The 115,005-nt window shown below is 36.4% G+C and overlaps 10 protein-coding genes and 2 pseudogenes across 12 annotated transcripts; 8 read left to right on the top strand and 4 right to left on the bottom strand.

Annotated features, from left to right (window-relative positions):
- Positions 1-961: 961 nt before the first annotated feature.
- Positions 962-5,597, bottom strand: LOC103324269 (vacuole membrane protein KMS1). Its single transcript, XM_008226310.2, is given in 9 exon segments — positions 962-1,586; positions 1,704-1,813; positions 1,816-1,879; positions 2,063-2,179; positions 2,599-2,756; positions 2,976-3,275; positions 3,492-3,570; positions 4,079-4,290; positions 5,228-5,597. Coding segments are annotated over 9 exon segments (1,275 nt in total). The 5' UTR covers positions 5,307-5,597; the 3' UTR covers positions 962-1,430.
- A 5,028-nt stretch (positions 5,598-10,625) lies between these two features.
- LOC103324270 (linoleate 9S-lipoxygenase 5) lies at positions 10,626-14,995 on the top strand. Its single transcript, XM_008226312.3, has 9 exons — positions 10,626-11,039; positions 11,145-11,440; positions 12,078-12,315; positions 12,425-12,763; positions 12,873-12,958; positions 13,049-13,156; positions 13,271-13,584; positions 13,671-13,934; positions 14,018-14,995. Exons 1-9 carry the CDS (start codon positions 10,808-10,810, stop codon positions 14,784-14,786), a joined length of 2,646 nt encoding a protein of 881 aa, XP_008224534.2. The 5' UTR covers positions 10,626-10,807; the 3' UTR covers positions 14,787-14,995.
- A 2,454-nt stretch (positions 14,996-17,449) lies between these two features.
- Positions 17,450-18,294, top strand: LOC103324271 (photosystem I reaction center subunit II, chloroplastic-like). The gene has a single exon (XM_008226313.2). It carries the CDS (start codon positions 17,533-17,535, stop codon positions 18,172-18,174), a length of 642 nt encoding a protein of 213 aa, XP_008224535.2. The 5' UTR covers positions 17,450-17,532; the 3' UTR covers positions 18,175-18,294.
- A 1,386-nt stretch (positions 18,295-19,680) lies between these two features.
- On the bottom strand, positions 19,681-21,918 carry LOC103324272 (Haloacid dehalogenase-like hydrolase (HAD) superfamily protein). Its single transcript, XM_008226314.3, has 7 exons — positions 21,699-21,918; positions 21,518-21,583; positions 21,328-21,425; positions 21,084-21,209; positions 20,797-21,006; positions 20,568-20,633; positions 19,681-20,168 (listed from the first exon to the last, which is right to left on the bottom strand). Exons 1-7 carry the CDS (start codon positions 21,757-21,759, stop codon positions 19,986-19,988), a joined length of 810 nt encoding a protein of 269 aa, XP_008224536.2. The 5' UTR covers positions 21,760-21,918; the 3' UTR covers positions 19,681-19,985.
- A 2,703-nt stretch (positions 21,919-24,621) lies between these two features.
- LOC103324273 (thermospermine synthase ACL5-like) lies at positions 24,622-27,624 on the bottom strand. The gene is made up of 10 exons (XM_008226315.2): positions 27,357-27,624; positions 26,751-26,817; positions 26,571-26,665; positions 26,352-26,454; positions 25,981-26,069; positions 25,683-25,839; positions 25,516-25,591; positions 25,361-25,419; positions 25,010-25,146; positions 24,622-24,896 (listed from the first exon to the last, which is right to left on the bottom strand). The coding sequence occupies exons 1-10, from the start codon at positions 27,524-27,526 to the stop codon at positions 24,809-24,811; spliced, it is 1,041 nt and encodes a 346-aa protein (XP_008224537.1). The 5' UTR covers positions 27,527-27,624; the 3' UTR covers positions 24,622-24,808.
- A 2,857-nt stretch (positions 27,625-30,481) lies between these two features.
- Positions 30,482-33,681, top strand: RRP41 (3'-5'-exoribonuclease family protein). Of its 2 annotated transcripts, XM_008226316.2 has the most exons (13): positions 30,482-30,609; positions 31,092-31,154; positions 31,265-31,311; positions 31,409-31,469; positions 31,603-31,641; positions 31,770-31,837; positions 31,975-32,053; positions 32,137-32,173; positions 32,512-32,628; positions 32,746-32,831; positions 32,966-33,055; positions 33,222-33,281; positions 33,385-33,681. In XM_008226316.2, the coding sequence occupies exons 2-12, from the start codon at positions 31,101-31,103 to the stop codon at positions 33,267-33,269; spliced, it is 726 nt and encodes a 241-aa protein (XP_008224538.1). In that variant the 5' UTR covers positions 30,482-30,609; positions 31,092-31,100; the 3' UTR covers positions 33,270-33,281; positions 33,385-33,681. The 2 variants fall into 2 exon arrangements, with proteins under 2 accessions (XP_008224538.1, XP_088902860.1); XM_089046734.1 differs by lacking the exon at positions 30,482-30,609 and having other exon boundaries at positions 31,086-31,154.
- A 3,246-nt stretch (positions 33,682-36,927) lies between these two features.
- Positions 36,928-41,118, top strand: LOC103324275 (amine oxidase [copper-containing] alpha 2, peroxisomal-like). The gene is made up of 5 exons (XM_008226317.3): positions 36,928-37,744; positions 39,266-39,650; positions 39,861-39,974; positions 40,132-40,670; positions 40,779-41,118. The coding sequence occupies exons 1-5, from the start codon at positions 36,969-36,971 to the stop codon at positions 40,972-40,974; spliced, it is 2,010 nt and encodes a 669-aa protein (XP_008224539.2). The 5' UTR covers positions 36,928-36,968; the 3' UTR covers positions 40,975-41,118.
- A 1,793-nt stretch (positions 41,119-42,911) lies between these two features.
- LOC103324290 (amine oxidase [copper-containing] alpha 2, peroxisomal-like) lies at positions 42,912-46,582 on the top strand (annotated as a pseudogene). The gene is made up of 5 exons (XR_016124196.1): positions 42,912-43,702; positions 44,531-44,924; positions 45,022-45,126; positions 45,571-46,111; positions 46,351-46,582. The product of XR_016124196.1 is annotated as an amine oxidase [copper-containing] alpha 2, peroxisomal-like (transcript).
- A 3,264-nt stretch (positions 46,583-49,846) lies between these two features.
- LOC103324276 (amine oxidase [copper-containing] alpha 2, peroxisomal-like) lies at positions 49,847-53,520 on the top strand. Its single transcript, XM_089046167.1, has 5 exons — positions 49,847-50,733; positions 51,621-52,005; positions 52,103-52,210; positions 52,406-52,944; positions 53,064-53,520. Exons 1-5 carry the CDS (start codon positions 49,955-49,957, stop codon positions 53,272-53,274), a joined length of 2,022 nt encoding a protein of 673 aa, XP_088902293.1. The 5' UTR covers positions 49,847-49,954; the 3' UTR covers positions 53,275-53,520.
- A 166-nt stretch (positions 53,521-53,686) lies between these two features.
- AO1 (amine oxidase 1) lies at positions 53,687-57,070 on the bottom strand. The gene is made up of 4 exons (XM_008226329.2): positions 55,482-57,070; positions 55,259-55,372; positions 54,374-54,918; positions 53,687-53,945 (listed from the first exon to the last, which is right to left on the bottom strand). The coding sequence occupies exons 1-4, from the start codon at positions 56,607-56,609 to the stop codon at positions 53,792-53,794; spliced, it is 1,941 nt and encodes a 646-aa protein (XP_008224551.2). The 5' UTR covers positions 56,610-57,070; the 3' UTR covers positions 53,687-53,791.
- A 2,942-nt stretch (positions 57,071-60,012) lies between these two features.
- On the top strand, positions 60,013-63,341 carry HSP70T-2 (heat-shock protein 70T-2). Its single transcript, XM_008226318.2, is given in 3 exon segments — positions 60,013-60,153; positions 61,482-62,259; positions 62,261-63,341. Coding segments are annotated over 2 exon segments (1,707 nt in total). The 5' UTR covers positions 60,013-60,153; positions 61,482-61,483; the 3' UTR covers positions 63,192-63,341.
- Positions 63,342-67,744: 4,403 nt separating this feature from the next.
- LOC148919922 (F-box/LRR-repeat protein At3g48880-like) lies at positions 67,745-68,900 on the top strand (annotated as a pseudogene).
- The last annotated feature ends 46,105 nt before the right edge of the window (positions 68,901-115,005 follow it).

The raw sequence follows: 115,005 nt of genomic DNA on the forward strand, positions 1-115,005 counted from the left end.
GTCGAGAATTGAGAAATGAATAAGAAATGAATGAAGGCATGAAAATGGTTAGATGACTAGTTGAGTCTGTATATTTGTATAATTCAAACAAAGATACAATTATAATATTTTTTAAAACAAAAAGAATCATCCCCACATTGTTTGTTCCACTTTGGGAACCTTAAACAAATAATAAATAAACCAATAATAGTTGCATGTATGCATTGTCAATAGGCCTTGATTAAAAAATTAGGGAAATCTAATAAATTACTCCTCTCTCTTCAATCAACCCCAAAAATCTGGTCAAATCCATGTTCTAAGATTTCATTCATTCATTTGCCCCCCTCCCCTTAACCCCAAAAAAAATAAAAAAAATAAAAATATGCATATTAAGAATAAGAAATTATTTTCTACACATGGATGGACTTGGTTATGCTGTCCAGGAGAATAATACATTGGATCTCCCACAGCCTACAGGTTTAATATTTGGTGCTTCCTCAGATAAAATTATCCCCAAACCGGCCCTCCCCCCTCTCTCTCTCTCTCTCTCTCTCTCTCCAAAGAACATTATAATTTAATATTCATGGCCAAGTGCAATAGATTAAGTGATATGGGTGTTACACCTGTGCTGTGGGTTGTATTTTAATCTACTTGTTGGCTAAGGAATCGAGTAGAAGGGCTAAAGATGAGAATCAAACCATGATCTTGGGAACGTGAACACAAACTTCAATACCAATGCTGACTGGACTGCTTCTCATAATTTACTACTTGGAAATTTTATTTTATGTAGGCTTTGTTCATTAATATTATATGATGAACAAAAGTGATGCTTTCATATATGAAAGTGTAACTAATCTAGCTGATGTGGTGCCATTTTGAGTTTGGACTTATGTTTTTTGTAGTGGATTCAACAGTGATTATTGTGGAAGAAATGGGGTGAAGTAAGTATTTTTATATTTAAAGAATATGAAAGACTGGAATGTATAGAATCTCCAAGATGTAATCTTGTCTTGCATTGCAAAGAATAGTAAGATTTCCAATTTCTAAATTTCAACATTAGTTGACAATGGGGTGAAAAAACCCACCCTAAGTAATGACTCCCTCCCCCAAAATTACACATAATAAACCTGCAACGTCTACAGAGCTCCATTAGATTCATGATCCTATACAAGCTTCTTCTAACAAGGACATGCACAGAGCATTTTGGGGAGAGACCAATGATGACTTCCGAAACAGCTGTGTCTAGGAATTTCTATTGCTTCTACTTCAGAAAAACGGAGTAGGATAAAAGAACAAAAGAAAAAGGAAAAAGAAAGAAGAGCAGTACAGCCGTTTTAAGGGACATGGTGGAACGTCATGCGACTGTGTGATGTTCTAAAAGGAAAAAAGAGAGAAGAGCAGTACCGCCATTTTAAGGGACATGGCAAAACATCATGCAGCTGTGTGATGCTTTACGACTTCTTTGTCAACAAAGCAAGCTCCTTTTCCTGCTGCTTCTTCAGATACCTCTGAGCAGTTGCATTCACAATCTTGACAAAGAAGTTGAATAGCATAAGCCAGACCAGAGTGTTCCAAATTGATGCAAAAGAGAAATCCCACGTTTTCACCTGGCAAGGATTTTAAATTAGACAAATTGAAATAAATCCAGCACCTGATATCAATCAACACCATAAGAAGTTAAAAGTCCATTTACAACAAGGATGCCTTATCAACAGTTGAGTTACCTTGATATTTGAGGATACAGAAGAAGCTGTGAGATATTTTTCTTTTGCCGCATCAATTTTGGCAATGAGGTTAGGCAGGACAGCAGCAAAACCAGGAATGAGACTGAAAACCAAATCAATTCATTCTCTATCCAATTAAGAAGTTGATTGTTGCAAACTGAGATGATGAAGACCGTCTGCATAAAAAGAAAATAAACAAACAAAAACCATGAATCAGAAGCAAATAGGGAACATTTGGACAAGCCAAAACAAAAAATATAATCAAAATATCTTATTCGAAGTAAGAGGTCTAAGAACAAGTTCGCATAAATGGAACCAAAACATGGTCAAAACTGTGTAAGAAAAGGAACTTAACAAACCTGTAGATGAGTTTTAATAATTGCCTTTCCAATCACTGTCGCAAGGAAAAATTTCCAGAATGGAATACCAAATTGTCCACACATAATGCCAGCCAGGTCAAAAAGAGGATTTGGCACCTGAAAAGTATCCACGTTAACTGGCAGGTTACAATGAAAACAGTACTGTACGCAATTTTGAGATAAGCATAACAGTTGTTGCATTCTAAGATCAAACTAGAATTTAAACAGTACAAATATACTAGAGCACCAACTTTAATTAAAAGTTAGATTTAGAAGTTAGATTTAGAAGAGAAACGATGATTCATGCAACTACTGGATGGTAATAGAAATCCAAATATCATTAATCTGTTAGCATACAACATGACACACGCACATGAATATTTGTGTAATATTACAGAAGAAACACCAATTATCTGTAATGAAGAGGAAACAATAGAAATCATATGGCAAAGAATAAAAGGTCACTCCGATGAAACAAAAAGGTATAATTTATGAAAGCCACTCTAGTAATGAAGAAGAAAGATGTTCAAACTAACCGAAGCAAGCACTAAGATCGTAAAGAAGTTCAACTGTTGTGAGTGTGATAGAAGCCAGCGTTTGACTCGGTTTAGATGAGTAGCTATGAATCCTGTTCCTTCATCTGAGGGGGCATCCAATTCTTCCATGCCATCCACTTTGTTGCCAGATAAGCTTGCTACATTAAGCAGTAAACCAAAAGCAGACCAGAATTAGATGCATAAATCACATAGATCATTGGATGAATAGTGTCCTCCATCCCTTCAGTCCATTTTGCCTGTATGACATCCTCGTACATGCAAAATGGATCTTCATCCAGTTTTCATTATAAAAAAAAACTTAGCACAAAAATCTTGGTTGTAGGACAGTTTATCAACCTACAACTTGTTCTGCTTACCTGCTCTTGAGATAAAATATGGAGGAAGCTCTCCAATTGCAGTCCCAACACCCCACAAAACAGCCTCTAGCTGGACCTGAGGTAATATGCTGCTAAGTGGAACCCGCAAACCATGTAATGATGGAAACAATGGGGGCCCAAATTCAGAGCAGTCTTTCCCAAGCCAAGAAGGACCTCTTTTTAGCTGTATTGTATCATAGGGAGCACTTTTTAAATCAACTCGACCACACTGCATCGCCTTTAAAGTAAAGAAGGCAATATGAGGACCCAGATATAGGACAAACGTGTGCAAACCAGATCCTGAAGGAAAAATAAGCAAAAGAAGACAATATTATGCTTCCATTCAATATCAGGGAGGTTACATCAATATATACAACGAAAGATGTTGTTGAATATTTAAAAACAGATACAGAAGAGATGCTCTTTCTTGTTCCATACTTTTTCCATGTTTTAATTACTTGCACCATCAGAAAGCCTTATACAAAAACAATGATTCATAATTTTCATATTGCTTACCAAGACCAATTGATGATGCAACTCCAAGTGCCACCCACCATAGCCCGAACTGGAAATATTTGAGAAGTTCCTCAACATGCTGCAGAATCATTCCATCAACTTTTAGCATTTAAACAAAACAAATAAGATTAAATGCCAACACCAGTAAGAAACATCACGGTTAACCATCAGAAGGGTATGAATAAAATGTTCCTGGGCATTAACATCCTCACCACACAAAGTAATGAGCTTTAAGATTTTTCACAGCCTTTAAATATTTTTAAAAATATTTGAATACTTAAAAAAATTAAGCATCAGTTTTGTGAAGTGATGCTACGAATAAAAAATTAAAAATCATTTAGTTAACCAAATTGGAGGTAGAGATTTGTTGTTGGTTCATAAAAATAAGTATCCTTCAAGTAAGAAAGGGTTTAGTTAACAGTTAACCCTAGATTCGCATCCTATCAGGAAGCAATATAATTACCATTAAATAAACAACCCTAAAAGAAATGAACATAATTTCAGCCAGAAAGATCTTTGGGGTCCATCTTAAGAACATAGCACCTTATCAAATATGATATCACTAATATAATCTACACATAAAATACCTTCTCATGAGGGCCATCAATGGTCACTAGAAGAACTCCAAATGACGCTACGACGGTACTCAAAAGCATAAGCCAACCACCTTTTGCCAACAGATACGATATTGAACGCTTCACATATTGAATTACAGCCAAAATGAAAAACTTCAATGTTCTGAAGGGTTGTGTTGTTAGTGTCAAGTTTTCTAGTTCCTCTTGATGCTTCTCACTGAGCCCTGAAACAATATGCAATTTAATCAGCAAAAGCATTTAAGACGGAAAGGACCTTTCAGCTTCCTTTAGAGAGTGATGATGGAGAGTTGATTCCTTTTTCTTTCTAATCTTATTTACTACTAATCTCAGATAATATTGAAGCTTTTTTGACAAAGCGTGCACAAAGAAAAAAGGGAGGGGGCGCGGGCAAAATAGTATTTTTCAGAATGAAGTTCTATGTTCTCTATAAAAAGAAAGTTTCAAAATTTATGAGAAAGAGAGATAACAACTGTAACATTAACAAGTGGTGCAAGTATACAAGTTGAATGACCATGTTTATATCTCCAAGATGGAAGCTTTTTAACTGAAAGATCACAGAAAAACATGTACCAAACAATTTCGCTCATCTAAACTAAAACGAACATTGGTATCTTATGTTTTCATCGTCCTACTAAACTAAACACACTCTCAAAATCCGTTAAGTCCAGAACCAATAGAATTGCAGTCTGTCAAGCATGACTGCACAAGAAAACGAGCAATACCCAACCCAATTCGTGATAAGCATCAATAGCATTCTCATTGTTTTGAATCCAGTACCTGCATAGCTTAGGACATTAATCTACATAGTTCAGATCCTATTTCGCCTAATAGAAGTGTTTGCTTGAGGCCCTGTTGGCCTATAATGTTCTACTTCATTGTTCTATATGGAAACCACTAAATGAATTTTTCTATCACCTAACCCCCACCTCCATTAATAAACCAAAAATTCTGCTTTTCTCCAGAATATCCAAAACTTTGAGACCTAAGTTCAATTCATTTAAGTTCTGAATGAATGAAAACTCAAAAAATCAATCAACATGAACTTCAGACTTAAAACGAAATCAATTACAGATTCAGAAATTCCAGCATAAAACAAAAAAGCATAATGAATGAGAAAATTAGAGAAATTGAATAACTTGCCTGAGATCGAAATTTCCGTGCGCTGAGAGGACGAAGGTGATGACGAAGAAGAAGAATTTGCTTGTTTACGGGACCCCATTAGAGGAGGCTCACATGCCACAATCAAAAGCTCCCTCTTTTATTCATGAATAATATGAAATTTTCATATATGTTAATCTTCCTTTTTTTATTTAAAAATAAATAAAAAAAGGGTTGTAAGAGAATAAGAGATTGGAGTGAACCCAGTGCTTGAAAGTCTGAAACTGGATCAAACAGTTGAATCAAAATTTCAGATCTAAAGGACCCAAAAATAGAGAGAGATGGAGAAACCAAAAATCCCCAGAAGTTCGCGTGAAGTGGAGCTTTTATATCTTATTTCATATATGAATGTGCGCGTGTTATTTGGTTTGTGCATATATATAACTGAAGCTTTTTTTATATTTATTTTTCATCAACGACAATAATATATACAACTTATTACTATCCTTTTTGTTTTCTTCATTAGCAAAAAAGTTTCTTTTTCTTCTTAAGTTTGCTAATTAATAAGGATGTATCCTTCAAATTGGTGAAGAAAAGTTTATTTCTTTTGCCTTTTCTTTGTTAACTAAGTTTATCATGAAAAGATTGGCCGTAAAATACTTAATACTCTTATTAGTTCATATGTTCAAATTAGTTTTTTTAGTATTTCAATCCAAACTAAAATAAGTGTGTAGAATTTAACTTGACTTTTAGTTAGTAATGACATCCCCACGTTACAATGATCTTTCAACAACATCAACAAAAGCTTATTTTATGATGTGATCTTTCAGTGTCACTAGAATGATTTTGTATCCTTTATTAGCAACATCGACTTTGAAAATTAATAATATATATATTTTTATAACTTACATATATGCTAGTTTATTTCACAATAGTTGCCCTAAAACTATCTTTTTCATCTTTTCCTTTTGTTCTTTTAAACTTCTAGTTCACTATTCATTTTTTAATTTGCACTCTTTAATCTCAATTGTGTTGAAGAATATAAAGTCACACATCAAAAACTTGACTAAATAAAATATAACATATAATAAATGGTTCCACTACTAATATCACCGAGGCTTTTTGTGATAAAATATCACACCTACTTGGCTTTGTATATGGTTAAGTTAGGGGACAATATCGGCGTTGCTAATAGTGGGCCGTTGACCCGTCTCTTTGAAATTTAACTAATTGGACTAAGCACTAAGTGCTTACGATTTGTAATTTTTTCCTCTAATTTCCTCTATATCTTAAACTATAGATTAATACATGATGTATCATTTCTCTCTTAATCTTTGTTTTATTTTGTAATATTCCACTATAAAATTATTTCCAACAGTCAAAGACTGTCAAAGTACAACTTCTGTAGCAAAGTCGGAGTGACATAAATAAATGGCACAAGAGAATATCAAGACACGCATTATGCATACGTTTACAGATTACTTGTATATTAGCCATTTCAAGCCAAAAGGCAAAAGAAATAATAAAAAGATGGTTGGCTGTTTCCATTCTAGGATAATATAACTCAATAAAAACACTCCATAATTATGTTGCAATTGCCTATTTTGTTTATTTATTTATAGCTATAACCTTATTTGCCGTGCCTTTCAGTGAAGGCGAGAACCAACTTACTGAAAGTTCATTTCACCCATTTTTAGAGCCACACCATCTAACATGTTTTTTTTGGCTAAATTTTTTTTTTAAGAAATAAATTTATACTCACCTTTTCTTTTCTTTTTTTTTGCTAAAAAAGAATTGTACCATGATTTAGAAAGTCGTTGCATTTGTTATTTCTGACTTGAAAGTTAAAACAATTTAATGCCCAATTGTTTCTTATTAAAAAAAACACTGCGAAGGTCCACGGTTCACGAAAAGGTCCATGATTCGTGCTCTAGCATTCTTGTTGTGTGTGTGTAAATTCAATATATTATCGTCCCTCTTAATACGAAAAGTTTACAAAATAATAATAATAATAATAGAAAAGAAGTAATCAATTTTTGCGATCGATATGGACTTAGTTTTGTGAATTAGTGGTATCATATCGCATATGGTCTTGTATAAAGGACAAGCATTGCGTGTACGCCTAGGCACTTTGTAGCTTTAGAAGCAAGGGATAAAGATGCTTGTCCATGGGAATATCCCATTTTGTTATATGCTACATACATATAGCTATTTAAGTTGTTCCTTCTTCTAACATGTTAATCGTATCATGCTAGTTGTGCATGCATAAGCATATATATGCTATTAATTAGCATATTCCATATTCCAGTATCATACAATAATTTTTCATATAAACTTCTTTTTATTTGGCGTTGTAAGGCAACATCCGATACAGTTTAAAAAAATTATAATTTTTTAAGTTCAAACCAGTGAATAAATCAGGCTTTGGTATTCTTTTATTGATCAGCACATGCCTTTCCCTCTTGGTCATTCTGTAGGTGAAGCTTAAAGAAAGGTCAAAGAAATGGCGTTATAGAAAGAGAGAGGTCAGAGAGAGAGAGATTTAGGGCAATAACAAAATTGCAGTCCCTATGGTATGCTACATAATTTATAATTTTCATGTATCTTTGACTTAAAATAATCCAGTTGTTAGGTTGTGATGTGATGACATAAATTATGCATAAACTCAAATCAAAAACTAAGGTCAGATTACAAGTCAAGTTCCACGTTTCTTTTGGTCAACAAATCAAAAGCAGATGGGTAATTTATTATGAATATTTGGATCCACGTGACTGATAAGTATTTCTTTCTTTTCTTTTTGGGTTTTGTTTTATAGCGAGTATTTTAAGATTAACAAAGGTACCAAATCGAATTGTTGTTATTTCTGTATGGGTCAAGCAAATGTGATGTCCAGGCCTAATCTTCTTTGCAGGCCTCAACTTAGTGTGTGTCCTTTGTACTACAAAGGCCTAGCTCAGCCCATTTAACTTTGGGATTGTTCATCAGAGTGTGTATTTTATTAGTTGGGGAATTAATGTTTTTGCCTAATTGTTTAAATATTATTGAGAGCATCTCTACCTATTTCCCAATTTGTTTTGTGTTAGATGCTCATAGTGACATATCAATAGAATTCTCCTTTATAAAAAATTTGTGCGCGCTTGTTCAACCCTACCTACTTTCATCTCTTCTACATGTTACGTTTCGCCCACATGAATGTAAGGACGATACGTATTTATGATCAGTTCGATACTTTAATGTCATTATGGTATGGTGGTGGCAGTGTGACTTTCTTCAATGCACATCTTGTCAGCTCTTCAAACTTAAGTAAAACGTTGTCATCGACCTAAAATTGTTTAATCATAAGAGTCACGATTGATAACAATACCAAGTTTTTGTTTGAGACAAAAGCGATAAAAGGATAACTACAAAGTGGGGACAACAATGATCAAGAGAATTAGGCAAGCATATTATTAATGTTAATGGCGCAATATTAAATAAATACTCATGTAATGTTGGTTTATGATGCTTAGTATGAGCTCGGTGATCATAGCATTCTAGGGAATATGTTAAATTCCAATGAGAAAATTTTCTCTCTCTTTTTTTTTTCCTTCTTTTTTTCCTTCCTTTGAGGGGCATGTGGTGAGGTGAGCGTGAGGCCGGTGCTTTCTCTTTCGGTCGGAGGAGATGAGGGGCAAAATTTGATTGGTTTTCAGGTTTCTTCATTTTGGTTACTTTGCATTTGATTCCTTCCTTCCATGGCCAACAAGAAAAGGAGGGAACAAAACAACTCCACGGACTAACTTCATAGTCCCATTTGGTATATACGTTACACTTTGACAATGTAAATTTATTTTAAATATTTGGTCTATTACGTTGACAAGCTGAAAATTGGTTAATAAAGTTCATAATATAATTATATATATTATTGCTTACATTATCGACAAGACAACTGGTAGGTAGAAGGATAAACAGTTAATTCAAAATTATATAAAAAGTTATCAAAATCTTGATAATGAAAAAGCTCCCTAAATTTCAGCCAAAAACTATTGAATTCTATTCATGCATCTATCTTCATGAAAGGTGCATGAAGCCGTATGAACACATGTACAAGATGTACCATTATATCGTAGTATTCTTTAATTTCTAAAATGAAAAAAGGATGAGTTGTGAAATTATAAGCACATAAGTCAAAGACTAATAATTGATATGTTTACGCTTGGATTAAGGAGAATAATCGGTCAACAAATTCGCTCGATTTTTAAAGATGGAAATTGTTTTTTAAAAAATGAATAAAGAAGGAAATGCAACACCAGAACTTTTCAAAGACATAAATTAAGCCGCTTGATTATGAAAATCCACAAATTCGCTCAATTTTTAAGTATGAAAATCTCTGCTTCGTTCCTTGACGAAGTGTTACAGTAAAATGAAAGTGGACTAGGCACGAGAAGAAGTGGCCATTTTGGCCAACAGTAGCCCAAAAAAAGAGAGAAAAAAAAAAAAATAAATAACTGGCCATTGCCCTTTTGTGGGGTCGCACCTAATTAACATATCATGGGACCAGACATGATGAATTTCAAGCATAACATTACATTTTGGTAAGTTTCGCAATCTGAGTTGATAGATGATTATTACTTTTACTGCCCAACCAAAAGACAGGCATGCTTTTAACTCCACGTGATCTAACTGGTACAATTGATCCTCACTTGTCACTTGTTTCTAAATTCAATATATATGTGTCGAAAAGAAAAGGTACAACATTTTTTAAAGACACAACAATCCCTATACTGTGTCTTTGCAATTTCAGAATGCCTAAACTGACCACGTAGTTGATTACATCTTTGATTACAGCATCCCTCATATGAGCCAGAGAGACTGTAATGAGGAATTAGAACAAGCGAGTTATTATTGAACGACCGGATTATACCCCTCAACACGCCCTCTCATATCAATGCCTAAACATTTGTCGACAGCCCACATCCCATATAATATTATTGAATTGAAAAATTAACAACCCTTCTTAAGAATAATAAATTTAATTAGTATATAATATAGACCATACTACAAGACCCCTAGGAAGCATCCATCGATTGACGGGGCATCATCAAACAAAGAAAGAAAAAAAAAAAGTTTTTGGAAGTCCAACGGGACATGTCAGACCTAAATCAACGGTTAGTGTGAATGTTAATGTGAACTAAAATAATTCACACGAGGAACAAAGTTCATTAAATATATTCTGACCAAAAAGAAAATACATTAAATATACCAACATGCATATATTGTATTACCAAAGAAACAAAAATCAAATACGTTTTACAATTATATGTACTGATTAAAAAAAAAATGATAGCGAATTGGGTTTGCCAAGATCGAATCTTGTTCTTTAATTATCTACTAATAAAGAGATAAAGTTTGAAAATTCCATCAGGACCCCACTATTAGTTGTCACTTCCAAGTCAAAAATGCAGGGAATTATTAACAACCATTAGAAACACAATGAAAGCAGAGAGCACCAATACAAAAATTTGCTCTCATTCTCATCATCTTTCTCAAATTTGGCTTTATATATACCATTAATATTCATGTTGAGCATTGGGTATCTCAATTTGTAGTTGCAGATCTTCTTCAACTGCTGAGAGCTCTCTCATGGGGAAAGTGATGGAAGCATTTTGTCTGAAGAACAAAGAGAAGCCAAATAATAACAACATGGTGGTGAGTGGAGGAGGGAGCAGTAAAATCAGAGGAGAAGTGGTGTTGATGAAGAAGAATGTAATGGACTTCACTGATATCAGAGCCTCATTCACTGATAGAATCTTTGAGCTCTTGGGCAAAGGTGTTTCCATGCAACTCATCAGTAAAAGCCAGCCTGAACCTGCAGGTCAGCTTCTCTAACATTTGCTAAACTTCTTTTGTTCAAGTTTTTGCAACAACCCATGACTTCAATTTTGACAAAGGTCAAAAAATGTTTATTGATCATTTGCAGAAAATGGGTTGATATCAAGAGGGAGGCTTGGAAAGGTAGCATACCTGGAGAAATGGCTTACAACCATTACATCAGCGACGGCGGGAGAAACTACTTTCACCGTTTCCATGGACTGGGAAAACTCCATGGGAGTTCCTGAAGCTTTGCTGGTTAAGAACCATCACCACAGCCAATTCTACCTCAAGACAATCACATTAGAAAACGTTCCGGAGCACGGTCGACTCCATTTCATCTGCAATTCCTGGATATACCCTACACGGTATTACAAGTATAATCGAATATTTTTCCCCAACAAGGTAAGTTCAGTTTGATTTACATAAATTCCATAAGATAACATGTATCTGGGAGAGAGATTGTCCATTTATGTTCTTTTTTTTAAATTTAAATTTTTTATAAAATGTTGAAGTTCATGCAGCATGCTTTGTCAGTTTTCGATTAAAAAAAACAAGGCTTTGATCTCTTTCATAACATGATGAATTGGTTTTAGCATCATATCTTATCCGACCCATGTGGTGAGATGTGCTATGATTGTTTCTTTCGAGTGTACTTATTGGAAGCTAAAACTTACTTTATCTGGAAAAATCGAAACATCTATATGATTAACTTTTTAATGTGGAAAAGTCATTCTCTAATTTACTTTTCCAGCTAGATTTGCACTAGGTCTTTTCATTATTGGATTGGCTTCATATTTCTTTAATTGTAGAGTTTTCTTCTGTGTATATAAAAACATTGTAACTTATGATGTGCGTGTGGTTATATTCAATGGCTTTTTCTATGGGGCCATAATTCCACAATTTCAAAAAGTTACAGCAAATTTGGTCTCTCTCTTCTTCATTGAAATGCAGAAATGAGAATTAAACCAACGTTTTGCTATAATTGGGTTAAGGAACTTATGTGAATGCACTAACCGAAAACTTCATGTTTCTGTGTTAGGCCTACCTGCCATTGGAAACACCTCCGCTATTACTCCCTTACAGGGAAGAAGAACTCAAGAATCTCCGGGGGAGTGGATCACGCAAGCTGAAGGAGTGGGACAGAGTGTATGACTATGCTACCTACAATGATCTGGGCAGTCCAGACGATGGTCCAGAATATGCACGCCCTGTACTTGGTGGATCGGAGTATCCATATCCAAGAAGAGGAAAAACCGGGCGAAAACCAACTAAGACTGGTTAGGAACATAAATAGAATATGAACAGAGATTGTTTATGATTGAATGGTTCTCAGATATCTTAAAACATTCATAATGAATGACCAATTTTTCTTTATGCTTGTAACAGACCCCGATTCTGAGAGCAGACTGGCACTACTAAATCTAAACATCTATGTTCCAAGAGATGAGCGGTTTAGCCATGTTAAGTTTTCGGATTTTATTGCCTATTTCCTGAAATCCCTGGCTCAGGTATTGCTTCCAGAGCTGAGATCTTTGTGTGATAAAACTATCAATGAGTTTGACACCTTTGAGGATGTATTTAATCTCTACGATGGATGTATCGAGCTACCAAATGGGCCAACACTGAAGAAAATACGGGACTGCATCCCTTGGGAGCTGTTTAAGGAACTAGTTCGCTCAGATGGCGAGCGATTTCTCAAGTTCCCATTGCCTGATGTGATTAATAGTATGTAAAAGTCTTTACCCCTATGACTTGGTTTCAGATAAGCTAAATTTTTTAGATTTTTAAACATGTTTATACACTAAACTACGAAGGTTTCATGATATAATTGCAGAGGATAGATCTGCATGGAGGACAGATGAAGAGTTTGCAAGAGAAATGTTGGCAGGGGTGAGCCCAGTTAACATTGCCCGCCTCCAAGTAAGATACAAGTTTCACTAATTCATTTGACTATCATAATCATACAGCTAATTTAAGTTGTTCGATACATCATTGAAATTCTATCGGCAGGAATTTCCCCCGACCAGCAAGCTAAAACCTGATGTATATGGGAATCAGAACAGTTCAATAAGAGAAGAGCACATAGAAAAGAACATGGATGGCCTCACTGTTGAACAAGTACTAATCATGCTCAACTTTCTTGCAGTCTACCATTGCGGGTTAAACCATCATAATCTAATATTTATTAAATTCATGTAACATAAGTAATCATTTCTGCCCTTTGTTGTACAGGCGATGCAATGGAACAGGCTATTCATATTAGATCATCATGATGCATTAATGCCATACCTGAGGCGAATAAACTCAACACACACGAAGACCTACGCCACCAGAACTCTCCTCTTCCTGAAAGAAGATGGGACATTGAAGCCTTTGGCAATTGAGTTAAGCTTACCACATCCACAAGGGGACCATCACGGTGCTGATAGCAAAGTTTTCACTCCAGCACCAAAAGGCAGTAAACGCATTGAGGATTCAGTGTGGCAGCTTGCCAAAGCTTACGTTGCTGTAAATGATTCTGGCTATCATCAGCTTATCAGCCACTGGTATGAAGCCTAACAAAGAAAGTGCTGTATTGTAGCATCAGGTAGCAGCTTGGTTCTAGTTTACAAGCTTCTAATTTTATTTGCAGGTTAAACACCCATGCTGTAATAGAGCCATTTGTGATTGCAACAAATAGACAGTTGAGTGTGCTTCACCCAATACATAAGCTCTTGCAACCCCACTTCCGGGACACGATGAACATAAATGCCCTAGCAAGGCACATCCTCATCAATGCTGGCGGGGTGCTTGAGAGAACAGTCTTCCCAGCTAAATTCTCCATGGAAATGTCATCCGCTATTTACAAAAACTGGGTATTCACTGAGCAGGCATTACCTGCTGACTTGCTCAAGAGGTGAGCCAGAAAGCCTGAATTCAAATTAATAGATTTCAACTTCAATCAAACTGAATTTCTTTCCACCTTCTGTTTGATTTCAGAGGAATGGCAATTCCAGACCCAAATGGCCTTCAGGGCTTAAGACTTGTGATTGAAGATTACCCGTTTGCTGTTGATGGGCTAGAAATATGGTCGGCTATTGAAACTTGGGTTACTGAATATTGCTCTTGCTACTACAAAACAGACGATGAGGTCCACAGTGATACTGAACTCAAGTCATGGTGGACAGAGCTCCGCAATGAAGGCCATGGCGACAAGAAGAAAGAGCTATGGTGGCCTAAGATGCAAACAAGAGACGAACTTATCCAATCATGTACCATAATCATATGGGTGGCTTCTGCCCTCCATGCAGCTGTTAATTTTGGGCAATATCCTTATGCTGGCTTCCTCCCTAACCGCCCAACTGTAAGCCGCCGTTTCATGCCTGAGGCAGGCACTGATGAATACGCTGAGCTTGAGTCAAACCCTGACTTAGCCTTCCTCAAAACAATAACATCCCAATTCAACACTCTCCTCGGTATATCTCTGATAGAGATTCTATCCCGACACTCAACTGATGAGGTTTATCTTGGGCAAACAGATAATCCTGAGTGGATTTCGGATGGTAAGCCCCGAGCAGCATTTAAGAAATTCGGAGAGACACTGATGGAAATTGAAAAGAGAATTGACAAAAGGAACAAGGATGAGAAATACAAGAACAGAGTTGGGCCTGTCAAGATGCCTTATACATTGCTGTATCCTAGCACCTCGGACACAAAGAGAGAGGGTGGACTCACTGGGAGAGGAATTCCCAACAGTGTCTCTATATGAACTTTTTGATCTGCATACTACTAGATGGATAGATATTTTTGAAGCAGTTATAATTATTCTAGTGTGAAATGGTCGTGCAACTAGAGTACCAGATAGGATTTTTGTACCTGTCATATTTTTTCTTTATCATAATCTTCTACCAAAGTGGTTGTGCAGATTGTATATACTATCTTAGTGGTATGAATGAATTGGTGTTGTGCATGTGTGAATTATATGTCATTCTCAGAACACAAAAATGAGAGCACTTAAAACTGTTATTAATTTGCCTACAGAAGAGAAGACGAATCGTTCGAATCAAAAACCTGAAAAGATGCTTGTCTGCTACATTACATTGCCTGTATGTCAGGAGCTATATCTGCACCATTTTCTTTTGCCAAAACAGTATCTGCATATTTGCATAGAACGAGCTTACATTCAGTATAACAACAAGCAAGCAATTATGAGAGATAAAATGAGAGAGAGAACTTACTCAATCTGCAAAGTAAATTGCACAACATTGAAGAAGATTTTGCAGTCTCGACTCTTTAGCCTCTCCTGTGACTCACCGATTGGTTGCATGTACCACGTGTAACCTTCTTGACTTGCCATATGCCTTACCATTTTTCTTGTACCAACAAGGATGTCAATGATGTTGCTGAAGAAGACAATTATGCGCGAGTGCCGTAGCTTTTTCTTCGGGGCAGATGCAATTGCTATATCTATAGAGAAAATAGTAGCCTTGGGGAGAATTGTGAATTTGTGATGGCTTCTTGTGACCTAGTGGGTATGAGCTGACCCATTTAGAGGTGGTCAAAATCCGAAGCCCATTTTTTATTTAAAATTGTGACGGATCTTATGATTAAAATCTAAGTTGCTAGTTTATTTATATATAAATTTTAAAAAATACAATCCTATTTTTACACCCATCAATATTTCTAAAATATCATTTTAATTATTATCTCATTTCCTCTCTCCTTTATTCTCTATGCTCATGTCTTCTCTCTCTCTCTCACGGCCCACACATCTCTCTCTCATTTTTATTCTATCTTATTTTCCATCTCTTACACTCCATCTCTGTCTCTGTCTCTCATGTTTACTGAACTAAAACAGTTTTTTGTAGTAATTTTTATTTTTATTTTTGTAAATATGGATTCTGTGAATATAATCACATTTATGCTCTTAGCTTTCTACTATTGTAAATAAACTTTTTCTCCAGAGTTATCCAACGACCAGAAATCTATTGAACTTTGCAATAAAATCGTGCTCTTCAACATCCATTCTGTTGTTTTCTTCTTCATAAACAATTTGACTGAATGAATAGAAAAGAGAAGAAAATTATTTGAGAATTGAGTTCTGAGCACTGAAATGCCTTCTTCACCTTCTCATGAGTAAGGAGTCGTATTCTTGTGTGTTTTTCTCTCTGTCAAACGATAGGGTTACTTGAGAACTGAGAAGTCTGCGTTTTTTTTTTTCCTCTTTCTTTTTCCTTAGTCCTTCTAAGTCATTTTACAATATGATTAAATTTGTCTTTAAAAGTTTAAAGATAAGGTGAGTGAGAAAATATGATAGGTAGGTGGAAATAGCAACACTCAAATCTAAATAAGTTAGTTTTTTTTTTTTTTAAAGTTTATTAAATTCAACATGAAATCCGAACAAAAAAACAAACTTACTCTTCGTTTGGATGAGAGAAAATAACTTAGATTTAGCTAAAAGTCAAGAATTTAAGAGGAGAAATTGACAATTTCATTGTTTGGCAACTTAAGTGTGGAATTTATTAAATGACGTGAGGAAAAATTGTGAAAATTGGGGCATCAGATTCCTGAATTTAATTTCCATCAAAACAGACGTTATTTCACAATTTCCATGGCACTATTTATAAAATTTCATTATTTACAAAATTCAACATACATAAATCCAAACACTGAAAATCTTCAATTGCCAGAAATTGAAATAATGGAAATATAAATTCCATCATTTTAGAATTTTATGTAATTTTCAATTTACTTCATCCCAACGAATGGTAATTGTTTTCCCATCTTTCAAAATATGAAAGATCACAATAGTTCATTAGTCTACTTTATTAAGAAAAGTCTTGAGTTCAAATCTTATAAAGTTATTAATATAATAAAACAAGAGCAAACAATTGATCAAAATCGAACTAATATGTAATTAATTTGTTTTTAAATATAAACGATAATCTAAATTACTTTCTCACACATACTACTAAAATATAATGGGAGTTGAACTTGTTATTGGTATACAAATAAATGTCCTTTTTCACTGGACTAGACGGTATAAAGTGTGTATATTTGTCAAAACTATATGTGCACCAACACACACAACGCTCATTACCATAGGTCGTGTCACATATGTAACAACTCAACCAAATAAACTCATTTCAAACAAAATATGAATATGGGGGATCATTTTAAGACCCCAAAAAAAAAAAAAAATTAAAAGTCAAAGGACAAAATAGAAATCCCAATTTAGCTTCTCCCTATGGATTTTACAAGATGACCAGAAATAAGATACGCAAAGAAGCAAAGAAGAAACAAAAGAGATTAAAATGAGGCACAGGTAGGCCAGCCAACGTATCAGAATCACAGATCCTAATTGGTCCAACCCATATCACCTTATCCAAACCCAAATCCTCACCACCCACATCAAATCCTTCTAACTCTCCCAACCAAAATCCTCCATAACCCCATAAACCAAAACAAAAATTATACCACAACCATCTCTCTCTCTCTATCTGTGTCTGTCCCTCATGGCCATGGCAACACAAGCCACCCTCTTCACCCCAACACCCTCAGCCCCAAAGACCAGCGTTGAGCGCTCCACTGTCTCATGGAAGCAATCAGTGTCCTCCTCCTTCATGGCCCCAAAGCCACTCATGCTCTCCTCCACCACAAGAACCATGAGGATCAATGCAGCAGCAGAAGAGAAAACTGTGGCCCCACCAAAGGAGGCTCCAGTGGGCTTCACCCCACCAGAACTCGACCCAACAACCCCATCACCAATCTTTGGTGGCAGCACAGGAGGGCTGTTGAGGAAAGCCCAGGAAGAAGAGTTCTATGTGATCACATGGGAGTCTCCAAAGGAGCAGATTTTTGAGATGCCAACTGGAGGAGCAGCCATTATGAGGGAGGGTCCTAATTTGCTGAAACTGGCCAGGAAAGAGCAGTGCTTGGCTCTTGGGACAAGGCTGAGGTCAAAGTACAAGATCAAGTACCAGTTTTACAGGGTGTTCCCTAATGGGGAGGTTCAATATTTGCACCCAAAGGATGGAGTTTACCCTGAGAAGGTGAACCCAGGGCGCCAAGGGGTTGGCCAGAACTTCAGGTCTATTGGGAAGAATGTGAACCCAATTGAGGTCAAGTTCACTGGCAAGCAAGTTTATGACATATAATATGTGATTTGTGTGTATTTTTAATTGTATTTACGATCATGATGACTATGTGAGTATAATTTGTGTTTCTTGTAATTTGATTTCATTAAAATGCAATTTCAGAAACATGATTTGGGTTAATGTTTTTTTGGTTTTGTTTTGTATATGTCATGTATATATATATGTATATATATATATATTATTTGCCATAGATTATTAGTTAGATAACATCAGTACATGAAAATTACTAAATCAAATATATACACGAATGATGATGATAAGAATGTTATAGATTGACAAACCCGTCATTCGCCCCGAATTTAAAAGCTTGACGCAGTATTTCTGAATCTCCTTATATTTACACCTTTTAAAATTGTAATCTAACTATATCCAATGAAGAGCTTGTCGAATAGCTAACACCTCAACTTGCAAGACTAAAGACATTTCTATAGGAAATGAGCCAGCTAAAATTGCATTTTCGGAATGGTTTCTGATTAAGAAACATGTAATAGCAGCCTCACCATCAATAATATTATTAATAGATTCATCAAAATTAAAATTAGCTGATGGGTTCCCTCCATATTCAATATAATTCTTGTATTTCCATTGTTTCAATTAGCTTCACATATAAAAGTAACTTTAAAATGACATCCTTATGATGATGTGGTAACGGCCAGTTGGTCAGGGCAGTGAGCCAGCCCCCTAAGTTCGAGTTCCTCTCCAAAATCATTGATATGCAAGTAAATGTCATTCTCTACTGAGCTAGACCTTGTTGGCATGTTTAATGCACGTTTAGTTTAATAATTTAGTACTAACAATTAGGGTTAGGCAAAATCGAGTTGAGTTGGGTTGGTTTCGCTACTCGACCCAAGTTCATTAAGTTGGGCAGCTTAACATGTAAATGGGCCTAATTTACCAACTCAACCCGCTAAAATTCAAGTTAAGTTGGTTAGCTAGACCTGTCTTGTTGGACCCAGTTCATGTTTAAATAAAGTTTTGGTCTTACATAATTTCTTTTTCTAAAGGCCAGGGGCTCAACGAGAGATCACATAAGCCCATTGGGTTGAACAAAAAATCAAAGTTTATATATATTTTCATAGAAAATAATCCTTTTACAAATTAACAAGAAAAAAAAAATCATTTTTATACCTAGCAACCAACAATAATTTTTACTTATTTTATTTGTTCTAGCAACCAGCAATATATGATGTGATAGACCCAAATAATATAATGTGATAGCAACATTCCCAAATCCGTGATTTATATAATATGGAAATTGTCCATGGATCACTATCCAAATAATAATATACCTTTCATCAAACAATAACAATAATAATATAATGTCTCTAGAACTTAATTTAAATCAAGATGACAAGTTTGATGTTGCGAGTCTATCAGCTAGATACCCTCCTTTTGAGGCAGTACAAAAGTTAAACGAAAGCTTACATATAACTATATGAACGGAATCAAATTTTTTTATAAAATTAACGATCGAATCACCAACATTCTTATTTTAAAATTAAAAGATTTCAATACCAAAAAAAGGAAGCATCACTTTCTTTGCTTAAAATAACACTATTATTTATTGGTACATTGCATAGATACACTTTTTGGATTTGGAAATTTATACTTTTAGGATATGCTTCCATATGCACAACCCATACCCATACCCATACATATTAACATATTATGCACATATTATGCAATATTGACATAATTAAGAAAAATATGTACATATACAATGGGCCCAACCCAAACCCCAAAGCCCAAACCCAACACGAGCCAGCCAGCAAGCAAAAACATCTGGAAGGTGGAAAGGCGAGTCAACTCGATCAAGCTCCAACAGCTGTGGTTGTGAGAATGGAATCGACCTCAATGTCGCTTCTGGTGCGGCTGATCCTTTTGTTACTACCACCATCTTTTCCGCCTACCCATACTTCTGAAACTGCTTGCGCCAGGTTGTTCACGTTCTCTAACACGTAATCTGCTTCTTTGCTTTTCACGGTTTTTCCAACCTTCATTCCAACAGATGATGTGAATTAGTACCAAATTTACCATTTTAACAAAACCTTGCATTGCAAGTTAGGTGGATTTTTATTCTATTCAATGAAGTATTTTTAGTAACGACAGCGTATCATGATAAGGACGATGACTGATTGACTGTATCAAAGTTATTCTCGGTAGAACGATGTGTCACAACTCAAACGTATTCTTTTAGGTAATATTTGAGTTAAAACTATCTAAATCATTTTTACTTTCCCACCCCACTTTAGCGCTTTATTCCGGACAAGAAACCACTTCAATGGTGGCTGGCGCAATTACATCGAGACTATTATGCGCTGGTATGATACACTCTTCCAAAATATTGTACAAATATTTACAACAGTAACAAATTTTAAAAATCAGTTAATTACCAAAACGGTGTGTAGACCCACGGCTTTCCCGGCAGCGACGTTACGGACATTGTCATCCAGAAACAGCTGCAACACGAAAAAAGACAAACGCGTCGTCAAATCAAAATCGAAATCAAATCTTTCAACTTCACAGTTCAAACCTCCCCCGCCTAAAAATCAATTAAACTAATCACAACTACCTCCAAATTGACAACCGAATGAGAAATAATAGCGTGCTTCGTGGCCTTACCGTACGACTAGGATCCACCTCGGCGACCCGGAGCGCGATCTCCATGGCTTCCATCGACGGCTTCAGGACCACCGGAAACTCGTCAGGCCGAGTCGAACTCTGCAGTTTCGGGTTCATCGTCTCGAAGCATATGATCTGCTCGAAGCAGTCTCTCACTCCCAGACGATCCAATGCCTTCACCGCGTGCTTCCGATCCGAATTCGTAAATATCTGCAACAAATTCAAATCAATCAATTAGTTTCTTTTTCTTTAATTAAAATTTTGTTTTTTGTGATTTTGGCGCTTACGATTTTTCTCTGTGCGATGCTACGGAGGAGGTTTCGGAGTTGAGGATCGGGCTTGATCCGATCGTACGGCAACCTTCCGTGCACGACACTGTGGTAATCGTCCGCGTCGATGTCGTAGCCTAACGCCTACAGCACAAAAGAAAGCAACAAAAAATTAATTTTTGAAAAATGAAAGAGGGAAATAAATTATTTTGCGGTAAAAAAAAACACATTTTAAAAGAAAATAATGATGATGAATTATTACACGTAAGCCGGCGAGGGTGCTGCCGTAGCTTTTGAAAAGTTCAACTCGAAGACTGGAGGCTTTGCTCTCCGGGAACCCGCATTTCTCAACTAGAAAATCTGCATTTCAAAATACAAATTAATTTAATCTTGAATAAAAAAATTTATTCATTGTTAAGTTTTGAAGAAAGTGAAGGTATGATTTCTCGCACCATCGATGTTCGTCTTGCAAGCTTCACCTAATCCAGTGTTGGAAGGGTACAGAGTGTCGTCCAAATCTGTACAAAATTAAGCAAATTAAGGGACAATTAATCGATCATATCATCCAAGATTTAATTATGAGCTTGAGAATGAGTTAAGGATTCTGGAATTGTGCGGGAGAACTGCGCGTACCGAAGATGAGGCAATCGAAAGGAGAAGAAGAATCGCGAACAGAGGAACTGCAGGAATCCATGTCAGGCTCGGAGAGAGATAGAGAGAGAGAGACGGAAAGAAGAGCTGAGAGCTGTAACCGAATTTCGAAGGCTAAGAGAGCGGAGAAGAAGAAGATTGGGGGCTTTGTGAAAAACGTGGAATGCAATGTGACAAAGGGGAGGGCGTGGAAGATGAGGACAGGTGAGGCATTTATACACGCATATAGGGAGGGAGCAAGGACACGTGGAGAGTAGTGATAGGATAAGTTCATTTATATATTTACCCTATGAAATACAATAATAATATGGACGCGGATAGAAAGATGAGAATAGGAAGACTGTTGCTGACTAAGACCAAGAGAGAGAGAGAGAGACTAACTCACTTCGAGCCCAAATTATACCCCTCCCAACACAGCAGGTAGCAATTTTTGTGGACGAAACTACACTCACTCGTTTTCTGAGACAAATGTTTTTCACGTTTTGATAATCGGATTAAAATTGATTTTATCATAATTTAGTTCAAAGATTTTTATTTTACTTTATTTTATACAAGTTGTAGTTTATATTACTCTAAATTAATCTAATCTGTAAAGAGAAGAACTCAAACTTAAACGTAAAGAGGTTGAATTTACTATATTAACTAATTGACCTAATACAGAGTCTACAATTCAAAGAGTTCTGGTGTGCTAAAGTGGAACTTTAATTAAAGTAAGTATAAGGGCATTTTAGTAACTTCGGAAGAACACTGCATACGTGTCCGTCTCGCTCAGAAACTTCATCCAATTGCATGTGGAAAAGGTGGCAGATTTTTTTATACCAGAAGCTCCCAAGGTGATGGTGGAAGTCAATCATTATCTAAAGATACTGTCAAATTCCATGTGAACCGTCCATATAAACATATAAACATACGTATTTTGTTGGTGTTTTTTGATGTGGTTTTCATTTACACTCAGTCAAATTCTTCCTGTCTTTTCCATTTTAATATCTCACACCCTAGCATAAAACGAACGAATATCTAATATTTAGGGGGTGTGCTGAGTAAATTAGTGATTGGAAGAAGAAAGTCCCATTTCTGAAACACCAATTTTATACTGAATTAGATATGTTAAATTAGGGTATCAAATGAGTTGTCTTTGCACAAAGTCACTTTTAGCCTAACAAATGGGTGAGCTTATCTTATCTACACACCCATGATTTTGTATCCACACACCTATTTACGGACAATTGGGTGAGCCTAGCTGGCCGTATAACCTCTAATATCCAACCCACCATGGTCGCAATAGAGTTTTCCTAATAATGAAATTTCCATTTATATATAAAATAAAATAAAAAGATTGATGCATCATGTTTTTGTTTTTTTGTTTTTAATTAATCACATAGATTTAAGCTTAAGACATCTTCCACTAAAGTGACGTCGAACGAACTTTAATTTGTAATTTAACGAGTACGAGTATTTATTTTTTTCTTTTTTCCAACAGATAAAATAGAGAGGTAGCTTCTCCACTAAGGAACTTATATATGCTGGTCCTTTCTTTAGGTATAGATATATACCACTAAGGACACCATATATGCTTCTCAAAGATTCCAAATAAATTTGATGTTGAGATAGATATCTCCTAATTAGAAACTTAGAGTCCAAAAGGCTAGAGACATTTATAATTTGATGCTTTCAGGCTTCCTACGCTAGAGGGCATTATACACGATTTGGACCCTCATGAAAATAAAATAACATCTATCTTTTTATTATCAAATCAATGGTAGAGCTTCTAACTCTAATTATAAAGTATTTGTTCTTCATACTTACGATAAAAGTTCGATTCTTTCCATTTTATTATTTGTTGAAAAAGACCACACGCTAACTTCATGAGGTAAGGGAACTCCATATGTTTTGCTTGACAAATGAATGAGACTCCTATTGTCAAGTATGTTTGCTTTGCTCACCAAACACAATCGATTAACAACAAAAAAGAAAGCGATTAAATAATTTAATAAGAACATGACAACGCGGTCTGTGTCATAAGTGATGCTGCTTGTGATTAACGACGGTGATGGAGGGATGTGGGAACCAACCACAGACACGGTGTGCATGATGCAACCTCGATCACCTCATGTATTCTGATTCCCATTATTGCCTTCATAATGCCCATAAAATTCGTTCAACGTTGAAATTGGTAATTGGCTGTAGAGAAAGGGGAAATGACATCTGACTCCTCACAAGCCAACGACAAAACAACGCGAAACACGATGATTGATGACGATGCAGATGCAGGTGCAGGTGCAGCCTTTCATATCGTCCTTCTCTTGAGTTGTAACAAGAAAGTTGAGTACTGTGATCAGCCTTTGAGATTCTTCTCTCACTCACACACCATATCTGTTTCGAGTAGTTAGTGATGAAAATATCTATAGAGATATCGGTGTATCTATGGCTGGGAGTGATAATATCAGTGGCACGTAAATAGTGACAAACTTTGCCTTATCCTTTTAGGTGAAAGTACTTCTAAAAAACCCTAGCTTTACAAACACCTCAGCTCCCGTGTGAATTAGGTTTTAATAAAATACTTATAAATCATCAGGTTAGCTGCTCAACTCAATTTTTTATGTCTTATTGGTGCAGAGGAGAGCAAAGGGGTTATGCTGTTCGAACTCTAATATTGGATAGTGGGATTGAACCTCTCAACATGCTTATCCTCCAAATCCATAACCCCCTTGCACATACAGCAATAATAAGCCTCTAAATCCATCGAAGGCCCAATCTCTTCAAACCCATTGGACCAATGGTGGAATGGAGGCAGAGTACAAAATTGGGGTCTCAACTTTCAACTTTCAGTCTTGTAAAGTAGTTGCATTGCCATTTCATACTCACATAAACTCCCATATTCCAAATAGACATATCAAGAAAGAGAGACACAAACAAAGATTTATACCATAGTTTTTATAAGTTACTACACAAAAACAAAGAAAGAAAAGGAAAAAGAGAAATACAGCTAAAGAAAAGGAAGACCCAAGATTGTCTTCCCACTCGCACTCTTTTGTTTCTAAGTGCTAGCTTTGCCTTTTGGTTGTGGTTCTTCACTCTTACATTTCCCAAGCTTAATTTTGTTTGTAGGCACTGCCATGGCCATGGCCATATATGAACCTTGCCGTTCCTTCTGTGTATACATGAGTCTCGTTGTCCATCCTGCAAAAAAGCCCACCATCCTAGCTAGATCAGTAACTACTAAGACGAAAAATGAATTCCACAAGGCAAAAGAAAAATTTGAGAACAAACAACATGTATGGCACGGGACTTACGATTGCCGGACAGCTTTGCTCAAGGTTGAGGCTGATGATAAGGTTTTTCCATCTAGGTATCTGTTCTCCCCTTTGATCCTTTGTTTAATTCTGAGGTCTAATTCATCAGTACTTAGCTCAAAAGGGGTATCTGAAGCCTGCCATTTTAAACAACTCCTTAGCCTCCTTAGTTTCAATTGAAAAAACAAAATTGTGGCACTTGTATAAATAAGAAAATGTTATAGCAACAGTTCTGTTGTCAAACTAATATAAGACTTCGAGAACATAAACAATGGCATGCATTATGCCTAGGCAGAGCATATACGCTGTTAAAAAAAACTCATTTGCCATAGAGGGTGCTAGTTTTTGTACCATGATCCATCCCCAAATATCAGCATATGAGGGAACATGAGCTGAATAAGGCACAACATCTGCAGATGCAAAGCAGCAATAAGAAAATGGTGGAGATCAAAAGGGAAAGTTTGGCTAAAGAAAAATAATTTTCTTAACTAATCAAGAGGACTTACATTTAAAGACCTGCCTCAAAGTATTGTAAATGCAAGAAAACACTTCTGTATGGCTGAAAATTCCAGCAGGACCTGCCTGCATAAATAAAAAAGAAGAAGTGGTTAATTCTGTCATTATGATTCTGTTTCTCTATGTGATCGCATGCATATGAAGGTGTGTTAGATACCTGTGTGACAAAAATGCCTTCCTTGCTGAGCCTAGGCTTGACAATCAGCTCATAAAAGGATTTGGTGTAGAGTTTATAGCATGGGCCTCCTTCTATTGGGTCTGCAAGGTCTCCAATTATCACATCATACTGCTCTTCTCTGTGTTCTAGCTCAGCCCTGTAACACACCTCAGTAATTAGTAACAATGATATCAGAGTTGGTAATTTTGAAAATATAATTAATATGAAATATAATATATAAAATTATATGTGTATCTATATATATATATATATATATATATATAGGTTGTGAATAAACCTGGCATCATTGATGATGAGCTCCAGTCTTGGATCACAGAAAGCTTCACTGTTTACAATCAAATATGACTTACAGAACTCTACCACCTCCTGCATCATGTATTAGTTAACCAGTTAAGCATCCGATGTAATTATTTAGTTAATGTCAAATGATATTACTTGACAAATAATATTGCTTCTTAGAGTAAATAACTTTGTCATCTGCAATAGTTCTATATATCTGTTAAATCCTGTTTTTTGTCTTTTTCAATAACAGACAAATGAAAAGGAGCCTTGGTAAAAACAGCTCAAAAGCTGGAAAACAGTAAATTCTTTAGTTTTATGCAGATTAATTTCTGATAAGGAAAGATGATAGAGGGAAAGTTTTTTTACCTCATCAATGTCACACATGACAACCTTCTCCACAGTCCTGTGTCTCAGAAGTTCTCTTGCAGTGGAGCCTTCACCTCCTCCCATGATGAAGATGTTCTTTGGACTGAAAAAATTGACATTAATTATAGAGTTATGAACAAACAATGCTTGCTGCCTTAACATCCAATATACAGAGAAAACAAAACATATATGTTTATATGTAAAGAGAAGTTATATTACTTGGGATGATGAAGAAGTGGTGGATGAACAAGACATTCATGGTAGATAAATTCATCAGTCTCAGCACTTTGAAGCTTTCCATCAATGACTAAAGCCTGCAAAATACAGAAGAGAAAATGGCATAAGCCACTTGCTGCTATCTGCTGTCATTGTTTTTACTCATAGTAGAATTCATCAAACCTTTCCAAAGGGTTTGGTGTCCAACAATGCAATGTCTTGGTATGGAGTAGCTCCCGTATGCAAGATACTGCAAACCAAAAAAAAAAAAAGAAGAAAAAAAGAAGAAGAGGTTAATTATTAAAATATCTCAATGATGAAACTAAACTTTGTGATTAGAATATTGCACTCTATTCTAACATTTTTATTATGTCTTGTCTGACCTTTTCATGACAGTGTTTCACTTTAAGAATTCTATCATTTTCTAAAGTAAGGAAGTTTGACACTGAGATTATAAAATAAGGCCATAAGTCAGAAAAGGCAAATCAAAATCTAGAATTCTGATAATAACTCAAGGAAGACAGCTATGACTTTATAATGTCTCACCCAATTATAGGGGCTGTGGTGAAAAACTCCTAATGATTTTTTCCATGAACCTTCTCATAAGTTTATAATAAAAAAGGGAAACCATAAGAAAAAAGAAAAACAGAGTAGTAAGAAGTTGAAGCAAAGAGTTAATACAACAATGGGGGCCAGGCTTTTTTTTTTTTGGGGACAAAAATAACAAAAATGTGAAACCATTTGAGTTATCTAAAGATATAGGAAACATGGTGACAAACAAATATGTACCTATTAAGAGCAAAGCTCCATCTTAAATTTTCTTCAATTTCTTCCTCATACCAACAGCTCTTCCTGTATCCATTCAGAACTGAATGAGCTTTTCCATTTACTCCATTCCCATTCCCATTCCCATTCCCATTGCCATTGTTGGTTCCATTGGAATAAGAAATGTCACCCATTTTCCTATAGCTGGCTATGCCAAAATACTTCACAAAACAGAACACAGTCTCTGTGTTTCTCTGAGAGAGAGAGAGAGAGAGAGAGAGAGAGAGAGAGGTAAGTGATGGAAGAAGGAGGAGGGTTCACAATATAAGAAGCAAAAAGGTGGCAGCCAAATCGAAAAGTACCATGATTTAGGTTGGATAGAAAGCTAAGGAAATCATGGCAACACCAAAAAAAATATCCCAAAAAAAAAGAACAAAGAAAATCTATTGAAGTGGGTGTGCTTGAGACATAAAAGCATGCAGCCCCGAGATATCTTCATCGGAATTCGTAAAGTAAAGGGAAATTGGGACTATTTAAGTTTTGGTTGCGTGGTTGTAACTTGTACCACCGTTTACTTTGTTCAATGTTTTGTTTTTTTTATCCGTAACAGCAATGATAGTGAAACTAACGCACCATTGCAACCATCAGATTCTTCAACATATGATCTTCTAGGTATGTAGATACTTCCATGGAATACGCAATGGGCTTTGACACGTAACTACATCTCAACGTCAAATGTGGGTTCAGTAGCTGATCAGGTACAGTATGGCCGTTATTTTGCGTTCAAGTTCGAATCTCCTTATAGTAGTTTGGATATTACTTTGTGGTAAAAAAAAATGAAAAAAATGAAAAAACACAATGTGAAAAATGAAACCTATGATATCATAGTTATGGTATGTATGAATACATGTATGATACATGATGATGATGATATTAATTTAATATGAGAAAAACTGGGTATTATAAGGGGGGAAAAGGTTAAAAGATGATGATGGAGGGGTGACAACAAGCGAAAAATCTGGTTATATTCTTTGCTTCAAGAATGTGTGCAAATCTTAGTTGGAATTGAAGAAGAGAGAAGCTGAGAGAGAGAGAGAGAGAGCGTGCACTGGAAACCATCATAACATTCTCTTTGCTTCAAAAGATTTGGAGGGCGTGCTGTGGCAGGCGCACTCATCATCACCCTCACCATTAACGCATCAATTCTTTCCCCCCAAACAGGAAATAACTTCAACCCCACACCCACCATTAATATAATTAATTAACAAAGTTACTTACCCTATAATTAATAAACCCTAATTAACCCTTTACTAATCAATGACCACACTGTTACTTCACTATTTATCTAATATATATATTATATTTACATTTTGTTTTGAGAAATTTTACATTAAGTTTATCATGACGCAGTACTTTTATAAGCGCATTCACATATTAAAATGTTGAAAGAATAGTGTGAGTTGACTATCAAATTTACACATAACAAACACAAGAGAACAAAATCACTCTCTCCACATATTATGCTTGGTTTCCTATGCAGATTATCCAAACTTGTGCAACAATTTGTGGGTCTCATGGGGTCCAAAGTCATAAGGTCCATATTTGGTGGCGTAAGGTTGGCATCAGAATGATGTGTATAATAGTACAATGGAAATGAAGAAAATATTAATAGATTGAAAAGGAAAAAAAATGTGGGCAGGCCACTGAATTAGCATGGTGGCATTGTATTTGATGCAGGCCAGCTATGAATACAAGGAAATCATTCTTGTTACTTGTATTGTTGTGTGTTTGGGGGTGATGATGGATTTGCCAAACTCTTGTTTTAGAAAGGTTATGATGAGAGAGAGACCTCAAAGGCTGAGCTCAACTCAAACTCAAACTCAAAGGTCCCCAGGACAATATTGTGTTCCCCTATCTTCATGACCTGTGAAAAAAATCATTGCACTGGCCAAGGGTTTGTCACCCAGCAAATCATATGACATGATTGTATAGATTTCTTATTTGCTTGCCTTGCTGCACCTAAAATGATGTCTCATCTTCATTTCCCATAATGCGTCTCGTGCCTTTCCTTTTGTCATGCTTTTCTTCTTAACGGCACAAAAAAATATCCAGTTTGAAATACTCATGTACGCCTCCTGGTCGGACATCTTTCCTTGGTAGACATAAAGGAGCTATGCACTTGTTATCGATATAGGCCTAACTTCACCAGCAAACACTTTCTCAAAGTTTAGTTAGACCGAGCTTTACTAACAAGTAATCTTCCTACGGTACCAAACAAGATCAAAACCATACGTAATTGACAGACTTCCAAGACCAAAAACTATGTGATTTAGGACCTTTAAAAAAAAAAAAAAAAAAAAAAACTCTTCCTAGTCTTGCTATATTACCTATTGTTAGTTGAATTAGATGCGTTGAATTTCTTTTGATATTTTTTTTATTACTCTTACGAGAATTATTTGTTAGCTATATGTAAGGGTGGACATCAATCTGGCCAACCAAGAAAAAGTCAAATGTTTCAAAACTGAATTGAATCGTAAATGGTTTGGTTTGTTTTTGAGCTTTTGCAAATAGACTTAAACCGAACTGATTGTTCACTTATATATTTATTTTATTTTACACATGTAATACTTTCATTGGATAATAACTAGATATGGAGGTTGAATTCGAAGTTTAATGGAACTTTGAAGTTATTGATATATGGTCGTTGGACTATTCAAATAGAGAACTAAATTGTTGGAGACTACCTAGGAATGGAACCGGTCAAATTAAGTAAAAAGAAACCTAATTTAGTACTCAAATTGATGAAAAGATGAAAAGACAACTCAAAATTAGAGCCATTTGAGTAAGAACGGCAAATTTGACTGCTCAAAATAAGTTAGGTATTCATGTTACGGTATGAATTTCATTTTACCCAATTTTTTCACACGCAATTTAAGATTTTGTTTTTCTTTTGTGTGTGCTGTTCTAGAGTTGAAATGCATATGCAACGCATGAACAAAAAGTCTACACAACTTAGGCAGTGTTTGACCCGATGAAAAGATAGGATAGGAGGAAGCCCAACCAATAAAACGGCGGCGTATTGAGCTCGGGCTGATTGTGTTTCTTTTCAGGTTATGGGCTTTTCTTCATGGGTGTCATAAAAATGGAGGTAGACAGGCCCAGCCTCCAGCCCAACTCTTCCATCTCTGTAAACCCCATACGTCAACACTCTAAACCCTCTTTCTGAGGTCTGAGCTTTCTCTTCTCCTTGTAACCTGCAGCTGTTCTTCTCACCCAGGTATTTCCTCTTCTTTTAATGTCTATTTTTTCTTGTTTCTAATTTAGAATTTAACTAGGTCATACTGTCGAGATGATATAAAATATTTTACTTGAATTTTAAGCTTTGGTTGTTGTGGAAGGGAAGAGTGAGGCTCCGTTGGGTTTGTGATTCGGAAATAGTTTTAAAAAAAAACTAGGATTGAATCTGAAAGTTTTGAGCTTTATTCTGCAAATTTTAAAAATCTGAAAACTTGGTTGGTATTAAAAACATGAAAACCCGAATTTGCAACCTCAATGTGATCCGCACCATATTGTTCTTCTTAGTCATTCCATCAAACAGCTTCTCTGCATAAAAAGTTCAGGAAATGTTCATCTATATATTCCATTATTGTGCAACCCCAAGGTTTCGTCTGGCATCTGAGAAATGTTTTAGAGGGTGATAGCTTTCCTACTATTTGTTTCTTGTTAATTATGTAATTTCGAAATTTCTTTTTTATGTAGTTTCAAGAGATGGAGTATGTGAGCCCTGAAGGCCTTCGCTTAGATGGTCGCCGCCCCATGGAAGTATTTGTCTATCTCTGTTTTTCTTTTGTATTTAATTATCATTATCATAATGCTTCATTTTATTTTATTTTATGAATTAAATAATTTATTCTTTTCTTCTTTGATCCCAGATGAGACAAATTCGTGCAGAGATTGGTGTTGTTGCCAAAGCCGACGGGTTCTAATTACTAACCCTTGTAATTTTTTCTTTTCAATTTTTTTTTTACATTGGCTTTGATTTTGTTTTAAATTCCTCTTGCACATCAAATTTTCAGTTCTGCTTTGTTTGAGATGGGTAACACCAAAGTCATTGCTGCAGTGTATGGCCCTAGAGAGGTTAGTTAACTCTTTTTTTTCTTCTTCATTAACACTTAAGTCAAATGCGGTACTCATTAGTGTTTCGAAATTTTTGTCTAATTTTCAAGTTAAATTTTCATTCAAGCTGTTTAAAAAATTACTTTGTTTTTAGGTCCAAAATAGGAGCCAACAATTGAATGACAGCGCACTGGTAATAATTCATCTAAATCTTTGTGTATCAAACTTATATATGTTGTGTTTAATATGCTAAACCTAAATCTGACATGCATTTAATACATTTGTAAATATAATGTCGTCTGCAATTGTTAATAACTTTAGGTGCGATGTGAGTATACCATGGCAAATTTTAGTACTGGGGATCGCATGAGAAAACCAAAGGGGGATAGGTGAGATATTAATATTCTTTTTTGTTGCTAAACATACATGCTTTGTATGATCTTCCATTTGAAATTTCACATAACAATGTTGTATCCATTACTACGTTAAACTATATAAATAATATGCGTATCCTTGATGCTCTCAGGAGATCAACAGAGATATCTTTAGTTATTCGCCAAACCATGGAAGCATGCATTATGACACATTTAATGCCTCGGTCTCAGGTTCCACTGTTGCATCTTGGGGAACTTTTCTTTCATGAATGTGTAGCTTGTTCTTTTCTGAGCCTTGTATCTGTTTTTTCCAGATTGATATTTTTGTGCAAGTTCTCCAAGCAGATGGAGGTAAATTGTGATGTCTCTTTGCAGTCATAGTCCTATATGATAATTTACTTTCAGATTATATGATAAATTCATGCTGCCCTGTTTCCATCTATGTGTGCGTGCATGTTTGATCCTCTGTTATTCAATATATTTGTTGATGCAGGCATCATATTCGAATAGAATAAGTGATTGATACAGTGTTCCCAAAGTCTAATGCTAGTCACTCTTATCTGCGTATCATTTAGAATTTTAACTATTAGCAAATACTACTGGATTTGAACAGGCTGCTTCACTATTTTAATTGGAGAATGGAACGATTTATCCTTAAGTTTGATTTTATTTGGTTTTATTTTTGGCAGGAACTAGATCTGCATGCATTAATGCTGCAAGCCTGGCCCTTGCAGATGCTGGAATTCCAATGCGTGATCTTGTTACCTCCTGTAGTGCTGGCTATCTTAATAGCACACCGCTGCTTGGTAAATGTTTTCTTTATTTTATATTTGTATTTAAGAATTTGGGACCCCTTGGAAGGCCTCTCTGTACAAGTACGATATTGTAATTTTCAAATGAGCTTATTGTTGCTGGAACGACAGATTTAAACTACATAGAAGATAGTGCTGGAGGTGCTGATGTCACTTTAGGCATTATGCCAAAGTTGGACAAAGTGACTCTTCTTCAGGTTTTTATTTCATAACGTGCTTTTCAGTTTATTCTTCCGAATCTTAAGTTGCAATTATTGTATTAGCTGATACCCAGGTATCTCCTTTGCGTTAGGCTCTGTACACGACTTATTCATGATGATCGTTGATGCAGATGGATGCTAAATTATCGGTGGAAACTTTTGAAAATGTAATGCAACTTGCGATTGAAGGCTGCAAGGCGGTTGCAACCTACATTCGAGAGGTAAGGACTTCTTTGCTGCATTTTTTCCCCTCAAATGAAAAGTTCTTCCTAGTCAGTTGTCATGTGGCTTCTGTATTTGGACAATGCTCATTGATCAATGAGGCTTCATCTTTATGTTCCAGTATTGTCATGTTTATTGGAATTTTCATTTGGGTTTGTATAACAGGTATTACTAGAGAATACAAAGCAATTGGAGTCTCGCCGAGGCATCTAGTTCCAAATTAAGGTATGGCAACCAACCTCATTTGTTATTTGGTATGGAAACTTGATCCAATGGCACACAATCACCTACGTATTCTGCTTCATTTTTTTTCTTTCTCTACCTGTAGGTTTCTGGCCGTTCAATGATGAAGTTTGAGGTGGCTATATTACGCGGACAGTGTTGATGGAAGTAATCTTGGAATTGAACCCACTGAGTTGAAGTATCCCCAAGGGGAGAGCTTTGATTTTGGATTCTGAGAATGGTTACATCTACAACATGGGCCAAAGTGGCAACTTTTAAGAGGGCCTCGCAGTAATCTAAAATGTATAAACTATTTTTCCATCATGTTCTTATATTCTTGTTGTAAATGAAGATTTAAAGTAGAAATTATAATCAAAGAAAGAAGCTCCGTTTATTTTCAGAATTTTCTTGTTTTCTAATAGCATTCGCATGCTTATAAATTTGGCTATTTTCTGTTTGTTTTTTCCTCTTTTTTCTTTTCGTTACATAGCCTGCCTCTAATTGCAAGTTATAGAATAAAGCTCTCATTCTTTGTATTGTTTTTGCGTCACGAATTAAGCTTATTCAAACAAGTGGTAGTATAATATAATCCCATTGGAGGACCAACCAAGACAACTTTGATTTCAAGCAACTCATTCGACTAGAGAGAAGGCCAATGCCAATTTTTGTTGACAGTATAAGGCAATTAACTGTGGCTACTTGCTGGTCTTCTATTGAATGTAATGGCAACAAATTGATTGTGGTGCTAATATTTTATTTAAGTCCTAACCCCGGTATCGTTTGTATTAAAAAAAAGGCAAGAAATTGAGAGCAACCCCTATTGAGATATCGAAGTAATGATAACTTGCCATTACTGAAGGACCATCTTATTGCAAACGACAAACATGTTATTTTCCATAATTGGATAAGATTGTTGAATTAGCTAGTCTAATCTACAGTGTAAGTCCCAAAAGACATTTTGAAAAGGATTATGATTCCCTCCTTGCCTACTAATGTGGTTTAGTCACAATCCAACACATGTCTTTCTTGTTAAGAATAATTAAAGTGAAAATAAAGAGTGTCTCACTATTATACCTAATATAGGGGCCCAAATTGTATAAAAAAATCATACATGAAATGGACTTTAAAAACACACCCAAATCCATTTATAATATAACAAAGAGGCTTTGAACTTCTTATAATTTATAAAACTGTCATCAATTTTCTTAAAACAAGTCCAACTTCAAAACCTCACAAAAAAACCCAAAACACTAAAAAAAATAGGGTAAAACTAGGAATTAGTATATTAAGTAAACTCAAAAATAAGGTAGCTGGCAATAGTAGGATTTTTTTTTTTGGGTTTGTTTATAGAAATTAAATGGTATAATGTTTATCTATAACACTAGGGTTAAGAATGAGTATATAACTAAATATCTTAAAAATAAATGCACATTTGAGAATAAAATAAAAAGGACAAGTGTTAGTTTGTAGTTGAGTCACATCAGTAGATAAGGAGGAGTCACATCAGTAGGTAAGGAGGAGTTCCTTCTTATGGGCAAGAAGGGGAAGTATTATCATTTTTTCAATTCTCTCATACAAGTTAACAAAAGATTATCTATGGAACATGTTACTTTTTAAGGGTGGTGGTAATATCAGCGCCAACATAAAAATTGATGTCATAACATAGAAAAGGCATCAGAAAGGAAGAAAGATGTGATGCTATTTCTCCTATGTAGCAATAGAATTTATGTTGCAACTGATGCCCTTGATGCTTTTAGGCATCGGAAGTCAACGCCCATCACATATATGCAAGTCTCGTAAACATCAGTAATTTTATCCGGACTAATGCTGTAAGTGGAATATGCATCGAACTCCAATGTCTATAACTCTTCGATGCCTATAACTAGTAAAAGGCCACGATGACGAATACCTAGGTTGGGGGTATATGGAAGCAAATTTGGCATAGTGTAAGCTAAGCTAACCATCACATGAATGAATGGCTAGAATGAGTTAGCTAATAATTTGACAAAATGAGTAGAGCAGATAATTGTAATAATGGGTTGGGCCGGCCCAGCACGACATGAGCCCAACCTGTTTAAATGGAGCACTACACTGCTCAAGCACGATTATTGGTGGGTTGTGCTAGGTACGATATGAAAGTATGGGCTGTACCGGGATTAGAAAATAAATCCAATGGATCAGGTTGACTCGCTATCCGCCAAAGGCCGGGCTTGGCCCCGAGCCCGCTTCAAGCCCGGCCTAACCCACTTATTATTATTATTTTTGTTGTCAAGGCTCACTTTACATAAACCATCTCTTAGCCTCCTTCCCCTCTCAATATGTACATATATGGACTGTGATTTGGTGACTTTTTCTTCCAATGAATCATATATTTTCATACTAAATAAATACTGAAATAAATCCTCAATTTTTAGTCCCATATTAAATCAACAATAAATAAATCTTCAATTTTTAGTCTCATATTACATATATATATAATATGTTCATTATATATATTATGTATATTTGTAAGGCCCAATTCAAAGTTAAATGGGCCAAGTACAGGCCCGATTCAAGCATGGTATGAGAACGACCCGCTTAGATGTGAATTTGAATTTTAAGCCCGGCCATGATCAATGATTTTGATAAATATGATGAGAAAAAATGCCCTAGTCTAAGCCCCAAAAGACTTTGGAAAATGGTACAAAAACGCAAGAGCATGTAACTATCGAAGACTAACCAAATTAATCGCATGCCATTCATACTCCCTCCCTGCCCCAGTAAAGCCTGATTAATTAGTGTTGACCCGAAGCCAAAAGAATAGTCTATGTAGACTTTGGGGTTTAAAAATATTCTCTTTATTAGTTGCTATTACCGCTAGGATTACATTAAAAATTGGTCTTAGTATATGAGTTTCATCATTAGGAAGTCCTTTAGCTCCTATATTCAATGGGTTTACATTCACAAAAAATATATATACACATAGAGCTTTTATTGACGGATATCTCAAATAAGTTTATTTGAAAGACACTCTTGTAGGGCCTATTGTATTGTATTTCACTAATTCAAACCGTATATTTTGTAGATAATCATTAAAGATCATTTCTACAAAAAAAAAAAAACTTGAATCCGATATCATTTGACCATTCAATTAAATTATTGAAATTTTAATACTTTCTTGAAGTACCGTGTTCATTGATTTTGTAAGATACAATTAGATGTCTAAACTGTTTCCAATTTGTTTAATTTTTTTGTAAGGATGATCTATAAATGAAGACCTAAACAATAAATGGTTTGGATCGTTGAAAAACAATTTTTAAAATATCCCAAAAAGGATTGTTCATATAAAATTATTTGTAATCCCTTGATATATATATATATATATATATATATATATATATGGGCTCTCAACTATTTTGTCAGGAATCGTTATTTTTGTAATATACATCTGACAAAGGCTTGTGAATAAAAATGCTCAACCAAGGACTTCCAAACAAGTCTAGTAACTTAACTTCTTGTTTATTGCTCACTTCTGGACAAAATTTCTGACATAATTAATTAATTGTCAATGAAAATATTATTTTTCAGATAGTAACATGAGAAATTAAAGTAGTCGTTCTAATTAATTAGCAAATGAGAAGCAGTAACGTGCTATTTAAGGACGGATATTGATACTTTATCACCCCACATGCACAAAGAAGCCAAAAAGCCATGGCGGCTTCAACGTTGAAACTAGTGTTCTTCTTGCTCTTTTCCTTCTTCACCTTCTCACAAATAACCTCAAGCCACCACCCACTGGACCCTCTAACCCCATCTGAGTTCAAACTGGTTCGAACCCTAGTCAAGAAATCATACCCTAGCCCCAAACACAACCTAACCTTTCAATACATAAGCTTGGACGAGCCAGACAAACCGGCCCTCCATTCATGGCTCTCGAAACCCAAATCAAAACCCCCACCTCGCCGAGCCTTTGTCATCACACGGCTCAACAGACAATCCCATGAGCTCATAGTGGATTTATCAAATCGGTACATAGTTTCTGATAAAGTTTACAATGGAAATGATGGCTACCCTTTGCTCACCTTGGACGAACAAACGGTGGCAAGTGAACTGCCGTTTTCCTATAAACCATTTATTGACTCGATCAAGAAGAGGAGGCTTAACTTGTCCGAGGTTGTTTGTTCCACGTTTTCAGTTGGGTGGTTTGGGGAGGAGCACAGTGGAAGAGTGATAAAGATTTTGTGTTTTTATATTGAGGGATCGGCTAATTTGTACGTGAGGCCCTTGGAGGGAGTATCTTTGCTCGTTGATCTTGATGAGTTGAAGATAGTTGAGTATTATGACCGGGCGAGGGTTCCGGTGCCAAAAGCTGAGGGGACGGAGTACAGGCGGTCGAAGCAGAAACCTCCGTTCGGTCCACGGCTGAATAGATTCGCCATAGAGCAACCGGATGGACCTGGGTTCAAGATCAATGGGCACAAAATAAGGTTAGTATCAGAGATGCGATCATGAGTTATGGTATAAATGGTTTGATTCGCTTAGAAAGCCCAAATTATTGTATGATCTCACTCACCAAATCACACTCATAACGTGAAAAAAAAAGTAATAGTTTTTTATTAGTATATTTGTCAATGGAACTAGGATTAATTATTTTATTAGTCTGAACTTAGACCCGATTTACATTTGAGTTTCTCAATTTTCAAATTGTTCCCGTGGTCCTTTAACTTCACTTTCGTTAGGACAAATAGTTCTACCGTCAATTTTGTTAACATTTTCTGTTAAATGCAGGAGCAAAATGGTATTTTTATATTAAAACAAAAAAATGAATAAAAAATCATATCTTTAAAATAATAATAAAAGAAAATCAAATTAAAAAAAGAAGAAGAAGAAAAATCAAGTTTGGGGGGAGTAGATTAGGATAGAGGGGGAGAGAGAGTTTAATTTTTTATTCATATTTTAATCAATCTAATACAAAAATACCATTTTGCCTTTGCATTTAACATAAAAGTTAACAAAATTGACGGTATGATCATTTATCCTAATGAAACTGAAGTTGAAGAACTACGAGAACGATTTTGGAAATTAAGGAACTTAAATACAAATCGAATCTAAATTCAGGAACTAATAAAATGATAAACCCATGAAACTAACCTGAATATTCCACACGTAAATAGTTAGGTACATGGAAATTGTCATCAACATTGAAAAATGAACGTAATCGGTCACTAATGACAAAATATGCCGGCTATTGTGTTCCACATATTCGTCAAGGGGGTGTCTTTTCTCAATGGACTTAAAGATATTCAAGCACGTACGTGTACAAAGTGGCAGAGCCACTCCTAGACCTGGAGTGGTCCTGGTCCCCCCATATTTTTATCAATCCTCTATTATATTATATATAATATATAAAATTTGTAATAAACAACTTAGAATTTAAGTTAAAATGTCATTTAAAATAAATTAGATATGACTTAATTAGAAATATTTAGCTCTAAACATGTAAGTATTGAATATTTAGGTGTTTTATATACTTATATTTTCTATTTCGGCCTCCCCAACTTTACAATTCTAGCTCCCCCCTGCGTGTACACCCCCTTTCGTATGCAAACTTGTGGATTCTTCTCAACCTCATGGCCTCATTTTAGTCCTATCTTTGACTTACTTTTGGCGCATAATTATGGGAAGTAATAAACTTCCTCTTTTTCAGTTTAACTGAACTTCGTGGAAGAGTTTTAACTTAACAACACTCCCAAAGTGCTGTTTTAAGGCCTAATTTATGATAAAGGTTTTGTAGTTTAAGTAGTTAAGAGTAATTAACGTCTTATGTTTGAATCCCCTTTCTTCAATATCGCTTATCAAAAGAAAATTAATAATTATCTAAAAGTTACAATCACTTATTTTGGGAGTGTCCGAAGAAAGTATCAAAATTTTACTTTATTTTATTTTACACAAGTGTTAAATGTTAATAGAATCACTGTAACTCATTCTTGCTTTTAAAATGCAACCAGTTGGGCCAATTGGGAGTTCCATGTAGGATTTGATGTTCGAGCTGGTCCAATAATTTCCTTGGCATCAATATATGATCTGGAAAAGGGTACATATCGCCAAGTATTGTACAGAGGGTTCGTATCGGAGCTGTTCGTGCCATACATGGACCCAACTGAAGAATGGTACTACAAGACCTTCTTTGATGCTGGTGAGTTTGGGTTCGGTCAATCCGCTCTGCCATTGGAGCCACTGGCTGATTGCCCTGCCAATGCTGCATTCATAGACGCATACTATGCTGGGGAGGATGGCACCCCTGTCAAAATATCCAATGCTATTTGCATATTTGAGCAACATTCTGGGAGCGTCTTGTGGCGTCACACTGAAATAGCAATTCCTGGAGAAGTGGTAAGCTTACTAGAATTCATTTTTAATTTCAATTACGACAATTCCTTTCATGTATTTTATGTGAGTAATTAGCTGATCACATGATATTAGATCAATTGTTATGTCTTATTGTTAATACATCAATTGTCACATCATGTGATAATTCCTAACATTACGATATATGTAGATGTATTATGAATGAGAGTTATATATATGGTGATGGTAATGTAGATAACGGAGGTTAGGCCAGAGGTGAGCTTGATAGTGAGGATGGTCACAACCATTGGCAACTACGATTACATACTCGATTGGGAATTTAAGCCAAGCGGCTCCATCAAAATAGGGGTATGATATGATTTCTTCTAATATATTTATTGATCATATTGTAAATCACATCGATGTCTTTATATGGAACTCACTTATGGTTTCATAGGGAGTGAGATGAGAAAATTACAATGATGATCCTAATAAGGTATATAGGCTATTTTCCTTTTGAAAACAGGTAGGCTTAACAGGAATACTAGAAGTGAAGGCTGTAGATTACACCCACACGAGTCAAATAAAGGAGGAGGCATATGGAACATTGCTAGCAAAAAACACAATTGGGGTGTACCACGACCATTTCTTGACCTACTATCTTGATCTTGATGTGGATGGCGAAGCCAACTCCTTTGTCAAAAACAATTTGGTGACAAAAAGAGTGACAGACAAGAGCTCACTTAGGAAGAGTTATTGGACAGTCGAGAGTGATATAGCTAAAATTGAATCAGATGCCAAAATTCAGTTGGGTTTGAAGCCATCGGAGCTAGTTGTGGTAAACCCTAACAAGAAGACCAAACCTGGAAACAACATAGGCTACCGTCTGATTCCAGGGTCAATTTCAAACCCACTTTTATCCTCTGATGATTTCCCACAAATCCGAGGTGCCTTCACTAATTACAATGTATGGGTCACGCCTTATAACAAGTCTGAAAAATGGGCAGGAGGACAATATATTGATCGGAGCCATGGAGATGATACATTGGCTACTTGGAGCCTCAGGTATATTTTAACATTTGGTGTGAGTTTGATAATTTTAAATAATACTATTTGTACTACATTTATTAACAACTTTGCTCTTAAATTTATGTCAAAATTAATGCACTGCAGGAACCGAGGGATCGAAAATAAGGACATAGTGTTGTGGTACACCATGGGCTTTCATCATGTTCCTTGCCAAGAAGATTTCCCAATCATGCCAACATTAAGTGGTGGGTTTGAGCTTCGGCCCACTAATTTCTTTGAGAGCAATCCAGTTCTTAAAACAAAACCTCCTAATCATGTGAACTGCACTACAAAACCCTAATTAGCATTACCTCCTAATTATGCCTAGCTTTCTTTTCTTCTTTTTTTACCCTATAAGATTTTGTATTATGTCATCGCCACCCAATAAAGATGTGTTCATTTTGTATAATAAAACATGCAAATCAAATGGCTTTTCCTTTTCATCTCTCTCTCTCTCTCTCTAGAATGCAGGTTAGCTAATATAGAAGTGGTTCAGTTCAGGCCACCAGAACCAGTCTATAAATGATATGGCATCTACAAAACCTAGTTGGACTATGCATTGTACACAAGAAAATCTAGATGGATATGATCTGTTGGCAATCCAACAGGCAACACATGTGGTGCGTTGATGTACCCTATACCATCCTAGCTGCCCTAAATAGTGAGAAGTTATTGTGTATGCTTATGCCATACTGATGATGCGGTGTACCCAATTAATAATCTAGTAGAACACGTATTTTATTATCTAGAGAATGGTGAAACATTTAAAATACCAGAAAATATCATTGGTTAATTCAAACATTAAGAATTGAAATTATTAATTAAATGAGGATAATATGATAAATTCACATTTTTCATATTAAAAAAATAAAATAAAACAAAATAAAATAATAGGTCATACTTTTATGGAATATAACTACCCATGTTATCTTTTCTTAATTCTAAAATAAAATAAACAATAAAAAAGAAAATCAATTGGCACATGCGTGAGCATATGCCAAGGGGCTAGTTAATATTTAAACTTCAATCTCTAAATCGGGTGAATCAACCACCAAGATTTGGATATGGATCGGATACCCCAACGTGCAACATGAAATATTATTTTTTTCTAAATAAATTCGTACTCATAAAATAATAATCAAGACTAATAATTATGAATCATGATAATACAAATTTATGTGAAAATGCCCACTTGGCCAATTGGTTGGCCACCACTTGGTGCTGCTGTCCACTGTCCACTGTCCATTGTGACTAATATTGTTCTGGTAAATATCACGAGGTGTCTCAACACTTGAAGGATGAGATTAATTTCCATTCAGAATTCAGCTTACTCATGGCCACAAAGTGCCTATATATAATATCTTTCACATGTTGGGAAAGTCCTCTTTTTTTGAGATACCAGAATACAAATTATGCAATGCTAATTTTCCCATCTTGTTTGATTGAGCCTTGGCTTTTGGTGCAAATTTGTTGTAGCTAAAATCTGTCATAGATACTTTTTTCAGCTTCGGTTGTGGCCTTAGTTGCTTGGTTGGCTTGAATTAACCGGTCCTTCGGAGAAGTTAGGGAAACCTGAAAAGTACTAATCATACTCCCAATGCCTAAGTCCCCATCCGCGAGGTTGGATTGGAGCTAGCTAGCACTGCTTTTCTCATTATCGATATTTATATGATATGTGTATGGATATATTCTAAAATATTATTGACTCGAAAAAAGGATAATATTTTCGATATTTCGTCAATATTATCGATATTTTAGACTATGATCATGATCTATTATCCATATTATTATCTACAAAACCTTGCCTACCAATAATCATTATACTTATATATGCGAGAATGTGAAAGTAAAAATGTCTCACATTGAAAAATAGAGAAATCTAACAAGGGTTTATAAGGAGTTTGACTACTCTCCCCATTATTACCAATTGATTTTGGGTGTAACCTCAACTTCCTTCAATACATATATATATATATATATATATATATATATAAACGATGTGATACGCCCATTACTTTTAAATTCAGATATTGTTAAAATTTAAAGATTTCCATTGTTTGCACATGTCGCATGTGATAGTACGGTAATTTTTCATTTAATCATTTACCGTGCATTGAGCATAATTGCACCACGCAAAGCTAGCTGGTCCTTGAAAGTTCTTCCAGCAGTTGGCAGTTACTTAGCTAGTTGAAACTCTTATTTAAGGGATCATTGATGCCTGCATTTCTTCACAATGCCATGGCATCCAGAGTAGTGACACCAGCTCTCTTGTTATTACTCTTCTCCATCTTCATCACCTTCTCACCAGTCTTATGCCTCAAACAGCATCCCCTAGACCCTCTAACACCGTCCGAGTTCATCCATATCAAAGCCATAATCCACAAAGCATACCCTGCCCAAAACCTAACCTTCCAATACGTAGGCCTAGATGAACCAGAAAAGTACACCGTCCTCTCATGGCAATCAAAGTCCCCCACCACCACCAAATCTCCACCACAGCCTCGCCGAGCCTTGGTCATTACACGGCTTAATAAGCAAACCCACGAGATTATCGTGGATTAATCGTCCCGTTCCATTGTCTCTAGCAAAGTTCACAACGGAGCAAATGGCTTACCTGTGTTAACCTTGGACGAAAAAACATATGCAAATGAGTTGCCATTTAAACATGAACCATTTATCAAGTCCATTAGAAATACAGAGCTTGATATATCCCAAGTTGTCTGCAGCGGTTTTTCAGTTGGTTGGTTTGGAGAGGCAAAGAGTAGAAGAACAATAAAGATTAATTGTTTCTACACAAATGGGACAGTGAACTTGTATGTGAGGCCGGTGGAGGGAATTGCATTTGTGGTTGATCTAGATGAGATGGAGATAATTAAATATAGTGATAGATTTATAGTTCCTGTGCCAAAAAGCAAGGGAACTGAGTACCAAGCTTCGAAACAGAAGCCGCCCTTCGGTCCACGGCTACATGGCGCACCGGTGGTGCAGTCGCAGGAAGAAGGGTTCAGCCTCGAGGGGCACACTATCAGGTTTAGTACTCAATATTAATCATTGATTATTGAAGTTGACTTGAGCAGGGATGATTCTAATGATATAAGTAAGCTCAAACATTTGCCACAATTAATATCACATGATCATCTGACATGATATGTAATAACTGCATTATGTGCAAGCGGTCAACTAATGTCTCTGAAGATAAGTGTGTGATCCTCTACTCAGATTGATATTGTTGGATTTTATTTTATACACATGTTTTTGTGAGAATGTAAAAGTAAAAAGTCTCACATGGAAAGGTTTGAAAATCTTGCAAAGGTTTATAAGGAGTTGAGATACTCTCCTCATTGCCAATTGATTTTGAGGTGGAACCTCAACTTCCTTCAATTTTAACGAAATAGTAAGGATTATGTGAATGTCATTTTAAACCCTCTTTTTTTTAAATATATATATTTACGAAGCTACGTTTATAATGGAATAATTCACTCACAACAAAGTCATGCCATCCAGAACGAGTTAGTCACAACTAAGTATTGAGTTCACAATAAATATTTATTGTCTTCGTCATATTCATGTGAGTCGAACTTGAGTTATCCTCCAATTAAGTGGAGACAACTATCACTTGTTCAACATAATTATATTTATGTTTGTTGTCCATATCGTTAGCTGTTTTTATTTTTTATAGTTGTAAAATATATATGGCGATGATTGAACGCTAAAAATGCTTATTTTAGGTCTATATGGATTTTCATTTATGGTCCAAAAACAATTATATTCATCATCGATCACTTAATTATAGTCCAACAACAATAATAAATATAGGTACTATGTATTTCTCTTTTAATTTATTTTGTTGTGGTCAGATGGGCTAACTGGGTCTTCCATCTCGGATTTGATGTGCGAACTGGTACAATCATATCTCTAGCATCAATTTATGATCTTGAAAAGCACAAATATAGAAGGGTCTTGTATAGAGGCTTTGTATCAGAGCTGTTTGTACCATACATCAACCCAACCGAGGACTGGTACTTCAAAACCTTCTTCGACTGTGGAGAATTTGGGTTTGGTCAATCCACAGTGTCACTTGAGCCATTGACTGATTGCCCATCCAACGCCAAATTCATGGATGCCTACTATGCTGGCCAAGATGGCACACCTGTCAACATATCAAATGCTTTCTGTATTTTTGAACGACATGCAGGCAACATTTTGTGGCGTCACACAGAAGTGGCCATCCCAAATAAAGTGTTAATTCAAGTTTTCTTATATATTATTATTTTTGCTTGGTTGATTGGTTTTTATGTTGTTGGGGCATTGATATGATGGGAATTCAATTGAATTGCAGATCACCGAGGTCAGGCCAGAGGTGACGCTAGTGGTGAGGATGGTTGCAGTTGTGGGCAACTATGACTACATAATTGATTGGGTATTCAAGCCAAGTGGCTCAATCAAGCTGGAGGTATGAGGTGGTTTTACCTAATTAAATTAACGTCTAGGATCACTAATATCATAATTCTAAACCCAAAATGTTGAGTACTAATATCGAAATCCTAAACCAAAAATGATGAATATAAGACGTAGTACATGTTGTCGACATATCACGTGATGTTATCATCATAAACAATAATTCTTGATCATCAACTAAACATAAAGATGAAGTAGTAAGTGAATCTCTCTTACCACATAATGACGAGTTAGCAAATATGGTCTGCAAATAAATATACGGTAAAATATTATTGAGTAAATAAATATATACAAATTTATAAATAAACCCAATCTTAGAATGTATTTATAAATATTTAAACATAGAAACACACCCAAAATCAACCCCAAAGTCAACTTTTTGGGTGTGTTTATAAATGGGTTTTGATGCTTAATATGTATACTTTAACATCTTCAACAGGTTGGGCTAACAGGTGTGCTAGAAACTGAAGGGGTTAAGTACACCAAGACAGACGAAATAGAGGAGGAAGTTTATGGTACACTAGTTGCGGACAATACCATTGCTGTAACCATGACCATACTTCTTGACTTATCATCTTGACCTTGATGTGGATGGTGAAGCCAACTCCTTTGTCAAGAACAAAATGGTGACCAAACGAGTGAAAGACCCAAATATTCCAAGGAAGAGCTATTGGACTGTTGAAAGTGAGACGGCTAAAACTGAATCGGATGCAAAACTTCATTTGGGTTTGAAGCCATCTGACTTGGTTGTGGTAAATCCTAACAAAAGAACAAAACCCTGGAAACCCAATTGGTTACCGTTTGATTCCGGGGTCAGTTACAGGACCCCTTTAGTTGGAGGACGATTACCCACAAATTCGAGGAGCTTTCACCAAGTACAATGTGTGGGTTACACCATACAATAAATCTGAGAAATGGGCAGGAGGACAATATGTGGATCAAAGCAGAGGAGGTGATACTCTAGCAACATGGAGCCTCAGGCATGGTATTATATGTTTTGCTTGCTTAGCTGACTATTATGGGACAGTCGTGTTTATTAATAATTTGGGCGAGTGAATCATGCATGATTAATAATTTGGTCGAACTTGTATATACTTAAAAAAATGTAATCACCTTAGCGTTATTCTGTCGAGTTTTGATAAGAGTGAAAATGGTTGTGATAGTTGGTGTTAATTTTATTGCATTTATCATTTTGTACGTACCTTATTAATATGCGCAGGAATAGGGAGATTGAGAACAAAGACATAGTGTTATGGTACACCATTGGGTTTCACCATGCTCCATGCCAAGAAGACTTTCCAATGATGCCGACATTGAGTGGTGGGTTTGAGCTCCGACCAACCAATTTCTTTGAGAGCAGTCCAGTGCTTAAAGTTAGAACAATATGTCCTAAGCATGTGCCTTTGCCTAATTGCACCACCGAAAACTAGTTGGACTTAATTAGCTGTCAGGAATCAGCCAGAGGGCTCAATAACAATTTGATTACTTATTTGCAATCTTCAACATTACAAATAATAGAATTTCTGGTCGCATTTAAATGTATGACCGCACAAATTGCCCTGGTTCCGCAAAGTTAGATTGATAGCTGAACCTATATTTGAGCTGGATCATTCACGATTTGTAGACCAAAAACAACATTATTTTTATCAATGGGTAAGGAGAATGACGAACTTAATTGTCATTGCTTTACGCATTATGAAGAGATTACCATTAAACTAATAGCTAGTTGACATACAATTTTTTCTTTGAAATCTCATAAAACTAAATACCACAATGAGCAGGATAAATTTTGGGCTTGAAGGTTAGGAAGAATTTCCTATGGGGCTTTACTTGTCTTCAACGATCATGGGCTTATGATTTGTGAATGGGATGAGCCTAAATCCAATATTAAGCATTGCGTTATAATTTGTGGTACAAACATTAGAACATTGGCAATGATTATGATTAATGCAATATAAAAGGTGCTATGTAATGAATTCTCTATTGAATTATAATAAACTAGTCCCTTGGTACATGTTCACTCATGTGCTAATTGGTTTTATTTTTTAGTTTTTTATTTTATTTTTAGAATTAAGAAATATAACATGGGTTGTTATGTTCCATAAATGTAAGACCTATGATATGATTTGTTTTTAATTTTAATTTTTTTTAATATGAAAAAATGTAAATTTACCATACCATCCTCATTTAATTAATAATTTCAATTCTTAATGTTTGAATTAACTAAGAGCATTTTTTGGTATTTTGAATGTTTCACTATTCTCTACCTTTTTCTTTATATATGTAGATTAATTATGTATCTCACATGCAAGTAAATAAAAAAACATATAGCAATTATAATGAGGCCTCTCGTACATGTGATGTTTGACCGACAAAGCAGTTCCCTTTTCAATGCTCTTGTTTTCCTTCAATGCCCAAGAACAAACTTTTCCATGGGACCGTTCCTATTTCAATTCCCAAAAGCAACTTCACACATTAATTAACTCACTAATTAGCCCATGGAACATGAGCCCTATTAATTAACTAGTAAAGCTAAAGTTAATACACTATGTATGACATATCTAGGGTGGAGTTAGAATTGTTGAGTTGGGGTGTCAAAATAGAAAATACAAGTATATCAAACATCTAAATATTCAAGAATTAAATGTGAGAGCTAACTAATTTTTTGTTTGTTAAGAAATTATAGAATTGCATTCATAATTCAGACAAAAAAGTCACTAGTCATATAGGGCAATTACAATAACAGATCGATGTAACATCAAAATTAAGATAATCTGGGGTTCGTCCACTAATGATTATGCATGATCGAAGAAATTCTGGCATAAGCATCCCAACTAAGAGTGCAAACTCAAAACAACCAAAAAAAGATAAAGCTTGAAAAAACAAAGTCATAACAATACAAATCAGAGCAGAGTGGTGGAAAGCTCTCACAAAGGATATGTGAAAACTACAAATCTCAAAGAGTCTCTGTAACTTATTCCAAGCATGAAGAAACCGCCAAAAAGGATATCATTTCTATTTTGTTTTAGAGGGTCATTAAGTTAAATTATAAGTTTTGTATTACTAATTTTATATATGATGTATAATTTAACAGAGGAGACGGGAAAAATCTGGGGATCGGACTAGGGCCACTCTTGGCCTAAGATTGGCTCCGCCACTGATATGTCAACATGGAATAATCACCACTTTACAGCCAAAAATGACACGGCACGCCCTTTCTCTCAAGCAAGATAAGCTATAATAGTGCTAAAGTTAAATAATGTGTGAGTATATATGTCCGTATCTATTTGTTACGAAATGTGATTCAATGAGTTCATGTTTAAATAGATGAGATGTTGTCTCACATAATTTAGCATGTGCCTTGTTAATATATAAGTGTCGTGATCCCCACATAGAATTTGCAATATTATTCAAACAAGATTAGGTATTAAAAAAACAGCCCAAAAGGAAAAACCCTGCAATATCTAATTAACTTTCTGCACGCTGCACGTGTTCATCTTAACCCCAGAGATTAAGCATCAAAATCCGGCAATATTTTAAAATTGCATACTTCATTTCATTCTTCTACCCGTTGTCAGAATCCTCAAATGCGCATATGCAAGTAGGACATTAATTAATTAGTATATATATTATTAATTCCAGAAACTTTCTTATAATCTGTACATATGTTTTTTCTAATATCGATTTGCAGATGTTTGGTGAGCCTTCCTTGCATGATGCATCCAAGGTTAATTTATTCTAAAGCACTCAATTTTTTCTGCTTCACGACATCGATTGTCCTGATCTCTTAAGAGTTCAATCTTTTCCCTTCCCTACCTATCTATATCCAATTCAAACCAATTTCCTTGTAATCAATTTTGTTGGAGATCAATAATATTGGAGTAATCAATTGCAAATTCATTGAATAATGTGGGACAAATACAACACATGTGCTCCCACGTCACCCAATATATGTTGTCTATGTATTAAGCTTGAAAGTTTGCCACACGTGCGGGGACTTGTTGAGAGTGTTTGTCATACAATGAAAAATTAAGGGACCTAGCCTGGGTTTATAAGGAATTGAGCTACTGCCACTCATTGTCAATTGATTTTGTGGTAGAACATCAACTTCCTTCAACATTATCTCTCATTTCGATTATATTTATAAAAAAATTCAATAACTCCATTTTGCAGGTAAAAAAAGGGGGGTTTTACTTAATAACCTAGCTAGCAGTAGTGGTTGAAAATTAGGAACACAAACAATTCAATACAGTTTAAGCAAGACTTGAATATATATATAGCATCTATAGTAGATTGTGGGTAAGGCTCGTATTGAGCCAATATTTCAACTACCATACAAAAAGATAAAGGGTTTTAGGCTGGGGAGGACCAAAATTTGTTAATCTCTCAAGCTAAGATAGCTTCCCCAATCAATCCGAAAATTCCAACCTTTCCTTCTTTTTTAGCGCCATATAATTGATGCTCAAGCTTGATTTTTCATATTTTTACCCTAATTTTCTGATTTTGAATTTTGTTTGTTTTCTAAATTTACTTCGTAAGTACAAGCCTATAATTTGTTCTGCATCACAGTCAACAAGTGCAACCCTACTTGATAGACACGCAAACACACAAAACAAGGACGGAAATAAGAAAAGGAGCAGGGTCACACCTTACACGTTAGTTAAGTGAGGGATAAATTAAGGTTAAAGGTTTTGTTTTTAGAAAACAGAGTCTTCAAAAGCTTGATAGTAAACTCGAAGGTACCATCGAGAATTTGTGCTATACTGGCTGATCAAACTCTTATTTAAGGGGACCAAAGATGCAAGGCTTTTCCATCCAATGCCATGGCTCCACTATTGGCACCAACTCTCTTACTAGTCTCCTCCATGTTCATCACTTTCTCACCAGCCTCATGCCTCACTCACCATCATCCCCTAGACTCCCTAACACCATCCGAGTTCACCCATGTCAAAACCATAGTTGAAAAATCATACCCTGTTCAAACCCTAAGCTTCCAATACGTAGGCCTAGATGAACCAGAAAAGTCCACCCTCCTCTCATGGCAATCAAAACCCACCACCACAAAATCCCCTCCTCCTCGCCGCGCCTTGGTCGTTATACGACTCAACAAGCAAACCCTCGAGCTCATAGTCGATATCTCAGCCCGTTCCGTAGTCTCCACCATTAAAGTTGACAACCAACATGGCTACCCTTTGCTAAACGATGAAGAACAATCAGCTGCAAGTGAGCTCCCATTCAATTATGGACCATTTATCCAGTCCATTAAAAAGAGAGGGCTCAATATATCCGAAGTTGTGTGCACCACTTTTTCAGTGGGGTGGTTTGGAGAGGCGAAGACTAAAAGAACAACAAAATTAAATTGTTTTTACAAAGAGGGGAGCGTGAACTTGTATGTGAGGCCAGTGGAGGGAATAACAGTGGTGGTTGATCTGGAAGAGCAGAAAATAGTTGAATATAAGGATAGGTTTGTTGTTCCAGTGCCAAAAGCTGAGGGAACTGAGTACCAAGCGGCCAATCAGAAGCCTCCTTTTGGTCCTAAGCTAAATGGTGCTCCAGTTGTGTCTGCGGAAAAAGGGTTCAAGCTCGACGGAAACACTGTCAGGTTAGTGCTCAAACTTAATTAATTTGTGTTTACATATTTCCAGCAAGTTAAAGACAACTTTGTCTCTTTTTATACTAATAATATATTGCTACGTGGAATATTCTAGCTAAGAGTGTTAGAATCTTTTGATCAAAGGAAAAAAAAAAGAGTGTTAGAATCTAATCCAATTCAATGATTACAAAGTTTAATGGAATTAGATGCGAAATGAATAATAAAGCTAAATATATGGAAGTATTGTGGTTATGAAATGGGAGGGGTTATTTACACTAACATTCTTTAAGGTTTTGATTTTTTTGCACAAAATTCTTGAGATTTTGGAAATTACCTGAACACCCCTTGAAGTTTTAAATTATTTTCACCAAATCCCTTTTGGTTGATTTTTCGTCTAAATATTGATGATTTTAAATATAAAATTTCTCCAAAAGACAAAGTTAGCATTTGAGATTAGACTGCAGATACATTCATTAAGGTAAATTTTGTCATTTGCATAAGTTTTATTTGTCTAATGTAATCACCAATTTATGGACGAAAATAATCAGCTAAAGTGGATTTTGTGAAAACAATTTGAAACTTCAAGAGGTATTCATGTAATTTTTGAAACATCAGAGAGTTATGTGAAAACACCGAAAATCTCAGGATAAATAACTCAAATAAGTGCTAAGTTTTACCCTATCATCAAATGGTTTAGATTATTCATAATTTCGATAGTTACCAATGCTTACAAGACCAAAGAAGCATGAAAACAATTTGAATTGAATTTTCACGAGCTGAATCCGATTCGATTGTGTTGGTTTTTAAAGTTAAATATTCAGTTCAATTTGTCAAAATCTTTGAAAGACGTGTGTATACATGTGTACCAAAATTGATAGTGAATTTGTGATGATCAGATGGGCGAACTGGGCCTTCCATCTCGGATTTGATGTTCGAACCGGTGTAATTATATCTCAGGCATCAATATATGATCTAGAAAAGCACAAATATAGGAGGGTCTTGTACAGAGGCTTTGTGTCAGAGCTGTTCGTGCCATACATGGACCCAACAGAGGAATGGTACTACAAAACCTTCTTTGATTGTGGAGAATTTGGGTTTGGCCTCTCCACTGTGCCACTTCAGCCCTTGACTGATTGCCCAGCCAATGCCCAATTCATGGATGCCTACTATGCTGGCCAAGATGGAACACCTGTCAAGATAGCAAATGCTTATTGTATCTTCGAAAGACATGCAGGCAACATCCTGTGGCGCCACACAGAAGTTACCATCCCAGATATAGAGGTAATTTAGTTGTTATTTTATATTAATTTTTTGTATTTTTTAGATGGGTTTTTAATGTAATTGTGGTTTTGATTAAGAGAGTTCAATGCAATTGCAGATAACAGAGGTCAGGGCAGAGGTGGTAGTGAGAATGGTCTCAACTATAGGCAACTATGACTACATAATTGATTGGGAATTCAAGCCAAGTGGCTCCATTAAAATGGAGGTACATATCAAGATAGGGTTTTATAATGTATATATGAAATGGTTATGTTGATAGATAGTGAATCTCGACCTTTGATCATGTTGATTTTTATCTAGAATGTCTGGTCTCGATTCATAGTCTGACAGTATGAGTCTGACAACGAACATTACCCATTGATACTTATGTTTTGTAATTAACCTTCAACTCCTTAAACAGGTTGGGCTAACAGGTGTGCTAGAAATTGGAGCGGTCACATACACCCACAATGACCAAATACATGAGGAAGTTTATGGTACATTAGTGGCAGATAATAGCATTGCCGTGAACCATGATCACTTCTTGACTTACCATCTTGACCTTGATGTGGATGGTGAAGCCAACTCCTTCGTCAAGAACAAGTTTGTGACAAAACGTGTGACAGACAAGAGCATACCAAGGAAGAGTTACTGGAATATTGTAAGTGAGACAGCCAAAACTGAAGCAGATGCAAGACTTCACCTGGGTTTGACGCCAGCAGACCTGGTTGTAGTAAACCCTAACAAGAAAACCAAACCCGGGAACCCATTTGGCTATCGCCTGGTTCCCGGGTCAGTTGCAGGACCCCTTTTGGTAGAGGATGACTACCCACAAATTCGCGGTGCCTTCACCAAGTACAATGCGTGGATCACACCATACAACAAGTCCGAAAAATGGGCAGGAGGAAAGTATGTTGATCAAAGCAGAGGAGGTGACACTTTAGATGTGTGGAGCCAAAGGTATTAATTGTGTGATTAAAATTTTTTAATACCATGTTGTTTTTTATATACAAGTAATAGTCCAAATTACACTGTTGTTGATTTTTGTTCTGAGTGTTTGGTCATTTTTGTGCGTGCATGAATAGGCAGATTGAGAACAAAGACATAGTGTTGTGGTACACCATTGGGTTTCACCACAATCCTTGCCAAGAGGACTTTCCAATGATGCCAACATTGAGTGGTGGATTTGAGCTCCGTCCAACCAATTTCTTTGAGAGCAGTCCAGTGCTTAAAGTTAGAACAATACCTCATAAGCATGTGAACTGGCCTAATTGCACCACCAAAAACTAGTTGGGTTTTTTGTTTGTGATGAGTATTAATAAGCCGAAAGGGCTCCTCCATAAGTGAGATTTTCTCCCATTCTGTTGTCTAATTCATTGGGCAATTTTGTCACTTAATTTGGGTGTTTTCCATTGCAAACTGAATAATCTATACACATGTGCTACACGCAATCGGCTTATAAGAAGTTGAGTCACTCGCTTCATCGTCAATTGGTTTTGGAGTTGAAACCTCGACTTCCTTCACAAACCACATTTGAAAGAGAAAATTTGACAGCATCCATTGTTGTCACTAACCAGACAAACTTATTATATATACAGTGAACAGAGGCAATCCAATCATCTATACAACAACCAGACAAGCTTATTATATATACAGTGAACAGAGGCAATCCAATCATCTATAAACCACCCTTAATCAATTAAATTAACAATAAGTAATTGCACTTTGGAAGATTACTGTTAAAAGTAATTGTCATAAGAGTTTTCCTTGTAAAAGAATTTAACACGTGTTATGGAGAGCATATTTGTTAGAGTAATGGGTTACTCTCAAAAAAATTTGCAGGGCGGAGCTCGAACCCACCATGAAGTGCGGGCATAGCTGGGAAATCTTCTTGATATGGAATGTGATGAAATCCCACTGTGTACCATACTACTATATCCTTGTTTTCAATTGCTCTGTTCCTGCATGCCATGGAAAAAGTGTTCCCTCTTAAGTCAACTTTCATGCAAAATTAAACTATACAACATCACGGCCACTGATTTCTTATCAGTTGACATATTAACCAACTTATCTCGGCAATTGATATGTTAAATTCTTGTTTGAATGTGTAGTTTAAATTAACAATCTTACAACATAATAGGATACCTCTTAAGAGAACATTATACTAAATTTATAGATCCCATTTCTATTTGGTGAGTCCTATTAAAACTTTAATATCCAATTTCCAAATGAAATTTCAGTTTCTTTACTTGTATTTCAAGAAACCCCAACCATTTTCAATGAAATGTTCAGCTATTTGTACAGAGAACAGAGTTGAGATATATAGGCAATGTTGGCTACCTCTTGCTCATTATCTAAAAGGAGAAAAAAAGCAGCAGCAGAAAGTTACCTCTTGCTCCAAACAGCTAAGCCATCATCTCCATGGCTCCTATCAGCATAGAACCCTCCAGCCCACCTCTCTGACTTATTATAGGCAGTCACCCAAACTTGATACTTAGTATAAGCAGCTCTAATCTGCGGGTAATCATCATCAGCCAGTAGAGAAGTGACCGGCTGTCCAGTGATCAGCCGGTAGCCCACCACATTCCCAAGCCTAGTCATCCTACTTGGGTTCACAATTAACAACTCAGCTGGCTCCAAGCCGAGCCTAATCCTAGCCTCGGCTTCAGTCTTGGCGGTTTCCTTAACCACCCTCCAGTAACTCTTTCTAGGTGATGTGGCGTTAACGGGGTTTGTTCTTGCCGTTTGCAACTTGGACTTGACAAAGGAGTTGTCGTTACCGTCAACGTCAAGGTCTAAGAAGTAGGTGAGGAAGTGGTCGTGGTTAACGGCGACGGTGTTTTCTGAAACTAAAGTTCCGTAAACGCTTTCCGTTATCTGGTCGTTATTTGTGTATGACGTGGCCTTCATCTCCAGCACACCTGTTAATCCCACCTGGCAACAAAGTGGATAATCATAATTAGTTTCCTTTCTCAAATGAAGCAGGGGGAACACTATCTACACTCTCTATTAGCAATTATAGTGATTGAGCTCTGATTGATTCACATTAGATATTAGTGATTGTTCGACATGATATCGAAACTCTAATTTGTTGAGGTTCTAACTCGAAACCAAAAGTTTTTTGGAGAGCATAAACACTTCCCATTAGATTAGTGCTTGTGACTGAAGTGTCGAACTGGCAAGAAATGAGCTTAATTATCTCAAAGTTCCAAGCATCAACAAAAGTGATCAGAGAGAGAGAGAGAGAGAGAGAGAGAGAGAAAAAAAAACTTACCCCAACTTTAATGGTGCCACTTTGCTCAAATTCCCAATCAAGAACATAATCATAGTTACCAACAGTAGCCACCATTCTAACCACCAAAGTCGTCTCCTGCTGCCCACTTCTAATCTACAAAACCAGCCACTTCATATAACACTGCAGGTTTTTTTGTTGTTGCAAGCACACAGATTAATTAGCTTTAAAAAATCAAAAGCTTAAACCTTAAACACTTCCTTACCAATTTTCCAGGAACGTTAATCTCAGTATGTCTCATCGCAACATCACCTGAGAACCTTTCAAAAATGCAAATGGCCCTTTGCACCTTTTGAGGCTTGCCATCAGCCCCAGCCATATAGCCATCTACATATTTTGCATTTTCTGGGCAATCAATCAGTGGCTGCAGACTATCAGCTGATCTCCCAAACCCAAACTCACCCAAGTCCATGAAAGTCTTAAAATACCACTCACTTGTAGGATCCATATATGGCACAAATGTCTCTGACACGTGACCTTTGTATAGCACACTCCTATACTTCTTCTTTCTGCTGTCAAATACAGAAGCTGTTGAGATCACAACTCCTGCTCTAGCATTGAACCCAACATGAAAAACCCAATTTGCCCATTTGACCTTGTGGCCTGAAATGGTGAACCCACTATTGGTTTTGTTGCAAGAAGCAGAATTGGAGTTGCCTTTTGGTGTTTGAAAATCAGTGCCCTCAGCTTTAGGCAAAGGGGCTCTCAGCCTATCAGTGTACATTGTAATCTGCATCAAATCAATGTCCACTAGCATGGTAATTCCCTCAATAGGCCTTGTGAAAACATTGACACTTCCTCCTCTGTAAAAGCATTGAACTTTTACAGCTCTCTTTGTTGTATGCTCCCCATACCAACCAATTGAAAAGGGTAAGCAGGAAACTTCAGATAGATTCAATCCCCTTGTTGAAATTGACCTCTTGAATTTGGGGTGACTGAGAGGCAGTTTACTTACTTGGAAGAGCTCAGTAAAGCTGAGAGGAGGGTAACCATGACCTGTGTAGACATGGTCTGATATGACTGAACCGGTAGCCAGGTCCACAATGAGCTCGTGGGTCTGACCACCGGCTCGAGCCACCACCTTAGCCAGCCGGGGCGGGGTGGACCTCTTTTTTTCACTTGAAGATAGCCACTTGAGAACATCAGATTTCTCTGGCTCTTCAGTGTCAACAAAATGAAAGGTGAGGTTTGGAAGAGATCCAAGGTGAGACTTCTGAACTGTCAGTCTTATTTTGTTGATCTCAGTTGGGTTCAGAGTGTCTAGAGGGTGGGATGCGCTAGCTGAGAAGCAGCACTGTAGGATCAAACTAATGGCTATAAATAGAGCAGTCATGGATTTTTGCTTTGCAAATTCCTAAAGGAATCAATTTGGGTAGAGGTGGTTCTAGGTAGCTAACTGTTCTGTTTGGCATTATACAACAGAAAACAAGCAAAAATTTATAGAATCTCTGGTCCAAATTTGCATAATAATAAAGAGGGACTGCCCTGACTTTAATGGGACAACTCACATTGTCTTGGCCTTTAATTTTGCAGGCTCGCCCTTGCTTTGAGTCTTTGCCTTGCACTGAGAGCAAGCATATTTAATTGGCTTTGCTTTGCTTTGCTTTCGAGTCTTTGATAATGAAGTGAAGGGCACTATCATCATTTTACACACCTGTATTTGCAACTACTTGCTCTTAAACAAGCCACATGTTACAAGATTCTTTTTTTTTTGGACGAAAATGTTACAAGATTCAATAATAATTATATGTCAACGACTAATAAAAGATTGAACCATAAATGCTATCAGCTGTTTACTTCAATACTTGAAACCATATTAAATACATTCATAAATATCTTTTCACTGACTTTAGTAGTATGGTCACGTGAACGTGATACATCTTGTATACATATGATAATATAAGTGGATATTTATTAATATTATTCTCTAAAAGGGAAAAAAATAAACCATGTTGTGCACCATATTATAACATGTGTACAAGATGTACCACGTAGCTATATAACTGTAGTATTCTACAATTTCTCCGATGCATTGGTATAGACATTTAAATCCGACTTCAAGGAGAGTTATTTATGAGGATTGCTGGCCAAAAGAACCAGGAAGCAGTATGTCATGTGGGCCTGTGGTTGTTTTTAATTCCTGCCGACAAATATGCAGCAGGTGGAGCCTATAATGCCCAATGAGCTATATTTTGAGAATTCTTACAGCATAGCCCAAACTACACATGGATGCCTTCAATTCAATGGCCTACTTTAAAAATTTCTCAGCCTCTCCCAATTTTTTTTGGGGGTACTTTTCTCGGATTGAGAGCAAAAAGATTGATTGAGTTGTACTCAATAAGACCATGTTGGGATGCATGATTCAAAATCAACCTTGCTCATGAGTCTGCAACTGTAGTCCCCTACTTGTTACTCAACACTCGTGGAATTTCACTTAAAAAATAAAAATAAATACAATGACTTTTCTTCAAAGGAGTACCTAAGCTCCCCTTCATGCAGAAATTAGGAAATAGTACAAGGAGGTTAAAAAGAGTGAAAGTGAAATACTTGGATGTTTCATTTTCCTTCGAGCAGATGCAGAAATTTAGTACTCCATTTTCCTTCGAGCAGAATTTCTCCCTGGGACAATGTTGAAGGTGGATGCGCAATTTGACCTCTTCGCATATTGGGGCCGGATAGGATTGCTTTCAAAGAAATTGGTTGGCCGGAGCTCAAACTGGTTGCTAATTGTTGGCAACATGGGAAAATCTTCTTGGTAAGGCACATGGTGTACCACAACACAATGTCCTTGTTTTCTATGTCCCTATTCCTGCATCAATCACATTACTTAGAAACCATGGTCAATGGTAAAACTTAATCCATTGCTAAAAATTTAAAACACACCCAAAATGTTGATAATGTTTAAATGTGTCTGTCTAGCTTAATCCATTGCTAAAAATAATGATGCAGCTTTGGATGCAGGTTAATTAGTTAGTACCTGCTGCTCCATGTGGCCAAGGGCTCATCCTCTCTTCTTCGACCCCAAAATGTGGTTGCTGTTCGTGGGTAGAGATGATGAAGAGTGAAATGGGGAAGAGAAGAAAGGAGAGGAATTTGGAGGAGGAGGAGCTTATAGGCAAGGCGGCTCTGGCTATGACTTCTGGGAAAGGGACCAATGGGTTCATTTACTTTTCAATTGTTTCCTTTAGGGATACTTGGTTCAGAAATACCCCACCGGTGTACATCTTCCTTGTATTATTTTCTGACTTATTCATCGGAGAGTTATTGGTCAACACTACACCGATGTTCATCCAATTATTGTTCTTGTTTTGCAGGGAATCTTGAAAAAACATATCAAAGTAGAGCGTTGATCTTCCATAAATCCACCTAGGAGGAAAATTGCTACCACAGTTCCAACACCACACCAACATTTTCTGAGGTTTTGAAATGATATTCTTGATTAGGATAGTTTGTTAGGGCAAAAGTCGGTTCCTTTTACATTAAAATTCAAACTTTCCATTTGATGAATGAGGAATAGCAACCTTCTCTCTAACCTTCTCTTTTGGACCTTCTCCCTTCTCCTCATGTGTCATTACACTTAAAACAATGTCAAATGCATCACACAAGTTAGTTTTTGTTTTCCAAGTTTACCCTTTTAAAATGTATTGGCTTTTATATTTCCTTCAATTTATTCAAATTTTGACAACTTAGCACATTATTAAAAATTAAATAATAATAAATAAAAAAAGAAAAACGTCATTTTTTTTCTTTAAAAATTAAGTTTGTTTCAAGATGTTGTTATCATCTTTATTTTGTTTTTAACAAAACACACGTTCTCTTCGGGAAAAATAAAAACTTTAGTTTTTATTTTCTTATTTAATTTTTTTTAACAAGGTGGTAAGAAAGTTGTAAAAAAAAATTAGCTTGTTATTAAAAAAAATTAATAGATTTAATAAGGGTAAACTTGGAAAACAAAAACTAGTTTGTATGATAAATTAATGACATTGTTTTAAGTGTAAGAAAATTGACACTTGTCATGAGAAGAAGAGAAAAGGTTCAAAAGAGAAGGTTAGAGAAAAGGTTTCCCCTTGATGAATTATGGGTTTTATTTAAAAACAAATAAAAAAAACAAAAGAATTATGAGATGTCAAATTCGTCGTAATTTATAACCAAATTCTAGTGAAAAAAGGCATTGATTTGCGGACAAGTGGTTTTGGTGCAAACTCCTATGACACTGTAATAGTATGTATGTGAAAACACCTCTCTCGTGTAATTTATTAGACTATCATTTGTACTAAAAAATAACTTCGTCGTAACTTAAAAAAATAAAATAAAATAAATTGAGGGATTATCTCCAGGCTTGGGCTCAAAAGCCGAGCCCAAGATCGATAGGCATTCCAGTCCAGTCCATGTATTCTGGCGGTAGTTACGGTCTGGATCCTTCTAGCGAGCACCGAAAGCAAATCTTGCACCCTACACTGCAGTTTTGGTGTAAGCTGTGGGCTTTGATCACTCATGGCACAAATCGAATGGCCTTTGAAAATCAATGATCATCATACTATCGATCAATAATCATAAGAGCATAAAACGGACAATTAATTGAAAGGAAAAATAATAATTTGTAAATGGTGGCTTCAGAGCTTAAGGTGCGAGTGCTCACATTCTAAACTTTCCAGTAAATAAAATTTAAATAAAAAAAGAAAAAGGCAAAAAGGTGATTGCTGCCACCTTTCAATCTAGGAAGCTCTAGAAGTTGGGCACCGTTGTATTAAGAAGATGCTCAACTCTCTCTCGTTCTTTATAGACCGAAGCGGGCCTTCGTCTTCTTCTTGTGTTGTATCTTTTCTCCCCTGTTTGTGCTCTAAGCTCTCATTGGTGCTCTGCTCTCTTACTCAACTGTAAGTGTCTCCTCATTTCCTTTACATAACATTTTGCGTTTATTTTATGTATTTGTTTATTTTTCGGTTATGTTATGCTAGCTGCTTATGCATAGAGTAGAGCTTCAAAAATCTCTGTGTCTCGGCAAAATTATGAATGCATGCGCTGCTTTATTGCTTCAGTCATTACTGTTTTCTGAGTTATTTTTTATTGGTACCCAAGAGCTAGTTCTTGCTTTCTGGAAATGCAAAGGGGTCGTGTCTCTGTTTTGGAGCGTTATCTTTTGTTCTGAGTTCGAGCTTTCTTGTCAAGCTCTTCTTCACACATTTCTTTGCATTTTTCAAAGTTTTCAATTTTCTGACATATTTGTATTTTGGGATTTGATAATTGATGCTCTGTCTTGATATTATATATTCAATTTCAAGTCAAATATGTGGGGTTCTGGTCTCTTGTATCTCTACCAACAAATATGCAATGGGCTAATGGCTAAAATACCTGATAGGTGTTTGTGTGAAGGCGTGAATGAACTATATTTTGCCAATTCTTTCTGTATGGTTTGAGGGTTTAGTGGTTTTTAAGGGAGTGGATTGAACATGGCCTTGGTTTTTTTTAAAACAAGTACCAATAAGGAATTATCTTAACAAATCCTCAAATTGCAAAAGAGAATCATTTTCGTTGTGCCAGCTTGTAAGTAAACAATATGTAGAATACTAATTTAGGAAGACACAGGGTGGTATCATACATGAAACCTTGGGATTCATAGGAGTTGCTTGGGATAACTAGTTCTTGGGTGATTTGGCAGCACAATCTGGGGGAAGTGGAACTCGTATTGAAATTTTGAAATGGTACGTACCAAACAAAATTTGTGTAACTCTGAAGGATTATTAAGTTTCAGCCCCAATCCATATTTTGGAACAAAAAATGCTGTGTTGAGTCCCATTTGCTGTTTTTCTGTTACACTGTAGTCTCTGTACACAATCTGTTGTATGGTGCTTCTGATGACGAGCACAAGAAATTCAGTATTTGTTTTTTTGCATACCACTTTTGCTAAGGGTCATGGTACATATTATAATCGAGGAGATTTTTTGTGAGTTCTGGTTACCTTCCTCTACTGCATGTATTTGGGTTCCGTTGTTATGTGGTTGATCCCAAAAAGTACGTTGTGATAGGGAGGTCATATAACCAACACATACAAATGTTTCTCCTCTTGTAGACAGACTTTTAAAATGAATGTTGTAACACTTTTGCCTACTCTTTCCTTTTTTTCTCTCTGAGTCTCCTCTTCTGCTCTCTTCTATTCTAATGATTTTGTGCACATCTTCATCCTTTTGCATCTTTTGTAATGCAGGAATGGCTGAGCCAGCGTACACCGTGGCATCCGATAGTGAAACTACTGGAGAGGAAAAATCGTCAGCCACTTTTTCTGAAACTGCAATTGGAATTGACATTGGCACTTCACAGTGCAGTGTTGCGGTCTGGAATGGCTCCCAGGTTGAGCTCCTTAAGAATACTAGAAACCAGAAGATGATGCGTTCATATGTCACATTCAAGGATGAGAACCCATCAGGGGGAGTAAGCAGTCAACTCGAGAATGAGCAGGACGTGTTATCCGGAGCTGCAATCTTCAACATGAAACGCTTAATTGGCAGAGTTGATACTGATCCAGTTGTCCACTCAAGCAAGAGCCTACCGTTTTTAGTACAAACATTGGGCATTGGGGTGCGCCCATTAATTGCAGCCTTGGTCAACAATGTGTGGAGGTCCACCACTCCTGAAGAAGTAGTGGCAATATTTTTGGTGGAACTCAAGGCAATGGCAGAAATCCGGTTGAAACGGCCCATAAAAAATGTTGTCCTGACCATTCCAGCTTCATTCAGCCGATTCCAGCTGACTCGTATTGAAAGAGCTTGTGCCATGGCTGGTCTTCATGTACTCAGGCTGATGCCTGAACCAACTGCTGTTGCGTTGTTATATGCTCAACAGAATGCATCTCAGAACTCAAATACTGGATCGGAGAAGATTGCTCTAATCTTCAATATGGGTGCTGGATACTGTGATGTAGCTGTAACTGCTACGGCTGGAGGAGTTTCTCAAATAAAAGCCTTAGCAGGATCTGCCATTGGAGGAAGACTTGCTTCAGAATATGATGCGTCATCTGTTGCCAGATTCCGAGAGTCTTTTAACTAGTTGTAGACTTGATGATATAAAGTCTGTGGGCTTACTTCGAGTTGCAACCCAAGAGGCAATACACAGTCTCTCCTCCCAAACTAATGTTCAAGTTGATGTTGACTTGGGAAATGGAACAAAAATATGTAAGGTTGTGGATCGCGGGGAATTTGAGGAAGTTAACCAAGATGTGTTTGATAAGTGTGCGAGCCTCATAATCCAGTGCTTGCACGATGCAAAGGTTGATACTGAGGATGTGAGCGATGTAATAGTTGTTGGTGGATGTTCGTATATTCCAAAGATAAAAAGCCTTGTCATGAGCACATGCAAAAAGCAGGAGCTTTACAAAGGAATGAACCCATTGGAAGCTGCTGTCTCTGGAGCAGCACTAGAAGGAGCGGTGGCATCAGGTCTTAGTGATCCCTTTGGAAGTTTGGACTTGCTAACCATTCAAGCCACTCCTTTGGCCATTGGTATTCGAGCTGATGGAAACAACTTTGTGCCCATCATACCTAGAAGCACCACAATGCCAGCACAAAAAGATCTGATTTTCACAACCGCCCATGATAATCAAGCTGAAGCACTGATAATTGTGTATGAAGGAGAGGGGAAGAAGGTGGAAGAAAATCATTTGCTGGGCTATTTCAAGATCACGGGAATTCCGCTGGCCCCCAAAGGAGTTCCAGAAATAAGAGTAATACTGGACATTGATGCTTCAAGCGTGCTGCGAGTTTTGGCTGGGGTCTTAATGCCAGGATCTCATCAACCAGTAAATCCAGTCATGGGAGTGAGGATGCCGACAGTTGATGACGGTCACGGCTGGTGTGCTGAAGCCCTAAACAGAGCTTATGGTTCTACTCTAGACTTGGTAACAGTGCAGAGGAAGATATAGTCACCACTTAACAGGTATGCACAGAATCAAAGTATAGTACCAACAGTTGAAATGTAAGGATAAGACTGTTTGCATACTTTATGGCGTGTGGATTGGGTGTAATAAGCTGGTTCTGTTTCAGTGGTGTATTGCATGTTAGCTGTGTTTTGAGTCTTGCTGCTTCACTGTCTCTTATTTTCTAATTAATCTGCCTTGAATTAAAATCACAAAAATGAAGTTTATCATTGAAATAAAAATTGGTTGATCTTCTACATGTTGCGTGTCCCATTTGAAAGATATGTTGCGTATGCAGAATATACAACTTGTAATTGTCCTGATAACGAATATGATGACTGAATTAGTATTCAACAAAAAGAATATTCTGAAAAAGAAAAGAAGAAAAAAACACATATATAGTAGAACTCTTAGATTCTTGCGTAATAGAATAAACTCCAAACCCCAAAGGTGATGCTTAATTCACAAATTTCAAATATTTGCATCAAATTTGCAAGGAAATGAGATTCAAAAGAAGTTGCAGAGCAAAATCAACTTGTAATAGTCCTGCAAAGCAAATTCGAGAGGAATAGCAAATGTTGTACTAAAGAACGTTAAAATTTCAGTAAAATTTTACAATGCGAAAGTTGCCATATGGATTGATTTCCGTTGGACCTGGGATTGCTTCTTTACCTTCAGGATTGTTACAAGACTGGACTGTTAAGAAATTTAAGTAAGAAAAAAGGACCGTTTCCCCTCTTAATCCCTCCGCAAAATGACTACATCAGATAAATCTTCGAACGAGTGAAGATGAAATCCCTCCGCAAAATTTGTGATGTTGCGTGACTGATCACGTAATGAAAGCACACGATCGACAAACGTTATAATTCTTTCAGGTGAATTCAACTGTTGACGTGAAAACAAATCGTCGCCATCGTCCAAGTCTAGATTGGGCAAACCAGTCCATAATAAATTGCTCCATCTTTGAGACAAAACAGTGGCCTACACAGCATACAACGTTGGAAGGAACGAAAGTACGAGACAAAGAATCTCGTCTGGCAAACTACTAACTAATTCTATCTTCATCAACTCCCTCAAGAAGGCGTTCTTGTCTGGAATCCATTGGTCCGCTCTTGTATACTTTTGTTTTGTTTGTTGGATTTCATTGTACGGATAAAGAAAATTCAGTGTTACAAACTGCATATGACAACTCTATCCGCATCCATCCCAAACATTCCCAAAAACAAATGAAAGACATAAGGTAAAACCGGCTTATTAATTTCACAAATCTTTGATTTGAAGCCTATAATATATAAGGTAAAACCGGCTTAATGACAAGAGGATCATGGAGGTAAAACTGGCTTAGCCATCACTGTTTTTGTGCATATCTATCCAAAAGATTCACAAATACAAAGTGATGATCAAAGTCAGCAATAAGGAGAATAAAATCCAAACTCCATAGATGATGCTCTACAATTTTAGTCTTTTAACTCGGGCTAGGGTCTTAATGCCAAGGCCTCATCAACCGGTAGATCCAGTCATGGGAGTGAGAGGATGTCGACGGTTGAAGACGGTCACAGTTGGTGTGCTGAAGCCCTACCCACAACTTATGGTTCTACTCGAAATTTTTTGGGCAATAAACTTGTCTTTCAAATGAGAGACGCAGCATGTAGAAGATGGACCAAATTTTAGATCAATACTAAACTTTATTTTTGTGATTTTGGTATATTAATTAGACAACGAGAGGCAGAGAAACAAGAAGACTCAAACACAACTAACATGCAATACACCACTAAAAACAGAACCAGCTTATTACATCCAATCCACACACTATAAAGTATGCATACAGAGTGTCGCGCTTACATTTCAACAGTTGATAGGTCTATAAGAAATAGAACACACTTTCAAACTCAGAAAGAATAGAAAGAACTTCAAATTCAAAGATTGATGATGCTTGAACAATAACTTGGAGAGATCCTTGAACTCCTTTGATGTGAAACTGAGACCTGCATTGCATCTCATAGAACTTCAACATGACAACTCTCTGAACCACATTCAAACATTGAAATTCCCATGCATATCTCCTCTTTTGGGCGGGGAGAAGTGACAACACCAGTAGCAGTCATAGTATAAACAGTCATTTTATTCATAACCAAACTGAACTTCAAACAAATAACAAATACTTAGTCGCATACATCTCATCACGTTTTCCTGGGAACCTTTTCATGGAGATATTATCCTAATGTGTGAAGACAAACAAGGAGGCACAAATGCCAGTGGATGGAAGGGGTTGTTTTCTCTGTTCAACATACGATGATCAAGGTCTAGGATAAGAGATTCTAGATTAGGCGATTGGTTCAGATACTCTATGAGCAATGTCCAGTAAAAGGAATGAATGATTAGAATGGGCTAATAGCTGGAAATAATTGAAATGGGAGGTATTGAAAAATTTAAATTATCATTTTCCAATATTGCTTGTATAAATAAAATAATTGAAGAAATAACTCTAGTCCCAATGGGCAAAAGTGGTATTTTGGCCTTCAACCCTGAAATTGTGTATTTAAAGCTGCGCGGCTATACTCTTTAAATATATTACGAAGCTTGCACTCGTAGAGGTCAGAGCCTTTCTTCTCATGTTTTTTTGTTTTGTTTTTTGTTTTGTTTGTATTTTAGCCCTTAACCCTAAAACCCTAAAATAATATGAAAAAATTGTATATTAAAAGAGTATAGCCGGCTAAAATAATATGACAAAATTGTATATTAAAAGAGTATAGCCGATCGGCTATACTCTTTAAACATATTTGAGATGAGCACGAAGCTTGCACTCACAGAGGATAGAACTTGCTCTCACAGTCACTGCTTCGTCCTTTGGGTTCTCCACTGGACTGCCCGCCAAGCCGCCTAGAGACCGATTAGCGACCGCCTAGCCGCCTAGTGCCCGCCTAGCACACGTTCTTGAAGGTTTCAACAACACTTCACAAGATGCACATTCTTGAAGGTAATATTGGATAAACTTATATATTTCTGTTTCTCATGTTCAACTCCTTGTTACTTCATGTGTGCAGCATCAAATGGAAGACGTCTTTCTACTCTTGGATGGAGGTTCACCAATATTTGAAGGTTATATAGAGAGAGGGGAAAGAGATTGGTTGAAGGTATGGAAAACTTTGTGCTACGAATATGTGATTGGCTACTTAATAAATTAAGGGTTCTATGCATTGCAGACTAAACTACTTTAAAAAAGATTATCTTTATCATGATCTAATTTAGAGTTGACTTATTCTCTTTCCTATGCAAGTGTGAGTTTATTCCCTTGGTATATCATTACCATTCCATTCAACAATAGCATATGGTTAATACACAACATGCAGGACATGCATTATGAGACCATATTTATAGTGTTCGATAGTTGGTAATTAAGAGCTTTATGTGTGCAAAATCCGTGAATAATAGTTAGTTAATCGGGGTTCTAGTTTTTAGTGGTTACCTTTTAATCAGGTCTTCAGCAAATGAGTTTAATTGGCATTTCCTTGACATTTGGAATAACTTGGTCTGGTTAATCAAACTGTGCTTAGCCCTAATCAGCCTCCGAAACCAATGCACAACATTGAAATGTGGAAAGTCCTTTTGAATCTACAGAGCATGCACTGCATTGGAATGCGAAAAGTCCTTTTGAACATCTAGAGCATGCACTGCATTCAGTGGCGGATCCAGTCATAATGTTAAAGTTCCAATTTTCTTTTTAAAATGAAATAATGCAAAAAAATAATAATTTAAAAACACACCAAACTTATTCCAACTAACAAAAACATCATTCAATAAATCAAGCTCATATATGTATTATGTAAGCCATAAATTTCATCAAAATAATAACACCAACCTAAATAATAAATAAACTCACCCAAAAATAACCCAAATAATAAAATATCTTGAATATTAAAAAAAAACAAAAAACACAGTGAATGTTGAACCATTAACCTTAAGGTCTATTTCTATTCAAAGACCACTATGGTAAGTGATGTCTTTATGCTATTCATCTATACTTTTAGTATTTATATGTCTACTCAACAAAATTAAAATAATATTAAAAAAAACCCTAACAAATATCTTCCTTTTAAAAAAAAATTATGCCGGCGCATCTTCTTCTCCCTCTCAGTCTTCATCTTCTTCCTCCCCTTCATCTCTTTTCTTCTCCCTCAGTCTTCTTCTTCTTCCTCCCCCTCTCTCTCTTCTTCTTCTCCCTCTCAACCACTGTCTTCTTCTTCCTCCCCTCTCTCTCTCTTTCTTCTTCCTCCCTATTTCTTCTCCCTAGTAGCTTGCATCTTCTTCTCCATGGGGTCGTCTCCCATGGTTGCCAAGAGAAACCAAGAACCTCCAAGCCATTTCCAGGGCTACCATGGGGTCCATTGACCCCATGGTGGATCAGCCACTGACTGCATTGGAATGCGGAAAGTCCTTGTTGAATGAACAATTTCCCATGTTTCTTTATATTCTTTTGAAATTTATGATTTTTTTCTTTTAGTTTGGTGTTTAATTAATTAATTTGATATAGATGTAGTTATATTAAATCGTTATTGCATATGGATGAACGAAGAAGGGAGGACTTAGAAATGGATTGTGTTTATACCAAAATGAACATGCTATGAGGACCAGACACGTGGACAAGGTTAAGCCTGACCATGGTAGCCCTCGGCACCCTGCCCACCGATCCGGCGATTAGGGAAACTCCCCTCTTCAGAACACGTGGCATGCCCACAATCGACGTCCACAGTCCCACATCGAAATTCTAAATGATATGCACACCTCCCAAGGCCTATAAAAGAGGACCACTATCCCAAAATGGAGGTAATCAGAACTTACGACATACTGTCTATTGATATGTCAGTTTATGTTTACTATATCCAAACTTACTTAAGCATTAGAGAGCCTTCGGCCGGTACCACACCGGTGCCCTTAGGTCTTACTGAGCGTGCGTTATCTTGCAGATCACGTGCTCCACCAAGGCCCAAAAGCATATCGAAGGTCTAACATCACTAAGTTGAGCGGGAAAGGTGCCAAACCATTTTTTCGCATCAACAGACTGCTTGGTCAAAGTGTTTGAGAAAGTTGGAATTGAGGCATTGCTTTTGGATGTTCCTTTTGTGTGCAAGTCATGGTACAATGCGACCCTCAATCCTTCATGCTGGCAACCACTCATTTTCCCAGACAACAAATGTATCGAAGTCTGGCCTTGGGATGTGTCTGAATGCCTGGATTTTCAAAATCTTATGGACAGATTTGCGAGTGAGTATCATATTGATGGGGATCGTTGCTCTGTCACCGCTTTTTAAAGTTTGTGATCAATCGGAGCAGTGTAAACTCTATTGTGCTCAAGCTTCCCAAATGCTGCACAGTAGAAGCCTTTGAATTTGCTGCAAATGTGTAAGTTTTCTTCACTTGTTTAAAAAACAAGTTAATTTTCAAAACCCTCAAGTATACCCAGTTTAATTTCCCTTGCAAATGTAAATGTAGCATTTTTGTTGTTGTGGAATTTGCGCAGGTGTCCTGGCCTTGTGACTTTGAGTTTACCAGGAGATTTATTGGACAGCAAACACATGATCCTAGAGCTGATTGGCAAGTGGAAAAATTTGGAGGTGTTATCATTGGGTTCATGCTTAAATTTGGCGAAAATACTTGCAATTATACAAAAACATTGCAAGAATCAAAGGCTCTGTTCATGGACATGAGGCATTGTCAATTGTGAAAGTTGGTGCCTAATATCAAGTACTTAAATTTGAAGGGTGCAAAAGTTAATCGGGATGTTGGACGCCAGAGACTGTTGGTCAATATATCATGATATTATCAATAATATTGCGATCTGAACATTCAAAAATTAAAGAAAACTCACTTCACGCATGCAGGGGTTTCCTTCCCCATTCTAAGGTCTGCAGCCACTTAACCATCACGCCAGTCATTACTTTGTGATAATAAGCTATGCAATATGTATTTATAATACATGCGAGTTGTTTCTCAAAATAGAAATTAACATAATTACTTATTGTTTTATATTGTTGATCAGTTACTTAATATAATTTATTTCTTTTCTATTTAATCCATTTAATGTTATTGATTATTTTATTATTCATTATAAGTATTTACATTACTAAATTCCCCTTCAAATTGTTGCTTAAGTACTTAAATCTCTATAATTATTTTCTTTGTTTACTACTAAATTCTTACTTTGATAAATTTATTTATGTTCTTAGTTAATTTTCAATCATCACTATTATTTTTTAAGTATGGTAAAGTGCCTAATTTTCATGAAAAGTCAAGTTGGTTTAATTATTTTTCAATTTTTGATAAATAATAAATATAAGAACGTGTACCATGTCCAATGAATAATGTGAAATAAGGTTACACATGTATCTTACCATGCAATTTATAAAGTGTAAAATATTGTACTAAAAAATGATAAATAAATTACTATGGGGTGTTTAATTATCTTCATTAATTACTCCATATTTTATAAGTCACAGAGTTTGTCATCTCGCAATATAATCAACTTAAATCACTCAAACCCACTATGCAATGCATTTCCTTCCAATTTTTTTATGTCAAAATAATAGATGATTGACTAAATAAATTTCTTCTGAAGTTTCATTAAAAATTTCCATGTATTTATCACAATTTCCGTTGTTTTTATCCAATTTTTATCGATATCGATATCGATATTTACCAAGGTTAGTTTAGATACAATGTTTGATGTGCACACAAAGCGAATACACGAGTACAAAAGGCGGCTGCTTAATATACTTGGCATTATCCAATGATATGAGTGTATCGAGGTGAATCTGATTTTATATGGGGAAAAACTTTGCATTCCGTATTTTTATAACTTAATAACAAAGAACTACCATATACCTTCTAAAGGGAGCTATCACCATCATCTAGCATTGTGCATACCTAGTTCATCTTCTTGTCACGATAATATAAGAAGTTGTTGGACAGTAATTTGTTGATTTTTCAATGAGATATAATGTGCAGTTGGAGCTTTCTTCTCATGCTTTTTTGTTGTTGTTGTTGGTATTTTAGCCCTTAACCCTAAAATAATATGACAAAATTGTATATTTAAAGCGTACATATTAAAATTTAACAATATAGCCGGTCGGCTATACTTTCTAAATGGATTCGAATATTTAAACAGTATAGCCGCGCGGCTCTACTCTTCAAATATATTCACGTAGCTTGCACTCGCAGAGGACGGAACTTGCTCTTGCAGTCACTACTCCGTCCTCCGGGTTCGGCACCGGAAAAAGACCCAACCCGCCTAGCCGCCTAACGACTGCCTATAAACCGCCTGGTGACCGCCTAGCCGCCTAACGACCGCCTAGAGACCGCCTTGCGACCGCCTAGCCGCCTAGCGCTCGTTCTTGAAGGGTTCAACGACAATTCACAAGATGCACATTAGCACAGCCGGGTCAGGGTGATATTTAGCAGCGACAGAACAATCCAAGACTACGCGGAGAAGACTTGGGGAATTGAACCGTGCAGATTCCCTTCTGATGGCTAGCTCACCCTCACCCTCACCCTCACCCTCACCCTCATCCACACCCCAGTAGCAACATTTTACAGATTTGAATGGAATGTATCGGAAAGATTAAATTCTCATTCCCCAACATCGCTTGTATAAATAAAATAATTGAAGAAATAACTGTAGCCAAATGGGCTAAAGTGGTATTTTAGCCCTAAACCCTTAAATGGCATGACAAAATGGTATGGTTAAAGAGTATAGCTGCCGTATATAGCCGTTTGGCTACTCTCTTTAAATGTTAGTATATTCGAATATTCTAAAAGTATAGCCGCGTGGCTATACGCTCAACACGAGCACTAAGCTTGCACTTGCAGTCACAGCCATTCCGCTTCTCTATCAACTCAACCTTTGAGTTGTTTTCCTCAGTTCCGGCTGCTTCGTCCTCTAGGTTTGGCACCAAAAAATGAGCCAACCCGCCTAGCCGCCTAGAAGAAGAGATCATGAGACTCTTAATTCCTCTAATTCCATTCCACTCCATGCTTCCCGCCTTATTCTCTTCTCTCTTGGCTCTCTCCCAAACGACATGTTCACCTCACCACACCAACAACAATGAAGACAATTCCTCCCCTCTGCGAACTCGGCATGGAACTTGATTAATCTTTATTCTTCTTGGTTGGACTACTTTTCATTCTTCGGATATTGCATTTCTGTTATAGATTTTTGACATTTGATCATGCCCTCTTGTTTGCTGAGAGAAAGGAAAAATAAAATTGATTTCTCTCCTCCTCCTCTTGCACATAGGAACACAAAACCAACCCACCAAAGAACTGGAAAAAAAAAATTGAAATACTACACCACCTCAAGTGAAAAATCTAATTCATTTAAGCTTTTAAATTTGTTCTCGTATCAGCACCTGTATGAGCAACAAGGTGAATTGTAAATGGACTCTACTTCTGCATTTGAGTTGTAATCCACTAGGATGAGTGTAAAGCCCTTATTTATGCTTACGGTCTCCCACTAGGGCTAACAGTCAATCTGTAGCTCAAACGCAGTTGTACTGTATGGCCATGAGTTCACAACAACAAAGTCCTATAATCAAATTCCTGTCAGATGAAAGTATTTATGCAAGACCAGAGGGAGTAATGTTCATTTAAACTTAAAAACATTCCCCAAGATCATGTACACAAATCTTTCATCTACATGGAACGCCATCAAGATATGAACTAATCAAGTTTCATATAAATCTGAATTGTGTAAAATATACTTGAAATTATAATGAAACATCCAGAGGTCCTCTTAAGACTATTTCTAGTCATTTCTTGAGTTTTGATAATCATGGTTCCTTAATAAATTAACCATACTAAATGATTATCAATAATATTTATCAAACATACTGAAATACTTGATGTACATTTAAACCAAATTCAATCTTAAACGCAGAGATAAGAAAACCTGGACGAAGTCAAGTATGAATTGCTTCTCCCACTAGTCTGTTGAGTGAATGCTTGCCAAGATCCTCATCCTTTCAACATGGCTCTTAAAACATCTACTGGCACAGCTTTATTAAGTGGATATGTAACTATAGACTTTGTATCTTTGTAATCTATCTTGAGATGCCTCTCCTTGATCTTTTCTTTAACCATCAAGCAAATGCTTGGTACCTACAGATCTTTTATTGTTTCTTTAGAATAAAACTGCTCTTGTATTATTACAATAAAACTGCAACTGTTGCTTCCTTGACTCCTTTCAATAAAATGCCCCTTCATCCAACAAGAATACATTACTAGAGGTCGACATACTTCAGGACATCCTGCAAAAATCTTTAGTTCTCTTTTAAACCAGCATGTTACTCTTCGCCTTTTACAGATACCTAAAACACTTTCTTTACTGCATTCCAATGAGCGTTTCCAACATTGGACCGGAATTTACTTAACACACTGATGACAAATGCCAAGTCTGGCCTATTACAAACTTGTGCATACATAAGACTCCCAAAAATTATCAAATAAGAAAATTCTTTCTGTGAATGTCATTCAGTGGTCAAGGGATAAAACTTTATGCATAAACTGTGATGTTAGCAACTGTAATACCACAAATTATGTCCTACATTCACAAGAAATCTTTAAAGAAATTAACAAACCATATTAATTCCTATTTAAAAGCATGAAATTCTCTATTGTTTCAATGTTGAAACCCTGAAGAGAATCTTGAACCAATTCAGTTAGCCAAACATTCCGAATGGTTTCCAAAATTAAAGTTTCTTATTAAAATTCCTTAATCCTTCAAATCCTTTAAGCAAACCAGAAACAATCCTTATGGCATTAGAAGAATTGTAAGTTATATATATAAGATACCAAACAAATAAGAAACCGAGCTCCCATATCATAGCCTTAATAGTAATGTAACTTTTTCTTCTTTTATCTTTTCTTTTACAAGCATAAAATCATGTCTGAAAGCTTAGTAACGATCACAACCTTAGGACATCCATATTAACTTTAATTTTTAATACCTTCAAGTTCCTTCATGAAAAATATGAGCATGCACTAGACATACTTGTTCTATATGTTCATACAAAAAAATAATCTTAACCATATTAATACTGTAAAATATACCAAAACCAAAATAACTCAAAACTGCAATTAACCTTAGGATAACTTCGAATTTCTTAATTTGATGCATACTTTAAATTTCAACTAAATAGCTAGAAAACCAAAACAAAACAGTGGAAAACTGTTGTAAATAAAACTTCACGAGCATGCGAAATGTGCTGTAATTAACTTTAGGCTATATCTCAACCTTCTGGTGAGTAAAACTTTATGATCTTACAAACTAGGGCAGTGGCTCAACTTGAAAAACTTTTGGTGAATGAAACTTAATGAGCTTGTAAAATAGGGCAGTGAGTGTGAAGTCCAAAAACCGTACATCATTTCTCCCACTTGGACAAAACACTCACTACTTGGTTACTCTTGAAATGAATACACCAAAACCTTATAACTTTAAAACATGATAGTTATTAATTAGTATACGTTGATAAGATAATATCATACGACTTTTAAGATGTACTGCTTTAAATAATTCACACAATTTCTTTATTAGTTTGACTAACCTCAAATTATTTAGAATCAAACTAGAGACATAAAGCTTCACATAACAGAAATTTAGAGTCTTTTTATGTCTAATTAATGGTCTAAAATAACCTACAAACTTAACTTCATAAAACCTGCCAGCACAAAACTTTTCCAGAACAAAGGTTACTTAAAAATTTGCCAAAATTAAAATCCATATTCAATAACCACGAAATTTGCAGTCTATGAGAAGACACATATACGTTCATCGTGCAAAAGCTACAGGTCATGTGAAAAGCTTCAGATGAGTCATTCATTAATCTTTACTCATAGTCCAGAATCTGTCAGGAAAGTTTATGTGCATCTGTATCAACTTTATAAATCCACCAAAAATTCAATACAAATTTACATGAAATTCTACACAAGAGATATCCAAACAGACATCATATCTTGAGATTTCAAAACTGAAAACTGAACCAAAATTATGAGAACTGACATGTACCTTGAGTGCTTTTGAAATACTTATGTGTCCAAACTGTATGTACTTTATACCACTTGAAAACTAAACCAAATAAGTCACTGTTCTTTAAACAAAAAACAATATGAAATTCTTGAAACAAACTTCAGAGGATTTAAATGAATAGAGTTCTTAAAAACTGATGTTCTTTAACAAGGTTAAAGCTCAAGTTTCTTTTAGGCTATCATTTAAAACATCTTTATTCCCACAACTGTATGTATGCTATATTCTCACTTTTGAGGAGAATACAACCTGTTTATGAAAACTAGATCACAAGACTAAACCACATGATGTCTTATCTTGTGCCATTATGAATTGAACCATACTAGTCCTCATTTGAGAGGAAAACTTCATAATGCCATTTTGATCATTTAGCCTTGAATATTTAAGATGTAGTATTCGAAGAAGTGCTTTGGCAATTCAACCAATACAAAATCTTTCTTTAAACATGATCACTGAAACTTTAGTTAAATCTGTAGGGAAATTTAACTTTGATGGCATGTAGGTGCTCATCTCATATTTTATTTTCTTTAGTGATGAAATTATCTTTCTTTACCATGTGAAAAAAAATTCTGTAACAAGTGCTCTTGCTACAACACCCAAAAAAACAAAGCTATATGCTACTTCAATCTTTAGAATCAAGCCAATTCATTTATACACCCTGTTAGACAGCTTCAATTCTCCTTATTTCTATTCCTGATAGTTTTTCTGAAATCAATTATTTTAGATGCACAGCCCTAACAGTTTAAGACTTTTCCTTGTACGTTTTTCTGGTTGTATACTATATATTCCTCTTACTAGAGTTGCATCAAAGCATATCAGAATTTCCAGATTCATTAATAACCAAAACTTAATTATCAAAAGCAGAAAGTGCACCTAGCAGATCAATTATGTTTAGTCATAAGAAGATAGTCCAACAAAATGAAAAGAACGTGAAACCTGGGAGTAATAGGCTCCTTTAGATATGCTCGTATGCTTGATAATGGGCTTAAAGAACAAAATAACAGAACCAGACCCACCCTGGCACCCAGATCCGCCTAGCGCCGCCTAGAGCCGCCTAGAGCCGCCTAGAGCCGCCTAGAGCCGCCTAGCGACGCCTAGAGCCGCCTAGAGCCGCCTAGCGACGCCTAGAGCCGCCTAGAGCCGCCTAGCCCCGCCTAGAGCCGCCTAGCCCCGCCTAGCGTAGCCCAGACCAGTCTAGCGCCGCCCAGACCCTCCCAGGCCACCTAGGCTGATTTTTCGTAATGCAGACTATGGATTTTTCGTAATCTAGACGCCTCTGCTTTTCATCTGCTACGAGTATATAACCTGCAATGAGAGAGAGAGAGAGAGAGAGAGAGATTAATATATGTTTACATATTTTCTTCTCATTTCTTGCCGCCCCTTCTAACAACTTTAAACCCTTACTGCGCAGCAGCCTCCTCCGCCCACACAAAACCCATCGCATCCCCATCCCTCCTCCCCACCCTCTCACACTTTGCATAAAACTCCTCTCTCTCTCTCTCGTATGTGCAGCCATGTGTTTCCTACGTGTCTGTGGGAGAGTGCAATTTTGTGATTTGCCACATATTCGTGGACTCATATGGCCCTTTATAATTTTAAAGGAAGAGTTCGACTTTTATAGCAAATAGTACAGCCGCATGGCTATACTCTGCTTGCGCATTTTCAAAACAGTGTAGCCGTTCGGCTATACCCGGGCATCCTGTTCACTGAGGCAACGACTCCAAGTGACTAAAAGCCAATCAAATCTAATGACACGTAAAATTTTGACTGTCAAATCATGTTACTTGTTCAATATATTTTTTGTTTTCTTAATGTCTGGTTAGTGTGTAGACACCAAATTCCTGTTTAATGGAATACAGGTATATCCAAGTCACACAAACTACTCCGGGACAGAACTTAATACATAAAAGAATAATCTTTGGAAGATGGTATATTATTATTAAGCATGGATTAAGACAGTTATATGGTTCAAAGTTTTTAAAGAATAATCTTTGAAACTGTGATATCTGAAAATCAATCTAGTGGTTTACAAGAATTATCAGTTAACTAATTGGGCAGTTATATGGTTCAAAGTTTTTTGTCATTTTATAATGATTTTGTAATGTAGTTCCTAGTTAAAAATCCTGGTAGGTTTTAGAAAATGGAGGTATCTCTCTACGACTAATTGCCTAAACTTTAATAGAAACGGAATTCGATTCATCTGATCTTTTTCTTCATGTGTAAAATCAGGGTTATGCACTTGCATTTGAGGAAGGCACAAAGTCTAATTGTGGCAGTCTTGGTGATATGCAAGTGTTAAATTAATTCTATGATGACGTTTGTGGGGCTTAGTTTCCACATCATCAAACTGCTCGGCAATTCATCATCCTTGACAATTTGACATTTTGTCATCCAAAATATCCAATAAGGCCTTGTTTCTTTATTGCCGATTCAAAGACATTTGAATATTTTAAAAGTATAGCCGAGTGGCTATACTCTTAACACGAAGCTTGCACTCGCAGTCAATCCATTTCGCTTCTATATCAACTCAAGCTTCAATTTGTTGTCTTTGGTTTCGGCTGCTTCGTCCTCTGGGTTCGGCAACAAAAAAAGGCACAACCCACCTAGGTGCCCGCCTAGCCGCCTAGCTACCGCCTAGCATCCTCGCTCCCCCCTAGCCACCGCCTAGTGGCCTTGCGCCCGCCTAGCGCCCTCCTAGCAACCGCCTAGCCACCTCACACCTTCCTAGCGACAACCTAGGCGCCTCGAGCCTGCCTAGCGACTGCATAGCCACCTAGCCGCTCGCCTAGGCCAATTTTTCGAACATTGCGATTGACTGAATGTCTAAAACAACAATGGCCTCTTTCGGCATCCTTTGGCTCCTTTTGCAGTCTATGCTTTCTCAACTGCTTCTGGTTTCATGTGTCCATGGCTCAAAATGCTACTACCGATCCATCTGAAGGTACTAGCCATCTTTTAGGTATAGCATAAATACGTTATGTGATGTGTTCGCAATGATTGAATTGAGAATACAGTGACGGAGTTGATCTCAATATTCAAGCAATGAGACATGCAAGCCCTGCCTATCATTGGATGAGAGCAATGCTTTGGATTTGCCATCAATGGAAGCGAGTTTGAAAAGCCAGAGAATAATCCAGCCTCTCTCTCTCTCTCTCTCCCCATATTCTTTAGTCTTGTGTTGTAGTATAGCCGGTCGGCTGTAATTTTTCAACACGTGGCATTTAAAAAAAAATAGTATAGCCGTGCGGCTATACTCCTTTGTTTTGAATTTTTTAAACAAAGATGGTATAGCCGGTGGGCTGTACTTGTTTGACACGTGGCACACAGGCTGGAGCCTGTCTTTATATACATATATATGCCGGTTATACTAGATCCTTTTTTTTTTTTGAAAAAATAGCATAGTGAAATACCCTTTTTTAAAAAAATTAATCAAAGATGGTATAGCGGTGGGCTGTACTTGTTTGACACGTGATTATATACATATATATATATATATATATGCTGCTATACTGATCCTTTTTATCTTTTTCAAAAATAGTATAGTTTGTGTGGCTATCGCCTTTTTGAATTTTAAAACATAAATGGTGTAGCGGTGGGTGTACTTGTTTGACACATGGCACACAGGCTGCAGCGTGCCTTTATATACATATATATGCGGCAATACTAGATCCTTTTTATTTTTTGAAAAAATAATATAGTCGCAAGCTATACTTCTTTTTTTGAATTTTTAAACAAAGATGGTATAGCCGGTGGGCTGTACATGTTTGACACTTGGTGCACAAGCTAGGGCGTGTCTTTATATACATATACATGCCGGCTATACTAGATCCTTTTTTATTTTTTGAAACAAAATAGTATAGCCGATTTTTTAAATTTTTTAAACAAAGATGGTATAGCCGGTGGCTGTACTTGTTTGACACTTGGCGCACAGGCTGGGCTTTTCTTTATATGCATATATACGCCGGCAATACTAGATCCTTTTTTATTTTTTGAACAAAATCGTATAGCCGTGCGGCTATACCCCTTTTTTTTTGATGAAATTTTTAAACATAGATGGCATAGCCGGTGGGCTGTACTTGTTTGGCACGTGGTACACAGGCTGGGGCATGTCTTTATATACATATATATGCCGGCTATACTAGATCCTTTTTATTTTTTGAAAAAACTAGTATAGCGGTGCAACTATACCCTTTTTTGAATTTTTAAACAAAGATGGTATAGCTTGTGGCTGTACTTGTTTGACACGTGGCGGACAGGCTGGGGCTTGTCTTTATATACATATATATATGCCGGCTATACTAGATCCTTTTTTATTTTTTGAAAAAAATAGTATACCCGTCCGGCTATACTCTTTTTTTCCAATTTTCTAAACAAAGATGGTGTAGTGGGTGGCCTGTACTTGTTTGACATGTGGCACACAGGTTGGGGCGTGTCTTTATATACATATATATGAAGGCTACTAGATCCCTTTTTATTTTTTGAAAAAAATAGTATAGCGACAGATCACTTTTTTTTTTTAAAATAGTATAGCCGTCGGCTATCTGCTTTTTTAAATTTTTAAACAAAGATGTTATAGCCGATGGTGTACTTGGTTGACACGTGGCGCAGGCAGGGTCGTGTCTTTACACACACACACACACACACACACAAAACACATATATATATATATATGCCGGCAATACTAGATCCTTTTTTTATATATATATAAAAGTATAGCCGTGCGGCTATACTGCTGTTTTTGAATTTTTAACCAAAGATGGTATAGCCGGTGGGGTGTACTTTGTTGACACGTGGCGCACAGGCTGGAGCACGTCTTTATATACATATACATATGCCAACTATATTAAATACTTTTTTATTTTATTTTTAAATAGTAAAGCCCTCCGGTTATGCTCCTTTTTTCCAATTTTTTAAACAAAGATGGTATAGCCAGGGGTTGTACTTGTTTGACACTTGGCGCACAGGCTGGGGCGTGTCTTTATAGACATATATATATGCCGGCTATACTAGATCCTTGTTTATTTTTTTTTTTTTAAAAGTATAGCCGTTCGTGAAACTCCTTTTTTAAATTTTTTTAAACAAAGATGGTATAGCCGGTGGCTGTACTTGTTTGACACGTGGCGCACAGGCTGGGGTGTGTCTTTATATTCATATATATGCCGGCTATGCCAGATCCTTTTTATTTTTTGAAAAAAATAGTATAGCCATGCTGCTATACTCATTTTTCCCAATTTTTAAACAAAGATGGTATAGCAGGTGGGCTGTACTTCTTTGACACGCGGCACATAGGCTGGGGCGTGTCTTTATATACATATATATCACGGCTATACTAGATCCCCTTTTATTATTTGAAAGAAATAGTATAGTCGTCCGACTATACCCCTTTTCGGCGTGTTGACAAACCCCATACGTGGCGTTGGATGTTTCGGCGTATGGGGAGATTATGTGATTATTCGGTGAGTTGTGACTTAAAGTAAAGGGTTTTAGGGAAAGAACTACGTGTGGCTTGATCCCTTAGTAAGGGTACGATTGTGTTAGGAGGTTGGAACCTCGTATGTTGGATGTTTTGGTAAGTTAGATGATGAAAATTTCTTTTGGCATTAACAATTATGTTTGAGCTTATTATTTGCATTGATTAAGGCACTATTTTTGAGTTAAGAGTTTTGTTAGTGGTTTCGCTTCGAATTATTTGAAGGCCGGAGGCCGTCTGTGTGAATTGCATGTTCTTATATTGTGCGTGCTGCTTGTTGGGATATTAAAATGTGAAATTTTGTGTAGGTTGAAATTTGGAGAATGTTCAATTTACAGAGGAGACTGCCGAAATTTCAGTAGAAAGAATCGTGCACTTATTCCTTTTGAATAAAAAGAGAGAGGATATAGTTTCAGAAGTGGGCCGACATCGGGGTGATGTCGGAAATTGCACAGGATTCGTCTCGGGTTCCGAGGAATTCGGGTGGGTCCTGTCAATTGGTATCAGAGCTCTAGGTTCAATTTCCTATGGACCCTGCACCTTGTGTGCATCCTTAAGTTGTGGAATCATAATGGGTTCCATCCCATAATGGCACATTTTCGACGCTGAGGACCTCACAAATGGTAGTCGAGATGCTTCGTAAATTGGTAACCTTGGAAAACACAATGAACTTTATGTTCGGAATGATATGGAGAGTGGGAATGTAGTAGTAAGTGGAGATCGTTTTGCTTACTTACTACTGAACTTCCGTCGGGATGGTTAGTATGAAAATGTGTCGGGGGTTATAAAGTTTATGAAGGAACATGGTTGTACACTGACAAGTAGTCGGTAAGAGTGGATTTAAGTTCCAAGAGAAGTTCATTATGAACTGGGATGAATTGTTGCAAGATTCTTGCTGCTGTGAGGTGTTGATTTTAGGAGCATCACCTCCGAATGATCATAATAACCATGTGTGGGCTCCGCATGAGGTGATTTGACATTGTTTGATTTTGGTGTATTGATAATTACACTTAAGGGTGTCACGTTTCTAGAAACGTGTCTATCCAAGTTGTCGTATCTCATTATCCTAGGAAAGGAGAGCTGAGAAGCTGAAAATATTGGATATGCGGTGGTGAGATAAAAAGTGACAGGAGTGGAACATTAAGGTATTTCTTGGTTTCTCACCCATGAATTTTCATCCAAATAGTTTCGGGGTTTCTCACCCATGGATTTTTATATCCATATCATTTCAGGGTTACTCACCCATCATGGAGGACCTAAAGAGAGGAGCCTTATTGCAATGCATCTTTGATTGCTTCTGTCTTTTTCTCCCAGTCTTTCGGCTGTTCTTCTCTGCCTTTGTGGCCTTATGAGCCCTCTTTTTTTCTGAAGCCTCCCCTTTTATTTTTGTCTCTGCAACCTCACGGCTGCCTCCCCCTTTTTTTCCCTGTCCTCCTCATTGCTTTTTATAGGCTTCCTTTGGATCAGAACCAATTAGAGGACTTTCAATTCTTTTTCCCCTAAAGATTAGCTAAGCCCTACAAAAATTGGAACCGCCAACCTCTTGAGATTGGCTAGTCAAAGTACCATTTATTCTGAACTCCCTTCTTGCACCTAAATACCAAGCTTCCAGGAAAATTAGGGACTTGCACGTCGGATCAACCCACTTTTGAATTAGTTTATCCTTTGGCTTTGAAATTTGAAAAGCATATGGGATAGTTGGATTTACTTGCTTTTTTTTAAAACACTTATCATCTATATTAGATAAGCTTGCTGGACATGGGCTTAGGCAAACACAATCCAATTTTTTTTTGTGAATTTTTTTTTTGTAAGTTGGGTTTCCAGGTTTTGAGGATTTGATTGCTGAATTTGATCAAGCCACCCACGCGCTGTCGGCGCATGTGACGGCATATGGGCCACTTGTTGGCCCGTCTTTGAGTCCTAAAATCATCATCATTTCGTCCCGAGCACGACGGTATGCTCGGATATGAATTCGGATATCGTTTGATCGTCGATCAGATATCGCATATTGTGTGTTATCAGGGTTCGATAGGGTTGAACCGTTGGATCGTCGTGAATGTAATATATGTCGATCTGGACATCCTTACGATCATGTAGGAATCGACGGATCGTAAAACAGATTCCCGAATACTCCGGAAATGCCAACCCTAGTGTTAGGGTTACAGTAACCGTTTGATAGTGCGACCGTGAGCGATCCGACAGTCTGATTTGGACCAAACTTATAGGACATGTGTGCTAAGCTTTGTAGAACACATAGGAACTTTCGGATCGAAATTTGGAGGTCGTGGGCCTATTTGACCAAGGTTGGGTAGTTTGACCCTGGGTTGACCGTGAGACTTCCGAGGTAGTTTTACCTTCCCAGAATATTAAAATGACCGTAGTGACAGGTCTTTATCGTTAGTTTAGTTGTGTTGAGTATGTGGGGTTAGGATATTAATTTATTGTTTTAAACTGGGGGGGTTATCGGATGCTATATTGTAGTTGAGGTTTATGCAATATTGGAAATTAATATATATATGTATATTATTATAAAGATATAAAGATGTTTGGTTACACTGTGTAAGTACCATCATGTGATTGTTAGGTCCCACATGGCGTAGGATTTTCTGGCGTGTTGATAGACCCCATACGTGGCGTTGGATGTTCCGGCGTATGGGGAGATATTGTGATATGATGTTGAGGTCCCACGTGGCATAGTATCTTCAGGCGTGAGGACAGACCCCATACGTGGCGTTGGATGCTCCTGCGTATGGGGAGATTATGTGATATGAGATAAGAGGTCACACGTGGCGTTAGATTTTCTTGCGTGTTGACAGACCCCATACGTGGCGTTGGATGTTCCAACATATGAGGAGATTATGTGATATGAGATCAGAGGTCACACGTGGCATTGGATTTTCCGGCTTGTTGACAGACCTCATACGTGGAGTTGGAAGTTTCGACGTATGGGGAGATTATGTGATATGAGATGAGAGGTCACACGTGGCGTTAGATTTTTCGACGTGTTGACAGGCCCCATATGTGGCGTTGGATGTTCCGGCGTATGGGGAGATTATGTGATATGAGATGAGAGGTCACACATGGCTTTGGATTTTCCGGCGTGTTGACAGACCCCATACGTGGCGTTGGATGTTCCGGCGTATGGGGAGATGATATGAGATGAGAGGGCACACGTGGCGTTGGATTTTCCGGCGTGTTGACAGAGCCCATACGTGGCGTTGGATGTTCCGGCGTATGGGGAGATTATGTTATATGAGATGAGAGGTCACACGCAGCATTGGATTTTCCGTCGTGTTGACAGGCCCCATACGTGGCGTTGGATGTTCCGGCGTATGGGGAAATTATGTGATTATTAAGGAGATAAATTAAAGATTACGTTGGGTGAGTTGTGACTTAAAGTAAAGAGTTTTAGGGAAAGAACTACGTGTGGCTTGATCCCTTAGTAAGGGTACGTAGGCAGCCTAGGGTAGTGCCTAGGTGTAGCCGCGGGCTAAACCTTACTCATTTTGTTTTACTAAGTGTGGTGCTGACCTTGTCGTTGGTCCTGACTTTTGGGTGAACACGAGATGCGATTGTGTTAGGAGGTTGGAACCTCTTATGTTGGATATTTTGGTAAGTTGGATGATGAAAATTTCTTTTGGCATTAACAATTATGTTTGAGCTTATTATTTGCATTGATTAAGGCATTATTTTTGACTTAAGAGTTTTGTTAGTGATTTCGCTTCGGATTATTTGAAGGCCGGAGGCTGTCTGTGTGAATTGCATGTTCTTATATTGTGCGTGCTGCTTATTGGGATATTAAAATGTGAATTTTGTGCAGGTTGAAATTTGGGGAATGTTCAATTTACAGGGGAGACTCTGCGAAATTTCGGTAGAAAATCTTGTGCCCTTATTCCTTTTTGAAAAAAAGAAGAAGAGAGGACATAGTTTTAGAAGTGGGCCGACATCGGGTGATGTCGGAAATTACACAAGATTCGCCTCAGGTTTTGAGGAATTAGTAGGTCTGTCATATGGGCTATACTTGTTTGACACGTGGCGCACAAGCTGGGGCATGTCTTTATATACATTTATACAAATAGTATAGACGCTCGACTATACTACATCATTTTTCATTACTATTAGGCCATTACACGAGTATCTATTGTCCCTTTTTCATTTTTTACTTTTCTAGAGTTGTTACCCGTACAAAGATTCTAGGGCCCTCACATTTAATATTGTATTATACACGTACGCACGTATTTTTCATGTTTAATGCACCTATTTTTTACAAGAATTCAACAAGACACACGTAACTTTCACGTATTATTGAATAAAAATAATATTTATTTATTTATTTATTTATAAAAAAAATGGTACATATACTAAGCCTTTCCAAATTGCCATTAAAAATAGTATAGCCGTACGGCTATGCTCCTGTTTTTGAATTTTTTAAACAAAGATGTTATAGCCAGTGGGCTGTACTTGTTTGACACGTGGCGCGCAGGCTGGGGCGTCTTTATATACATTTCTACAAATAGTATAGCCGGCCGGCTATACCATATCCTTGTTTATTTTTTGAAAGAAATAGTATAGCCGTCTGGCGTACCCCATTTTTTCCTTTTTTTAAAATAAGAAATAGTACAGCCAGTCTGCTGTACTTTTACGACATGTGGCACTTATGCTTTGGGCTCATCCTTTTTTAAATAAATAAATAGTATAGCCAACCGGCTATACGTTTTTAAAACTTTTAAAAATGTATAATTAGTTTCTGTACTTTTGTTTTTTTGCTACTTCTTTGAATCAATATATATATAATTATGTAATGTCTTATCCTTTTTCAATTACTTTAATTAGGAATGGTATTTTATTTATTATTTAATACAAAAAATTTATAGAAAAGGTCCACAAAATAATTAATTTCAAGTTACTAAGTGTTTTGTGAAATCCTTTGGGTGTCCTAATTAAATTTCTCAATAGCTCAAGAGCCATATTCATTACTATTGGGCCATCACACGAGTATATATTGTCCATTTTTCATTTTTTACCTTTCTAGAGTTGTTACCCGTACAAAGATTCTAGCGCCTTCACGTTTAATAATGTATTATACACGTACGCACGTATTTTTCATGTTCAATGCACCTATTTTTTACAAAAATTCAACTAGACACACATAACTCCCCCGTATTTTTGAACAAGAATAATATATATACATATATTTATATAAAAAAAAAGGTACATATACTCGACGTTTCCAAATTGCCATTAATAATAGTATAGCCGTGCGGCTATACCCCTGTTTTGAATATTTTAAACGAAGATGGTATAGCCGGTGGGCTGTACTTGTTTGACACGTGGCGCACAAACCGGGGCGTGTCTTTATATACATATATATGCCGGCTATACTAGATCCTTTTTATATTTTTTGAAAGAACTAGTCTAGCCGTTCGGCTATACACCTTTTTTTGAATTTTTAAAATAAAGATAGTATAGCCGAGAGGCTGTACTTGTTCCACACGTGGCGTACAGGCAATCTAGAACCCTTTTTTAAAGAAATAATATAGCCGTACGGCTATACCCTGTTTTTTGAATTTTTAAAATAAAGGTAGTATAGCCGGTCGGCTGTACTTGTTTGACACCGTGGCACTTTTTCTCTGGGCCATCTTTTTTTTAAGAAATAAATAGTATAGCCAACCGGCTATACGTTTTTAAAAACGTATAATTAGTTTCTGTACTTTTGTTTTTTTGCTACTTCTTTGAATCAATATATATATAATTATGTAATGTCTTATCCTTTTTCAATTACTTTAATTAGGAATGGTATTTTATTTATTATTTAATACAAAAAATTTATAGAAAAGGTCCACAAAATAATTAATTTCAAGTTACTAAGTGTTTTGTGAAATCGTTTGGGTGTCCTAATTAAATTTCTCAATAGCTCAAGAGCCATATCCATTACTATTGGGCCATCACACGAGTATCTATTGTCCATTTTTCATTTTTTACCTTTCTAGAGTTGTTACCCGTACAAAGATTCTAGCGCCTTCACGTTTAATAATGTATTATACACGTACGCACGTATTTCTCATGTTTAATGCACCTATTTTTTACAAACAATCAACAAGACACACATAACTCCCCCGTATTTTTGAACAAAAATAATATATATACATATATTTATAAATAAAAAAGGGTACATATACTCGCGTTTCCAAATTGCCATTAAAAATAGTATAGCCGTTCGGCTATACCCCTGTTTTGAATATTTTAAACGAAGATGGTATAGCCGGTGGGCTGTACTTGTTTGACACGTGGCGCACAAACCGGGTCGTGTCTTTATATACATATATATGCCGGCTATACTAGATCCTTTTTTATTTTTTGAAAGAAATAGTCTAGCCGTTCGGCTCTAAACCTTTTTTGGAATTTTTAAAATAAAGATAGTATCGCCGGGGGCTGTACTTGTTCCACACGTGGCGCACAGGCTGGGGCTTGTCTTTATATACATATAAATAAATCTAGAACCCTTTGTTTTTAAGAAATAATATAGCCGTACGGCTATACCCTTTTTTTGAATTTTTAAAATAAAGGTAGTATAGCCGGTCCGGCTGTACTTGTTTGACACGTGGCACTTTTTCTCTGGGCGCATCTTTTTTTTAATAAATAAATAGTATAGCCAACCAGCTATACGTTTTTAAAAATTTTAAAAACGTATAATTAGTTTCTTAACTTTTGTTTTTTTGCTTCTTCTTTGAATCAATATATATATAATTATGTAATGTCTTATCCTTTTTCAATTACTTTAATTAGGAATGGTATTTTATTTATTATTTAATACAAAAAATTTATAGAAAAGGTCCACAAAATAATTAATTTCAAGTTACTAAGTGTTTTGTGAAATCCTTTGGGTGTCCTAATTAAATTTTCAATAGCTCAAGAGCCATATTCATTACTATTGGGCCATCACACGAGTATATATTGTCCATTTTTCATTTTTTACCTTTCCAGAGTTGTTACCCGTACAAAGATTCTAGCGCCTTCACCTTTAATAATGTATTATACACGTACGCACGTATTTCACATGTTCAATGCACCTATTTTTTACAAAAATTCAACTAAGACACACATAACTCCCCCGTATTTTTGAACAAGAATAATATATATACATATATTTATATAAAAAAAAAGGTACATATACTCGACGTTTCCAAATTGCCATTAATAATAGTATAGCCGTGCGGCTATACCCCTGTTTTGAATATTTTAAACGAAGATGGTATAGCCGGTGGGCTGTACTTGTTTGACACGTGGCGCACAAACCGGGGCTTGTCTTTATATACATATATATGCCGGCTATACTAGATCCTTTTTTATTTTTTGAAAGAACTAGTCTAGCCGTTCGGCTATAAACCTTTTTTTGAATTTTTAAAATAAAGGTAGTATAGCCGAGAGGCTGTACTTGTTCCACACGTGGCGTACAGGCTTGTCTTTAATCTATAAATAAATCTAGAACCCTTTTTTTTAAAGAAATAATATAGCCGTACGGCTATACCCTGTTTTTTGAATTTTTAAAATAAAGGTAGTATAGCCGGTCGGCTGTACTTGTTTGACACGTGGCACTTTTTCTCTGGGCCCATCTTTTTTTTAATAAATAAATAGTATAGCCAACCAGCTATACGTTTTTAAAAATTTTAAATACGTATAATTAGTTTCTGTAACTTTTGTTTTTTTGCTACTTCTTTGAATCAATATATATATAATTATGTAATGTCTTATCCGTTTTCAATTACTTTAATTAGGAATGGTATTTTATTTATTATTTAATACAAAAAATTTATAGAAAAGGTCCACAAAATAATTAATTTCAAGTTACTAAGTGTTTTGTGAAATCCTTTGGGTGTCCTAATTGAATTTCTCAATAGCTCAAGAGCTATATTCATTACTATTGGGCCATCACACGAGTATCTATTGTCCATTTTTCATTTTTTACCTTTCTAGAGTTGTTACCCGTACAAAGATTCTAGCGCCTTCACGTTTAATAATGTATTATACACGTACGCACGTATTTCTCATGTTTAATGCACCTATTTTTTACAAAAATTCAACAAGACACACATAACTCCCCCGTATTTTTGAACAAAAATAATATATATATATACATATATTTATAAAAAAAAAAGGTACATATACTCGGATTTTCCAAATTGCCATTAATAATAGTATAGCCGTGCGGCTATACCCCTGTTTTGAATATTTTAAACGAAGATGGTATAGCCGGTGGGCTGTACTTGTTTGACACGTGGCGCACAAACCGGGGCTTGTCTTTATATACATATATATGCCGGCTATACTAGATCCTTTTTTATTTTTTGAAAGAACTAGTCTAGCCGTTCGGCTATACACCTTTTTTTGAATTTTTAAAATAAAGGTAGTATAGCCGAGAGGCTGTACTTGTTCCACACGTGGCGTACAGGCAATCTAGAACCCTTTTTTTTAAAGAAATAATATAGCCGTACGGCTATACCCTGTTTTTTGAATTTTTAAAATAAAGGTAGTATAGCCGGTCGGCTGTACTTGTTTGACCCGTGGCACTTTTTCTCTGGGCCCATCTTTTTTTTAATAAATAAATAGTATAGCCAACCGGCTATACGTTTTTAAAAATTTTAAATACGTATAATTAGTTTCTGTACTTTTGTTTTTTTGCTACTTCTTTGAATCAATATATATATAATTATGTAATGTCTTATCCGTTTTCAATTACTTTAATTAGGAATGGTATTTTATTTATTATTTAATACAAAAAATTTATAGAAAAGGTCCACAAAATAATTAATTTCAAGTTACTAAGTGTTTTGTGAAATCGTTTGGGTGTCCTAATTGAATTTCTCAATAGCTCAAGAGCTATATTCATTACTATTGGGCCATCACACGAGTATCTATTGTCCATTTTTCATTTTTTACCTTTCTAGAGTTGTTACCCGTACAAAGATTCTAGCGCCTTCACGTTTAATAATGTATTATACACGTACGCACGTATTTCTCATGTTTAATGCACCTATTTTTTACAAAAAATCAACAAGACACACATAACTCCCCCGTATTTTTGAACAAAAATAATATATATATACATATATTTATAAAAAAAAAAAGGGTACATATACTCGGCTTTTCCAAATTGCCATTAAAAATAGTATAGCCGTGCGGCTATACCATAACGAAGATGGTATAGCCGGTGGGCTGTACTTGTTTGACACGTGGCGCACAAACTGGGGCGTGTCTTTATATACATATATATGCCGGCTATACTAGATCCTTTTTTATTTTTTGAAAAAATAGTCTAGCCGTTCGGCTATACACCTTTTTTGAATTTTGAAAATAAAGATAGTATAGGCGGGGGGCTGTACTTGTTCCACACGTGGCGCACAGGCTGGGGCTTGTCTTTATATACATATAAATAAATCTAGAACCCCTTTTTTTTTTTTCAGAAATAATATAGCCGTACGGCTATACCCTGTTTTTTGAATTGTTGAAAATAAAGATAGTATAGCCGGTCGGCTGTACTTGTTTGACACGTGGCACTTTTTCTCCGGGCGAATCTTTTTTTTAATAAATAAATTGTATAGCCAACCGGCTATACGTTTTTAAAAATTTTAAAAACATATAATTAGTTTCTTTACTTTTTTTTTTTGCTACTTCTTTGAATCAATATATATATAATTATGTAATGTCTTATCCTTTTTCAATTACTTTAATTAGGAATGGTATTTTATTTATTATTTAATACAAAAAATTTATAGAAAAGGTCCACAAAATAATTAATTTCAAGTTACTAAGTGTTTTGTGAAATCGTTTGGGTGTCCTAATTAAATTTCTCAATAGCTCAAGAGCCACATCCATTACAATTGGGCCATCACACGAGTATCTATTGTCCATTTTTCATTTTTTACCTTTCTAGAGTTGTTACCCGTACAAAGATTCTAGCGCCTTCACGTTTAATAATGTATTATACACGCACGCACGTATTTCTCATGTTTAATGCAGCTATTTTTTACAAAAATTCAACAAGACACACATAACTCCCCCGTATTTTTGAACAAAAATAATATATATACATATATTTATATAAAAAAAAAGGGTACATATACTCGGCGTTTCCAAATTGCCATTAAAAATAGTATAGCCGTTTGGCTATACCATAAACGAAGATGGTATAGCCATGGGCTGTACTTGTTTTACACGTGGCGCACAAACTGGGGCGTGTCTTTATATACATATATATGCCGGCTATACTAGATCCTTTTTTATTTTTTGAAAGAAATAGTCTAGCCGTTCGGCTATACACCTTTTTTTGAATTTTTAAAATAAAGATAGTATAGCCGGGGGGCTGTACTTGTTCCACACGTGGCGCACAGGCTGGGGCTTGTCTTTATATACATATAAATAAATCTAGAACCCTTTTTTTTTAAAGAAATTATGTAGCTGTACGGCTATACCCTGTTTTTTGAATTTTTAAAATAAAGATAGTATAGCCGATCGGCTGTACTTGTTTGACACGTGGAACTTTTTCTCTGGGCGCATCTTTGTTTGAATAAATAAATAATATAGCCAACCGGTATACGTTTTTAAAAATTTTAAAAACGTGTAATTAGTTTCTTTACTTTTGTTTTTTTGCTACTTCTTTGAATCAATATATATATATATATAATTATGTAATGTCTTATCCTTTTTCAATTACTTTAATTAGGAATGATATTTTATTTATTATTTAATACAAAAAATTTATAGAAAAGGTCCACAAAATAATTAATTTCAAGTTACTAAGTGTTGTGTGAAATCGTTTGGGTGTCCTAATTAAATTTCTCAATAGCTCAAGAGCCATATCCATTACTATTGGGCCATCACACGAGTATCTATTGTCCATTTTTCATTTTTTACCTTTCTAGAGTTGTTACCCGTACAAAGATTCTAGCGCCTTCACGTTTAATAATGTATTATACACGTACGCACGTATTTCTCATGTTTAATGCACCTATTTTTTACAAAAATTCAACAAGACACACATAACTCCCCCGTATTTTTGAACAAAAATAATATATATACATATATTTATAAAAAAAAAAAGGGCACATATACTCGGCTTTTCCAAATTGCCATTAAAAATAGTATAGCCGTGCGGCTATACCATAAACGAAGATGGTATAGCCGGTGGGCTGTACTTGTTTGACACGTGGCGCACAAACTGGGGCGTGTCTTTATATACATATATATGCCGGCTATACTAGATCCTTTTTTATTTTTTGAAAGAAATTGTCCAGCCGTTCGGCTATACATCTTTTTTTGAATTTTTAAAATAAAGATAGTATAGCCGGGGGGCTGTACTTGTTCCACACGTGGCGCACAGGCTGGGGCTTGTCTTTATATACATATAAATAAATCTAGAACCCTTTTTTTTAAAGAAATAATATGGCCGTACGGCTATACCCTGTTTTTTGAATTTTTAAAATAAAGATAGTATAGCCGATCGGCTGTACTTGTTTGACACGTGGAACTTTTTCTCTGGCGCATCTTTTTTTGAATAAATAAATAATATAGCCAACCGGCTATACGTTTTTAAAAATTTTAAAAACATATAATTAGTTTCTTTTCTTTTGTTTTTTTGCTACTTCTTTGAATCAATATATATATATATATATATAATTATGTAATGTCTTATCCTTTTTCAATTACTTTAATTAGGAATGATATTTTATTTATTATTTAATACAAAAAATTTATAGAAATGGTCCACAAAATAATTAATTTCAAGTTACTAAGTGTATAAAAAATGTTAAATGAAATAGGTATCTTAAGAATCTCTTGGAAGATCTTAGCTCCCCGGCTACCCTTATGTCCCCCTTCTTTGTACAACCACCTACGGCGATATTGGACCCCAACCCGACAACCATACAAGTTGACATCATTGATTCAGAAAATACTATAGATATGTCTGCAGGAAATATTGCACAAATGGGTGACATTTATTTGTGCTCATGACAACATGATTTTAAATTTTATATTGCATATATAGATATTTGTGAGACTATGAGAGATTTGATCTATGATTTAAGATTATATCTTGGAGGACATGAGACCATTTTGGGTTAGCTAATTATTGGATAATGATAATTAATTTGACCATTGCACAATTCTTATGCCTGATAAGATATGTGCTACATATTTGATTTATGATGTTGAAACTAATTATTAAAATACTGTACCGAACGCATATTCACAGTTTTTGTCATTTTCATATGTGTGCTCAAGAGCCATATCCATTACTATTGGGCCATTGTCCATTTTTCATTTTTTACCTTTCTACAATAAAAATGTATCTGTGGGGCTTTCTTTATATACATATAAATAAATCTAGAACCCTCCGATCACTTGTTTGACACGTGGAACTTTTATCTTTTTTTGAATAAATAAATAATATAGCAACCGGCTATACGTTTTTAAAAATTTTAAAAACATATAATTAGTTTCTTTACTTTTGTTTTTTTGCTACTTCTTTGAATCAATATATATATATATATAATTATGTAATGTCTTATCCTTTTTCAATTACTTTAATTAGGAATGATATTTTATTTATTATTTAATACAAAAAATTTATAGAAATGGTCCACAAAATAATTAATTTCAAGTTACTAAGTGTTTTGTGAAATCGTTTGGGTGTCCTAATTAAATTTCTCAATAGCTCAAGAGCCATATCCATTACTATTGGGCCATCACACGAGTATCTATTGTCCATTTTTCATTTTTTACCTTTCTAGAGTTGTTACCCGTACAAAGATTCTAGCCCCTTCACGTTTAATAATGTATTATACACGTACGCACGTATTTCTCATGTTTAATGCACCTATTTTTTACAAAAATTCAACAATACACACATAACTCCCCCGTATTTTTGAACAAAAATAATATATATACATATATTTATAAATTAAAAAAAAAAAGGGTACATATTCTCGGCTTTTCCAAATTGCCATTAAAAATAGTATAGCCGTGTGGCTATACCATAAACGAAGATGGTATACCCGGTGGGCTGTACTTGTTTGACACGTGGCGCACAAACTGGGGCGTGTCTTTATATACATATATATGCCGGCTATACTAGATCCTTTTTTATTTTTTGAAAGAAATAGTGTAGCCGTTCGGCTATACATCTTTTTTTGAATTTTTAAAATAAAGATATTATAGCCGGGGGGCTGTACTTGTTCCACACGTGGCGCACAGGCTGGGGCTTGTCTTTATATACATATAAATAAATCTAGAACCCTTTTTTCTAAGAAATAATATAGCCGTACGGCTATACCCTTTTTTTTGAATTTGATAGTATAGCCGGTCGGCTGTACGTGTTTGACACGTGGCAGTTTTTTTCTGGGCCCATCTTTTTTTTGATAAATAAATAGTATAGCCAACCGGCTATACGTTTTTAAAAATTTTAAAAACGTATAATTAGTTTCTTTACTTTTGTTTTTGTGCTACTTCTTTGAATCAATATATATATAATTATGTAATGTCTTATCCTTTTTCAATTACTTTAATTAGGAATGATATTTTATTTATTATTTAATACAAAAATTTTATAGAAAAGGTCCACAAAATAATTAATTTCAAGTTACTAAGTGTTTTGTGAAATCATTTGGGTGTCCTAATTAAATTTCTCAATAGCTCAAGAGCCATATCCATTACTATTGGGCCATCACACGAGTATCTATTGTCCATTTTTCATTTTTTACTTTTCTAGAGTTGTTACCCGTACAAAGATTCTAGCGTCTTCACGTTTAATAATGTATTATACACGTACGCACGTATTTCTCATGTTTAATGCACCTGTTTTTTACAAAAATTCAACAAGACACACATAACTCTCATGTATTATTGAATACAAATATTTTATATATTTATAAAAAAGGGGGTATATACTCAGCTTTTCCAAATTGCGTTTTGAAATAGGATAGCCATGCGGCTATACTCCTGTTTTTGAATTTTTTCAACAAAGATGGTATAGCCGATGGGCTGTACTTGTTTGACACGTGGAGCACAGGCTGGGCTTCTCTTTATATACATATATATGTCGGCTATACTAGATCCCTTTTTATATTTTTTCTGAATTTTATAAACATAGATGGTATAGTCGGTGGGTTGTACTTGTTTGACACGTGGCACACAGTGGGGCCTGTCTTTATATACATATATATATATATGCCGGCTATACTTGATCCTTTTTATTTTTTTGAAAGAAATTGTATAGTCATGTGGCTATACTTCTTTTTTTGAAGTTTTAAAATAAAGACAGATATCCGGTGTAATTGTTTGACACTTGGCGGTGTGTCTTTATAGTCATATATATTCCTACTAGACTAGATCCTTTTTATTTTTTGAAAAAATAGTATAGCCGTCTGGCGATAGTTCTTTTTGGAATTTTTAAAAAGATGGTATAGCCGGTCACTTGTTTGACACGTGTCTTTATATACATATATATGGCTATACTAGAACCTTTTTATTTTTTGAAAAAATAGTATAGCTGTCATGGTAGTACTCCTTTTTAAAATTTTTAAACAAAGATGGTATAGCGGTGGGCTCTACTTGTTTGACACGTTGCGCCTGTGGCATGTCCTCATATACATTTATACAAATAGTATAGCCGGCCGGCTATATTAGATCCTTGTTTATTTTTTGAAAGAAATCATATAGCCTTGCGGCTATACGCCTTTTTGAATATTTTAAACATAGATGGTATAGCCGGTAGGCTGTACTTGTTTGACACGTGGCACACTGGGGCGTGTCTTTATATACATATATATATATATATATGCCGGCTATACTAGATCCTTTTTATTTTTTGAAAAAAAAAATAGTATAGCCGTGCCATACGCCTTTTTTCCAATTTTTAAACAAAGATGGTTTAGCTTGGTGGTACTTGTGTGACACGTGGCACAGCGTGTCTTCATATACATATGTATGCCTGCTTTATTAGATCTTTTTATTTTTTGAAAGAAATAGTATAGCCGTGCGTGATACCCCTCTCTTTTGAATTTTTAAAATAAAGGTAGTATAGCCGGTGGGCTGTACTTGTTTGACACTAGGGGAACAGGCGTGTCTTTATATAATATATATGCCGGCTATACTAGATCCTTTTTTTTGAAAAATAGTATAGTCATGGCAATACTCCTTTTTTGAATTTTTAAACAAAGATGGTTTAGCCGGTGGGCTGTATTTGTTTGACATGTGGCCCACAGGCTGGCCTTGTCTTTGTATACATATATATATGCCGGCTATACTAGATCCTTTTTTATTTTATTTTTTGAATTTTTTAAACAAAGATGGTATGGTCGGTGGGCTGTACTTGTTTGACACGTGGCGCATGGGTTGGGGCGTGTCTTTATATACATACATATATATATATATATGCCGGCTATACTAAATCCTTTTTTAGTAAAGGTTCTGTTTTACCGGAATTTCTTTGTAGGTGGTTTTTTACTGATGATTTGGTTTGTGAAATAGGTTCAATCCCCTTCGATGTTGGCATGTTCAATGAATTTGAAGATGATGAGGAATGAAGAACTATTTGATTGTTATTTTCATGAGGGCTTGTAATTGTTCCTATCTTTTATTTAAATTATTTCCTTTCTTTTAGTTATTTTGTTCAATTGATATTGTGGAAATTGTAATGTTGAAATAATTATAGATTTCAATTACTTGGAACTACAAATTCTTCTTCGTTAAATTTTCTCCACTGAAAAATGATTAATTTTGTTGTGAAGTCTAATAGAAAGTAGATACGGCTCAAACACCACAAAAATGCATAACAATTTAGGGGCATTATTCTTTTAGTCCTCCAGAAGTTTGATCTGTTTGGTGATAGGACAATTATGGCCTTGCTTGCTTTGGTAATTCCTTCTTAGCTTTAGCTCAGCAGATGGTGTCAACGAGTCCCTTGCTTTTGAGAAAAAAGGGTCCTACTTGCTTTTCCAAAAGGAAACACTATATTATGTTGCCTCTTGCTTTTTTCTTTTTCTTTTTAAAGGACCCTACTTGCCTTCCAAAAGGAAATACTAGAATTGCTTCCTCGTGAAGTGGTTGCCTCTATATTATTGCTGGACTAGTAACTAGTTTCCTACTTTTTGTTGTTGGATTGCAGAAAGTGCTTGTTGAATTAATGGACAATTATCCAACACTCCATCAATTAATTCTCTTGTTTGTTCTTGTTCAATCGGAAAAGGATTACCATATGATTGTTTTCCCAGGTTTCTTTGTATTCTTTTGAAATTTATGGTTTTTTTTTTCCTTTTTAATTTACTGTATACAGATGTAGTTATATTAAATCGTTGTTGCAGATGGACGAACGAAGATGGGAGGACTTACAAATGGACTGTTTGGTCAAAGTGTTGGTGAAAGTTGGAATGGAGTCACTGCTTTTGGATGTCCCTTTTGTGTGCAAGTCATGGTAAAAGGCGACCCTCAATCCTTCATGCTGGCAATCTCTCCTTTTCCCGGACAACGAATGTATTGAGTTCTGGCCTTGGGATGCGTTTGAATGTCCAAATTTTCAAAATCTTACGGACAGATTTGCGAGTGAGTATCAAATTGATGGGGATCGTTGCTCAATCACCACTTTTCTAAAGTTTCTGATCAATCGGAGCAGCGGAAACGCTACTGTGCTCAAGCTTCCCAAATGCTGCACAATAGAAGCCTTTGAATTTGCTGCAAATGTGTAAGTTTTCTCATTTAAGTTAATTTTCAAAATTCCAATCCAAGTGTAGTTTAATTTTCCTTGTAAATGTAAATGTAGCATTTTTGCTGTTGTGGAATGTGTGCAGGTGTCCTGGCCTTGTGACTTTGAGTTTACCAGGAGGTGTATTGGACAGCAACCACACGAACTAGAGCTGATTGGCAAGTGGAAAAATTTTGGAGGTGTTATCATTGGGTTCATGCTTAAATTTGGCGAAAATACTTGCAATTATACAAAAACATTGCAAGAATCAAAGGCTCTGTTCATGGACGTGAGGCATTGTCAATTGTGAAGTTGGTGCCTAATATCAAGTACTTAAATTTGAAGGGTGCAAAAGTTAATCGGGATGGTCTTGAGATCTGGTGATGTTGGACGCCAGAGATTGTTTTGGTTTCGATGAGAACGACGATGAAATATCAAAGTTTGCATCTCATATTAGTAAATTTATGTGCGAGGGTTCTGAATTTCCTGAATTTCTTCATGGTTTGGACAATTTTGTTCTTCCTGTTGATGGATACGCATTTCATTTGCATGTGGATGAGACGTGGGATGAAATGCTCAATGATTTGGGCGATGCGTTCAATGATTTGGGCGACGAGGAATGAAGAACTATTTGATTGTACTAAGTGATATCTCATGTTTTTTTTTTATATTTACAACACTAATGAGCAATTATGTGTGTTGAGTGTGGTGTGGTGTGGTGTGGTGTTCATCTTGTGTGTTTGGACATTGTTACTCTAATGAGGGCTTGTTATAAGTTCCTATCTTGATTTCATTGTAAGATGTTTGCTTAATTTGGAAAATGGTTGTTCTAACTTCCTTCGCTACATTTTGTGTAATATCGCATATGCTTGCGAATGTTCTGCAGCAGATCCTGACCTTCAACAATAATGGATGATGGTACTCTCTAGGCTTGATATCTGCTTAGGAACCAAAAATATATTAAGCTTTTGGCTCTTCTTTTGTATTATTATTATTTAAATCTGTTGTATATATGTTCATGTTGTAGGTTAAGAAGGTTAACAAAATGAGGCTCGCTGAGTACATTGAAGCAATGAGTGGTGTGAAGTTTTGGTCACAAGTTCTTAGAACTTCTATCCTGTTCATCTTTTCTCTTTTGTCTTGAAGCTATATGTCTAATAGATTACACTGAAATTTGTCACTTTCAACTGCAGGTTAGTTTAGATACAATGTTTGATGTGCACACAAAGCGAATACACGAGTACAAAAGGCGGCTGCTTAATATACTCTGCATTATCCATCGATATGACTGTATCGAGGTGAATCTGATTTTATATGTGGAAAAACTTTGCATTCAATATTTTTATAACTTATTAACAAAGAACTACCATATACCTTCTAAAAGGAGCTATCACCATCCTCTATCATTGTGCATACCTAGTTCATCTTCTTGTCACGGTAATATAAGAAGTTGTTGGACAATAATTTGTTGATTTTTCAATGAGATATGATGTGCAGTTGGAGCTTTCTTCTCATGTTTTTTTTTTTTTTTTTGGTGTGGGTATTTTAGCCCTTAACCCTAAAATAATATGACAAAATTGTATATTTAAAGCGTACAGCCGCGTGGCTATACTCTTTAAATGTATTTTAAAATTTATACTTTCTAAATGGATTCGAATATTTTAAAAGTATAGCCGACCGGCTCTACTCTTCAAATATATTCAAGACGAACACGAAGCTTACACTCGCAGAGGACGGAACTTGCTCTCTCAGTCACTGCTTCGTCCTCCGGGTTCGGCACCGGAAAAAGACCAAACCCGCCTAGCCGCCTGCCTGGCCCCTAGCGACAGCCTAGCCGCCTAGCGACCGCCTAGCCCCCTAACGACCGCCTAGAGACCGCCCAGCCGCCTAACGACCGCCTAGAGACCGCCTAGCCGCCTAGCGCCCGCCTAGAGCTCGTTCTTGAAGGGTTCAACGACAATTCACAAGATGCACATTCTTGAAGGTAATATTGGATATCCCACACTCGTAGTAGTAGTTCAGAACTTCAGATAGGTTGATATATAGTCAATATAATATTCTGACCATCTGTGAACTGTCGCGGGAATTTAAATCCCGTCAGCACTGACAGCATCAATTGTTTTCGACAATTGACCTATTTTGCTTTTTACAAAATATAATCTCACATTAACTCAACAAATCTGATGTTTTGCGGTTCATAAACAACCTTTCTGATGACCCTCTGCTGAAGACGCTTGGGCCTAACTTCAGATCCTATTTCTATCGAGCTTTTCATCAGTTCAAGAGAGTCTTTGCAGAATTTAAAAGCTCTCACCATGAGGTATGTATCAAAAGTCCTTTGCTAATTGGTCTGTAACAGGTGTTGGAAAAGGAAAATATTTCTTCAATGTTCTTAGGAGGACACTGAGGCCACTCCTATGATACATCTTTATAGTTTTCTGCCATTAAGTCTGCTGTTGTTTATATTTGCATATCTCTTTACTTTTATAGAGTAGTTTCCAAATTTTGGTGGTTGGTTTTCAAATTTTCAAGAACTCTGAAGGCACGTGTAACTATATCACTTCAATCTTGAAGATGTTGAGCCACAAATCTTTGCAAAACTTAAACATGTAACGGATTGTCTCTTCCTACCTCCAAATGTTAGTTGTAAAACACTGAGAATTACATGACAGATGCTTGTATTACCCTAAATAATCTCATTTAGCAGGTTTTCTAACCATGAATGCATATGGTATATTGTTGAGGACTGCACCATTATGTACAATCACGAGCGCCTAGGCCAATTTTCTTTATGCAGTTACAACATTTCATCAAAGAGAAACTGGAAAAGAATGAATTCAAAGCAGCTCTTGCAAATGAGGAATTAGTTTTCTTTACGGTATGTAGTCAATTTTCTTTCTTTTTAATTATTTCTGTACGCTTTTCTGCCGCAACTTTTTCTCAAGAAATGTGTCCTATTTAAGTATTTTCTTGTGGTATTGTCCTTAATCAGAGTTGCTCTCATCAAAACTCACTAGCTGAAAGCGTCACAAGTGTATTCAGCTTAGCTGATTGTGATGTCAAGTATTGTAGACCAACTGAAATTTTCTTTTGCTGTAACTTCTGCAAGATGGAATCTGTGTATTCACTATTTCAAGATTTTAGATTGGTATATAGTATATACTTTTTTGTAGTATAGCAATGATAATTCTCTTAGAATTTGCTTTCTCCAGTTTTTGTTTGGGGCAAAGATTCTTGAAGTTCCCAAATTGCGTGAGGAAGGATCTTCTAAAATACCACTGCAATGTGCACGTGTTATAAGGTACGCAATTACAGTCACTTCAATCCTACTCACTTAGCCAGTTAGTGATTGGGGTGACCAGTCTAGAATTTTCAGATTCTTTAGAGGGCATGTGTTTGGTGTCGTTTTTGACCGTTGTGTAATGTTCTGAGCGAACTGTTTCCCCAGGTTCTAATTCTGCTGTGATATTTATTATGTGTAGGATGGTCCGAGATGGCTATTTCGGCTTTAAAGACTATTTTCAATTTCTATGTGATACTGTGGACGGTGGTAAAGACTTCTATTTGCTTGGTTCTGATTTTGAGAGCTATTTAGAGGCTCAGGTAATTATTTCTGTTTACTTGGCAGTCCCAACCCAAAGCATATATATGCACTTGGAAGTATGGTGTTGTATAACTTACTATGGTGCACGGGATTTGAATCTATATGACTACAGGCTGCTGTTGATAAGGCATTTGCGGATCCAAATAAGTGGACTCAGATGAGCATCCTTAGCACAGCCGGATCAGGGATATTTAGCAGTGACAGAACAATCCAAGACTACGCGGAGAAGACTTGGGGAATTGAACCGTGCAGATTCCCTTCTGATGGCTAGCTCACCCTCACCCTCGCCCTCACCCTCGCCCTCATCCACACCCGTAGCAACATTTTACATATTTGAATGGAATGTATCGGAAAGAATTTAAATTCTCATTCCCCAACGTCGCTTGTATAAATAAAATAATTGAAGAAATAACTGTAGCCCAATAGGCTAAAGTGGTATTTTAGCCCTAAACCCTTAAATGATATGAAAAAATTGTATAGCTATGACTCTCTTTAAATATTAGTATAGTCGAATATTCTAAACGTATAGCCGCGCGGCTATACGCTTTCAATATATTCAACATGAACACTAAGCTTGCACTTGCAGTCACAGCCATTTCGCCTCTCTATCAACTCAACCTTCGATTTGTTTTCCTCGGTTTCGGCTGCTTCGTCCTCTAAGTTCGGTACCAAAAAATGAGCCAACCCGCCTAGCCGCCTAGGCCGATTTTTCAAACACTGTGATTGACTAAAAGTCTGAAACCCGAAATTGAAAAATTTTTGCTGCAAATTTGAGCTTGAGATTGAAATTGGGAAGCACAAGTCAGTTCCGTAGAAGAAGAGATCTCATGCCTCTAATTCCATTCCTCTCCATGCTTCCCGTCCTTATTCTCCTCTCTTGGCTCTCTCTCAAACGACATGTTCACCTCACCATACCAACGACAATGATGACAATTCCTCCCCTCTGCCAACTCCGCATGAAACTTGATTAATCTTTATGCATTCAATATTCATCCATTGATGGTTCTTCTTGGTTGGACTGCTCTTCATTCTTTGGATATTGCATTTCTGTTATAGATTTTGACATTTGATCATGCCCTCTTGTTTGCTGAGAGAAAACAAAAAAAAAAAAAAAAAGATGTGTCTCCTCCTCTTGCACATAGAAACACAAAAACCACCAAAGAACAGAAAAAAAATATTGAAATATTACACCACCTCAAGTGAAAAATCTAATTCATTTAAGCTTTTAAATTTGTTCTTGTATCAGCACCTGTATGAGCAACAAGGTGAATTGTAAATGGACTCTACTTCTGCATTTGAGTTGTAATCCACTAGGATGAGTGTAAAGCCCTTATTTATGCTTACGGTCTCCCACTAGGGCTAACAGTCAATCTATAGCTCAAACGCAGTTGTATTGTATGGCCATGAGTTCACAACAACAAAGTCCTATAATCAAATTCCTGTCAGATGAAAGTATTTATGCAAGACCAGAGGGAGTAATGTTCATTTAAACTTAAAAACATTCCCCAAGATCATGTACACAAATCTTTCATCTACATGGAACGCCATCAAGATATGAACTAATCAAGTTTGTTGAATGAATGCTTGCCAAGATCCTCATCCTTTCAACATGGCTCTTAAAACATCTACTGGCACAGCTTTATTAAGTGGATATGTAACCATAGAATTTGTATCTTTGTAATCTATCTTGAGATGCCTCTCCTTGATCTTTTCTTTAACCATCAAGAAAATGCTTGGTACCTACAGATCTTTTATTGTTTCTTTAGAATAAAACTGCTCTTGTATTATTACAATAAAACTGCAACTGTTTCTTCCTTGACTCCTTTCAATAAACTGCCCCTTCATCCAACAAGAGTACATTACTGGAGGTCGACGTACTTCAGGACATCCTGCAAAAATCTTTAGTTCTCTTTTAAACCAGCATGTTACTCTTTGCCTTTTACAGATACCTAAAACACTTTCTTTACTGCATTCCAATGAGCGTTTCCAACATTGGACCAGAATTTACTTAACACACTGATGACAAATGCCAAGCCTGGCCTATTACAAACTCGTGCATACATAAGACTCCCAAAAATTATCAAATAAGAAAATTCTTCCTGTGAATGTCATTCAGTGGTCAAGGGATAAAACTTTATGCATAAACTGTGATGTTAGCAACTGTAATACCACAAATTATGTCCTACATTCACAAGAAATCTTTAAAGAAATTAACAAACCATATTAATTCCTATTTAAGAGCATGAAATTCTCTATTGTTTCAATGTTGAAACCCTGAAGAGAATCTTGAACCAATTCAGTTAGCCAAACATTCCTAATGGTTTCCAAAATTAAAGTTACTTAAAAATTTGCCAAAATTAAAATCCATATTCAAAAACCACGAAAATTCGCAGTCTATGAGAAGACACATATACGTTCATCGTGCAAAAGCTACAGGTCATGTGAAAAGCTTCAGATGAGTCATTCATTAATCTTTACTCATAGTCCAGAATCTGTCAGGAAAGTTTATGTGCATCTGTATCAACTTTATAAATCCACCAAAAATTCAATACAAATTTACATGAAATTCTACACAAGAGATATCCAAACAGACATCATATCTTGAGATTTCAAAACTGAAAACTGAACCAAAATTATGAGAACTGACATGTACCTTGAGTGCTTTTGAAATACTTATGTGTCCAAACTGTATGTACTTTATACCACTTGAAAACTAAACCAAATAAGTCACTGTTCTTTAAACAAAAAACAATATGATATTCTTGAAACAAACTGCAGAGGATTTAAATGAATAGAGTTCTTAAAAACTGATGTTCTTTAACAAGGTTAAAGCTCAAGTTTCTTTTAGGCTATCATTTAAAACATCTTTATTCCCACAACTGTATGTATGCTATATTCTCACTTTTGAGGAGAATACAACCTGTTTATGAAAACTAGATCACAAGACTAAACCATACTATCTTGTCCTTATGAATTGAACATTTCCTCATTTGAGAGGAAAACTTCATAATGCCATTTTGATCATTTAGCCTTGAATATTTAAGATGTAGTATTCGAAGAAGTGCTTTGGCAATTCAACCAATACAAAATCTTTCTTTAAACATGATCACTGAAACTTTAGTTAAATCTGTAGGGAAATTTAACTTTGATGGCATGTAGGTGCTCATCTCATATTTTATTTTCTTTAGTGATGAAATTATCTTTCTTTACCATGTGAAAAAAAATTCTGTAACAAGTGCTCTTGCTACAACACCCAAAAAAACAAAGCTATATGCTACTTCAATCTTTAGAATCAAGCCAATTCATTTATACACCCTGTTAGACAGCTTCAATTCTCCTTATTTCTATTCCTGATAGTTTTTCTGAAGTCAATTATTTTAGATGCACAGCCCTAACAGTTTAAGACTTTTCCTTGTACGTTTTTCTGGTTGTATACTATATATTCCTTTTACTAGAGTTGCATTAAAGCATATCAGAATTTCCAGATTCATTAATAACCAAAACTTAATTATCATAAGCAGAAAGTGCACCTAGCAGATCAATTATGTTTAGTCATAAGAAGATAATCCAACAAAATGAAAAGAACGTGAAACCTGGGAGTAATAGGCTCCTTTAGATATGCTCGTATGCTTGATAATGGGCTTAAAGAACAAAAGAACAGAACCAGACCCACCCTGGCACCCAGATCCGCCTAGCGCCGCCTAGACCCGCCTAGACCCGCCTAGCGACGCCTGGACCCGCCTAGACCCGCCTAGCCCCGCCTAGAGCCGCCGCGACGCCTAGCCCGCCTAGACCCGCCTAGACCCGCCCAGAGCCGCCTAGCCCCGCCTAGAGCCGCCTAGCCCAGACCAGTCTAGCTCCGCCCAGACCCTCCCAGGCCGCCTAGGCTGATTTTTCGTAATGCAGACTATGGATTTTTCGTAATCTAGACGCCTCTGCTTTTCATCTGCTACGAGTATATAACCTGCAATGAGAGAGAGAGAGAGAGAGAGAGAATTAATACATGTTTACATATTTTCTTCTCATTTCTTGCCGCCCCTTCTAACAACTTTAAACCCTTACTGCGCAGCAGCCTCCTCCGCCCACACAAAACCCATCACATCACCATCCCTCCTCCCCACCCTCTCACACTTTGCATAAAACTCCTCTCTCTCTCTCTCTCTCTCTCTCTCTCTCTCTCTCTCGTATGTGCAGCCATGTGTTTCCTACGTGTCTGTGGGACAGTGCAATTTTGTGATTTGCCACATATTCGTGGACTCATATGGCCTTTTATAATTTGAAGGAAGAGTTCGACGTTTCTTTTATAGCAAATAGTGCAGCCGCATGGCTATACTATGCTTGCGCATTTTCAAAACAGTGTAGCCGTTCCGCTATGCCCGGGCATCCTGTTCACTGAGGCAACAACTACAAGTGACTAAAAGCCAATCAAATCTAATGACACGTTAAATTTCGACTGTCAAATCATGTTACTTGTTCAATATATTTTTTGTTTTCTTAATGTCTGGTTAGTGTGTAGACACCAAATTCCTGTTTAATGGAATACAGGTATATCCAAGTCACACAAACTACTCCATGACAGAACTTAATACATAAAAGAATAATCTTTGGAAGATGGTATATTATTATTAAGCATGGATTAAGACAGTTATATGGTTCAAAGTTTTTAAAGAATAATCTTTGAAACTGTGATATCTGAAAATCAATCTAGTGGTTTACAAGAATGATCAGTAAACTAATTGGGCAGTTATATGGTTCAAAGTTTTTTTTTGTCATTTTATAATGATTTTGCAATGTAGTTCCTAGTTAAAAATCCTGGTAGGTTTTAGAAAATGGAGGTATCTCTCTACGAGTAATTGCCTGAACTTTAATAGATACAGAATTTGATTCATCTGATCTTTTTCTTCATGTGTAAAATCAGGGTTATGCACCTGCATTTGAGGAAGGCAAAAAGTCTAATTGTGGCAGTCTTGGTGATATGCAACTGTTAAATCAATTCTATGATGACGTTAGTGGGGCTTAGTTTCCACATCATCAAACTGCTCGGCAATTCATCATCCTTGACAATTCGACATTTTGTCGTCCAAAATATCCAATAAGGCCTTGTTTCTTTATTGCCGATTCAAAGACCTTTGAATATTTTAAAAGTATAGCCGAGCGGCTATACTCTTAACATGAAGCTTGCACTCGCAGTCAAGCCATTTCGCTTCTCTATCAACTCAAGCTTCAATTTGTTGTCTTTGGTTTGGTGCCGTCCTCTGGGTTCGACAGCGAAAAGACACAACCCACCTAGGCGCCCGCCTAGCCGCCTAGCTACCGCCTAGCATCCTCGCTCCCCCTAGCCACCGCCTAGTGGCCTTGCGCCCGCCTAGCGCCCTCCTAGCAACCGCCTATCCACCTCGCGCCTTCCTAGCGACCCTAGCCGCCTCGAGCACCCTTCGCGCCTAGCCACCTAGCCGCCCGCCTAGGCGATTTCTCAACTCTTTGCGATTGGTGAATATACGAAACAACAATGGCCTCTTTGGCATCCTTTGGCTCCTTTTGCAGTCTATGCTTTCTCAAGCTACGGTTTCATGTGTCCATGGCTCAAAATGCTACTACCGATCCATCGAAGGTACTAGCCATCTTTCGGTATAGCATAAATCGTTATGTGATGTGTACGCAATGATTGAATTGAGAATACAGTGACGGAGTTGATCTCAATATTCAAGCAATGAGACATGGAAGCCCTGCCTATCATTGGATGAGAGCAATGCTTTGGATTTGCCATCAATGGAAAGCGAGTTTGAAAAGCGAGAGAATAATCCACCTCTCTCTCTCTCTCTCTCTCTCTCTCTCTCATATTCTTTGGTCTTGTGTTGTAGTATAGCCAGTCGGCTGTAATTTTTCAACACGTGGCATTTTTTTTAAATGAAAAAAATAGTATAGCCGTCAGCTATACTCCAGAAGATGGAATAGCGGTGGGCTGTACTTGTTTGACACGTGGCACACAAGTGGGGCCTGTCTTTATATACATATATATGCGGTTATACTAGATCCTTTTTATTTTTGAAAAAAATAGCATAAGCGGAAATACCCCTTTTTTAAAAAAATTTAATCAAAGATGGTATAGCGGTGGTGTACTTGTTTGACACGTGATTATATACATATACATGCTTGCTATACAGATCCTTTTTGTCTTTTTTTAAAAATAGTATAGCCGTGCGGACTATAAACATAAATGGTGTAGCGATGGGTATGCTTGTTTGACACATGGCACACAGGCTGCAGCGTGCCTTTATATACATATATATGCGGCAATACTAGATCCCAAAATCGATATAGCCGTGCGGCTATACCCTTTTTTTGAATTTTTAAACATAGATGGTATAGCGGTGGGCTTGTTTGACACTTGGCACACAGGCGTGTCTTTATATTCATATATATGCAGGCTATACAAGATCCTTTTTATTTTTTGAAAAAAATAGTATAGCCATCTTGCTATACTCATTTTTTCCAATTTTTTAAACAAAGATGGTATAGTGGGTGGGCTGTACTTGTTTGACACTTGGCGCACATCTTTGGGCTTGTCTTTATATGCACATATACGCTGCCAATACTAGATCCTTTTTATTTTTCGAACAAAATCATTATGCGGCTATACCCCTTTTTTGAAATTTTTAAACATAGATGGTATAGCCGATGGGCTGTACTTGTTTGTACACGTGGTACACAGGCTGACGTGTCTTTATATACATATATATGCCGCTATACTAGATCCTTTTTATTTTTTGAAAAAATAGTATAGCGGTGACTATATCCCTTTTTTTGAATTTTTAAACAAAGATGGTATAGCTTGTGGTTGTACTTGTTTGACACGTGGCGAGACAGGGGGCTTGTCTTTATATACATATATATATATATATATATCTGAGATCCTTTTTATTTTTGAAAAAATAGTATACCCGAATCAAACTATACTCATTTTTTCCAATTTTCTAAACAAAGATGGTGCAGTGGGTGAGTGTACTTGTTTGACATGTGGCACACAGGTTGGGGCGTGTCTTTATATACATATATATGACGGCCATACTAGATCCCTTTTATTTTTTGAAAAAAATAGTATAGCCACAGATCACTTTTTATTTTTTAAAATAGTATAGCCGTGCAACTATCTGCTTTTTTTGAATTTTTAAACAAAGATGTTATAGCCATGGGCTGTACTTGGTTGACACGTGGCGCACAGGCTAGGTCGTGTCTTTATACACACACACACACATATACTAGATCCTTTTTTATAAATAAAACAAAAACAAAAAAGCGTATAGCCGGTGGGCTGTACTTTGTTGACACGTGGCGCCTGAGCGCGTCTTTATATACATATACATATGCCAACTATACTAAATACTTTTTATTTTTATTTTTAAATAGTAAAGTCGTCTAGCTATGCTCCTTTTTTCCAATTTTTAAACAAAGATGGTATAGCCGGTGGGTTGTACTTGTTTGACACTTGGCGCACAGTGTGTCTTTATAGGCATATATATATGCCGGCTATACTAGATCCTTTTTATTTTTATTTTTTTTAAAAGTATAGCCGTCAGTGATACTCCTTTTTTGAATTTTTTAAACAAAGATGGTATAGGCGGTGGCTGTACTTGTTTGACACGTGGAGCACAGTGGCGTGTCTTTATATTCATATATATGCCAGCTATACCAGATCCTTTTTATTTTTGAAAAAATAGTATAGCCATGCTGCTATACTCCTTTTTTCCAATTTTTAAACAAAGATGGTATAGCAGGTGGGCTGTACTTCTTTGACACATGGCACATAGGCTGGGGCATGTCTTTATATACATATATATCACGGCTATACTAGATCCCTTTTTATTGTTTGAAAGAAATAGTATAGTCGTCCGACTATACCCATTTCCGGCGTGTTGACAAACCTCATACGTGGCGTTGGATGTTCCGGCGTATGGGGAGATTTTGTGATATGAGATGAGAGGTCACACGTGGTGTTGAATTTTCAGGCGTGTTGACAGACCCCATACGTGGCGTTGGATGTTCTGGCGTATGGGGAGATTATGTGATTATTAGGGAGATAAATTAAAGATTATGTTCGGTGAGTTGTGACTTAAAGTAAAGGGTTTTAGGGAAAGAACTACGTGTGGCTCGATCCCTTAGTAAGGGTACGATTGTGTTAGGAGGTTGGAACCTCGTATGTTGGATGTTTTGGTAAGTTAGATGATGAAAATTTCTTTTGGCATTAACAATTATGTTTGAGCTTATTATTTGCATTGATTAAGGCACTATTTTTGAGTTAAGAGTTTTGTTAGTGGTTTCGCTTCGGATTATTTGAAGGCCGGAGGCCGTCTATGTGAATTGCATATTCTTATATTGTGCGTGCTGCTTGTTGGGATATTAAAATGTGAATTTTGTGTAGGTTGAAATTTGGGAATGTTCAATTTACAGAGGAGACTGCCGAAATTTCGGAAAAAAATCGTGCCCTTATTCCTTTTGGATAAAAGAGAGGATATAGTTTGAAGTGGGCGACATCGGGGTGATGTCGGAAATTACAGGATTAGTCTCGGGTTCCAAGGAATTTAGGTGGGTCCTGTCAATTGGTATCAGAGCTCTAGGTTCAATTTCCTATGGACCCCGCACCTTGTGTGCATCCTTAAGTTGTGGCATCATAATGGGTTCCATCCCATAATGGCACATTTTCGACACTGAGGACCTCACAAATGGTAGTCGAGATGCTTTGTAAATTGGTAACTGTGGAAAACACAATGAACTTTATGTTCGGAATGATATGGAGAGTGGGAATGTAGTAGTAAGTGAAGATCGTTTTGCTTACTTACTACTGAACTTCCGTCGGGATGGTTAGTATGAAAATGTGTTGGAGGTTATAAAGTTTATGAAGGAACATGGTTGTACACTGACAAGTAGTCGGTAAGAGTGGATTTAAGTTCCAAGAGAAGTTCATTATGAACTGGGATGAATTGTTGCAAGATTCTTGCTGCTGTGAGGTGTTGATTTTAGGAGCATCACCTCCGAATGATCATAATAACCATGTGTGGGCTCCGCATGAGGTGATTTGACATTGTTTGATTTTGGTGTATTGATAATTACACTTAAGGGTGTCACGTTTCTAGAAACGTGTCTATCCAAGTTTTCGTATCTCAATATCCTAGGAAAGGAGAGCTGAGAAGCTGAAAATATTGGATATGCGGTGGTGAGATAAAAATTGTCAAGAATGTTCAAAAGTCAAATTATTTTACGAAGGAAAAATACGGGAGAAAGGTATTAAAGAAATTTCTTTGGATAAATTACATGGGAGTGAAGGAGTTGTGAGTAACCCAAGGAGGGTCGTGGCAAATTAAATTGAGAAGTAACGGTATTGGGTGAAGTACCATTTTATTCGCATGGGCTCGAGATGCCGCAATTGTGGAGTGGAACATTAGGGTATTTCTTGGTTTCTCACCCATGGATTTTCATCCAAATAGTTTCGGGGTTTCTCACCCATGGATTTTCATCCATATAATTTCGGGGTTACTCACCCATGGATTTGCATCCATATAATTTAGGGGTTACTCACCCATGGATTTTCATCCAAATAGTTTCGAGGTTTCTCACCCATGGATTTACATCCATATAATTTCAGGGTTACTCGCCCGTGGATTTGCATCCATTTAATTTCGGAGTTTCTCACCCAAGGATTTTTACATCCATGTCATTTCGGGGTTTCTCACCCATGGATTTTTACATCCATATCATTTCGGGGTTACTCACCCATCATGGAGGACCTAAAGAGAGGAGCCTTATTGCAATGCATCTTTGATTGCTTTGTCTTTTTTTCTCCCCAGTCTTTTGGCTGTTCTTCTCTGCCTTTGTGGCCTTACAGCCCTCTTTTTCAAGCCTCCCTTTTATTTTTGTCTCTGCAACCTCACGCTGCCTCCCCCTTTTTTTCCCTGTCCTCCTCATTGCTTTTTATAGGCTTCCTTTGGATCAGAACCAATTAGAGGACTTTCAATTCTTTTTCCCCTAAAGATTAGCTAAGCCCTACAAAAATTGGAACCGCCAACCTCTTGAGATTGGCTAGTCAAAGTCCCATTTATTCTGAACTCCCTTCTTGCACCTAAATACCAAGCTTCCAGGAAAATGAGGGGACCTGCACGTGGGATCAACCCACTTTGAATTAGTTTATCCTTTGGCTTTGAAATTTGAAAAGCATATGGGATAGTTGGATTTACTTGCTTTTTTTTTAAACACTTATCATCTATATTAGATAAGCTTGCTGGACATGGGCTTAGGCAAACACAATCCAATTTTTTTTTTGTGAATTTTTTTTTGTAAGTTGGGTTTCCAGTTTTGAGGATTTGCGGTTGCCGGAATTTGATCAAGCCACCCACGCGCTGTCGGCTCGTGTGACGGCGTGTGGGCCACTTGTTGGCCCGTCTTTGAGTCCTAAAATCATCATCATGTCATCCCGAGCACGACGGTATGCTCGGATATGAATTCGGATATCATTTGATCGTCGATCGGATATCGCATATTGTGCGTTATTGGGGTTCGATAGGGTTGAACCGTTGGATCGTTGTGAATGTAATATATGTCAATCTAGACATCCTTACGATCATGTAGGATTCGACGGATCGTAAAACAGATTTCTGAATACTCCGAAAATGCCAACCCTAGGGTTAGGGTTACGATGTGATTCGATAATGCGATCGTGAGCGATCCGACCGTCCGATCTGGACCAAACTTACAGGACGCGTGTCCTAAGCTTTGTAGAACACATAGGAACTTTCGGATCGAAATTTGGAGGTCGTGGGCCCGTTTGACCAAGGTTGGGTAGTTTGACCCTGGGTTGACCGTGAGACTTCCGAGGTAGTTTTACCTTCCCAGAAGATTAAAATGACCGTAGTGACAGGTCTTTATCGTTAGTTTAGTTGTGTTGAGTATGTGGGGTTAGGATATTAATTTATTGTTTTAAACTGGGGGGTTATCGGATGCTATATTGTAGTTGAGGTTTATGCAATATTGGAAATTAATATATATATATATAATTATAAAGATATAAAGATGTTTGGTTACACTGTGTAAGTACCATCATGTGATTGTTAGGTCCCACGTGGCGAAGGATTTTCTGGCGTGTTGTGGACCCCATACATGGCGTTGGATGTTTCGGCTTATGGGGAGATATTGTGATATGATGTTGAGGTCCCACGTGGCATAGTATCTTCAGGGCGTGAGGACAGACCCCATACGTGGCGTTGGATGCTCCGGCGTATGGGGAGATTATGTGATATGAGATGAAAGGTCACACGTGGCGTTAGATTTTCCGGCGTGTTGACAGACCCCATATGTGGCATTGGATGTTCCGGCATATGGGGAGATTATGTGATATGAGATGAGAGGTCACACGTGGCGTTGGATTTTCTGACGTGTTGATAAACCCCATACGTGGCGTTGGATGTTCCGGCGTATGGGGAGATTATGTGACATGAGATGAGAAGTCACACGTGGCGTTGGATTTTCCGGCGTGTTGACAGGCCCTATACGTGGCGTTGGATGTTCCGGCGTATAGGGAGATTATGTGATATGAGATGAGAGGTCACACGTGGCGTTAAATTTTCCGAAGTGTTGACAGACCCCATACGTGGCGTTGGATGTTCCAGCGTATGGGGAGATGATATGAGATGAAATGGCACACGTGGCGTTGGATTTTCCGACGTGTTGACAAACCCCATACGTGGCGTTGGATGTTCCGGCGTATGGGGAGATTATGTGATTATTAAGGAGATAAATTAAAGATTATGTTGGGTGAGTTGTGACTTAAAGTAAAGAGTTTTAGAGAAAGAACTACGTGTGGCTTGATCACTAAGTAAGGGTACGTAGGCAGCCTAGGGTAGTGCCTAGGTATAGCCGCGGGCTAAACCTTACTCATTTTGTTTTACTAAGTGTGGTGCTGACCTTGTCGTTGGTCCTGACTTTTGGGTGAACACGAGATGCGATTGTGTTAGGAGGTTGGAACCTCGTATGTTGGATATTTTGGTAAGTTAGATGATGAAAATTTCTTTTGGCATTAACAATTATGTTTGAGCTTATTATTTGCATTGATTAAGGCACTATTTTTGACTTAAGAGTTTTGTTAGTGATTTCGCTTCAGATTATTTGAAGGAGGCTGTCTATGTGAATTGCATGTTCTTATATTGTGCGTGCTGCTTGTTGGGATATTAAAATGTGAATTTTGTGCAGGTTGAAATTTGGGGAATGTTCAATTTACAGGGGAGACTCTGCCGAAATTTCGTAGAAAGTCTTGTGCCCCTATTCCTTTTTGAAAAAAGAAGAAGAAGAGAGGATATAGTTTTAGAAGTGGGCCGACATCGGGGTGATGTCCGAAATTCCACAAGATTCATCTCGGGTTTTGAGGAATTCGGGGCAGGTCCTGTCAGGTGGGCTATACTTGTTTGACACGTGGCGCATAAGCTAAGGCATGTCTTTATATACATTTATACAAATAGTATAGACGGCCGGCTATACTACATCATTTTTCATTACTATTAGGTCATTACACGAGCATCTATTGTCCCTTTTTCATTTTTTATTTTTCCAGAGTTGTTACCCGTACAAAGATTCTAGGGCCCTCACATTTAATATTGTATTATACACATGCGCACGTATTTCTCGTGTCTAATTCACCTATTTTTTAACAAAAATACAATAAGATACACATAATTCTCGCGTATTGTAGAATAAAAATAATATATATATTTATAAAAAAAAGGGTTAAGATGGTATAGCCGGTGGGCTGTACTTGTTTGACACGTGGCGCACAGGTGGGGGGTGTCTTTATATACATATATATGCCGGCTATACTAGATTCCTTTTTTTTAAAGAAATTGTATAGCCGTGCGGCTATACTCCTTTTTTTGGAATTTTTAAAACAAAGATAGTATATCCGGTGGGCTGTACTTGTTTGACACGTGGCATTTTTGCTTTGGGCGCATCCTTTTTTTAATAAATAAATAGTATAGCCAACTGGCTATACGTTGTTAAAAATTTTAAAAACGTATATTTAGTTTCTTTAGTTTTGTTTTTTTGCTACTTCTTTGATTCGATATATATAATTATGTAATGTCTTATCCTTTTTCGTTTACTTTAATTAGAAATGATATTTTATTTATTATTTAATACAAAAAATTTATTGAAAAAGTCCACAAAATAATTAATTTCAAGTTACTAAGTGTTTTGTGAAATCGTTTGGGTGTCCTAATTAAATTCCTCAGTAGCCCAAGAGCCCTATCCATTACTATTAGGTCATTACACGAGTATCTATTGTCCCTTTTTTAATTTTTACTTTTCTAGAGTTGTTACCCGTACAAAGATTCTAGGGCCTTCACGTTTAATAATGTATTATACACGTACGCACGTATTTCTCATGTTTAATGCACCTATTTTTCACAAAAATTCAACAAGACACACATAACTCCCACGTATTATTGAATAAAAATAATATATATACATATATTTATAAAAAAGGGTACATATACTCAGCGTTTCCAAATTGCCATTAAAAATCATATAGTCGTAAATGCGGCTATACTCTATTTTTTGAATTTTTAAAATAAGGATAGTATAGCCGGTCGGCTGTACTTGTTTGACACATGGCACTTTTATCAGCTCCGGGCGCATCTTTTTTTAATAAATAAATAGTATAGCCAACCGGCTATACGTTTTTAAAAATTTTAAAAACATATAATTAGTTTCTTTACTTTTGTTTTTTTGCTACTTCTTTCAATCAATGTACATATAATTATTAATGTCTTATCCTTTTTCAATTACTTTAATTAGGAATGATATTTTATTTATTATTTAATACAAAAAATTTATAGAAAAGGTCCACAAAATAATTAATTTCAAGTTACTAAGTGTTTTGTGAAATCGTTTGGGTGTCCTAATTAAATTTCTCAATAGCTCAAGAGCCATATCCATTACTATTGGGCCATCACACGAGTATCTATTGTCCCTTTTTCATTTTTTACTTTTCTAGAGTTGTTACCCGTACAAAGATTCTAGCGCCTTCACGTTTAATAATGTATTATACACGTACGCACGTATTTCTCATATTTAATGCACCTGTTTTTTACAAAAATTCAACAAGACACACATAACTCTCATGTATTATTGAAGAAAAATAATATATATATTTATTAAAAAGGGGGTATATACTCAGCTTTTCCAAATTGCATTTTAAAACAGTATAGCCGTGCGGCTATCGCTGTTTTTGAATTTTTCAACAAAGATGGTATAGCCGATGGGATGTACTTGTTTGACACGTAGAGCACAGGCTGGGCTTCTCTTTATATACATATATATGTCGGCTATACTAGATCCCTTTTTATATTTTTTCTAAATTTTATAAACAAAGATGGTATAGGGTGGTGTACTTGTTTGACACGTGGCACACAGTGGGCCTGTCCTTATATACATATATATGCGGCTATACTTGATCCTTTTTATTTTTTGAAAGAAATAGTATAGTCATGCGGCTATACTTCCTTTTTGAAGTTTTAAAATAAAGATATATCAGGTGGGTGTACTTGTTTGACATTAGCGCCTGGGGTGTGTCTTTATAGTCATATATATTCCGACTAGACTAGATCCTTTTTATTTTTTGAAAAAATAGTATAGCCGTCTAGGGATAGTTGTTTTTTGGAATTTTGTAAACAAAGATGGTATAGCGGTGGTTTGTACTTGTTTGACACGTGGCGCCTGGTGGGGCATGTCTTTATATACATATTTATGCCGGGTATACTAGATCCTTTTTATTCTTTGAAAAAATAGTATAGCCGTCTTGGATACTCCTTTTTTTAAATTTTTAAACAAAGATGGTACAGCCAGTGGGCTCTACTTGTTTGACACATTGCGCACAGGCCGGGGCATGTCCTCATATAC

Source organism: Prunus mume, linkage group LG2, assembly GCF_029339155.1.
Source record: "Prunus mume cultivar Tortuosa linkage group LG2, ASM2933915v1, whole genome shotgun sequence".
NCBI classification, from domain to species: Eukaryota; Viridiplantae; Streptophyta; class Magnoliopsida; order Rosales; family Rosaceae; genus Prunus; species Prunus mume.

What these genes read in the sequence shown, in the direction of transcription:
- LOC103324270 (XM_008226312.3), top strand. Translation starts at nt 10,808, where the DNA reads ATGGGGAAAGTGATGGAAGCATTTTGTCTGAAGAACAAAGAGAAGCCA. An exon ending in ATTGCCTGATGTGATTAATA is followed by an intron (nt 12,764 to 12,872) that starts GTATGTAAAAGT and finishes ATATAATTGCAG; the next exon opens with AGGATAGATCTGCATGGAGG. An exon ending in ATGGCCTCACTGTTGAACAA is followed by an intron (nt 13,157 to 13,270) that starts GTACTAATCATG and finishes TTTGTTGTACAG; the next exon opens with GCGATGCAATGGAACAGGCT.
- LOC103324271 (XM_008226313.2), top strand. Translation starts at nt 17,533, where the DNA reads ATGGCCATGGCAACACAAGCCACCCTCTTCACCCCAACACCCTCAGCC.
- LOC103324272 (XM_008226314.3), bottom strand. Translation starts at nt 21,759, where the DNA reads ATGGATTCCTGCAGTTCCTCTGTTCGCGATTCTTCTTCTCCTTTCGAT. An exon ending in TTGCAAGACGAACATCGATG is followed by an intron (nt 21,426 to 21,517) that starts GTGCGAGAAATC and finishes TTTGAAATGCAG; the next exon opens with ATTTTCTAGTTGAGAAATGC. An exon ending in GCACCCTCGCCGGCTTACGT is followed by an intron (nt 21,210 to 21,327) that starts GTAATAATTCAT and finishes TTTGTGCTGTAG; the next exon opens with GCGTTAGGCTACGACATCGA.
- LOC103324273 (XM_008226315.2), bottom strand. Translation starts at nt 27,526, where the DNA reads ATGGGTGACATTTCTTATTCCAATGGAACCAACAATGGCAATGGGAAT. An exon ending in TTTGAGGCAGGTCTTTAAAT is followed by an intron (nt 25,420 to 25,515) that starts GTAAGTCCTCTT and finishes TTGCATCTGCAG; the next exon opens with ATGTTGTGCCTTATTCAGCT. An exon ending in AGCAAAGCTGTCCGGCAATC is followed by an intron (nt 24,897 to 25,009) that starts GTAAGTCCCGTG and finishes GCTTTTTTGCAG; the next exon opens with GATGGACAACGAGACTCATG.
- RRP41 (XM_008226316.2), top strand. Translation starts at nt 31,101, where the DNA reads ATGGAGTATGTGAGCCCTGAAGGCCTTCGCTTAGATGGTCGCCGCCCC. An exon ending in ATGGTCGCCGCCCCATGGAA is followed by an intron (nt 31,155 to 31,264) that starts GTATTTGTCTAT and finishes CTTTGATCCCAG; the next exon opens with ATGAGACAAATTCGTGCAGA. An exon ending in GTTGTTGCCAAAGCCGACGG is followed by an intron (nt 31,312 to 31,408) that starts GTTCTAATTACT and finishes TCAAATTTTCAG; the next exon opens with TTCTGCTTTGTTTGAGATGG.
- LOC103324275 (XM_008226317.3), top strand. Translation starts at nt 36,969, where the DNA reads ATGGCGGCTTCAACGTTGAAACTAGTGTTCTTCTTGCTCTTTTCCTTC. An exon ending in ATCAATGGGCACAAAATAAG is followed by an intron (nt 37,745 to 39,265) that starts GTTAGTATCAGA and finishes AAATGCAACCAG; the next exon opens with TTGGGCCAATTGGGAGTTCC. An exon ending in TTGGCTACTTGGAGCCTCAG is followed by an intron (nt 40,671 to 40,778) that starts GTATATTTTAAC and finishes AATGCACTGCAG; the next exon opens with GAACCGAGGGATCGAAAATA.
- LOC103324276 (XM_089046167.1), top strand. Translation starts at nt 49,955, where the DNA reads ATGGCTCCACTATTGGCACCAACTCTCTTACTAGTCTCCTCCATGTTC. An exon ending in TTACCATCCCAGATATAGAG is followed by an intron (nt 52,006 to 52,102) that starts GTAATTTAGTTG and finishes ATGCAATTGCAG; the next exon opens with ATAACAGAGGTCAGGGCAGA. An exon ending in GTGGCTCCATTAAAATGGAG is followed by an intron (nt 52,211 to 52,405) that starts GTACATATCAAG and finishes CTCCTTAAACAG; the next exon opens with GTTGGGCTAACAGGTGTGCT.
- AO1 (XM_008226329.2), bottom strand. Translation starts at nt 56,609, where the DNA reads ATGACTGCTCTATTTATAGCCATTAGTTTGATCCTACAGTGCTGCTTC. An exon ending in TTAACGTTCCTGGAAAATTG is followed by an intron (nt 55,373 to 55,481) that starts GTAAGGAAGTGT and finishes CTGGTTTTGTAG; the next exon opens with ATTAGAAGTGGGCAGCAGGA. An exon ending in GTGGCACCATTAAAGTTGGG is followed by an intron (nt 54,919 to 55,258) that starts GTAAGTTTTTTT and finishes CTTTGTTGCCAG; the next exon opens with GTGGGATTAACAGGTGTGCT.